This window comes from Quercus lobata, chromosome 12 (genome assembly GCF_001633185.2).
Source record: "Quercus lobata isolate SW786 chromosome 12, ValleyOak3.0 Primary Assembly, whole genome shotgun sequence".
In the NCBI taxonomy this organism is placed as follows: Eukaryota; Viridiplantae; Streptophyta; class Magnoliopsida; order Fagales; family Fagaceae; genus Quercus; species Quercus lobata.
The window spans coordinates 24612162-24717684 of record NC_044915.1 but is presented as its reverse complement, the minus strand read 5'-3'; the positions used below and the strand labels follow the sequence as shown (position 1 = coordinate 24717684).

At 34.1% G+C, this 105523-nt stretch overlaps 10 protein-coding genes across 15 annotated transcripts; 7 read left to right on the top strand and 3 right to left on the bottom strand.

Annotated features, from left to right (window-relative positions):
* Positions 1-2951: 2951 nt before the first annotated feature.
* On the bottom strand, positions 2952-5879 carry LOC115971840 (pentatricopeptide repeat-containing protein At2g01390). Its single transcript, XM_031091914.1, has 2 exons — positions 5006-5879; positions 2952-4094 (listed from the first exon to the last, which is right to left on the bottom strand). Exons 1-2 carry the CDS (start codon positions 5781-5783, stop codon positions 3091-3093), a joined length of 1782 nt encoding a protein of 593 aa, XP_030947774.1. The 5' UTR covers positions 5784-5879; the 3' UTR covers positions 2952-3090.
* A 13686-nt stretch (positions 5880-19565) lies between these two features.
* Positions 19566-23252, top strand: LOC115972288 (probable plastid-lipid-associated protein 8, chloroplastic). Its single transcript, XM_031092513.1, has 4 exons — positions 19566-19889; positions 21005-21128; positions 21690-21869; positions 22914-23252. The coding sequence occupies exons 1-4, from the start codon at positions 19641-19643 to the stop codon at positions 23105-23107; spliced, it is 747 nt and encodes a 248-aa protein (XP_030948373.1). The 5' UTR covers positions 19566-19640; the 3' UTR covers positions 23108-23252.
* A 6691-nt stretch (positions 23253-29943) lies between these two features.
* LOC115970920 (glycosyltransferase BC10-like) lies at positions 29944-34552 on the bottom strand (the record flags this gene model as incomplete). Its single annotated transcript, XM_031090544.1, has 9 exons — positions 29944-30300; positions 30587-30625; positions 30717-30839; positions 30917-30976; positions 32182-32262; positions 33006-33096; positions 33248-33319; positions 33426-33526; positions 34436-34552. Coding segments are annotated over 9 exons (813 nt in total), but the record flags the coding sequence as incomplete, so codon positions are not given.
* Positions 34553-42574: 8022 nt separating this feature from the next.
* Positions 42575-48184, top strand: LOC115970097 (putative RNA methyltransferase At5g10620). 2 transcript variants are annotated; one of them, XM_031089771.1, is made up of 8 exons: positions 42575-42655; positions 42735-42769; positions 42849-42991; positions 43492-43558; positions 45023-45100; positions 46367-46512; positions 47151-47223; positions 47794-48184. In XM_031089771.1, the coding sequence occupies exons 1-7, from the start codon at positions 42613-42615 to the stop codon at positions 47188-47190; spliced, it is 552 nt and encodes a 183-aa protein (XP_030945631.1). In that variant the 5' UTR covers positions 42575-42612; the 3' UTR covers positions 47191-47223; positions 47794-48184. The 2 variants fall into 2 exon arrangements, with proteins under 2 accessions (XP_030945631.1, XP_030945630.1); XM_031089770.1 differs by having other exon boundaries at positions 47774-48184.
* A 2340-nt stretch (positions 48185-50524) lies between these two features.
* Positions 50525-57668, top strand: LOC115971806 (cryptochrome DASH, chloroplastic/mitochondrial). 2 transcript variants are annotated; one of them, XM_031091859.1, is made up of 13 exons: positions 50525-50982; positions 51675-51814; positions 51935-52150; positions 52266-52397; positions 52523-52597; positions 53182-53298; positions 53387-53433; positions 54137-54213; positions 54444-54519; positions 55039-55108; positions 55202-55325; positions 56516-56565; positions 57112-57668. In XM_031091859.1, the coding sequence occupies exons 1-13, from the start codon at positions 50550-50552 to the stop codon at positions 57310-57312; spliced, it is 1758 nt and encodes a 585-aa protein (XP_030947719.1). In that variant the 5' UTR covers positions 50525-50549; the 3' UTR covers positions 57313-57668. The 2 variants fall into 2 exon arrangements, with proteins under 2 accessions (XP_030947719.1, XP_030947720.1); XM_031091860.1 differs by lacking the exon at positions 57112-57668 and adding an exon at positions 56663-57105.
* An 843-nt stretch (positions 57669-58511) lies between these two features.
* LOC115970077 (pentatricopeptide repeat-containing protein At5g24830) lies at positions 58512-64055 on the top strand. Of its 3 annotated transcripts, none has more exons than XM_031089749.1 (6): positions 58512-58672; positions 58754-58905; positions 59028-59216; positions 60056-61650; positions 61821-61993; positions 62465-64055. In XM_031089749.1, the coding sequence occupies exons 1-4, from the start codon at positions 58667-58669 to the stop codon at positions 61476-61478; spliced, it is 1770 nt and encodes a 589-aa protein (XP_030945609.1). In that variant the 5' UTR covers positions 58512-58666; the 3' UTR covers positions 61479-61650; positions 61821-61993; positions 62465-64055. The 3 variants fall into 3 exon arrangements, with proteins under 3 accessions (XP_030945609.1, XP_030945607.1, XP_030945608.1); XM_031089747.1 differs by having other exon boundaries at positions 61787-61993; XM_031089748.1 differs by having other exon boundaries at positions 60056-61687; positions 61787-61993.
* Positions 64056-65078: 1023 nt separating this feature from the next.
* LOC115970078 (uncharacterized protein At2g24330) lies at positions 65079-71231 on the top strand. 2 transcript variants are annotated; one of them, XM_031089751.1, is made up of 6 exons: positions 65079-65398; positions 65539-65830; positions 67714-67858; positions 69184-69293; positions 70015-70441; positions 70637-71231. In XM_031089751.1, exons 2-6 carry the CDS (start codon positions 65564-65566, stop codon positions 70978-70980), a joined length of 1293 nt encoding a protein of 430 aa, XP_030945611.1. In that variant the 5' UTR covers positions 65079-65398; positions 65539-65563; the 3' UTR covers positions 70981-71231. The 2 variants fall into 2 exon arrangements, with proteins under 2 accessions (XP_030945611.1, XP_030945610.1); XM_031089750.1 differs by having other exon boundaries at positions 65080-65398; positions 65548-65830.
* A 1169-nt stretch (positions 71232-72400) lies between these two features.
* Positions 72401-85556, top strand: LOC115969950 (ubiquitin carboxyl-terminal hydrolase 26). The gene is made up of 15 exons (XM_031089591.1): positions 72401-72519; positions 73469-73567; positions 73720-74313; positions 76105-76360; positions 77128-77882; positions 78775-78883; positions 79681-79859; positions 80133-80417; positions 80494-80701; positions 81021-81083; positions 81253-81483; positions 82632-82895; positions 83044-83185; positions 84031-84211; positions 84916-85556. Exons 2-14 carry the CDS (start codon positions 73488-73490, stop codon positions 84123-84125), a joined length of 3261 nt encoding a protein of 1086 aa, XP_030945451.1. The 5' UTR covers positions 72401-72519; positions 73469-73487; the 3' UTR covers positions 84126-84211; positions 84916-85556.
* Positions 85557-86175: 619 nt separating this feature from the next.
* On the bottom strand, positions 86176-87352 carry LOC115969951 (guanine nucleotide-binding protein subunit gamma 2-like). The gene is made up of 4 exons (XM_031089592.1): positions 87038-87352; positions 86883-86935; positions 86710-86754; positions 86176-86515 (listed from the first exon to the last, which is right to left on the bottom strand). The coding sequence occupies exons 1-4, from the start codon at positions 87212-87214 to the stop codon at positions 86434-86436; spliced, it is 357 nt and encodes a 118-aa protein (XP_030945452.1). The 5' UTR covers positions 87215-87352; the 3' UTR covers positions 86176-86433.
* A 7334-nt stretch (positions 87353-94686) lies between these two features.
* LOC115972483 (ribosomal RNA small subunit methyltransferase H) lies at positions 94687-99879 on the top strand. Its single transcript, XM_031092792.1, has 5 exons — positions 94687-95259; positions 96268-96519; positions 96915-96983; positions 98898-99090; positions 99309-99879. The coding sequence occupies exons 1-5, from the start codon at positions 94858-94860 to the stop codon at positions 99731-99733; spliced, it is 1341 nt and encodes a 446-aa protein (XP_030948652.1). The 5' UTR covers positions 94687-94857; the 3' UTR covers positions 99734-99879.
* The last annotated feature ends 5644 nt before the right edge of the window (positions 99880-105523 follow it).

The window sequence follows — 105523 nt, the reverse complement described above, 5'->3', positions numbered from 1 at the left end:
TCATCTGTGTATATATTATGCAAACAAGTCACATAATTCATTAAATCAATTATCTGACTAAAAATAAATAGTATTTAGGGGAATTTTACTCCAAACGATCATGAAGTAAACTTTTTTCTTACAAGATTGTGCTCCATATTTATTTCCAAGTAATGATAAATCATCCAAAATGAAAACTGTTCTATATTTTAGAAATAATACTATTTTTATAGCATGTGAGTAGCCAATTTTATCTTAAATTTAATTAATAAGATCAACTATCATTCATGTTGGAGTAACATTATTTTTAAAAAATAAGTAAATAATTGTCAAACATACTATGCATATTATTATTACTAGTTTGTAACCCGTGTTTACGCACAAGAATGATGAATTGTAGTGGTGCTATTGATGTTAGTATGAGTTATAAAACATATAAGATACTAGTTCAACCAGGACATTTGGAGGTACTAAAATAGTTTTTTTTTTTGCAATTTTCATGATATTAGTTATACTAAGTTTCTCATTACACTATTATATATTTAATTTTGAAAATTACTAGTGGATATTACATATACAATATCAATTCACAATCATTATCTGTGAAATGCTACTAAAAAAAAATGATCCAATAGTGTCTCCTAAATTGAATGGGGATAGGTGCATATATGGGATTGTTCAGCTCAATTGCAATTTGTTATGTTCAAGATCTTAGTATACAAAATATTTGAAAAGAAATAGCATAAAAAATATGCTCATTAGTTTAGAGAAAAAATAGTAGCAAAAATCTAAACAATTTAGTTTGTATGGAAAGCTAACAAAAACAAAATTCAATTTTGAATCTAATTAAATTTTCTATAAGCATTGCTTTTATATATATAATTTTTTTTTATGGTTTATTTATATTGAACTCCTCATTTTCTACATAGAATTAAACTCACTTGGCACAAAAATAAAAAATAAAAAACTTACATTAAATGAGACACATGGCGTAAAATTAAACTCTAATTGAATTCCAATTTTTACATTGAATTAAATAACTTGGAACAAAAATTTAGATTAGATGGGACATGTAGTGCAAAATTAGACTCTAATTGAATTTCAATTTTAAATCTAATTGGACTCTCTCTCTCTCTCTCTCTCTCTCTCTCTCTCTCTCTCTCTCTCTCTATATATATATATATATGATTAGGTTTTTTTATGGTTTATCTATATTGAGCTCCTTGTTTTCTACATAGAATTAAAATCACTTGACACAAAAAATTAAAAATCTTACATTAGATGAGACACTTAGCGTAAAATTAAATTCTAATTGAATTCCAATTTTTACATTGAATTAAATAACTTTGCACAAAATTTTAAAATTTTAGATTAGATAGGACACATGACACACAATTAGATTCTAATTGAATTCAATTTGAAATTTAATTGAATTTTCTCTAGATTTTTATGGTTTATTTATATGAAACTTCTCGTTTTCTACATAGAATTAAACTCACTTGGCATAAAAATTATTAAAAAAAAAAAATTACATTAAATGAGACATGTGGTGTAAAATTAAACTCTAATTGAATTCCAATTTTTACACTAAATTAAATAACTTAGCAGAAAAATTTTAAAACTTAGATTAGATGGGACACGTAGCGCAAAATTAGACTCTAATTGAATTTCAATATGAAATCTAATTGAATTTTCTCTCTACTTTGCCTATTAATATATATATATATATATATAGATTATTGAAAAGCTCTATTTTCTTCAATTTGACTCTCTTCTTAAGGGTGTATGTCAAAATATATAATTTTTTTACTTTTGAACCTTTTGATACAAGTTTAATTTAATTTAATTTGTTTGGAATCAAATGAGAATCCCTTCAAAAACTAAAAGGCCAATTTTAATCAATATGCAATTTTTGAAAATAAGATCATTAGGTAATTATGGTGACCTTTTATTTCATATACCCTCACATGAATGATGAATCTTACTATTAATTTATTAAAATGACTTACTATTATGCAAAAATAATAAGCATGACATTGATGTATTCTTGGAATAGTGAATAAATATTCGTTTATAAAAAATGTTAAACTTAAAACTAATTTCTAATAAGAATTTGTGAAAACACAAACTTTTTAATTTTACATTTTGAAGATGAATGTGAATCAAATCAAAACCTACTTTTTATATGTAAACATGTCTAATCCAACTTTGAACCAAAAAGTTGTCACAAAAAGCAACTAAAATCAATAATGTTATTATTGGTTGACTTCAAAGGTCAAACATCCATAATGTTTTTTTTTTAATTGCTTGGCAACTTGGACAAATCGGCATTCCTTTTTGGAATATTACAGATAGTAATAAAGAGACCGATTTGGGGGCATCTGGGGAGGGTTCTATTCGCCAAATTGCTTTTTTTTTTTTTTTTTTTTTTTTTTGAGGAGATGTCAAATTGCATCTGATCTCAAATTGTATCCTTTGGCTCCCACTATTTTCTAGTTCCAACAATTTTGATATATATATATATATATATATATATACATATTTTAAAGTCTTGATAGTTGTTTTAGGGAAGGAATCAAGGGTCAAGCAAAATGAGGGAGTGTTGACATGCTAAGTTTTCTAATTGGAAAAGACAAAAGGAAAAATGAATGCTGAGATAGAAAAAGTTAAATAAAGAAAATCAAAATAGATGTAAAAATTCTTATTTGTTTAGTTGAGAAGTAGGATAAGATGAAAAAATTTGGTAATTTGTTTGAACTTCATTATATTTACAATGCTTGACGTTTTATTTTTTAATAACAAAAATGGGAAGATGAATTTAAACACTAAAATGTCTTTGTTAGAAGTATTAAGAAGTGTCAATTGAGTTAAGTGACTCTTGGCTAGTGCTTAAAGTTTTATTATAATTCCTTGAATTATAAAATAGCATAGAATGGATAATTGTTACTTCAACTATAATGAATTATTTCACCTTGCCCTTTTATCCTTTTTCATGATGTTGAAAGAAGCATTGGTTGTCATTTGCACTGAATGGCATATACTCGAGTAATAGCACAAAATTTTCTTAGCAAGCTATCAATGTGGTGACTTTTATGGTCCCAAATCAGTGTTTCAAGTTACATCTCCAGCAAATACAAGGTCACATATCTTTTCCTCTAGGGAGACAGTTTCCTGAGAACGACTGTTTAATTGCAGGCTCTTCTTTTCCTTCCTATAGAAACCTGCTTCACTTATTCTACCACAATTTTCAAGTCCAGCCAATACCACATTGTATGTGCCTAATGCAGGATAAATTCCTTTCTCTAGCATGGTTTTATAAATTTGAAGTCCCTTGTCAGGATTGCCTACTGTGAAGTAAACACCAATTAAAGCAGTGAAAGCAGCTGTGCTCTTCTGATCATCAGGCAATAGATCAAATATTTTTGCGGCACAAGCAGCCCTTCTTGCACAACCAAGCCTATAGATCAAAAGCACACTTAGATACGTTCCAAGAGAATGTCCAGCCCCAGTCATGGCCTCAACAACCTTCACCACCTTTGCATATGAGTTTGATCTGATTAAAATGCCTATCAAGGAAAGATATGCAGTTCTCTCAATTATTATTCCCATTCTTACACTATATTTGAAGGCCAATAAAGCACCACTGCGTCTTCCATGACCACAATTTTCTTTGATGATTGCTGAGATAATTGCAGTATCCAATTGCATATTCTTATCCATAATCCCAGTAAGTAGGCGGTCAATGGCTACAAGGTTTCGCTTCTTCAAGAAAATCAGTAAAAGCCCTCTGTCTATGCCATAAGAAGCGTCAGAAGCCCTTGGTCTAATCTCAAATGCCTCCTCCTTGCTGATACACTCTATAGAAAAATGAGGATTAACTTCCCTGAGAAGCACTGTACTCTTGCCAGAACTTTTTAAGGCTTCCAGTGCTTCCAGAAATACAGGATAACGCAGAACAAGGCGGCTTTCTTTCATATACTGAAGGATTAGAGTTAAAGCCTTTGTCTCCCCAGCTTTGGAACATTTCTCAACCAATATATTGCATGCAGCTTTATCAGGTTGTATCCCAGCTTCTTGCATTTTGCTAAAAATCTCAAGGGCTTCTTCATATTTTCCTGGAACCCATTACAAAAAGGAACAATTAGCCCCAGCATTTTTAGTACACAATCAGAGAGGTTTTGGGGGTTTTGTATCTGATCCTTCTGGTCAAAGCTAGAGGAAGTTTTGCTAAAAAGAGAAAAAAAAAAGAAAATAATTACCCCTTCAGGATCTTCATAACCTAGTAAAGACATCCCAAGGTGCTAAAAGCAGGAGCACCCTAAGTGAATATGCAAAGAATATATATTAAAGAAAAGTTTTTTTGACTACGATAATTTATCATGTTACCATGATATTCCTTGCCACGTATTAATTTAAGCAAATAAATTATCTAAACCTTGATTTCACCATTACTTTCATATCATTGTGAATTTCAAAACTGAAAAGTTCAGAATTAATTCGTAAGGACAAAATATTGACAGCATTGACTGGTATCATTGTGATGAACAGGAACTGAAAACTACTAAATGAAATTAGAAATGGTGAGATGATAAAAATGACTCACAACAACTAACTACAATGCTCAAGTAATCTTAAACAAAACATAATAAAATTTGTTTGAATGACAGGTTCATGGAAGAAGTCTTTAATTGAACCGATTCCACGTAGCTGAAATGTTGCATACTAAACCCATGCATTTCAAAACAATAAAGAGTATATCTGATTTGAATAAATAGGATATCAACAAGTAGCCAAGTACTCAATAAAATCATCTGCATATAATATCACAAAGGCAGAGCTAAGTGGGCAAATGATTCCTAGAAAGTAGAAATTAATTAAATATAAATAAGTAGAGTGCATAGTTTTAGATTTTATTTTAGTACAGTATATTATTAAAGTTATTTGCTCCAAGCAAAGTAAGCACCCAGGTAGACAATTTAACAAACAATTGAAGTGCACCAAGGATACAAAGAAGTATAGCACTCACCAGAACCCACAAGGTGCTCCATTAAGATAGTGTAAGTATGACAAGTTGGAGAAAACCCAGATCGAAGCATCTCCTTGTAAACCTCAGTAGCCTCTTTAGCTCTGTTATTATCAAACAGAAGCTTCATATAAGCAGTATAGGAAACAACAGTGGGAAAACAACCATTACCCTTCATTTCTTCCCACACTTTGATTGCCCCATCAACATCACCACAACTAGAAAGCCAATGCATCAACGAAGTGTAAGTCACAGCATCAATCTTCAACCCCTTCTCTTGCATTTGTTCAAAAACATGCTTCATTGAAGCAACCCTCCCAGCTTCTCCAAAAATGTCAAGCATGGTTGTGTAAGTAAACTGGTCGTGCTTAAACCCTTTTAGCTTTGAAGCCCAGTTGAAAAAAAGCCAAGCCTTTTCCATTGGTGGATGGGTTTTGAGAACTTGATTGACTGTGTAAGAGTCCCATCTTATAGAAGAGAGATTGTCTAGCTCTTGTTTAGCAGAATCCCATGTTGAATACTTCAAAAGTTTGTATATTTTTCCCACTGTGTCTCTCATATATTCTTTGGGGTTGTCGGTTTCTTCGTTTTTAACTGATTTGAAAGGTTTCTTAGTCTTTCTGTTATACAAATTGGTAATGGGTTTGTTTTGTTTGTGTTGGCGAAGGGAATGTAGGAGTTTAATCGAACTGTTTCGATAACGAAGAGGCTGAACACCACGGATAGAGAAAAAGAAGGCAATTTTTTTGAGAAATCCATGGGAATCGTTTGTGTTGCGCATGAATTACAATTTTACGAGGTGGAACACGTAAGAAGGTGACAACAATGGCAGATGTGAAGATGAAAATGCTGCGCAAACCAAAAGACCAAAAATGCAAACGTCACCGTTAATGGACTGAGAACTGTTAGAGTGTTGGAATGAAACGACTCGTTTTGGCAGACCAAGTTATACTAAAACGACGTCATTTTAAAAGACCTGCTGAGCTTTAAAAAAAAAAAATTAAAAATCTATAGTTTTTCCCCCTTGTTGAGATTGGTTTAAAATATTTACTTTAAGAAAATGATGCCAAAGGCTGTTTGGTTTGGGTGAAAACTGAATTATAAAACTCGGTTTCCATCACCCATAATCCAAAAAACATGGGACTCACAAAAAAGTTTGTTTGAGAAAATTTTTGAGTGATGGAAGCAACACTCATAACTCAAAAAATTGAGTTTGAGTGATGAAATTGAAAACACAATTTTTGGGTTTTCACATTATGGAATATGATTCCTATCCAATTTGTGACATACATGGTTCTCGGCTTTGAAAGTTGGCTCTCCCAATTTCCTTCGTTGTAGTATTAGGTTTCCTCCTTTGAGAATTTGTTCTCCTTGTAGTAAATTATTGGCTCCAAGGCTTGGGTTTTCTTTGTAAGGTCTAGATAATTCTTGTGATTGTAGTATTAGGTTCTCTGTTGTGGAATTTCATTCTCCTTATAGCAAATTAAGTGCTTCAAGGCTTGGGTTTCCTTTGTGGGGTCTGGGAAACACTTGAGGTTGTGGTATTAGATCCCTCTATGGAATTTCATTCTCCTTGAAGTAAATAAACTGCTTTAAGACTTCGGTTTTCTTTGTGGGATCTGGGAAACACTTGTGTTTGTAGTATTCGGTTCCCTTCTGTGTAATTTCTTGTTTTCCTTATAGCAAATTAAGTGCTTCAAGACTTGGATTTTCATTGTGGTGTATGGGAAACACTTGTTATGTAGGTAATGGATGATCTTGCAAGTAAGGGTGCGTTTGAATTGACTTCAAACTGATTCCGGAAATGATTTTCCGGAAAATTCGGTGTTTGGTTGTTACTTCAAATTCGGTCAAACTGAAAAGCATTTCCAGTTGACCGAAAATGAGAGCCAAAACAACGGAAAATCATTTCCGTTTTCATTTTCACTTCAAATGATTTCCGCCCTTGGAAAATAGAAGAGAGAGAGAGAGAAAGAGCAAGAAGATCGCCGACGTCGGAGCAAGAAGATCGCATCGGAGCAAGACGATCGCACCGCTCTGATCGTTCAAACCCACCCTCATCGAACCCAGTCACCGATCATCGAGATCGTCTCACCATTTTCGGACCACGCGCGAAGAGAGAGACAAAGAGAGTAGAGAGATCGTCGCACCGCGAACCCAGTCGCACCGACGAACCCCGACGAACCCAGTCGCACCGACGAACCCACTCGCACCGATTCGTTCTCGTTCTCGTTTGAAATTTTTGTGATTTTGATTTTTTACTTTCTCTCTTTGATCTCTGATTTTGTTGTTGTTGTTGTGGTGGCGTGGGTGGTGGTGTTTTGGTGTTCCCGATCGCCATTCGAATCGCACCCTTCGTCGTCCCCGATCGCGAACCCAAATTCGTCGTCCCTGATCGCCGCAGTCGCAGCACCGATTCGTCGTCCCCGATCGCGATGGTCGCACCCCAAAACCGATCGTCCTCCCTCTCTTCCTTCTTCTCTCAATTTGACCGGAATATGATTTTTTTTTTTCTGGGTTTTATTTGTGTTTTGGTGTTCTGTATGATTTTGATTTTTGGTGTTGTTGGGGAGGCGGTGTTTTGGTGGTTGTGGCTTTTAATTGCCGGAGTTTGCTGCCGTGAGTTTGGCGGAGTTTGTAGGAAAATAACATTTTCAACCATACAATCAAACACCAGAAAATATTTTTCACAACATTTTCCGTAATGCAACCAAACACTTAAAAATATTTTCCTTTCCGGAAAATAGCATTTCCGGAAAATAAGTATTTTCCGGAAAATCACTTACATGAAACAAACACAGCCTAAGTGGAAAATGATTTCCCTTTCTCATAGGGAGGGTAAGAGCATGGTTCTATCTACAAGTAAATAGTACTAAGAGTATGTTTTAGCAGCGAAATTTCTAACTAAGAGGAGTGTTAACATTGATGTAGTGGCAAAAACTTTTAGGCCTTTATGGCGTACCACTCAAAAATTTAATGTTAGAGATGCTGGTGAAAATCATCTCCTGTTTGCTTTTGAAGTTGAGTCGGACGCTGATAAGGTTTTAATGGGAGAACCGTAGTCTTTTGATAGACATCTTGTTCTACTTCAGCGTTATGATGGAAAAACTACTATGAAGGATTTGGACTTCACTACTTCTTTCTTTTGGGTACAAATTCACGATTTGCCATTTTGTTTTTTTATCTCCTAATGTTGCTATTTCTATTGGTGAAACATTAGGAGATGTTCAGCGAATGGATGAGCAATCTAAAATGATTGGAGGTAATTTCTTAAGGGTTAGGGTGGCCATAGATATCTCTCAACCTTTATGTAGAGGAAGGAAAATTTCAATTGAGGATGGTTCGGAGGAGTGGATTTCATTTAAGTATGAACGCCTCCCAAATTAATGCTATTGGTGTGGGAGGATTACTCATGATGATAAGGATTGTGTTCTCTGGCTACAAAGTAAAGGCACTTTGAAATTGGAGGACCAGTAATTTGGACCTTGGATTAGAGCAACCCAATTTAATCCTTCATGTAAGTCTGTGGTGGAAGTGTCTGGTTTTGGTGATGATTAAATCCAAAGAAAACAACATTATCCTGGAGTTATTAGTGGTAAAAATTCTCTGGCTAGCCTGACTGTGGTTGAGAATGTGATGAAGAGTGGCTGTGATACCTCTAAGTCGAGGTTGCTTGGAAGTTTCGGTGGTAGTTGCTAGTGATGTTGAGCGGTTAGATGTGCCAATTGCGGAAGTTACTGAAATTTCAAATAGGAGTATGACAGTTACTGAGTTTGAGGAGACATTAAAGGAAATTGATAGGAGCCTTTCCGTGGATAGTGAGACTTTGTTAACTAATGGCAAAAATCTGGGGGATAGTTTCTGAAAATAGTGAAAAAGCATGTCTTTTGGTGGCTCCTCATTTACCTCTATCTGTGAAAGAGTTTGACTCCAGCAAGGATGTGCAAAGACTTGATAAAAATTTGAGTAAACCTACTCCTAAAAATAATGAAGTTTTTGATTTATCCATCTCATCTTTGGAAAAGGGTAGTACGAGTAGGAAAGGAAAACGTAGTTGGACAATAATCGCCACAAAGTTTACTCATGTTGGGGGTGGAGAAAAACTAGAGGACTCGGGGTTAAAAAGGACAAATTTTGGACATGTTCAAGTTACAGACCATGAAAAGAAAGTGAAGTTTAAAGAGGAGACTTCAAAGCTGATTGTTCTCTTGGCTACTCACCTTAGATATGTAATATCCCAACTTAATTGCATTATTAATTTTATGGGTTTATATACTTAGTATTATCTTAATTATTTTAAGTGAATAAAGCTTTGATATTGTGATATTATAAAAGATATATGCTTTTTTAATGATGGAAAGAAGTTTATAAAGGTAAGGGTTTATATGTAAAGTTATATTATTGTTTGGACATTTCTATAATATAAGCTTGTGAAGGGGATGGTAAGTAAAATTTAAAAGTTGCAAAGGTGAGTCATAAGCTCACTTTTCCTTAGCAAAACACGTGCCCCACCCAACATCCTATTCCCTTGTCTTCTTTGCTACACTAGAACATTTTCTTGTTCTTCTTTCTTTGCTCTTTTCTGTTCATCTTCCTTTGTTCTTACACAACAACACCATCTCACACACCAACAGCCCTCCTTCTCTCAGTGAAACCATATAGCAGCAGTGGTTTTTGCTCTTAAAATTTGGAGACACCATTTGTATGGTGAACCTTGTATGATATACACTAATCACAAGCGTCTCAAATATTTGTTTACACAAAAAAGTTGAATCTTAGGCAAAGAAGATGGCTGGAATTGATAAATGACTACGATTGCTACATTGAATATCATTCTGGCAAAGCAAATGTGGTGGCAGATGCTTTGAGTAGAAAGTCTTCAAGACAATTAGCTTGCATGCTAACTACTCAAAAAGAAATTTTGGCAGATTTACAACGAATGGGGATTGAGTTTATAATCAAGGGTTCAAGTACATGTTTTTCCACTCTAGTTGTGAAGCCTACCTTATTGGAGAAAATTAAGGCCTCTCAATTTAATGATCCAGAATTAGCTAAGATTTGTGATAGAGCATCTAATGGTAACATACCTGGTTTTCTCATTAGTAAAGATGGCGTTTTAATGTATGGTTCCAGATTGTGTGTTCCAATAGATAATGAGTTGAAAAGACAAATTATGGAAGAAGCTCATTGTACTCCCTACACCGTACATCTAGGTACTACCAAAATGTATCGTGACTTGAGAGGAAATTTCTGGTGGAGTGGTATGAAGAGAGATATTGTTGAATTTGTAAGTCATTGCTTAACTCGTCAACAAATAAAAGCTGAACATCAACGACCTGGAGGACTATTGCAGCCCCTCCCTATCCCTAAGTGGAAGTGGGAACATATTACTATGGATTTTGTTGTTGGACTCCCAAAATCACTTCAAGGTTATGATTCAGTTTGGGTGATTGTAGATCGAGTAACTAAGTCAGCCCATTTTCTTCATGTTAAGGTTAATTATTCTTTAAATAAGATTGTTGAGTTATATATATAAGAAATTGTGAGGTTACATGGGGTTCTTGCATCTATTAGGTCTGATAGAGATCTTAATTTTACTTCACATTTTTGGGAGAGTTTACAGGTAGCTATGGGTACTAATCTGACATTCAGTATAGCCTACCATCCTCAGACAGATGGACAATCTAAATGTACTATTTAGACCTTTGAAGACATGTTACGGGCTTGTATTTTGGATTTAGGAGGTAGGTGGGATAGTCATTACCATTAATTGAGTTCGCCTACAACAATAGCTATCATTCTAGTATTGAGATGGCTCAATTTGAGTCTTTATATGGACGACGATGTCGATCACCAATCTACTTGGATGAAATTGGAGAAAGGAAGTTGATGGGACCCCAGATTGTGCAGATTACAGTTGATAAAATCTGGCTAATTCAAGAACGACTAAAGGCTACTCAAAGTAGGCAGAAAAGCCATACTGATAAGAAATGACGAGACATTGAATTTGATGTGGGAGACCATGTATTTATCAAAGTTTTACCATTGAAAGGAGTGTTGAGATTTGGGAAAACAAATAAGCTAAGTCCTAGATTTGTTTGACCATTTGAGATAATTGAAAGAATTGGATCAGCTGCATATCGAGTTGCCTTACCTCTTGCATTATCTAAGATACAAAATGTATTTCATATCTCTAATCTTAGAAAGTATGTTCCTAATTCAAAGCATGTGATAGAGTATGAACCACTTCAAATCCAAGAGAACTTGTCATATGAAGAGATCCTGATTAAGATTTTAGATCGTAAGGAACAAGTTCTTCACACCAAGACCATTCCTATAGTCAAGGTGCTGTGGAGAAACCACTCTACAGAAGAGGCAACTTGAGAGGCAAAGGAAGAAATGAGACAAAAGTATCCAAATCTCTTTATTGAGGGTATTTGTACAATTTTCGAGGACGAAAATTTTTTAAGGAGGGAAGGATGTAACATCTTAACCTAATTGCATTATTAATTTTATGGGTTTATATACTTAGTATTATCTTAATTATTTTAAGTGAATAAAGTTTTGATATTATAATATTATAAAAGATATATGCTCTTTTAATGATAGAAAGAAGTTTATAAATATAAAGATTTATATGTAAAGTTATATTATTGTTTGGGCCTTTCTAAAATATAAGCTTGTGAGGGGGGTGGTAAGTAAATTTTAAAAGTTGCAAAGGTGAGTCATTAGCTCACTTTTCCTTAACAAAACACATGCTCCACCCAAAATCCTATTCCCTTGTCTTCTTTGCTGCACTAGAACATTTTCTTGTTCTTCTTTCTTTACTCTTTTCTGTTCATTTTCCTTTGTTCTTACATGGCAGCACCATCTCACACACTAACAGTCCTCTTTCTCTCACTGAAACCATATATCTCTCTCTAAAGAAGAAACTAAAAGATTAACACTAAAGTTTCGGTTTTAAAGTTTGTGGGTAAGTAAATAAAACCTTATCTTATTTTGGGTATTTTGATAGTATAATTTTTTTGTTTATTTTCCCATCTTTATTCTTTAATCTGATTGTAGAAGTTGAAATTGTGATTCTGTGTTAGTAATTTGAAAGATTGACGATATTATAGTCAATTGGATGCTTATTAACGTATTTTAATATGTATAGTATAAATATAAAAATACCCAAATGAAATGAAGGCCAATTGCATTTATTTGATAATTTTGTAAGAAAACATGTTAAAACTGTCATTGTGACAGATTTGGTGTTTACAACAAGAAAAATCTGGATTAAATCAATTTCTATGAATTAGGATGCTAGGAGTAGTTTTTATGAATTTCTAAGATACGTATGGTTGTAATGGAAGTGATCTCACAGCATTTGGATTAATATACTTATCTTTTGGTATGTCTAGATTATGGATGAATTATTATGCCTTGGTTTCTCTATGTTTTGGTACATAATGTGTTTGATGAATGTATCTTGTTTTTGGGGAACCTTATGTGATGGGAATTAAGATTTTCTTGAGTTTGAGAGTTAGGTTGTGATTGATGTATAAATTTATATATTTAGGAAGAGTTGTTAGTAATAAGCTTTGGTCTTTCATTTAGGTGATGAGAACGAGAACATGGACACTTGAGTTCCTCTTATACAAATCTCTCGCATCTTTTGTTTTTAGGTAAGAGATGTGTGACATATGTGTTTGATAAGTATAAGGACTGTTTAAAAAAATTATTATGCATCAAAACCTTTTAATTAGAGATATTACATATAAGCATGATTTAAGTAAAGATATATATTCGTGAGTTGTTTAATTTTATATATATATATATATATATGATAATTTTAGTATATTGATGCTATTACTTATATCACGAACATAATATTTAAAGAATGAAATGGATATGCTACTGTTATGAAATATTTATGTAAAAGCATAGTTATCTGAAAAATGTAGTTTTTGGTTATTTCATTGTTATGATCTGAACTCAACCAGTAGGGGTTATAGTACTGGTATTTTCATGGAGATTTTAATTGGCCATTTTAAGTGGTGAGGACTATGTTGTACCCACCCTCGTTGGGAACGGCCAACTTGTGGAAGATGTCAACTGATCTCCATGGTTGATAATATGATCACACCAAAAGGAGTGATACTTTTGATATGATCCTGTGATTTCCTAGCATTATGGGGAATGCTGGATGCCTAGCACTATGTGCTGGAAGCCTCCCAAAATTATGACAGACTTACAATTGGATTGACTAATATGTATCATAAATGAGCTATTAAGCTATTTGGAATTTATAAGAAAAGTATGATGATAAGAAAGATATGTTAAATGTGTTATAAGTCTGATGGAAAGCTTTTGATAAAGTATTTTATAGTCTATTTAAAGATAAGGTTACTTAATTATTTTAAGTTCCTCATCATGTCCTTTTATTATTATATGAAAGGAAAATGATGTATTTTCATCTGAAAGTTCATAAATTATTTTAAGAATAATATGAAGACTAATTATCAAAACTGACATATCCATAAAATATTTGATTTACATGCATTTTTATTAAAAACCTTACTAGACTTCGCAGCTCACCTTATTATATTTCAGTGCACAGGTTCTTTCCTGGAAGCAGGGAGAGTATTAGAGGTGGCAAAGAATCTGTGATTCTCGTTTGTTAGAATGCATAGTTTTTGTTGTATAGTAGTTTAGCTCTTTTGTTGTATAGGAGGAATCAAGATATACTTGATCCTTTCGAGCACTGATGTAATTCAGAACTTTAATTTGTTTCGAACCCTAGTTTTATGTCTTGGGGTTAGGTTTGTAAATAATAGTTTTGTTAAACGTTTAGCTATGTAATATTTACATGAATACCTTAAGTTTCAGCCAAGTTGTAATCTCGCAAAATTCGAAATGAAATGAAGCTTCAAAATTTTACAAGTTTTGTAAATTATGACTTTTATGCAAGGAAATAAAAAGGAATACAAGAAACGAAATTTGATAAGCACCTTCAGCTTAAGTTGGTTTGTGTTAGTATTGAGGTAAACTTAATATTAACATATCGGTCATGCTCTAAATTCTGAAATACAGGTTTGGGTAGTGACAAGATTGATGGAGGTTGCTAGGCAACCCCACGGGAAATAATGAGTCTATTAAGTTGGAATTGTTGAAGGCTTGGGAACCTTCGCACAGTTAATGCCTTGAAGAAGGTAATTAGGGTAGATGATCCCAACATTGTTTTCTTAATGTAAACAAAATCTGATAGAGATTGAATGGTGAAAATTCATGATGGTTGTGGATTTAAACACGGTCTAATTGTTCCTAGCAGAGGAAGTAGTGGAGGTTTGGCTTTATTTTGGAGGAATGAACTTCAAGTTAGTGTCATTAAGTATTCAATGTCAAATATTGATGCTAAGATCAATAATGGTGATGGCTTTGGGTGGTGACATTTTATTGGGTTTTATGGGAATTTAAACTCTTCTAGTAGAGATGAATCTTGGTCTCGTTTAAAATATCTTAGTGGAATTTCCCAATTGCCTTGGTTGGTTATTGGAGATTTTAATGGACTAACTGGACTATCAGAGAAGGAGGGTGGGGCTACTAGACTGGCTCAACAATTGTAGTGGTTTGTAGACACTTTGAATTGGTGTGGTCTTTGTGATTTGGGATTTTCGGGTCCTAAATTTACGTGGCTGTATCAACAAGCTGATGGAACTCAAATTAGAGAGAGGTTGGATAGGGTGGTTGCAACATGTGATTGGTATATCAAATTTCCATAGGCAAAACTTTCTCGTAGAACTTCATTTGCTTCAGACCATAATCCATTACTTTTGCAGTTGTTTAGTAGAACTCAAAGGAAAAAACATAGGAATTTTTTTTATTTTGAAGCTATGTGGTTAAAACAAGCTAGTTGTGAAGAGGTTGTGTCTTTTGCTTGGGAAGAGGGGTTATTTTTTAATGCTAATTTTCTACTTATTTAATGTTTGAATAACTATCATGCAAAACTTGATGTCTAGAATAAATATGTATTCAGACATGTAGGAATAAATATTGCTAGGCTATGTAAACATTTAGAATGGTTGGAATTGTAGGCTGCATGTCCAGAAAACATTAATGCCATGTGGGAAACTCGAGTTGAATTAAATTGTTGGCTTGATAATGAGGATATGATGTGGAAGCAAAGTTCCATATTGAACTGGTTTTGGGATGGGGATAGGAATACAAGATATCTTCACTCCAAAGGTTTGACTAGATTCCAGAAAAATTGTATTGAAGGCATGGTTGATAATAATGGGTGCTTGCAGGTTGAAGAAAAGGAGATTGACAGGATAGTAGTTGGTTATTATTCTGATTTGTTCAAAAGTCTTCATGTCCCATAGAATTTGCAGAATTGCTAGATGCAATTGAGCCAAAAGTATCTCATGCTATGAATTCTATGCTAACTTGTGATTTTCAAGAGTGGAAGTTTACAAAGCACTCAAGTAGATGTATCCACTCAAATCTCCTAGTCTTGATGGTATGCCCCTTTATTCTTTCAGCATTTTTGGCCTACTTTTGGGAATGTTGTTACTAAAACAGTGCTGGATTTTCTTAATCTTGGTATCATTCTTCCTAAGTTTAATGAAACCCATAATGTTTTAGTTCCAAAGATTAAGGACCCTAAGAAAATTATTGAATTTCGGCCTATTAATTTATGTAATGTGATGTATAAGTTAGCCTCAAATACCCTTGCCAATAGACTTAAGAAAATGCTGCCAAAAATTATTGGTGACTCACAAAGTGCCTTTGTGCATGAAAGGTTAATAACGGATAATGTTTTGGTGGCTTTTCAGGCTATGCGTCATATTAATCAGAAGAGAAAGGGCAAAATTAGAGAAATGACTTTGAAATTAGATATGAGTAAAGCATATGATAGGGTGGAATGGGTTTGTTTGGAAAAGATTATGGAGAAATTGGGTTTCAGCTCTAGGTGGAGAGAATTGATGATGTAGTGTATTTCTTCTGTCACTTATGAGGATTAATCGTTCTCCTCGTGGTAATATTATCCCTTCTAGGGGTCCTTGCCAAGGGGACCCTTTATGTCCATATTTATTTTTAATTTATGTTGAGGGCTTATCTGCTTTAATTAAAAAATCTGTTTAGTGTGGTGTTATGGAGGTGTGACTGTTTGTCGTGGTGCTCCTATTATTTCTCACATATTCTTTGCAGAAGATAGTCTTATTTTTTGTAAGACTAGTATGAATGATTGTAATTCTCTTCAACTGTTTGTTGTGGTGCCTTTTTAGCTTTGAAGCTCAGTTGAAAAAAAGCCAGGCTTTTTCCATTGGTGGATAGATTTTTAGAACTTGATTGACTATGTAAGAGTCCCATCTTATAGAAGAGAGATTGTCTAGCTCTTGTTTCGCAAAATCCCATGTTGAATACTTCAAAAGTTTGTATATTTTTCCCCTGATGTCTCTCTTATATTCTTTGGGGTTGAAAGGTTTCTTAGTCGTTAACTGATTTGAAAGGTTTCTTAGTCTTTCTGTTATAGAAATTGGTAATGGGTTTGATTTTTTTGTGTTGGCGAAGGGAATGTAGGAGTTTAATCGAACTGTTTTGATAACGAAGAGGCTGAGCACAATGGATAGAGAAAAAGAAGGCAATTTTTTTGAGAAATCCATGGGAATCGTTTGTGTTGCCCTTGAATTACAATTTTACAAGGTAAATTCTTGAGAGTTTTCTCCTATGTAAGAGGTGGAACACCAAAACGAAGAAGGTGACAACAATGGCAGATATGACGATGAAAATGCTACGCAAACCAAAAGGTAAAAGATGAAAACGTCACTATTAATGGACTGAGAATTGTTGAATGTTAAAACGAAATGAGTCATTTTGGCCGACCAAGTTATAACTTGGTCAGCCAAAACGTTGTCATTTTAAAAGACCTGCTGAGCTTCTTTCTTTCTTCTTCTTCTTCTTCTTCTTCTTCTTTTTTTTTTTTTTTAAATTTTTTTTTAATTTTTATTTTTATTTTTAAATCTATAGTTTTTCCCCCTTGTTGAGATTGGTTAAAAATATTTACTTTAAGAAATTATGCTAATTAGTTGAGTTATAAGACTCTGATAAAAGACTTATTGATTCCATAATATATTTTTAAGTGTAGTATAGTAGTATATTAGGTTTTTCAATTAAATTTAAACATTTTTGTGGATTGAATTTGATTGCCTTTGAAAAATACAACAACGTTTACATTTTATTGGTCAATATAACCAACTGTTTAAATTTAATTGGAGAACCTAATGTAGGTGGTCTATCTAAGTTTTACCCTTGTTTTGGAATTGTCAATAACCTTTGAGTCAAGTGGCACTTCATAAACAACTATTTCAAATGATTCCAGTAGTTATGTCTCTAAAACTGCACTAAGCGATCCAGATTTGATTTCCTCTCACTCAACCTCAATTCTCAAGTCTTTTTCACCAATTTTTCTCATCAAAGTAATCTCTATGCAAAAATCTATAAATTTACATCTATATCACAATACTATAAATAAATAAATAAAAAAATTACCTACTATGTTTTGTTTTGTTTGTATTTTGAAAACTATTAGTTGACCAAAAGAAGATGAAATAAAACAATTTAAAGGCTACTAACAAAGACAATTAATGTTAAGTAAAATGGTTTAGTAATTGATTATTAGGTATGCTGATCATTTTTTGTTGCATGTGCTATTAATTTTAGGTAAATCGACACATGTAATTGTTGTATACTTTGAGAAATTAACATGTGTTAACACATATTCAAGTTTCAAAATCCAACTTTTACTAATTCTTTTTTGAACTCTTTAGTCTTTACACACCAATGATAAAAACAACTCCTACCATTAAAAAAGAGAGAAAAAAAAAGGATTAATTGAAACTGATAATCCACCAATTGCAAGGCATAACCCAACCGCTAACACATATATGAAACCCATCAATCACCCCTATGCAGTGGCAAACTTAGGAATTTAGGTTGGGGGGCAAGATTAAAAGACAAGATTGAAAGTAAAAAATTAATCAATATTAATAACAAAATAAATAAACAATTATATGCTAATGTACTTGTCATATAGAATCTAACATAAATGTAAACTTTAATTTCTTTTTTCACACCAAGCTTAAAAGTAGTTTGTTTATGTGGGTACCTAAGGCATGCTTGGCAACGTCCTAGGCATGCTTGCAACGTCTTCGGCATGCTTAACAACGTCCTTGGCCGACCTTGGCATGCTTTACAACCTAGGCGTCCCACATCGAAAGAAAACTCCCTCACTTTCTGCCTTATAAGCTGTGAAGTAAAGGGAGTAGTGTACCACCAAGCCTCTTGTGGCCCTTTTATTGTGGGTACCTAAGGCATGCTTGGCAACTTCCTAGGCATGCTTGCAACGTCCTCGGCCGTCCTCGACATGCTTTGCAACATCCTCGGCATGCTTAACAATGTCCTTGGCCGACCTTGGCATGCTTTGCAACTTAGGCGTCCCACATCGAAAGAAACCCCCCCCCCCCACTTTCTGCCGAGGACGTTGCAAAGCATGCCGAGGACGTTGCAAGCATGCCTAGAACGTTACCAAGCATGCCTTAGGTACCCACAGTTTATATTATATATACTTTTTTTTTCATAATTCTACTAGGCTTTTGACTCTTATTCGGTAAAGTAGTGATTTTTTTTTTTCATTACTAGGTGGGACCCATTATTTTTATATAAAAGTTGTGGTAAGTGTGTAACGGTGTAAGTTTATTAGCATTAGGGGTAAGAAAAGCTGTCGTGATAATTGAAAAAAAGTCAGATAAGCTAGTACACAATAAATAGAAAAGTTCTTTACTCTTTATGTAGGGGCAAATAAGACATTTTAGTTCAATATACTAGTATTATTAGAGAAAATTTTTATAGTTTAGGGGGGCACTTGCCCCTGCCCCCATGATCCAAGATCATGATAGGAAAAGTGTGTCAAGAGAGAGGCTAGAGGAGAGCGAAGCCAATTGAAACCCATAGCCACAACCACTGAGACTGAAACAACCATTAAAACAACTATCGCCCATAGCAACCACTGTAGCTCATAGCAACTACTAAAAGAAGAGAGAGGAGAGTATATGACTAACTTTTTTTAGATTTAACAAACCAAATGTAGCATATTTTTGGTTATCCGGTGTGCTAAAATAGTATTTTGGATATTTTATAGCACATTTAATGCTAATGCTTTTGGTTGTCAAATTTTGTATGTGAGTTATTATTGAAACTTGGCTTTGAACAAAGTATTCAAGAAAGTAAAAGCTTGTTTGGTTGAATTGTTTAAACAAGTTGTTTAAATAATATAACACGAATTTTCATAATTTTTTTTTTATCCACACATATTTCTATAACACTTAAATGACATTATTAGAATAACGTTTTCGAAACAGCCCTACACAACTCAAATCCACTTTTATTTCGGATAAGGAAAAAATAAGGTATGTACACGTGGCAGAAACATAGAAGTACTTCAATTTGTACGCGGGTCCTACCGTCGATTCTCAATCCTACGGGGCACATGGGGCACCTCGTATCCACAAACAAAACAAAATGATCTATCTATGATCTCTAAGGAGAGTCTTGACCGTCTGAGTCTGGAGAGTCCAGGTGAAGTGCAGCACAATCTATGGCATTGGCTTCTCAGTCTTCAGCTCTCTCAATCTCATTCAGAGGTGCCCAGCCCCTGCATTCAAAACCCAAATTTCTATATTCAGTTCCCTCCATATCCATATCCAAATCCAATCCACCTCTCAAAGGCCTAGTTTCACTTCCTTATCGCCACCACAAACCATTAAGAATCTTTGCCTCCGTTTCAGTCTCCAACCCAGAGGTGCGGACCGGTCCCGAGGATCTTGTTGCCTCTATTCTTTCCAAGGTATATGTCCATTTCCTTTACCTTCAGTCTCTGATGTTTGGTTCTGCTTTTCTTTTTCCTAAATTTTGTTTCTAACCAAATAAAGGAATCGAATACCCGAAAAAGTTTATAAATGTTTAACATTGTTGCTGCTGGTATCTATTACAGTAAGTTAATGAATTAAATCAACTGGGTCATTGGATAAGATATAACATTTACACATTTGTACCTTTGTGTCTGTGTTTGTGTGTATGTATATGCCTGGCCTTCTCATTTGAAAACACTAGGAAGTACTAATTAAGCTAAAATTCATTGGTTATAAACATTTGTACCTTATAATACCCAATGGCAGTACAAAACTTAAACTGCCAATCTGGAGAAACGCCCATAAAACATGTAGTTCCATTGGTCAAATGCTAGTAGTCTCTCTCTCTCTCTCTCTCTTCTTTCTTTTTTTTTTTTTTTTTTTTGATAGATAAGATAGAATTGAACTTGAGACATCCGTTCAATGATGACTGCTCTTTACTATGCACTAAAGTTTGCATTTTTCTTTCAATTTCCTGATAGAAAAATCATCTCAAATGCTCATTAAAGAGGGCATAGATTGTTTGGCATTTCAATTACCTTTTTTCTTTTGCAAAAAAATGTGAGTGCTATGCCCCCCACTTTCATCAAATAAGCTGGGTTTTATCGGTGCAGTAGTCAAATAAAAGTTGATATCCCCTATTCTCCCTGATTTCAAAACTTCATACTTGAGCAGTTATCCACTCTTCCACAAGCCTTTAGGACAAGCTTTAGCTGTTGATAGTTGATATTTCACAGCTTGGTCAACCCCTGATTGTAGTCAGTCATCTAATTTTCGATGTCTTCTTTACTACTATTGTTTAATTTATTTCAACCATTTCTGTGGTTCCTCATTTTCATTAGGTGTTCTTGAATTAATGTTTCCGTTGTTGCCTGCCACTACCCTTTGTTATTTTGATACCATTACCATTACATTGAATCTACTTTTCAAGTTTGACTGCCTAATTTCTAGTTTCCAAGACTAAGATGATTTGTTCCCACAACTCCTTGGTTTATGCTGTGGAGTTTAAATATTTGACAGTTTTGGAAACTGAGTTATATCTCTGATTCAGGTGACACAAACAGATGGAGGAGTTTTGCTAACAACGGAAGAACACGAAGAGGTAGCTGCAGTGGCTGAAGAATTGCAGAAATATTGTGTCAATGAGCCTGTGAAATGCCCTCTCATATTTGGAGGTAAAACCTATATATTTGATCAATCTTTCTGATTGATTCATTGAACTTCCCGCGTGCAGGATGGGATCCTCTGTTTCTTCACATACTCTCTCTCCCTTTAAATATTATCATCTAGTTGAAAGGAAAAAATTTGAAAATAACCAACGTATTGAAACAATTTTTCTTGTTTCATGCCAATAAGCTTTAGCTCAAATGTTACCTCCTTGTAAAAAGGAATGGGGTGGAAGTTGAGGACCATGAGGCTGTGGGTTTGGGTTTCTGTCTACCTTAAAAAAAAAAAAAACTGATCTTGTTTCAATCTGTATTTATTAGTATCTTCACCTATTCACAAGGAGCATGAAATATGCTCAATGCTTCCTAAACAAGAAGTTTGAACCTCAGAGTTATTCAGCTCAACTTGTAAATCCACAATGGCTCCTAAATATGGCAATTAACATACTTTTCAAACGTTGAATCATAGTACCATCTTTTTTCTGGCCACGGATTTCCTGTGATAGTCAGCTATTTACATACTTGGTCATTTTCGTTATCATGGCATGACAATACAAGTGTTTTTTTCAGAGTGGGACGTGGTGTACTGTTCAATTCCAACATCACCTGGGGGTGGCTATAGGAGTGCATTGGGCCGCCTTTTTTTCAAAACAAAGGAAATGATACAGGCTATCGAAGGTCCCGACACTGTTCTAAACAAGGTCTCCATTAGGGCTTTTGGATTTCTGGATGGAGAGGTCTCCTTGAAAGGTATGCCATCAACAATTTTGTTGTATGAAATGGAATATCCATATTTGTATGGTCAATGATACAACATCTTCTTAGTAATGAAATTTAATCCTTATTGTTTCCTGAGTATGAGTCGACTATGGATTGGCTTGCCCTGATCAAGTTGCACACAATTTAGGGTAGGCAAGCCAACATTGTGTCTGTCTGAGGGTAGCTATAATTCACACTTCTTCACTAAGTTTATGCATTCTTGGATTTGTCAAAGTCTGGCTTAGCACTAATATTATTTATTAGTTGAGGTTTCCACACCCAACTTACCCCCCCACGCCGCCCAGCCCCGGTAACTAGTACCAATATAATTACATCACGATTTAGATTCATTAGTAAGCTGACCCCATTTTTAATGGCAAAATGGGTTACTAAGCTTAAATGTTCCGTATCTAAACCTGTCTTTGTGTTATTGACTTGAGCTAGCTATGTGAGCTCTAAGCCGATGTCCAAGGTTGACCAAAATGAATGAATTTCTTGTAAGATATAAATCTGTACTTTTTATTTGTTGGCCTCAGGCTCAATTGTTATGCAGATGACAATTGATAAGTGGTCAGTGAGGTTCTCATTCCCTAAGCTTTCTACCCATGGCTGCAATTAAATGGCTTTCAATGTCAGGATGTATAGCCTAAGTATATGGTTTAGCTAGTAATGGGAGCTCTAAAATGACAAGAAAATGTTTTTGCACACTTTATAATATCCTTCAAATGATGAATGAGGTACATTACTTTTGAGTTCATCATATGGTTTAGCTAGTAATGGGAGCTCTAAAATGACAAGAAAATGTTTTTGCACACTTTATAATATCCTTCAAATGATGATTCAGATACATCACTTTTGAGTTCATCATTAGGTACAGGGTACCAACACTGACCTTTGTGGCCTGATCATGTCCACATAGCACCATGCTCTGTCTAAATTTCCATTTGTTAGTATCATCCGTTTATTGAGTGTTCTCTCTATGCAAATCCAAGAGTTAATGATTCTGACATTGTGTCTACACATGTACATGAACAGGGACACTGAAGGCTCTGGATGACAAATGGATTCAAGTTGTATTTGAGCCACCTGAACTGAGAATAGGACCAATATTGGAGTTCCGATATGGTGGTGAGAGTGAGGTTAAACTCCAAATCACATACATAGATGACAAGATAAGGTTAGGGAAGGGCTCTAGAGGTTCCCTGTTTGTTTTCCAAAGACGCAGTTAATCTGTTTGTAACATTAATCACTCAGAGGAAGATTTATTCTCTACATAATATTATACCTAACAATGTGTAATATCAATGGTTTTGTATCATGAGCGAGCAGCTTTGCCTTTGCAGTACTAGTGAGAATAGCTCAAGTTCTTTTGCACCTCATGTTAAACCAGAATCTCTTCTCTATTTCAAGTAAGGAGAAAAGAGAGTTTATCTTATAGTTCAAATTAAATTTTATAAATTTAAAACTCTATGTACTGTCACATCATCTATTACCTTTCACCCAACCTAACGTAAGGGCTACCTTTATTAGGGGGAGAAAATACCAGAGTTGGGGTAAATAAATAAATAAAAGCCAAACCTTTAATTTAAAGAAGAAAAAAAAAAAAAAAAATCAACTTATAAAACAGTAGGGGGAGAATCAAGGGTAGATGGGTAATTTTCATCAACCCCTCTCCTCTTCCTCATTTTCTCTCCAATTTTGGGGGCTAGAATTTGGTGGACTTGGAGAGAATGGTCAGGCACCACATCCCAATTTAAGTGGAATTATGAGAGCATTAGCATTGGGGGTGTAAAACCCCCCAAGTTGCTAAAATAGACACTGGACATCTATAAAAAAGCTCAATCTAGGAATGTATACCTAAATTTTTTTATAACATTTTTTTTAGAGAGTTTCAACTTATGGCGTCCGTTTTTTATAATAGTTATTTATCATCAGACTAAGACACCAATCAGTTTTTGATGTAGGCGGGGATTGAATCCTAGATCTCTTATTCAACCATCAAAGACTTTACTAGTTGAGCTAATTGGAACCCACCAAATTTTTGACACCTTGTGAATAGTAAGTTCTTATATTTAGAACTTACTATTCATGAATTTGTAAACTAAAATAATATATTTTATTCAATTTTTTTTTCTCTCTCTCTTTCTTTGTCTCACCCACTTTATATTTATATTATTATTATTTAATGGGATGATTTATATTATTTTAATGAGTTGTATGTAAAAATAGAAATTGGGATGTTGGGTGAGTTGTAAAATGAGATGGTAAAATAGATAAAGTGATGTTTGAGGATGTAAAATAAAGGTTTTTTTTTTTTTTTTTTTTTTTTTTTGCATCCCAGGATGCTAGTGCTATGAGGATTGGCTTTAGGCCTAGGGGGCACCTATTATATTATAAAAAGGTTCCCTATTGCAAATTTTATTTTAATTAGAATTGATAAAATATTATTAAAATCAAGTATGTCACGAGAAAATTAAATAGATTTATTAATTGAAAAAAAAATGAAAGCAATATATATATATATATATATAATGATTAATTATTATTTTTGCATAACTAAAAACAGGACAAATGATTTTTAAATTAAAAAAAATTTATAATTTAGAAATTAAAAAATTCCACTTAAATTTATTGTCTTATATCTTAAAACTTGATAGTATCATGCCTGTTGTGAAGATTGTGCCCAGTAATGCCAAGAGACCAAGAATTCTTTTTGCTTAAGGCTGCGTTTGTTTTGGTGGTAAAGGAAATCAGGAAAACGTTTGTTAGGGTACATTTTTTTTATTACACCTAATTTTATTTAAGTACCACCTATTCACTTTCAAATACACACACCTTATTATATTTGAAGCCCAAGAATACTTATGCTTGGCAATATTTGAAAAGCTCATGATTCAAGTCCATGACAAAACAATTTTATCAGTGGAATTCAAATCCATAATCAAAGCCCATGATTCAAACTCATGGCGATTCATTCATCCAAAGCCCAATTCTCATTAGCAACATCAAAATCCAATTCTCATTGGCAATATCAAAGCCCAATTCTTATTGGCACTACTTCATCAAAAAGAAAAGAGTCCAAGATTATCAACGCTTGGCAAAGAAAAAATATCACGTTAAAATGTTACCGTGGCAAAAAAAAAAGGACCATGGCAATAATCTTATGAAAAAACTCATTGAGAGCTATCTTGAGGATTATGTTCTCGTATTATAAACCCGTGAAATACATGGACGTCATTTGCATCGCGACATCCATAATATACACCTTCAACACTCATGGTAAACATTCAAACCCACAAGATCATCATTTAAGTCATGATGCAATTATTAGAAACCATAAACATTATTTGCAACATAGAATTCGTCAAAGTAAATATTATTTACAAAAGTATTTTGAAACTTGTCCTATTGTTTCAAACATTACAACAAATTGCCTAAAGGCCCATTGCAAGTATTTATGAAAAACCCAAAAAAAATATTTACTAATAAAAGTCCATGAGGAATGAAAACCCATGGCAATATGTGCACACAACCCAGCCCATGAGAGCAAGCCCAAGCAAAAAACACCAGCAGGAGGCAAAGGAGAACATCCCTTGTTCATTCCTAACTAAAAAGAGCAACTAAGGACTCATACAAGGGAACCAAACCTTTGAGAATGGACTAAAGGCTATCCCATTAGTTTTCTGTCATCTTCTACCTGACGTGAACAGTGCCCAAGGGCTGTCATATCAGCTGGAGTCTAAAGAATGATGGAACTCCATCATCTTCCTCAATACAGCACCTCCAGCGGAAGGGGAGCTGAAACCAAATTATTCAAACTCCAACAAATTGATGTTAAAAATACTAAAAAATATTCAAAACGTGATTCATGTGCCAAGCCCATGAATCCTAAAGTGGAAAAATTGGGAACATGTGGTTTGGAGGGCATAAAGGGATCTCCAACGGAACCCCCCTGAAGTAAACTAGAACTTAGCACCTGGTTTGGGGTGTTAAATCTTACTTCTCAGGGGTCCGAATTTCAGTTGCAATATTAGGATTTGCTCTTGATACACGCTTCAGATCACAATAATCAAGCTCAGGCGCAAGAATCCTAGCATTTAATGCAAAACGTTCTAAAATCCCATCATTACCCAAAAAAGCAAAACAACCCCTAAAATGGATTTTCTTACTTCTGATAAAAAATCTCAGAAAAGCTTGACTCTGATTCATCATCTCTGAGTGGTCATACGTTTTTTGGACCCTTGTCAATAAATGCTTCTCTGAAAACTCCATTATAAGAGCACAAGGAAACTAACCAAAAAACCAACTTGGCCACCCCTCTGAGACTCTGAAATTCATTGGCCATTTTTACTAGTGGTTCAACTCTCTTCTAGCTCACCATCCATCACCTTTAATCCATACCCATCTGATCCCAGATATTCTTCTCATCCCTTTACATTACCACAGCTCATAAGTGTTTTCCAGCTAGCCACAAACAGCCCATTACCCATAAAAGACTTCAGTCTCAGTATCAACCCCATCTCACTCACTCAAAAGTAGCCCACATTCATCTTATTCATGTCTTATAAATTTACACACACTAGAATCTTGATTTAAATACTTGCTGCACTGAGCTGGGGATCTTTCTCTTCCTTCACACCATGCCGATTAATCCTCCATTTTTTCTTCCTAGGGAACCTTTAATCTTTACTTTTTACTTTACTGTTGAAGGATATGATGTATTTGTAACAATTGAACTTTTCCCTCACATTGATGTAATGATGGTTGAAAGCAACATAAATTTCTCTTGAATGAGATACATAAGGACCTAAAATTTGCTTAAATACTATCTAATTATTGATGGCTGGACTGTGTAATTCCACTTTTACCATTGGACAATTCATCTTTTGGACTTAAGTATAACTTCACCCTTACTGCTGGAGAAATTATTTCCCTTGAACTATCGAAACAGGACCACTAATGTTCTAATTAAGCATTGTAACGTATTTGTTACTTGGATAGGCTTGTCATCACACCGAAAGCCTATGGGTGTCATCTCAAGAGCCCATAGTTGAGTCTCGATTTAGTTTCCCAACATTTCATTCAGAAGCATCAATTTCCTTCCTCAACAACGTTTTACACCCTTGAGGGTGTTTGAGTGTGCATGAAAATTCGGTCAAACTGAAAATGAATTTTAGTTGACCGTAAAATAGACAGCCTCACGCATGAAAACCAATTACACTTGTATTTTACCTTCAAATGATTTCCAGACTCAAACACCTAAAGAGAGAGAGAGAGAGAGAGAGAGAGAGAGAGAGAGAGAGAGAGAGAGGGAGAGTACAGAGAAAGAAGAAATGGGTCTCGACCGAGCAAGAAGACCCATCCTCGTCGGACTCACACCCAGAGAAAGAAGACCCATCCCTTAAGCCGAGCAAGGAGAGGGTACTCCGTCGACCCATCCCTTATCCTCACCGACCTAGTGAACGACCCACCCCTAAGCCAATCAGACCGCCATGAGCAACCCACCCTTGAGCCGATTTGCCCACCGTGTGAGCAACCCACTCCTAGATCGGACCACCCATCGAGTGACCCACTCCTAGATCGAGCCGCCACCTTTAGATCGACCCACCGTGTCCATGTCACCACTGTCGTCGTCGCCACCACCAAGTCACCCATGAACCGATCTCTCTCTCTCTCTCTCTGTCACTTAAGTCCCTCTCTCATGATTGGTCTTGGGATTTTGATTTTTTTTGTTTTGATTTTTGTTTCTTTGATTGTTTATATATTTTGATTCTCTGTAATAATATTTGTTTGGAGCCTAAGAAAATGTGAGAAACATGATAAAAATGGGTTTTCTAAAGCATTTTCAGGAGCACAACCAAACACTAGAAAATATTTTCCAAAGCATTTTTTGGAATGCAACAAAACACTTGAAAATATTTTCCTTTCCCGAAAATATTTTCCCCTGCATTCATTTTACACTCAAAATTCGATTTACATTGAACCAAACGCAGCCTAAGTTCATCACGTATGCTTTCATCCGATGTCAAGGACCTTCTTTTCTTTGGGCCGAGAAATCAAAGGCTTAACTAAAAGTTTAAAACCCAGGGGTTTGTTCCCAACAAAAACCATTTCATTTTGGTCCCTATCGTCGTCTCACTAATAAAAAATAGCCTACATGACAAACAGAGTACACTGTTGGCACACTAAAAGCTGATGTAGCCATTAAAATAATGCTACATCAGCATTATTCTAAAATAATAATAAAAAAATGTTATTTGGTATTAAAAAATACCACATCAACATCTAAATTAAAAAAATAATAATAATAATTTATCAATTTTAACTAAATAAAAAAAAACTAATTTATCAATTTTAACTAAATAAAAAAAAATTAAAAATAGAATTAAAAACCAAAAACCACGTGAATCAAAGATCTAAGTGTATCTTGAATAAGAACAACAAAAATACCAACCTAGATTTAAATACAATAACAACATTTTCCTTTTCAGTCTTTCATCCTCTCCTTTTCATTAAAACCCACACAATCCCATCCTCTCTGTCTTTCTTTTCCTCTCTCCCTCGTCCTTTCAAACCCACACCCTAGGCAAACACAAGAAAGAAGAAAGCAACAACAGCTAAAAAAGGAGGTGGTTTTATTGTTAAGTCTGAGGTTGATTCCATTTGGGTTTGATAGCTTCAAATTTGAGGTTGCAGGTGGTTTGGTTTCTGCTCTAAGGTTTGTGTTTGGCTTCTTAGAAAATAAGAAAATTTGGGTTTTGAGTTTTGTGTTTGGGGGCGGAAAATCTGGGTTTGGATTTAGTGTTTGGGGGCCGAAAATATGGGTTTGATTTTTGTGTTTGATGCTTTGGTGGTGTGGGGGTTTGAAATATGGTTTTGAGTTTTGTATTTCGGCCAATTTGGGTTTGAATTTAATTTTTTGAACCTAGGTTTGAATTGAATTTTTTAGGTTTGTGTTCTTGTTCAAATGTTTAATGTATTCACGTTTAATTTATCAATTTTATCTGGGTTTGTCAAGAATGTTGGCATGAATTCTAATTCTGGGTTTCAACTCTAAGGTTCAAATTTTCTAGGTTTTAAATTTTGTGTTCATCTTCTCTAAATCCATGGCAGAAGACCCACGACCGAAACCCCATGGTTGAAGATCCATGGCCGAAACCCACCTTGACTGAGATCTCATCTTCTCTCTCTCTAAACCCAGGTCGATAGTGGAGCCTAATGCCAATGATGGTCGCCGTAGTTTGATCTGACCAGCTTATGATTGTGTTTTGGTGTATTTTATTGATGAGGATTGGCTTTGAGTTTTGGTATTTTTGGTATTGTGTTTTTGATTTGACCGTGTTCTGGGTTTTGTTTGTTTTATATTATATTATTATTTTTTTGATTAAGTGTTTTGGGTTTTGTTAGTTGATTGTGTTAGAGTATCTAAGTTTGACCATGATTTTGTATGTGTTTTTGCTTGTTTGGATGCTAAGAAAATGTAAGAAAAGATAAGAAAATCTTAAATTTCTTATTTTCTGGGCAACCATGTTCTTGGGGAAAGAACATGAAGAACAATTATTATTTAAATAATTAAATGATAACTAAAATTTTATTTTATTTTTAAATAATTAAAGAAAAGAATAAATAATGATGTGGTTTTTTTTAATATTTAAAATGCTGAGCTCTATATTTCATTTGCCACATATGAGATATCATTTGACCTCCTTTACACTTACTTACATTGGTTATAAAAAACCCAATAAAATAAACAATAGATGCAAAATGTAAAAAGGTAAGTTCAAACCTCCCTTTAATCTTTAATGATCTAATCTTCTTGGAAAACAAAGAAGTATAATATATAATAAGGAAAGCCGGGCTATAAAAAATATAGTATTTCATCAAATTCATTAAAAACCCTATTTTGCTATTTTTTGTTAGTGAGATGACTGTAGGAACCAAAATGGAATGGTTTTTGATTTTGGGGGCTAAAAGTAGTAAAAATAAAAAGTAGAGACTAAAGTGGGAATGAGGTGAAAATGTAAAGCCTAAAATAGTATTTCCGCCTAGATATTATTTAGTAGTATCATGTGCATGGCTGCTGACCATTGTCCACATATAACTTCTTTCACGGCCAAAGATAAGAATCCATTAATTTAAATAGTAACCAAAATGGAAATAAAGTGGAAATAAAGATAAAAATCCATCAATTTAAACAGAAAACTCTTTCTCAAAAAAAAAAAAAAAAAAAAAATTAAACAGAAAACCGGGGTGACAGCACACGAGCAAACAATAATGTTGATGGAGAAAAGGCTTAAACTGTTGTATAATTGGAGAAAATCTGCAGCAATTTATCCAGAGTCTCAGGATGGAACTTTCTGCCAAATAGAAAACAAGGCCTTTTCATCCCATTCCACGAACAAGGTGTGACCAATACACTCTTCTGCAACCAGAAATCAAAACAAATATCTTTTTAGATCTTCCTTCTCCCGCATGGAAAATTATTAGGTTCATCAGGAATACAATGACTTGGTACTTCCCTATTACATAAATGGTGGATCTCAATATGAATTTAATTAGTGAGATCTACAAACATGTGAGGAGGGAATATGTCGATGTAATCCCGGATACTGAATAATTACTTCTTACAAGAACATGGAAAAAAAACAAAACAAAACAAAAAACTAAGCAACACCTATAAGCCATCATTCAAGTAATAAACTCAATACCTTTGCATCACTAGTGACATGTATGCTCTTGTCAATGGACTGAAATGGTTAACACAGTGTCATTAAAATAAGTTGCATGTAATACCAAGGAAATCAACAAAAGCAAAAGACTAAGATTTTTCTCACGTACTGTAATGTTCTTTAGGAGCTCATAAGTAATATCTTGAGCCCTATATGTTTTGGGATGCCATTTTTCTTCGGACCAATCAACATGTGTTACAGACCAATTTGCAATTCCATTGGGATCAAACATCTGAAGAACAGAGACTGAATAAAGTGGCACCAATAGGAAAGATTAAATTGAGTTGTACTTCACAAAAGATGACTCACATTAAAAAGAGTTGGCAAATAATGCTCATCAGAATAGCAGTTGCGGCCGTCCATATTTGGCTGAGAAAGTTCAAAACACCAACATCAAGATGTTTGTCAATGAAACTGGGTTTACAGTTTACACATTTTCCATTGACTTCAATAACACAATATTAGCAGCACAGAAGAAAAGATATTGAATCCAAAGTAGCAAACCATTTCAAACTATGGGTTTTTTTTTTAACAGTTCATAGGGCAAAATAATTTGTTGTGTTCAACATTTTTGTTTATGGCATGCATAAAAAATCAGACCATAATAACTTTGAAGTTGGAGAAATTTATACCTTGTCCAACATTAGCTTGCTTAGATCCTCATCCTCTTCCAACAGTAATATGAGATATCAACATTAAGATTAAAAATTAAAAAAAAAAATGCAGCAAATTTTTTTTTAATACTAAGGATAGAGCTTCCAAAAAGCAGTCTAAGAACATCAATAAAATAATGTCTTTATTCTAGGTTATGATATTTGCTTACTAGAAAGCAGCCAATTGCAGGAGAAATTCAACAGAATAACTTACAGAAAAAAGAAAAACAATAGAATTTTAGCATTTAAGATGAGAAAGAAGACAGAGAGTGAGGCAGGGGAAAGTAATGCAGTTTAGTAATAATTAAATGTCCATCCATCCTGGGTTCTAATCGTATTTTCAATTCATGGGCCTTTATTCAAAGACATTCTAAAATAAATAAATAACACAGTACAAAACATTACTTCCTAAAACCTAAATATTTTTAAAATTGGAGGATTGTATTGGTATCTCATTTCCAACTAAGATTACAAATCCCCCACCCTCCCAAATCCCCAACCCCAAAAAGAGAGAGAGAAATCAGAATCCATACAAATAGAGTGCTTTTGGAATCCCTTGGCAACACCTCTACAGTGCCCATAACATGCCAGAAAAATTTGACATTTCACCCGCATACATAACAATATGTGACTCATTATTATGTCTTCGAATAAAATTTTCTTTACTTATCAAAAAAAAAAATAAAGAAGCTGTCCCTGGCAAAAGCAAAATTCCTTGTATCAACCATGTCAAGATCTCTATGCTCTTAATTTACACAATATTTTAATCTTAATGAATCAAGACCTGCCAACCTAGATCAAGACAGACATTGAGATATGTGAGGAAAACACAAATGCAGGCCCTAAACAGAATAGACCAGATTCTTCATCTAACAAGCACTAACAAAAGCAAGGACAAGATCATGATTGAAAATGGATTACCTTGCAGAAAAGCCTGAATTTCCTATAGTAAAGACTGTCAGCCATAACCATGATAGCATGCTGCCGCTTCATGGAAAACCACTGCAATACAAATAACATTCACAATCAGTAACACTTGAGATATTTCAATCTTCTATGTTCCAAATTTATATATCTGCCAGAAGAAAAAAAATTTATGCCACAACCTATCTGGGACCAAAAATTCTACTAACGGTAGAATTTTCTTATTTATGTGAATGGAAAAATTGAAGGTTCCTGATCTTTTCACTGTTGAGCTGCTTAACTAATTCTACGAACAGAGAACAACATGATATGCTGTCAAGTTGCTTAAATATTCAGGAACTAACCAAAGAATGAGGCACACGATCTCAAATGGCTCTTCAGGTGGGGAGTCTCACAAATTTTTAAAAAGAATACCAAAAACTGAAAAAGCTGAAAGAGACTGTTATAATAATGGTTAAAACGAATTCACCTTTCCTAATGGTTTAAACTTTTGGAATTAACAATAGTTCATTGTGGTATCAGAGCAGGCAGTCTTGGGTTTGAACCCAATCTCCACCCTTCCTTCTATTTAAAAAGTTAAAAATCCCGCATATTGGACCCACTTATTTAGGTTAATGGTTAAAATGATTAAGTTCACCCTTTCATATCAGTTCAATATAGGTCATTCTGCACAATGCAGTGGAAAAAGTTAGGCAAGCCTAAATTTTAAGGCTAGTGTGAATTTCAAATAATAAGAATCTCTCTTTGCAAATAAATGAGAAGATCGAAGTTTCTATTAGTTTCTATGTCAACTACAGTTCAATATGTTATAAAGAATATACCTGTGAAGCCTTCCGAAAATCCTTCTTTTCAACTTCAGGCAACATGTGCTCTGAATACCTCCCAGTTCCATGTTGACCAGGATCAATGAAACTGAGAGAGAGAGAGAGATCATTTAGAGCGAAAAATTAAATCATTTATCAACTCAGCAGAAAAATAGCATTGATATTGAGATTGGAAAAAGTTTCAAAATTTTATCAACCAACTACTAGGGCGTTCCTTTCACAAATTAAAGTTTGCGTACCAATCAATAAAGCTGACATTTGTATACATTAGATAGCGATACACATAGTTGAAGTTATGCAGGGGTACACAACTGAAACAAAATTATAAGAGAAAAAAAGAAATTAGACAAATACCATATATTAAAATCAAGCACTATTTTCACAACTGTAGTAAGAGAAATGTGATAATTAAATCACCTATCAGAAAGCAACACAAACTGTTGGTTATCAGGGTCCGTAAGTGCATTTGCCAAAAGCCTCCTCTCTGCTTCAACCATGGAAAATTCTCCCCAGACCACCTGCAACAGCTTTGCTCATTGCATCAACTTAATGATCCGGTTTCATATCAAATGTTTATATTACAAATCTGATATTTATAAATCTTGTATGAGCACAAACCAAACTCTTTTGGTTTTTGTTTTTCAGTAATTGCAAGTTTTTGAGAAAGAGTGAGTTGATTCAAGTTAAGGGAACACAAAGAGTTAGAGGAAGACCAAAAATAACATTAGTAGAATTAATAAAAAATGAAATTTCAATTGAGAAAGTAAGAGAGAGTATGACTTTGGATAGAATAGAATGGAAAGAACGAATTTACATCGTTTTGGAAAATGAAGGAAATAAAAGGCTTTTCTAAAATAATGCACTGATGTTAATTCAAAGACACAACTCTTTGGCGTCTGCGTAAAAAATACTTCGTTTTTTTATGCACCTCTAATGGCTCTCAATCCGACTAACCCTCAACTACTTCTTGAGGGAGGAGGATATGCTGTAAGCTCAATCAACTGAAAGTAAATCTAATTACTTACACAATCTAAGTATGCGCATTGTTCCTTGTTTAAAATGCTTAAGTAAGGACAAGAGTATCACAGACTAAAGCTAGATACCAAATAATTCCTAAGATCCCAAGATCCATCAATACATATGCTTTGATATAAATTACTGAAGGGAAATTAATATGATAAATGTTTGCAATTTTTAACAGGTCAGGAGTAATTACACATCATTCCAGCTTCAATCATAAATCTGTGTCTTCTTTTTAGTATAATTCAAAGTCACTAATAAGGAAAGGTAGATTCAGAATCCACTGAGTCCACTTCTTAAAGCATTGGTACCAGGTTGTGACTTTGTGATGATATTACACAATATGTTCGTATATATGATAAATTACCTTGGTTTCTCAACCAAAAAAAAATAAAGTGATAACTTACTTTCTCACTCGGAATGTCTCGACCAACAAAGTAGGGGCTTACACGCACTGGTTTTTCCTCAGATGAATGAACATAAACTGTGAATCTGTCCTCGTGGCCCTGCAGAAAGAGATAAAATCATATATGTTTTGTTAAATAACAGAGTTTGTACTATCTAAGGAAATCATATGATATGAGAAGAAAATTAAGTAGCATTTTTTTTTAATGAACAAAAAAAAAGGGGGGTTTTGTTCATGTGGCTATCGACCCTGCCAACTTAAACCCAAATTCAATATGGCGTGGGGGTACCCTTTACCCCTGGGCAGGGACAGACCCAGGTGGGGGCTGGGGCCTCTCGGATCCATTTTTTTTTTTCTTTTAAATTTATTATAGTAATTATATATTTTATTTTTTTAGTTGGCCCCTTTCAAAACTTTAGGTCTCTTTTTTCTGTAATAAGCTTAGCTAGTCTAAGCCAAATAATAACTATTCAACTCAAAAACTTAACAAAAACAATAAAAATATTTACAATGATGATTGTACTTTAACAAAAAAACTATTTTATCACTAAAGAATCAAAAAATCATATATTATAGGAGAAGCTAAAACTAATTTTTTTGCAACTACAGTAAATTGGTATAAATATTATTTTTTTTAAAAGATTTAAATACTAGTTAACTATAGCAAGTTGTTAAAAATAAAATACAATATTTTATTAAAATTATATTTCTTCTTTCAATTAAAAAACTCATATTATCTTTCTTCCTTTATTATTTTTATGAGTTGTTTATATTATTTTAAATGAAGTGATTAAAAAAATATAATATTTGATATTCGGTGTATTGTAAAGTGAGGTGGTAAAATAGAAAAGTAATTTTCTGAGGTGTTAAAAGCTAAAATTTTTAGCACCACTAGCTCTAACTTCAACCAAAAAAAAAAAAAAAATCCTAACCAACCTAGTATTAATAAAAAAAACATTACTTTATTTTTATTTTTGTTTTTGTTGGTAGATAATTGCATCTTAGGGTCTGTTTGGATATTACTTATTATTGAAAACTGAAAACTGAAAACACTGTAACAAAATAATTTCAAAATGTGTGAATAGTACCGTAAAACCTAGTTTAAAGACAAATTTGTATAAATTAATGATTTGCAGGTCTTGTGAACAATGCACGAGACCCACAAAAAAATGCTAGATGCACCATCAAAAGAATTTTAGCAACATCCAAACCCACACTTAATGCATTTAGAAATAATAATTTTGTGTATTTATAATTTTTTAATACTATATGAATATTTATTTGAAGTTTTTTTTTTTATATTATAGCCCCGCTTGTTTAAAATTCTAGGTCCTTCCCAGCCCTGAGTACATTAGAATATATATATATATATTTATATATTATGAATTCATGTTAAAGAAAAATTTCGTGACTTTTAAGATTACCCACTTAATTAAAAAAAAAAAACTATTATTATTATTTTTTTTTATGAGTAACCTATTATTTCTTTCTAACCATAACTATCATAAGAAAAATAAAAAAAAATAATAACCTAAATTCACGTGACGTAAGATCAGTTAGTTGTGCACTTGTACTTCTTCTTTTTTTTTTTCTTTAATAAGGACAAGTAGTTGTACGCTTGTACCGTTAAGTAAAAGTAAATGCTAACCTTTGATGCCATGTATTGCAGCAGTACAACGCGACGATTCAGTCATATTCATGGACACAGATCTGAGAAAAAAATTATGATTTTTGCTGCAAAACGCACTGTCCTAGATTTGTTCACTAATTTGACAAAAACGGTTCAACCATCCGGTTCCTGATTTTTCCAGTTGAACCCACAGTTACAAATTTTATCTGTATTTTTTTTTCTTAATTTTCGGTTGGTAAAATACTATTGAGCATTGAAGTCTCTTATTTTTACTAAAAGTTTCCTAAATTTTAAAATGTTATTTTTTTTTCATCTTTAAACTTTATAAAGAAGTTTTTTAATAGTTTAGAGACAAAATATATGGGTGAATTTTTTTCTTTTTTAAATTCAATAGTTTTGGGATAGAACAAACTTTAAAAAAAAAAAAAAAAGTTGACAGACAGAAGAAAAAACATTTTTTATACTTTATGGACAAAATGAATTTTTTAATAGTTTAGGAATGAAAAATAATTTTTTTTTAAGTTTATAATAAAAAAATTAAAAATATATATATTAAAGTATCCACATCGGTTAAGCTAAAAAATTTAACATTTAAATCTTAAAAAACTATGTTATTTATTTTAATACATAATTTTACCATATAACCTACATCAATTCTCTTTTCTTTTTCCTTTTTCATACCAAGCACTATTTATTTTTTTATTAATTTCTTTCTGATGTCTCTCTCTCTCTCTCTCTCAAAAACCAAACAAAAGGGACAACCAAACAAATATAATAAAGTAATATTAAATTTGTTCCTTTTTGCTTTATTCCCTTCTGCTTTGGTGAACTGCTAGCTTGGTCTGGGCGGCCCAAAATAAATTGGGGGCACAAAGGGCAAAAATTTTCAAGATTTGGGTGAAATACTATTTTTATCTCTAAATTTTACTAAAAATTTGTTTTCTATTCCTAAATTTTATGAAGTTTATTTTTTATCTTTAAACTATCGAAAATATTTTATTTATATCCATAAATTTTATTAAAAATTTGTTTTTCATTCTTAAATTATTGAAAAACGTTTTATTTATATCTATATTTTTGTTTCTAAACTATTGAAAAAACTTTTTACAAAATTTAAGGATGAAAAAATAACTTTTTAAAATTTAGAGACAAAAAACAAATTTTTATTAAAGTTTAGGAACCAAAATATTATTTTACTCTAAAAATTTTTATATCTAAATTTCAAAGAGATCTGTGAGAGTTGGAGTGATTTTTCCGTTCCGGTTTTACTAAATAACGGACTGGCTAAACTCTACAGGACTTGTCATGAGTCCTACTCCGTCTTCTCAAAGCTTGCATACAAGCTATACAACGAGATTTGAAGATTTTATACATGTGATCAAGCGAAACTGCACGTACGTACGCAAGAGAATAGAACCAAAGACAGAGAGAAATGGTACAGGTACATCCAATAGAATTTGAAGATAGCAATTCAGGAACTACATGCATAAATAGTGCAACAAACAAAAGAGAAATGTTGAGCAAGGAAGAAAGCCTTACACGAAAGAACTTCTCCCAGAGCTTTTCAAAAGGTAATGAAACTGGAGTCAGAAACATGAAAGCAATTTTTGGGGTCTTTGATTGAGCAGGAGGTGTCTTCAAGATTTCTTTAAAAGCAACTCTAGCTGCAATCTCATCATCGGTAAATTCCCGCGATGGAACATAAGGAGGCTGTTTAAACATAGCAGTGATAACACAACCCCTTGAAGGAAAGAGATAGCATTCCCCAGCGCTTCTTGGTAGGTTAACTAAGGCAGCAATCAGAAAAATGATCGCCAAATAAGAAACCAATATAATAATCCATGCTCTTATGCCTAGGCGACATGCACGAACTGTCTTCATTTAGGATGAAATTATCACAACAGAATCCCAGGACACAAAAGAGAGAGAGCTTTTTTGGCTGTGAAAGAAAGGCCTAGGTAGCAAGCAGAATCCCAGCTAAGTAGCAAGAAGAAGAAATGAAGGATATATAGAAGTTTGTGTAAGTTGTATTGGTTGGAGTCATTATTGGGTCCACCTTTTACCAATTACTATTGGGTACCACCTTTTACCCAAGTCCCAATTTTTGATTTAGATGGTCCCACCTTTTACCAATTACTAATAGTAATTGATAAAAGGTGGGACCACCTATATACCACTTTGACAACTGACCACTTTGTGTTCATCAAACACTTTGACACTGACCGCCTATACACCACTTTGACAAGGCCAAAGTGTTCATCAAACACTTTGACACTGACCGCCTATACACCACATTGACAAGTGTCAATGTGGTGTATAGGCGGTCAGTGTCAAAGTGTTTGATGAACACTTTGGTGGTCAGTTGTCAAAGTGGTATATAGGTGGTCCCACCTTTTATCAGTTACTATTAGTAATTGGTAAAAGGTAGGACCCAAGAGCCAATAATATCTTGAGGAGGAGTAGTGCATTTGCGCAATTACACGTGTATGACACATGATTAAGAAAATTTTTCTTCACAGCAGACGAGAATGTTGAAATAGCCATTATCCATTATGCATGTTTTTTGTGGATTCGTTCAATTTACCTTTCTTTTTCTTTTTTTTTTCTTTTTTTTTTTTCTTCTTCTTCTTTGTTTAGGTTAAAAGTTGAATAAGAGATTTAAAATTCAATTTTTATTTACACTGAGAGAATGTTGAAATTTTAAATAAGTATGTTTTTTTGGTAGATCCAATTAATTAGTTCAATTGATAAAATTTTTAATAGTTGAATAAGAGATTTCAGATTCAATTTTTAGCAACACTAAAAATCAATTGTTATCTTAGAAACTCTCTTAAATATATTAAACGCTCTGTGTTTGTTTTTTACTTTTTTTTTTTTTAACTACAAAAGGGCTATGTACAGTGCCTTCATATGATAAAAGACCTATTGGTATTTTAGAAACTCTCTTAAATATATATATTTTTTGAGAATGCTGTCTTAAATATATTGAACACTATAGGCCTATTTGGTAACAGTGTTTAAGGATTGTTGTTCTGTTTTAAGTGTTATAGAAATATATATTAGAAGTTTTATTATTGTTTAAATATTAAAAATTGTTGTTTAAACAACGTTACCAAACAATTCCTATATGTTTGTTTTTAATTTACTTTTTTTTTATACTACAAAAGGGCTATGTACAGTACCTTCGTATGATAAAAAAAAGTGTGTGAGTGAAAAAATGTGTGGAAATGTGTGAGTAATGTTGTTTGCAGTTTTTTTAAATACATGTGGGTAAAAATATATGTGAAAATATGTGAAATATTGTTTAAAAACTGAAAATGCGTGTTTAGAAATGTTTACCAAACAGCCATATTTTTTTGAGAATGCCGTCTTAAATACATTGAACGCTATTTGTTTGTTATTTATTTATTTATTTAACTACAAAAGGGCTACGTACAGTGCCTTCATATGATAAAAAGATCTCAATTAGCAAGGCCGCGTGATTATCATCAGGGGCTAGATATCAGTGAAATTTTCAACTACTAATTGCTTGTGAGTACTCACCGCGGCATTATTTTCATAATAATATTGAATAATTAATTTCATAAAAAAAAATTGAATAATTAATTGTCAAAAATACTTTCTTCTTAAGGGTATCAAAACTGTTTAGTTTTGATACAAATTTAATTTTATTTAATTTGTTTGGAATCAAGTGAGAATCCCACAGAAAAAAAAAAGTTTTAATTAATATATAATTTATGAAAAGAAGATTATTAGATAATTTCAGTGACATATTATCATACACTTTCACATAAGTGGTAAATCTTACTACGAATTTATTGCAGTGACTTACTATTATGTAAAAATAGTGAGTACCACAATATTGTATTTTTAGAATAGTAAATAACTAATTCTTAACCTATATGATGAACATAATAGTTAAATAAAAAGATAATTAATTAACCTTACAGTTAAATAAAAGCAACTCTTGTCTTTTTTTTTTCTTTTTTTTTTAAGTGAAAAGGTAAACATAGACTACAGCCCGAAAAGAGGTCTTTTTTATTTATGAAAAGGGTGCAAATTGAGGTCTTATTTGGTCCACGTCTACACATTGTCGCCCGGATAGAGGTCTTTTTATTATTATTATTTTTATTTAGGAAATGTTCGGTATATGCACTTAAAAATTAAAAGTTATTGTATGAAAAGATGTGTAAAAATACGTGTAAGTGAAAAAATATGTAAAAATACATATAATATTATTTAAAAATTAAAATTTATTATTTGAAAATATTTACCAAACACTCCATTAGTCCGCATCTACACATTGCCGCCCCCAATAAGAAATCTACAAATCCACGTCAGCATGTCCACTACCATTTCTGAGACCGAAATTTCTGAGTCCCTACTCCTAGATCTCTTACTCATGTGGGCCTGATATTTTATCGGATGGTGCAAATAGAATATAGTCCCTTTTTACCCAGGTTGCTTTTAAATTAATTAATCCATAAGAGAGCAACAACTAAAAAGAGAAAATAAGAGGTTTTTGCACCCAAAAAAAAAAAAGAGGAGAGAAAGCTATATAACTAAAACATGAGAGAAGAGGAAGTTTAGCACCCGTTTGGTACATGTGTTTAAATACATATTTTCAGTTTTTAAACAACATTATACGTATTTTACACATTTTTTTACCTACACGTATTTTTAAAAAATACAAACAATATTACTAGAACAACATTACCAAACGGACCCTAAGTCATTTGACTGCAACAACTCTTTTCCTCTCTATTTTCTTTCCATAAAGTGAAATGATGGAAAAAAAAAATTTGTATAAATTTATTCATATGTCATTGTTAAAAATGAAGCCCGAATTTTTTTTAAGAAGAAAAAATGATGCTAATTTAAACAAAAAAGTGACAAAAAAAAAAAGACAATCACGCAAATTTATTAAAAAAAAAATTATGCCAAAAAAAAGTTAAAAAAAGAAAAGAAAAATCATGTCTACTCAAACCCAAAAGAAGAGGAGGAGGAGGAGGAGGAGGAGGAGGAGAAAAACAAAAGAAAGCATCCACAAGTCCACAACGAACTGTATACTGTATCACGCCCCCGTATATTAACATGATGATGTGAGCATTGTGTAACAATTGTATTACTCCCTCCTCAAACATTTGTATTATTATTTTTAATATACTATTTTGTGGGTATAAAGAAAGTACTATTAAGAACTTTTTATTATATTAGTGTGTGTTTGATAAAAATTAAAAGTTCAGTTTATTTTTGCTATTATTTATGAGTTTCATTACATTTTTTGCATTATTTATGGGTCTCATTGTACTGTTTAAGTTAAATTTCACATTTATTTACAGTATTTTCAATAAAAAGTTTTAAATTTCAACAAAATAAGCAGATTCTAAACACATTAAGTAGTGTAAACTTGTGAAGATATACAATTAGATGGTTGAGTTTGTTGTATTATGAAGGCAGCAAACAAAATTATAAGTCTATCACATTGAAAATTCCAAGAAAAGTAATACACAAAACTACAGGATTTCTTTTGAACACCATATATAACAGAAAACCAAACCTCATAGTTGATAATTACTCGAAACGTTCTTTTTTAGAGTTATTCTTGTACCTTTTAAGAGCATCCCAATAAAGTTGTTAAATTAAGTAAAAAGTTAATTTAGCAACCAATTCCCTAAAAATGCTTCTACAGCAAAGAAGCATTTTTAGTCAATTTAAAATTGTATAAAACCAATTCCCTACCTCTCTAGTAGCTCACTGTAGTTTACACTCAAAACCAACCAAAAAAAAAAAAAAACTATAATATGGGCTGTTAGAAAAAAAAAAAAAGTATTTTAATGTGTTGATTGATTGTGGTTATTGTTTATTGTGTTAGAAAATCAATCATTTTAACATGTTGAGTGTTAAAAATCAATAATTTAATGTTAGGTGTATTGTAAAGTGGAGTCTTAAAATAGATAAAATAATGTTTTAAGTTGCTAAAAGTTATATTTTTTTTTACCGCAAATGCTGACTCTGTTTTATGCTTTCAAAAGCATAAAGGTGAGACAAGATCAACTTCTTTTTTGGCAAGAAACCCCTTTGTTAAGGTTCATGTAACATAGGACTTTCTCAATAAAAGTGCTTTGTTGTTATAACTCTCAGTCTCATCTTCACAGTGAATATTGAAAAGATGGGATTTTTATTCATAGGGTGTGGCAACAATGATCAATAAAATTTTCATTAGGTAAAATAACATGTACAGTTATCAGGGATTGTATCACAATATGTAAACAAATTGATTCCTACCCATATTATTAATGCTTATGACTGTCATAATCCAATGCTGTTGATCATGCTGCATATAGTTTGTACTTTGTTCATCAGACAGGATCAGGATTCAGGATTACGTTTTTTTTACAAGCACCAAGAAATTTTTTTCACAAGCATATACACCTGATCAGTCCGGTCCATATTTCGGCCTTGGGCCTTCACTGATGATGGGCTTTTAACCTAATTGATTAAAAAGGGCCAAGTTCAATTCTTAGGCAAGAGCAAAAGAAGGCGGGATGGTTATCTCAATCTATGCCAATCTGACTGCTCCTCTTCCAGGTTCTTACATTTTCCACCGTCTCTTTTCACTGATAATTACCAATTACCACTTTCTTTACTTTACTCATTCATGTTTCAGGAGCTAGACAATGCAAATACACGGGCCAATCAGTGGTAAATAAAACCTATCTTTGATTTTTTTCTTCAAATTCCGAGTTTAACTAAATACTAATTGATTTTTGATTTTGGGCAGAGAGTTGTTCCTATACGGATATTAACGGTAGGGAAAAAGCGTTCCCCTGGAGTACAGTTGATAGTCGATGAGTACATTCGAAAACTCAACCACTATTGCACCGTTGATGATGTTCAAATACGGTCCAATCCTAGAAATGCAAGGTATATATATATATATATATATATATATATGGCTTCTTTTTTATTTTTAGTTTAAACTTTTTTGAAGTGAATTTTTGTTTCATATTAATAATCAAATACTACACTGATTTGTTCATTTATGTGTTGGTATTTTTATGTTATTTCGATGTAATTATGGACACACAAGTGCACATAAATCGTTTGTTCTTACTAAAACAACAGCGTCAACCAAGAAATATGGACATGGACCACATGGTGTGATATGTCGATTCTTAAAAAATTAAGACATGATACTGTGGGGATATGGTAATTAAATCAATATATATATATATATATATATATTTAGGTGTATTTTATTTATATATAGGCATATGTATCTTTTATTTTGAGTATAATGATTTTGGAGTGTCCTTGCTTCTTAGGCTGTAAATCTTCAGAGTCGGCCGTGTACACTTTTCTGCCATTCTAAATTGTTTGTTCTTTATATATTTCTACTTTCGAATTGATGCCATGTGTTGTAGTGATGCAAGGGCTCAGGTTGATGATGAAGATACAGCAATGATGAACATTATCAGGTCTGATGATTGGGTACACTCTCACCATTAAACTATCTTGCTCTTATTTTGTGCTTTTTAAGTGCATTTCAATTTGTGCAAAAAAAGAGAAAAGAAAAGAAAACAAGGAATTGCTTTTGACACTATCTGGATGAACATTGGTTTTGTTTATCTGCTCCAACATTTCTTTCTTTGATTTTTCTCTTTACTGGTATTGTTCTTCTGTTTATCTGGATGTTGTGTGTTTAGTTGTTTATGCAACGAATAACGCTTTTAAACCAACCCCATTTCCTAGTAAACTACTTTATAATCTCATTTAGACCTAACTTTTCTGATTCAGAAAGTCTTGTGCCGACTGATCTGATAATAAGGTCGAAGTGTTGTCTTCGTTGAACCTATTACCAACAATTTGTCTTGACCCTTGCTCAGAATTTAAAGTTCAAATTTAGGCTATACTAGTATATGAACTACTGTCACTTAGGGGTTCATCTACTTCAGGACTTTAACTAGATAATCTATTGCGGTGCCATGCCACAGCTTCTGTATATTCCATTTGCTTTTATGTGTTGCTTTTGGACTGTAATTCAAGTTTCTACATACTCTCCATATAAAATATTCAAATAAATTTTGGATATAAATAATAAGTGGATATTATTTGAATCTGTCTGAGTTCCTATACTGTTCAAAAGTAGTTGAAGTTAAATTTAAGTTGAGAACCAATTACATTGCCAACGAGCAATAGCTCAAATGGCACCTTCTCCTCTTGTAAGAGCAAGGTGGAGAGTGAGTTCTTGGGTTTAAAGACTCACTAGAATCCTAGATAATAGATAAGTTTGTAACTTACCAATTAAAAATTGTAGAGAATCAAGTATATTGCAATGCAAAGGGGTGTGGAAGGATTAAGGTGTACAAGAGGTAAGAAAAGAAAGCAGAATATTCCAATGTTTAGGCTTATTATCCTCAAATGTGAAATTGTAAATACATTAACATGTAAATAAATATGCAAAAGTAACTCAATGCCTTGGGAGACATGGTTGCCTGGTTACTTTAGGCCTTGCTGTCTGATGTACACATCCATTACTATTAGCTAGTGACTCCTAATGAACAATATATATGGGTGTTGTGATTGCAAACTGCTTGTATGCACTCATGCATAGCATTTGAACATGATTTTGTCTGCCTATTAGATCTTTAGAGCTTACTGATTATTTATGCCCAACTGGAATCAACTGAACTCAGCTCATGTCAAGCTGTACTAGTCTGTGTTCGTGGTATAAATGCATATATTTCAATATACCAAGTCAACATTGTTTCAACACTCTGACCATGTAATAATATTACTTGCTTTGTTTTCTGTAGTAAGTTTATAACTCAAATGCTTTGGAAAAGGAAGTAGAATGAATTTATTTCCATGGGCCTTGTAAAAGCTGCTTTAAACTGTTGCAAGAAGGTTTGCAGCTTGTTCTTACATCTCTGTTCTATAATCATGCACTTTTAGGTTGTGATGTTGGATGAGAATGGACAAGATATTGGGTCTGAGCAGATGGCTGAGTTGGTGGGGGATGCAGGGAATACAGTATGAGCTACCTCAACTTTGATGATTTTTTTTAGTTGTCTTTTGTATGCTTGAAAAAATCCCTCCTCTCTCTCTCTCTCTCTCTCTCTCTCTATATATATATATATATATATTGAGCTAGCCGGTGGCCAGATGAAGTAATAACCGAATATGATGTCCATTGACAAATCATTTACTTGCATTTTCTAATTAATAGGCTGGTTATCTCGTTTGATTTTTTGATGATTCAATGTTTCTTTTTTAGATGACATGTAAACTGAGGGCACTTAACCCGTGGTATTTCATCCATGAATAGGGTATACTTGGAAGCAAATTCACAGAAGAATAACTTAATTTCCCTAAAATGTTCTTTATTGGGCACTGATCTGTCTGGCTACATTCATCATAATTTCATTTTATTTTGGGTGATCCTCGGAGTGATAATCCACCATCACTTTAGTACTGATCTGTTTACCTTTTTGAATGAAGTGCGGTGGACTTTTTATCCATGAAGAAATTTTGCGATCTGTAAAGTTCTTATTCAGCATAGCTATTATCCCATTGTTGAACTCTTGGGGTGGGGGGGGGGGGGGGAGGTGCTTCTACAATTGACCATCTTTATAATTCTTTTCAAAATATGAGCAGCATATGACTCTCTTTTCTTCTCCCATTTGTATAGGCGTTGATGCATCCCAATCCTGGTGATGATTCTATGATGTTTTAGTATTTGGATATCTCATTCCTCGTGTATTAATGGTGCCCATTTTGTGTTTTTAAAAAAATTTGCTTTTCTCCAACAATGTGAACTCCTAAGTCCTAATTGTTGATTTCATCAATATTATAAAATGTTCTCTGATATATCTTGGGTCACTTTAACTGCTATTCAAGATTAGCTCTTTGAGATTATTATCTTTTAGGCTAAAATATATTTGCATTCTAGTGCATGTGCTTCTGCTTTGACCTAATCAAGTTAGAATTCTATACCAAGAGGGTTTCCTTTCTTAGTTACTCCTGTTTTTATGAGGAATAAAAGGATATCAGTCTGGTTGAAAGGGTATCAGGTCCAGTTACTGTGGGGACCTAAAAGTTGATATGTATAAGTTTTGTTTTATCTATTTCTATGCAAAATTCAATTGAATTTTTATCCTAGGTTGTTCATAATTAATGATGACCCAAACACTAGCACTTAAATAACATTCTTGATTTCCAACATATGTGTAACTTGAACTTGGCATTTATATAATATTTGAATTGATTATATTTACCCTCTCTGTCTCTCTTTGGTAGGGAGCTTCTAGATTATCATTTTGCATAGGTGGACCTTATGGTCATGGACGACAATTGCGTGAGCGAGCTAACATATCAATCAAGTTGTCTACGTTGGTCTTAAATCATCAGATTGCATTGCTAGTGCTGATGGAACAACTATATAGGTAAGAATATTCTGTTCTCCTTTACATTTGGGATTCTATATTACAGAGTTCCTGATTACTGAAATGTAGTCTTTTCTTTTCCCCTTAAATATTTTGTATGTGAATAGTTAGGGAATTTTAAACTAATAAGGCTTGCTTGCTTTAAATTAAGATGATTGTCTATCACTATGTTTAAGCAATTTTGTTCATTTAAAAGTAAGCATTCTTTGCAAGTGCAGTTTGTAGCAATTTGGAAGCCTCTAGCATGGTGAGCTTTGAATTTCCTATTTGATGGCTGCATCTTTGGCTACAACCATTATTGATTATCACTATTGTTTCCATCACCACTCAAAACCAACAATTTCCACAACCATTTCTATCACCATGAATAAGCAATGGTCTTCATTTAAAATATGCATTTTTTTCCCCGCAAATGGTAGCAATTTGGAAGTCTTAACAATGGTGAGTTTTAAATTTTTCCTTGGTGCTGGTTGCAATTTAGGCTGCAGCCGTTGTTCAGTGTCATTTTTATTTCCATCACCATTCAAAGCCAACAATTTCCATAACCACCATTAAAAAAACACCACTGTCATGCTCTTCAAAATAATGTATTCTATTAAATTAAAAGATTAACACATGCTTTTTTGTCTGATTTTTAGGTCGTGGACTATTCTGAAAGGACAAAAATACCATCATTAGCCATTCTTTCATGATCTGAATCATGTCTGATAGGTATTACTGGGATTGACACGATCTTGTCTGCTCCTCTTCCCCCCCCCCCCCCCCCCCTTCTCTTTTTCTCTAATGCTATGCTATAGTATGATGATTAAAATGCTGTCCACTTTTATTTGTTGAAATTTGTATCTTCAATTTGTGTGTGGACTGGCTAAGTCTTGTTGCCAAACCTGTTGATTTTAGTAGTTGCCTATGTTTGATTTTATCTTGTTTAAAGATCGCTTTCCTGGATGTCTGTATTGCTTTGCTGGACTGGCTAAGTTTTGCTGGATGTCTCAAATATTAGGAGCTAGTTTTTGTTCTTTATGATCTTTAAGTTTTGCTGGATGTCTCAAATATTAGGAGCTAGTTTTTTTTCTTTATGATCTTTTCTTTTGCCCCTTTTTGCCTTGAAAAGTGTTTCTCTTGCATTCTTCTTATGTTTAAGGTTTGTGGCCCTTTGTGCTTTTGAAGAAATGTTGCATGTATACAAGCAAAAATAAATGAAGGGTACCATTTAATATAGTATAAATGAATCAAGTATTGAAATTTATTATTCTATTGACAGGGATTTTTCAAATATTGCAGACCTGGTTATGAACTGGTTGCAACAAGGTTCTCTAATGGTGTAAGGTCTGACATTGATTACATGTTTGGATGCAATCCAATCTTCTCGAGGAGAACTGGAGAAGTTACCTTGCTGCCATCTTTTCTTTAGATTTTTATTTTGATTTGACAGTTTAGTAAATTATATGAGAGTGTTTCATTAAATAGTCTTGGTGGATTATTATAATAGTAATTTTTTTTTTTTTTTGAGAATCCTTATGATAGTAATTTGAAGTTGTGGTTTGTTGGAATTGGAAGCTGCATCAGGACTGAATCGTTCCTGCATATAGTGTATAGGACTTGTGAAGATGGAACTGATTGTAAGAAACTGAAATTTCTTTATCAGATGCAGCTCCTTTACATTAAGTCTATAGCACTGAAGGTTTATTTTTTTTTATTTTTTGCATAAACTACATATTTGGTCCCTATCCTTTATAGTATATGTCAATTTGGTCCCTAACCTTTCAATTGTGTCAATTTAGTCCCTAACTTTTTAGTATCGTCTTAATTTAGTCCTTATTGTTATATTTTGGATGAAAATTGATGATATGTCAAACGGTTAAAATAAAATTATAACGTATTGTTACATCAATGAAAACTAATATTTTATTTTGACCATTAAACGCATTATCAATTTTCATCCAAAAAATAATAGTAAAGACTAAATTGACACGGTACTGAAAGGTTAGGGACCAAATTGAAATATGGTGTATAGAATAGGGACCAAATACGTAGTTTACCCTTATTTATTTTATTTTTTTTATCTAATGCCTATTTAGTTTGTATTTTCTTAACCCAAAACTTTTTCAAAGAGAAAAATAAATTTTGAGCTAAAAGTTGAAAGACAGCCTACAAAAAGAAATTAGTCCAAAATGGGACAGAATTGGATTGAAGTGGATCGAATTAGATCTAAATGAACTGAATGAGACAAAAGTGGACCAAATTATATCGAAGCAGACCAAAATGTTACGCTGATGTGGCTCAAAAATAGATGGATTCAGATCTTCTAGAGTTCTTAAGGCACTCTACTATATAGATTTTTTTTTTTTTTTAAATTTTAATTTTGACCTCTCATTTAAAAACTAATGGTTTAGATTACACCATGTCATTAATTTTTGAATAAAACCTTAAAAATAGATGCCACATCCGCTATTAAAATGGACATGTCACATTTTGAATTAATTTTAAAAAATTTAAAAACCCAAATCTGAACCCCAATCTCACTGCCGTGTCAACACCCAACTGCACCAAAATTGGTCTCCGGTGAGATCTCAGTACTGAAATGAATAGAGAACTTGGCAGCAATTTTCAACGACAAAAAAAACAATTGATTTGTAGAGCTATTGTTAACATACGTTTGTGCAAATTATGTTTCTACTAGTAGTTGTCGCATTTTTCAACTACTAGCGTACTTGCTCTTTATGCGTAATGGCTTGGGACAATTTTTGTACCAATTTTTTTCTAAGTTAATTTCTATACCCAATTGAATTCATTATTATATCATTTTATTTGGTAATTAGAGTCCATACTTCTAAAATAGAGAGATGACTTTCTTTGTAACAAAAGGTTCGCGCTTCTGTCTATAACCTAGATCTGAAAATGCAGCCTTTTCACCTTGCCACTCAAGCTCTTGGCAACCCAACCCATACAGCTCCTCCACTCGCCCCACTCCAGCACAATACCTCTCTACTGGCTGCCAAGTTCTCTATTCATTTTGGGGTAGAGATCTTGTCGGAGACAAGTTTGCTGTCGTTGGTGTTGGCACGACAATAAGATTGGGTTCAGATTTGAGTTTTTAAAACTAAAAATAAATTTAAAATGTGACATGTCCATTTTAATAGTTGATGTGTCATCTATTTTTAAGGTTTTGTTCCAGAATTAATAACATGGTAAAATCTAAACTATTGATTTTTAAATGAGAGGTTAAGATTAAAAGAACTCTATGTGGCAGAGTACCCTAAGAACTCTATGTAGTAGAGTATAGATATAAATATAAGAACAAAGTTTCTCTCCATAGTTTGGAGAAAAATCCTACAAACTCATCATATATCTTTATATTGAGTGTGAATTTTGAAAATCTAACCATTAGATTGCATGTTTTTATTACATTCTTAATGTTTACAAAATTTCAAGAAAATCAAAGATCAATTGCTATGTCATCAAATAAATGTTATAATTTCAAGTTTTTGTAATGTAAAGTTGTATATAAAAAATAAGTCAATTGATCAAATAGTAAACAATATCCAATTTGAACGAAATCTGATACGTATGTTAAGTATATAAGGAATTTGAAATTCAACGATTAGATTTTCAAAATTCACACTCAAAAGAGAAATATATGAGAAGTTTAGAAACTTTGTTCTAAATATAAATTATTAGATCATTAATAAGTCAGGCAAACTTTCCTTGTTCGATACTTGTTGCGGATTTGTAAATACCAACAATCACTTAACTTTATGCAACTAACCGTTTAAAACTACTATAATAAGGCCGTCGTTTACTCCACACGAGAGAGCCGTCTAATAATTTCCAATGCGACAGTCGTCTACTGTAGCGGCTTGGTTTCGTAAAAAGAAACTGAAAACCAGAATGAATCAAAACAAACTCGTCCATTGGCTGCCATAAAGCCACGTCATACAAAACTCCCACGCCAACGTGTCACGTTCTCAACTGCTTAAACTAACTAACTCTCTCTCTCTCTCTCCATTCTCCAAAATCCAAACTGCATACATGTCACTATGACTATTCTCCGTTACTCAGTCCCAACTCTTCCCCTGAAAAAGCTCATAATCCCATCAAATTCAACATTCGCAAACTCAGCTCTCTTCCACTTTCACTTCCACGCAATGAATTCCATCGCAAAACCTTCAGCTTCATCTTCTTCTTCTTCTTCCTCTTCAACGACATCAATCCACCAGGTTCCGGAACTAGACTCCGACGAAACACACCGCATTGCCGATCTAACCTTTCGAAGGTACTCTTCTTCATCCTCTTCGGCTTCCAGGACTGGCCAAGGGACCGCCATTCTTTGGTTCAGAAATGATCTCAGAGTCTTGGACAACGAAGCTTTGTATAAGGCCTGGCTTTCCTCCGATTCGGTTTTGCCCGTCTATTGCGTCGATCCTCGCCTTTTCGGCACCACCTATCACTTCGGATTCCCTAAAACTGGAGGTAATATTATATCTGATTAAGATCTTCTACAGTTATTAATCAAGCTGAAGAGCTTGTTTGTTTATGTTCACCTGTTTAGTGAAAGATAAGTATATAATATTATATTTTTATATGTACACTTTTCTAAAAATATACTTATGTTCATAAGATATCAAATTATTTTATTTGCAGTTTATTGACAGTCAATTTGTGGTAAAAATTCTTAAATTTTTAAAGTTGTAAAAAAAAAATTAATCATGGTAAAAAAATAAGTTGATCAAGTATCTCTTGATCAAGCTTAATCTTGTTTGACAAGGAACAAAACTTGAACATGTAATCTTGTTTGGTGATAAGATCAAGTTTGGCTTGTATTTGAAATAAAGTTAAATAAACAAGCTTGAAATTTTAATACTCGGCTTGCCTCGTTTACATGATTACATCTCTAGCTCCATTGTGTAGTGAATGAATTGAATTTTAATACATAACATTTTTTTTAAATGACTATTATTTTGGTATTTATTTAAATTATTGATAATGTAGTAAAATCTAATCCACTTCTTTCAAAATGAATGGATATGATTTTAAGAACTCCATAGTGGAGTTACCTAAGAATTTTTGAGGATCTTCTATGCACCTTTGTGAATTTCTTTGACTTGTGTTAGTATAATAGAGTATATAAGTTTAAAAATTAAATTGGAGTGATTGCTTGGCAGCCTTGAGAGCGCAGTTTCTTATTGAATGCTTGGCTGACCTGAAAAAGAATTTGATAAAGTACGGCCTAAATTTGCTTATTCGACATGGGAAGCCCGAGGAAATTCTCCCTTCTCTTGCAAAAGCTTTTGGAGCGCACACAGTTAAGTGATTCCCACATTTATTTTGAATTTCTTTTAGTAGAAAGAATGGATTAGTTATGACTATTCCGAGTAAAGTAAATGGGAGTATGGGTGTTTATATTCTGATTTATTCTAGCCAGGTTTATGCCCAAAAAGAAACTTGCAGTGAGGAGTTGAATGTTGAAAGATTGGTCAGCAAAGGTCTGCAACAAGTGGTGCTACAATCATCTTCGGAGTCAAGAAGTAATACTAACAACCCTAAGTTACAGCTTATTTGGGGTACCACTATGTACCACATTGATGACCTCCCATTTGATACTAGCAGTCTACCGGATGTGTATACTCAGTTTCGCAAGGCATGATGATTGATAATTCTTTTCCATTAGTTTTGAGTTCATTATATTTTGTTATGGATAAGTAGGAAAGCTATTTTATGTGGTAGCAGTGTTGTTTACAAAGTAAAACTTGCAGTCTGTTGAAGCCAAATGCAATATCCGGAGCTGCATTAGAACTCCAACATGTCTTGGGCCGCCACCAAGCATTGATGATTGGGGATGTGTTCCTTCGATGGATCAGCTTGGAGTCTACTCACAATCGCAAAATGTAGGATTTTTAATACATGCATCTGTGCTTCACGGATATAAATTGCATTTCACTCTAATAAAAATTTTGAGATGCACTCCTCCATCATAATATAATGTAGTCCATATTTTTTCTTTTTAATACAGGTTAGCAAAGGAATGAAGTTTGTTGGGGGTGAAAGCGCAGCACTGGGCAGGGTGAATGAGTACTTTTGGAGGAAGGCAGGGGAAAATCTCTCATCATGCATGTTTCTGTTAATGCTTGTTTTGAAAGCAAGATTGCCAACAATACATTGCAACAAGCATGGAAATTTAGCATCTTAAATACATTGCTGCAGAAATGAAAATTAAAATCTTAAAGTATGGTGGCATTAGATTTGTTGGTTTTAGATTCCAGTAGTTATTATAAAAATAAAAAGATTCCAATAGTCTTCGATGAATGTAGAATTTTGAGGACAATAGCAGTCATAATAAAAATTGAGATTAGTGCGATTCATGAAAAAAATAGATTTCATGATTTCATCTCATCTGTTTGATTGATGAGTGATGAGTCTAAATTTCTTCTGTAACCTCTGTCCTAAGTGTGGATTTGTGCATCAGATACTAAACAATTATGAAGGGTGGCATTTAAAATTCCATGAGATGAAAGATCATTTCAAAATCAAAAAATAAACCAGTTATGATAATTTAATTTTTGATATAGCTGCTTAAACATATTTATAATAGAAAGTTATGATGTTTAAAGGAGCATTAATAATACCAATTATGTGGATTTCTAAATTATTTGTACTTTCTTGTATATGTAGGACTTGCTAAGGATCTACAAAGAGACCAGAAATGGGATGTTAGGACCAGATTATTCAACAAAATTCTCTCCGTGGCTTGCTTCAGGAAGCCTCTCTCCTCGCTTCATACATGAAGAGGTTGAAAATTTCATTCATTTTTGCTTTTGTACTGCACAGAATAGACATACAACAATTTGAAGAATGGGACTAGTTTTTACTTTTATAGGTGAAGAGGTATGAAAAGGAACGGGAAGCAAATAATTCCACATACTGGTATGGTTCTCTCTCAAGATAAAATTATTGATAGCATTTCAACTCTGTCCCAATTTCATATGTCTATTGAATTCATAATTTATTAAGTTGTAAGTGGTTTAAGCCAATTTAGATGAACAATATTCAGGTACTTTCCTCCAGTTTGTGGTGACTGATTTCAATCAGTGTGCATGTGTGTGGGTGTTTTATCATTAAGTAAACCCCATGATAGTTTCCATCACCGACTTCTGTCCCAAAATTCCTACATGCCCCTTTCCTTTATTAGTATTGTTTAATAAAAATTCACATTTTAATGAAAAGTATAAATATATAATTTAGCAATGAGATGACATCAGAAGATATCATCATATGACATCTTTTCTTAACCAGCCTTGACCATTTTCTCTCTACGTTCTTAGTTTTGAACTTTTGATTTCAGCATATTTGTCTCTCTCTCTCTCCATTTCTTTTTCCTCAAAAAAAAAAAAAAAAAAGAAAAAGAAAGAAAGAAAGGAAAAGCCTCTTACCACATGCAGGCTAAGAGGCTATTCAGTTAACAGTTCTGGATAATTTGTTAACTTAACCATGGAATTGCAAAATTGAACTGATGGGAAAGCAGGATTGCTGGAAATTCTGATTATAAACCAACCTTTCAGCTGGGTTAAACTTTTTCAGATATTTTTATTTTCCTTTTCCTCTCCTGAATCTATGTTCAACACAACAGGGTTTTGTTCGAATTGATATGGAGGGATTACTTCAGGTTTCTATCAGTCAAATATGGGAATTCCCTTTTCCATTTAGGTACAGATTCGAACCATCTTATTCATCTAGTATTAATCAGTTCAGATCATGAAAATTTGGACCTTGTTTTAATGAATGCAATGTTGTTGGATAATATAGTGTGTGTGAGTTAGAAACTTTTATACATCAATGTAAGTATCATATTGAAAATTTCAGGTTAAATGTTTCTTGTATATAGTCATTTGAATTTTTTTTTTTTTTTTTTTTTTTTTTTTTTAAAAAATTTTAAGGTGGTCCAAGAAAAGTGGAGCACAGATGGAGCCAAAACAAGAATATGTTTGAGTACTGGAGAGATGGACGTACAGGGTATATTGTTGCTTCCACTAATGTCTGTGTTGCTATCTTCTTTTCATTTCAGCATGTACTTTTATATGTGCATGGCCACATGGAAATGTAAAGAGTATTAGTTTGATATCTGCTGCATTAGTACTGATCCTGCTTCTTTTTTGTTCATTTTCTGTAAGTAACATTTTATTGACACTCCCTTATCTACGAAGGAAATCTCTAACAATCATAGTCTTTGTGTTAATGATTTTATTCCCTCTAATATGGAACTTCTCTTCTATTTTTTCATTTCTTTTTTCTTTTTTGCTTGATATATATGTATTATTTTGGTTATCTGTTATCTTAATGTTACTGTACTCACCTCTTTTTTCTTTTATCAACCTTTTTCTTTTCTTTCTTCTGTTTCACGGTACATGAAACAGGGTGATCTTATGCCCTGGAAAACCAAAATGTAGTCAAATATTGAGTATTAGGTTTTTGGAAACCCATTAAAATTTTATTTCTCCATGATTGATATAATTAAGGTTGGTGAACTTCCAGGTACCCCCTCATAGATGCAAACATGAAAGAACTATCAACCACTGGGTTCATGTCAAACCGAGGACGGCAGGTAAATTTCAAGACTGACTTGAGACTGCTTCTTTGAATCTCAATAAATTGATATGGTCTACCAAATCACCAATCATCAATTTTATTTCTCCAGATAGTATGTTCCTTTCTTGTTCGAGATATGGGTATTGACTGGCGTTTGGGAGCTGAATGGTTTGAGACATGCCTTTTGGATTATGATCCATGTTCCAATTATGGAAATTGGACATATGGAGCAGGTGATTCTCATCTTCATGTATCTTCCCATTGTCACTTATGCATAAAAGTATGTGTATTTGAGCATTTCCCTGTGTAGGCAAGACTGTATTTTGGCATATTATAGGTTGTTGTTTCAAAGTCATTGCTTCATAAACTGGGAAAACAGTTTACATTATTTGATTTAGCTAAGTATATCAGTGTCAGTTGTATACGAGCTGTATGACCATCTTGGTAGTACCCTAGGACATAACAGGCAACAGGATAGTCATGACATGAGATAAGTCTAATTATTTACCCAGAGGTGTTTGTAATGTGCACTTTACATTGCAAAATGTTACAACGCCCTAGTTCGTGATTAATTTGCAATGTTCCTCAAAATGACCTCATAATTTGGGGTAGATAGGCTACACACTGAGCTATTAATTTAGACGTTGGAGTGGACATTGGAAATTAATTTTGATTACGAGTGTTGATTGTAAATGTTTTTGATGACTAGTGTGCACATAGAAAATGCCCCATAGATTGTAGTTAATCCCTTCTTTTCATTATAAATGTGGTCCAGTCCATCTTTCCCGCGGTTTGGGGTATTTACTAAGGTTGTGAAAAAAAAAGAGAACTTACAAGTGGCAAATTTTTTGGTGGAGGGGACACACACACACACAGGAAAATTTGTTTGACTTTCATGTCAATCCACGGTGATCTTTACATAATAGTAATATAGCACTGGCACCTACTTTCTGTTTTTTATAGGAGACACAAGAAAACAATGAAAAACTGCAGAGCATTGAACAACCTTTGTAATTGTTCACGTCATATCTGAATAAAAAATATTTCTGAAGTAAAGAAGATATCTCTTACTTCATTTGTACAAGTTGTCCCTTACAATCTTGTCCTTTATTTATAGCGAGAAGGTTTGATATCCTGTAAGTATATCAAAACAAGTGGTATATGGAGGATGCAAAAGGAAATACAGGATACTAAAGAGGGTCGGGGGTTAGTATGTGTATCAAAATATTGTTGATTTGACTGGATAACCACTTGACTTGACCATTAAGAGCTACATTTTATCCATGACCCCCCAAAAAAAACTATTGAACACTGTTATATTCTTGAAATGCAACTGCCAGATGTGCTACTCCTTTAAACTTTGCAGTTAATGAGATCCTTTGATAAACAATTAAACATGTCATTCTTTGTTCTTCTTGTTTAGGAGTTGGGAATGACCCTAGAGAAGATCGTTACTTTAGCATCCCAAAGCAAGTAAGTGCTTTCATACAATTTCTCTTTTCTTTCTGGGAGGTGGTAGACAATCAATAAACACTGTTCAGATGCTCTTATATTATTATTCTGAAATCAGGTTCATTTATGGATTAGGTTGGGAAGAGGTAAGTCTGTTTTCTGTCCTCGGTATTAGAAAGCAGGAATAAACCAAAACATATTGCACTTAAATTTCTTAATATAGTACAGCTTTTTCTATAGTTATGATATTCTTGTTTGTGTCAAATGGTAAGTGGAAATATGCTAGTGTATACCTGAGTCGCAATTAGTCAACCCAAATTAGCTGCACCGTCCAACTCCTTTATGATTTCTATATAAAAGATGTAATGCTGAACATGCTTTAGTTTTACAGAAATGTAAGTTCTAAAATTTGAATTGATAGAGAAGTCTAATACTATTTTATAGATATAAAAGTATGTGTGTGTTTTGGGACACAGAGGATATAGGAGCTTTTAAAATCTCGTCATGTACATTGACGCATACTTTTGCATAGACATGTAACCTATACCTAAGATACTAAAATTGCAGGCACAGACGTATGATCCTGAAGGTGAGTATGTGGCATACTGGTTACCGCAGTTACGAGCACTTCCAAAAGATAAAAGGAACTTTCCTGGGAAGTCATATATTGAGCAAGTTGTACCACTCAAGTTCAAGACTGTCAGTAAACACAGTAGTCAGGATATGGCTTTGGCTGCAAGACGAACCAATTTTAGAGGGAGAAAATAAAGGGGCATGATAGATAAACTTGAAAAAGACAAAGATACAGCACGTCCTGCTTCTAATGTATGAGTGATGAGGAATTTTTTTCAGTAAGCTGTTTTTCCTCAATGCTGTTTAATATCTTTTAACTTCGACAACGTAGGAACGTAGACATCATATTTCATTTGCAAGCTTTCGAATTCATATAGATGCAAATAAGTGAGGTTGTTGCATTGAATACAAAGGTTTTGTAGTTCAAGTAAGGGTTCAGAGGACATTTTGCTGGATTTTCTCTACCTCTATTGTTGGTAACATAGTAAGATTTTGATATTGAGCAGTACATCTTACAACTAATAAAGCTGGTTTGTTTCCTTTAAGAATAATTATATGTATAACACTTGTGAAACACTCCCTCAATTCAATATAACCAATACCAATGGCCACAACCTTGGCTTCCTTCCACATTTATGGTAGCCATTGTAATCACTATATTGATCAGCAGCTGCTACTGTACCTGAGCACTTTGAGCATCTTATGCCAATATTTTTAATCGTAATAATATCATCTTTTCCACAAAAAAAAAGAAAAAAGAAAAAAAAAAGCTTGGTGTTGTGATGGGGAGAAAAGGTCTGAGCTTAAGATTTAAAAAAAAAATATATATATATATATATATAAATATATATTAAAAAAGCTTGTAGCATGATAAGAAGATTCCATTCTATTCTAAGAATTTCTTCCAAAAGTGAAAGCACTACAAATTTTCTTAGTGAAATTAAGGCGAATTTTTATTCTTTTGTAAGCGTATCGAAATGGACTGAATTAGACCTAAGTGGATTGAATGGACAGAAGTGGACCGAATTGGGTGAAAATGGGTTGAATTGAACTAAAATGGATCAAAATGAGCTAAATTGGACCGAATGGATTGAAATGGATAGAAGTGGACATAATTTGATCGGATGGGCCAAATGGACTTAAATAGACTTAAGTGGACCGAAATAAATCCAAATGTCTAGCTAGATTTTCACTTTGGACCTCTAAAGTCTAAGCTAGGTTTGGGTTATGTTATGTTGGGCAATAATATGGTTTGGGTTGGGACTCTTTATCTCATTAAAACCTAAAAACCCTCAAACAACCCAGAAATAGAGATTGGATTAGGCTACAGGCCCATAGCCAAAAACAAATTGTTAATGCCCAAGCGCTTCTATTACCCCCAAAAAAAAAAAAAAAAATCTGGGAAACACAAAAATGAAGATGTAAAGAATCTCGCAGGGTGTATCACCTCGCGACACAGCCGTGAAGCCTGGATTGACTAACCAAAGAAGCAGCAGCAGCCAGCACCTACCACCAAATCACACCCTAATAGTCAGACAGCGCACAACAAATGGCTGTGAGTTTAAATTTCCTGTATTTGGATTTGTATTTTGGCTCTCTCTGATTGATTGAAATGTGGTCTCTATCTCTCTTTCAGCTACTAATTGGGTGTGGAGAATCGTCGTCTTCGGCGTCCCACATTGTTGTTCTACGATACTTGAATCGAGCCCTAGACTCCATCAAGCACGACATTTCTCACCTCTTCGCCAATCTTTTCTGCTTCAACACCAACTTCGATTCAAACGCCAAGTAACTTTTACTAACTCTTTCTCTACTCCTCCTTCACACTTTTTTTCACTCTGGGTGAATTTGTGAGTGTGTAATTTTTTGTTTTTGTTTATATTTGATTTTCTTAACATTAATTTGCGAAGGAGTTGTGGGAATGAGGATATAATGCCTTCGTCTTTTGAGGATCTGTTGGCAACCATTGGCGAGCGTTGCGAATTGAGAGCTCGAGACTGGTTTTCGAAGAAGAAAGATGATAAAGGGGATCCATATGCTGTTTTCAATGTGTTGGATACAATGCTAAAGGACAGTTTGGAACGTTTGAAATTGATGAGGTCAGTCTTTTGATGTTTTGGGTACAATGCTAAAGGTTCATATTTGTCTCTCTCAGTTTTTTGAATAAAAGTTTATGAATAGACTATTGCAAGGGCTGTAACTTTTACTAGGAGAAAAACATAGGGACTTGAAATTATCATTATATGATGATGGATAATGTTACTTGGGAATGAGTATTGATAGCTGGATTTTTGCTTTTAATGGATGGCTATATGACCGGAGGAATTTCAGCAATTTGTAGTGAAATTTTTTGGTTTTTCGATAGTAAAAGAAAGAAAGAATATTCCATTGTTTAATATTATTTGCCTTAATATTGATGGATTTGTTTTGCCAAGTTCGGGTTTTCAAGAATTGAACGGTCCTATTGAATGACTGACTTAAATATATTCTACTTGTCACTGTTGGCAACCAAAGATTGATTTTTTTATATATAATTTTTAATTTATTTATCGATATATTTTTGCTTAGAACGAATGAGGGAGGGGGATTCAAATCCTGGTTTTTCCTGTGGGAAGAATGCAGGAATGCCACTGACCCACAAGGCTTTTGGCATCAAAAATTGAAAATATTTGACATGTACAACTAAATGTGTGTAAGAATAAGATGCCTATAAAAAAAAGGTTTGTAAGATGCAATTGCTCGTTGGTTTTTGACTCCCTTATGTGACAATGGGATATTAAATATTGTTGAGGAGTGTTTGTCAAGTCTGGCGAATGAGTTCAGTCATACAAGAGCTTTTGATTAGTTATGCTGGAATATGTCTGACAATATTCTTATTATTTGTTATATGATTCTAGAGTTTATAGCATGTCTTCTGTTTTTACCTTAAATCATGCAGGGAAAGCATAGCTCTGGCAGAGATTGGCGTTCAAGGGTGCACTTTGGAAGTAAATTATGCTGAACATGCACAAATAATTAGGAATTTGTGTTTGGAGGGTAAGGTGGGTGTGGCTCTATGGCTTCGAAGAAAAATGATACATAAAGGTGTTGTTCCTGATGTATTTACACACAATTATCTTGTAAATGGACTGTGTAAAACTGGTGACTTGGAGAAGACAGATTGGCTTATTAGGGAGATGGTAGAAATGGGTCCCACTCCCAATTGTGCCACATTCAACACTTTCATCAAGGGTTATTGCCTCATGAATAATGTAGATAGAGCTCTCTATCTTTTCTCTACTATGGCTAATTGTGGTATCATGCCAAATAGAGTTACGTGTAACATACTTGTACATGCATTGTGCAAGAGAGGTCTTTTGGAGGAGGCTGGGAAGCTTCTTGGAGAGATATTAGAGGAAGATAATGACAACAGAACATCAGATTTAATTACCTCAACCATACTTATGGATGGTTACTTTAAGAGTGGAGATATGGCTCAGGCTCTTAGTCTTTGGGATGAGATGGTCCAAAATAATACCCGAATCGATGTTGTTGCATATAATGTCCTTATCCATGGATTTTGTTTGAGTCGGCACATGAACCTTGCATATAGGTATTTCTGTGATATGCTTAAAAGAGGTGTACTTCCTGATGTTTTTACTTATAATACTCTTATATCTGCTCTTTGCAAAGTTCAAGAATTTGATGAGGCTTCTTATATCTATGGTGTTATGTCGAGCTTGGGAGTTAATCCTAATCCCATTTCATACAAAATTATTATTCAAGGCTTATGTGTTTATGGAAATGCCATCAGAGCTCATGAGTATCTTCTTTTTATGCTAGAACATTCAATAGTGCCCGAGCCTCACATATGGAACCTAATAATTGATTGTTATGGAAGATGTGGAGATCTTGGTAGTGCATTCTCCATCAGAGATAAAATGTTGGCTTTTGGTGTTCAGCCAAATGTGTTTACCTATAATGCACTGATTCATGCACAAGTAAAAGGAGGGAACATTGCTGATGCTTATTCTCTTAAGAAGGAGATGCTTCTGTCTGGCCTTTATCCTGATGTTGTTACTTATAATTTATTGATAGGCGCAGCTTGTAACGTAGGGCACATCCGTCTAGCACTTCAATTAAATGATGAAATGCTGAGAAGGGGATATGATCCTGATATAATAACTTACACTGAACTCATTAGAGGTCACTGTATTAGAGGCAACATGAAGGAAGCTTTAGAGCTTTTTGCGAAGATACAAAGATCTGGTTTACCAATTGATCATGTTCCATTTCAGATACTTATTAAGAAGTACTGCAGACTGAGGGAGCCTGACATGGCATTTGACCTCTATCAGAAGTGGTTAACTAGGGACAAATGAGATTGTCATCTTTAATGGACTTTATTTATGCAAAGGCATGGTGGAGTTGATCCTGGAAAATAAGGGCCAACTTTAGCTTACAAGTCAGAGCTTCTGCCTTGGAGAATTCTATATGATGGTGGCCATTTTTTGCTTGTGGTGAATGTGCAACTCCCATCTACTCTTCAAAAATGTATGTGTCTTTCTGAATGTTCCATGCATTCTTTTTGGTATGTTGAAATATTTTTGTATTGATTGCCACTTCTATGTTAGGTCTGGTGTTTCGAACCTAGCCCTCCACTCATGTATTCCCTTTCTTATTTTCATAGGATTGATCATTATCATCATCATTATTTGAATTAGATGGGAAATGCAATGCAAGGGCCACTCATACACAGATGTTATTGGGATCACTGTAGTGCATCTTGCCTACACACTGTACTGGTGAAGTAATTGTCATATTCGAGAGCGCAAAGGTTTGCTGGATGAGATAACTGTAAATCACAGGTTCAGGTGGTCAGCAGCATCATAATCAGGTAAGCACCTTCAATATTGTTGCTGCTGCTAGTCATAACATGATTTAGATGCTGGGATCAGTTAGGCTTATCCTCCACACCAGAGAGAGAGAGGTTTTTACTTGTGGTTGGACCTGGTAATTGCACATGATAGGTGCTGCTTTGTGCCTTTAAGCTAGCTTTGGGAAAACCCTGAAGATTTAAGGTTAACATAAGAATAACTCTGTTTCCTGCAGCCCTAAAAAAATTAATCCAAATCTGTTAATTGTCTTTATTGAATTTGGGGGACTTTATTTTGTGGATTGTGTATATTGGTGTGCATGATATAAATACTTTACAAATTGAACAGATAGAAGAACTGGATTAGCCACTATTCTTTTGCTTTAGAGGAAAGAATGAAGTGTATTCATATATTCAAGCATCAAAAAAAAAAAAAAATTAATATATTTTTTAATTTATATTTTAGATTTGGATTGGTGTTATTTTTTGCAGGACATATAAGTAGAAATAAAGGAAACAACACCACGCATGTGACAAAATTTCATACAGAGAAATCCGTACACACAACTGGAAGACACCACTTTAATTCTTCATCCTTTCATCACAAGTAGGAGAATATGGTCTCTATACTGTAGCATGGTGAAGTAGTTATAGGTTCTAAAACTGGTAACAAATTCCTCTTAGACTCTGTTCTCTCACTGAATTGTTTATTTAGAAATCTAAGGGCTGTGATAGTTTACTTTATGGATTAAAAAAAAAAGGATATGCTAGACTTCAGATATACAAGAAAAGTGAATCATTTTGAGGAAATATTGATAAGATTTTTTTTTTTTTTTTTTTTTGACAACATTGAACATAAAGGCTGAAAAGGGGAAAATGCTTCTTTTCCCCTTACATGTGCATGCATGCATGTTTTTTTTTTTTTTTTTTTTATGTTACATGTGCACCCTAGTGTGCCAAGAACTTTGTAGCTCAATGGCATTGCCTGGTTTCCTTTATGAGGAGAACTAGGACTCAAGTCCTCCCTCTCAATTGTAACATTTGAATTAACAAAAAAACAACAACAAAAAAGTTACACATGCACCCGGTGAGTGTTGAATCCAAGATTTGTCCTTTCAACCCATTCTTCTTTTTCCATTAGATGTAAGCTCTATAGACTACTTATGAACATTACTGTTTCTTGGGATGCCACTGACAGTTATGTCCTGCAACAGTGCAACCTATCATCAATTGCACAAATTTTAGCCTCCTGTGATCTTAGGACACCCTCCCATGCTCACCCTTCTTAGATTTAGTTGTTATTCAATTTCTTCATATGCAGTAAAATGAAAGGAAAAAGGGAAAAAATAAAAATCATTACATGGATGCTCTAAGATGGCAAAATATTCAAAGATTTACCATTGGCACTGTTAATATAATTGAAGGAGGCTGCAGCCCATGGATTTTGAGTGTTATTGTTGACAAGTAGTTATAAACTTATAATTGGTCACTGTTTCACCTCTTCCAAAAGTTCAAGAAGTTTTCTGCTAATAAACTGGAAACTTGCCTGGATTACAAATCCATCAATTTGAAGCATTTGATTGACTCTTGATTGTAAGTAAATTAACTGTGAGACACAAGCACTGCTTAATGTTTTAAAAGGATATCAATGGCAGATTTTTAACTGCAAGGATAAAATGGTGACTGGGGATGTTACATCAGGGTTGGTTCAAAGTAATCAAAACAACATCATCCTTGCCCTTTTCCTCTACCAATTAATGTTGATTCATTGCTAGGAGTCGTTCTTCATATTTTTGCATAAAGTCATCCAACATTAGTGTTCATGAGAAAAGTTGAGAGATTAGAGGGAGATCGAAAAAAAAAAACTTTGGTCCACAGTGGAGAGAGCACGAATGATGTTAAACGATGGTAAATGCAATGAGCTACAAAAACCCAAGTGTTAAGGATCTACTCTCTTTATTTTCTTTTCTTGTCAATTAAGTCATGTAGTGGGATTAGAACCCGAGTGTTCACTTTCCAGCTCATATTTAGTGCTTCTCTGATGTAACTAAAATAAACTTTGATGTAGCATAAAAAATAAAAACTTTTATGTAGTAATTAGACCAAAAGCTGTCTTTCTTGTACTCCCCCTTATATGCTTGCCGACCTGCTTGGTCAAATTGTGATGTTCCTTAGATCGTGTGGGGGAGAAGCCTTTATTTCTTAGTCTTGAAAACCGAGAAATTAGAGCTGATTTTGAAGGGTATTCATGCAACTTGATCTTAAATTCTCAACCACTAAAGATGACTCCTCTGAAGTCAATTGGGTCGTTCAACCTATTGTTGAAGATACCTAAACAAGTGAATTTTTTTAATTTTTTTGCTTATAAATTAGCCTATTGTGTTGCAAATGGTAAAGCGGGTCTATTTCCATGAATAAAAAACTGAATAAATTGATTGAATTAATAAAAAGGATAAATTATATATGAGATGGATATTATTCATCTTAATCATCTTGAAAATTTGTTAATACAAAAAAAAAAAAAAAATAAAATGTAATCCAAATTGAATTTGATGAAATTCACGTGGAATTAAAAAATATATTGAAATAGGTAATATTTCTTAAAACTTAAAAGGGTTGAAGGTATACATTAATCTTCCACTTTAAAAAATATTTTTTCACTTCTTAAAACTCAAAAGAGTCGGTAGCAGCGATAAATTAGTCACTTTTTTTATTAGGTAAATTAAAATTACAGTAGTTGAAATGACAGCCCAGTTAACGGCAACCATTTGTCTAAAATATCAGGAGAGTCAACGCTGAATAGAGATTAAAAAACTTGGGTAAAAAAAAAATGAAGACAGAGATTCTAGAAGAAGTGGGAAAATGAAATGAAGAAAGCAAGGGCGTTGGAAAGTGGGGAGCAGGAGAATAGATGAGAATTGGGAAATGAAATTGAGTGGAATCGAAGTCTCTCTCTGTTATTTATAGCATTTATCGTTGGTTAAAATTGTCAACAAAAGAAAAGAATATTACTGAAGAGCGTTGTTGAAGCTCCTGGACGTGCGTGCGTGGCAGCACCGCGTTAACCGAAAGCATAAGCCCAAATAGCCCTTACCCACCCCAACCCCCAACCCCCACTCCCCTCCCCTCCCTAAACATTTCTGAAAAAGACCATTTTTTTATTTTCTGAAGAAACAAACACAAACTCACACACACACACACACACACACACACTCGCATACTCAATCGTAGATGCTGTCTCGTTTTTTCATAGCATAATAATTACTCTTCTTACGTTTCGTTTTCCGCACGGACTTCATTTCCCGATTCTCATCATTACCCCTTCTCTCTCTCTCTCTCTGTGCGTGTGTGTTGAGATCTGAAGAAAAAGAAGAAGAAGAAGATTGAGATTCGTTGATTGAAGCTTCTTATCTTGAAAGTTTTCTGGTAATTTCTAGATCTATTCTCTTTTCCTTCGTTTTCGGATTCATGATCTTCTTCTTCAATTTATTGATTTGGTTATAGTTTGAGCCTATATCTGGGTTAGGAGTCTCATATATATATATACATTGTTAATATGATTGTAGTATTTGTAGATTTGGAGAGGAGAAAATGGCGGAGGACAAAGGGATTGGAGAAGGTGAGAACAAAGACGCTAGTACTGGTGCTACCGACAGCAGTGACAAGAAGAAGACGCATCGCCTGGGAATTCTCTCTCGCGTTTGGAAAGGAATCTTTAGATTACACGGCGATGATTTCGAGAAGAGATTGCAGTACATTTCTAAGGAAGAGGCTGCTGTTGTTGCCAGATTGAAGCGGAGATCATATACTTGGAGAAGGATGACTCGGAATCTTATTGTAATCTCTGTCATTTTGGAGGTACTTTTTTTTTTTTTTTTTGTTACTTTGTTATTATTGGCTTTGATTTGGTGTCCTTCTAGTTCAACGCCTGGCTGGTGTTATGCATTTTTTATTAGAATATGGGCTTGTATAAGAGTAAGAGTAGGAATGATTCAATTTGCAGATTTTTTTTTTTTTTTTTGCTTCATGCAAGTTCTTTTAGTGCGAAATAGAGAGGGGAAAAAAATTGGAACAAACACATAATTACATATCGCCAATGTTGTTGAAGTGAATTACTTTCAATATTTCAGCAAAGAGCTTTGTAGCTCAACTAGTTGGTACCTTCTGGTGCTTCCAATGGGGACATCCAGGGTTCAAACCACCCCCCAACACTGTGTAACTATTGAATTATAAAAAAATTTCTATATTTCAATGTTTTTTATTGAAAGACTGACTTGTCTGGTATGTTCTTAGATACCCTCACACAAACAAACACACAAAAACCTGTAAAGAGACTTTTTTTTTTTTTTGTATAGGTAATAATAATTTTATTGAAAAAATGAACATCGTGTTTATGATGATGAACACTCTGGACATGAAGAAAATACAAAAAGCTCAAGAGCTAAAGCTAACAGATTGTCAGAAAGCAGAAATTGAAATACATTGTGTAAAACCCCAAATACAAGCCCACTGAAATAAAGCACCAAAAAGAAGATGTTTTAAAAGATCTAAGGATCTCTCATTATTTTCAAAGATAAGGTTATTACGTTCCTGCCAAACTAACCAGACAAACCTGTAAAGAGACATATATATGTATATTCTCACTTATGAACAATAGGAAATGATGACTGACCCACGATAATTGGATTAGAAAGTGGCTATTTTCAATTATGTACACAATTTTATTGTTACACCCTTGTCATATAACAAGTAATTTTGTCCATTGAAAGAAATTCACATGTCTTTGAAGATAAAGATTCTTCATTTCTCCTTCTTAAGACGCAGCTAGTGGGCACATTACTTTCATGGCCAGGCTCACTCCTTTTCTCCTGATTATGCTTCTTATTTGTTGTCTTTCATAGATAGTATCACTATATGCTGAATTTTATTTTCTGTTTCTTTGTATGGTGTGCGGTATACAGGAAGTATACTATGTCTCATTTTTTTTAAACTCTTTTAATGAATTATTTACTTTTTTCTGATAAAAAAAATAATGCCCATTGAAGGTTTATTACAACAACATGGATAATGCAATAGCGTCTTACATAACAATACTTATCAAAAAGCGTTCTCTAAATTTATTATGGACTTCGTGTAATGTATGTGCAATATCTTTGTTTATTCTTATACAGAAAAATCTCATTTACAGTAATGTTGCAATGATATATTCATACTTACCAAAAAAAAAAGGTAACGGTAGATAGAATTATAAGTTATAATAAGGTGAAACTATATATATTTAACAACGTAAAGAACAAAAGGAAATGGAAAGTGATTGGGGATAAAATAGTAATTTTTCTTCCCCCCATTTTGGAGAGACATATTTGTGGGCCTAGGTAGAAAACACCATCCCACCCATGCAAACTCTCCTTGATTGGAGTGTAGCTTTGTCTCATTCTTCTTGTTTTTCCCTTCTTGTTCTACTTGATCATTGTAATTTTGGTTCCTAATTTTTGCCCCCACAATACATCCCCAATGTACTCGGGTTGGCTACTTTTTTGATAATATTTTACATTACCTATCAAAAAAAAAAAAAAAAAAAAAAAACCTCCGACCCTTTTTTCTTCCCTTCCTGTTTTCTCAAAGAATAGGTGAAAACACCCATCTCTCCTCTCTTTGCTTCACCCCATTTTCTATCCTCCCTAAAATCCCCGAACAAAATAGATGTTTTGGGTTTTACCTAAATTAGTTTCAATTTTCAGGTTATTGCCATTGGTTATGCAATTGTGACAACAAGATCAACGGATTTGGACTGGAAGATGAGAGCATTACAGATTTTGCCAATGTTTCTTTTGCCTGCTTTATCTTCTGTTTCATATTCAGCATTTGTAAGCTTCACAAGGATGCGTAAGTATCTCAACTTTACATCTAGCTTGTTGTCTCAAAATTTGTCTATTACATGTCCATTGTGCACTTTAAATCTTTGTTTTTATTTATCCCACAAAACTTTGTTGTACCCACAAGACTTCAGCTCTACCTAATTTGACAATTTTGCTCCAAATTACACTTTATAGAGTTTGTTGCTCTTTCCCATGCTTTAAGAAGTCTCTTAGCATTTTCTCTTATCACGTTTTGGAATACTTGATGTTAGTTCCTACTATAAAGCTTTGAGTGGAAACTGGGATCGTAGGTTTCCATTGAAGAATATATGGACAACAAGGATTCTGCTCAAGGTTGCATTTTTGGTTGGACAACTGCATTGTGGAAGATTTTGACAGTGGATAGGCTTTGTAATAAAAGGGGTATAGCTATAGAAGATTGGTGTTGTGTGTGCAAGGAAAGTGGAGAAATAGTAGATCATCTCCTACTCCATTATTTTGTAGCAGGAGGAGAACTCTGGTCTGTTCATTGGTCTTTTCTTTATTTGGGGTTAAATGGGTGATGCCATTGCTTGATGGCAAAGGAAGTGTGGTCAGGCTAGATATTGCAAAATTTGGAAGGCTATTCTGTTATGTCTTATGTGGGTTATTTGGAGAGAAAGGAATGTTTGAATCTTTGAAGTAGTAGAGCTATTGAAAATTTGGAAGGCTATACTGATGAAAGTATTTGTCAGTGTTCATTTTTCTTTGTTTGTTTGTTGATATTTTAAACTTTTAGATTATAATTTTTGTTTGTCTGGAGTTGCTGTAGTAGACTTCTTGCGTATCAGAGTATTATTCTCTTACAACAAATTGATTCTTTACTTATCAAATTTTTTAATATTCTCATAGGATGGTGGTAACCTGCTTGATTACTCATTTTAAAACAGTGTACTGGCTGTGATACTTGGCTGATACATATTTATGTAAAATATGAGACATTTCAGCGCTTCTTTATTACTAAAAAACTCTATTTTTTGGCATACACATCCTGTTGCTCTTTCTTGCTCTATAAACTTTATGTAAATTGTGAGTCCAAAGATGACCAGATTTCATGCACATCCAATTCTATATTCTAAGAAGCCCATACAGAAGCACTACTTGCTAAGATTTCAAGGAATGCATGTTTTGATTGTTGATTAAATTATTATCTTTTGTATTATAAACATGTTCACTTTCAAAACCATTTTTTTGATTGAGAATTATTTAAAAGTTCATACTGGTCAACGAAAATAAATAAATAAAGGCCAATGATGTGGTTGTTATATCAAAGTTGCATAATAATGATTTGTATCTCATCATGTGATGGAATAGGCAATCGGAAGGATGAGAAAACTCTGGAAAGGCTCCGAGCTGAAAGGAAAGCAAAAATTGATGAGCTTAAAGAGAAGACAAATTATTACTCCACTCAGCAACTCATTCAGGTTGTTATTAGAAGCTAGTCCTGTTGTATCACTTTCATCATTCTTTGTCTCACCTAGAACTTTTTGTTGAGTTCTGTAGCCTATTGTGCTGTAAATTTTTATTAAAATTGCAAAGCTTGAGGATTTAGCCTTGATGCATAATTTCACCCTCTTTTTTCAAAAAGAATTTTAAACAAGTTATTAACAATTGAAGAAATCTTTGGTGTGAGGTTCTGGATTGAAGGCCATATCACCTGTCTTGTTTCTATGAAGTAATTGTCAGTTTTATATCAAAAGAAAGATATTAAATTATGGAATTGTAGGAAATTGTAGCAGGGGGGCTAGTTTAAAGTTTCAGTTGCCTATTTTGTAAATGACAAAATATGCATTGATGAAAAATTTGTGTAATGTCTAGATTATTAAAAAGAGTCAGCCTCCTCCTAGAAAATACATGATTCTTGTAATGCTTGTGAAGAATTTATGAATGAAGTAAATCTCATGTTAAATATTTATTGAAGAAAAATCATTTTAGTGGGTAGAATGACCTTATATATATGGTTGGGTAGAATCTGTTTTTGAATTGTTTTGCAAGGCATACTATGAGCTGAAACCTCATGGTTGAGCCTTGAGGTGTTTTCTCTGACCCTCACTTTATAGTTTTTTTTTTTTTTTTTTGGACCGCGGGGGGGGGGGGGGGGGGTGGTTTACATATTTTGTACTTAGTGTAAGCTCTTCTGTGCAGAGATATGACACTGATCCAGCAGCAAAGGCAGCTGCTGCAACTGTCCTGGCATCTAAGTTGGGTGCAGACTCGGGCCTGAACATACAAGTTGGAGATGAGTCTAAGCTTAATGCTCCAACAGGGAAAAGCAGTGATGTTGAATTGGTGCAATCTGGTGGGCTCCGAAATCGAAAACAAGTTCCCACCAGATCCAATAGTATGGGGACTTCTCAATTGCATCATTCTGATGGAGAAACACCTCATTCTGAGGGAACTGAGGTTGATCCTCGGACTTCTGAGCATAATCAGCTGGTAGTTAGTCATCACTATCCTCAAGGATCAGCCACAATTGATGGAGGATGGATTGCTCGAATAGCAGCAATGCTTGTGGGCGAGGATCCAACACAGTCTTATGCGCTCATTTGTGGCAACTGCCATATGCACAATGGTGAGTGTCAAAGGTTCCATCTCTTTTTATAAAAAAAAAAAAAAAAAAAAAAAAAAAAAAAAAAAAAAAAAAAAAAAAAAACCCACTTCTGATGATGCACACCTGCACAGACATGCACTTCCCACTTTGTTCGCTGTGTTATCTGCAGAATGTGGTGGCACGGAGAAAGCAAATTCATGTATTGTTTATGTACAGGGCTTGCTAGGAAGGAGGATTTCCCATACATTACATATTACTGCCCACACTGTCATGCCTTAAATAGGCCAAACCAGTCGGAGGAGCAAGTTTCTGGTTCAAATACCCCTAATTTGGGCTCCTTGAGAACACAGGGCAGTGGTGATTTGATCGACAATGCCAGAGTTTCTGGTCCTAGTACCCCTAATTTGGGCTCCTTGAGAACACAGGGCACTGATGATGTGATCGACAATGCCAGTGGTTCTGCGAGTGAGAGTGGTCTGACAAGTAACAACACTGTAAGAGCTGGTTCAGAGATTGAGGAAGTAACTAAAGGGGCAACATCCGAGCATATAGATACTTGAAAAGCATATTTGAGTGGAACTACGTAATTAGGGGAGACAAATTCTTTTCTTCACTAGGGCCTTTTTGTTCCTTATTTCTAATTAGTCCTGGATTTTCAATTGATTTGCTTCTTATTTGGTCTTTGTATCAAGAAAATGTTGAGATGAGATTATCTACGAGGAACTTTTTGTGCTTTCAGATTTATACATAGGTTACGTGTTGATTGTAAACTTGTAATTATGGAAATCGTTTGTGTGTTCTTTTTTTTAAATCCTATCCTGGTGGAAAAGAAGAAAATTCTCCTCCTTTTTTGCTTCAAAATCTACTTGATTTAACTCCGCTTTTTTTATATATTTTTTTATTCATTGTCCTTAAACGTCTTCATATTTTTTAATAAATTATGTTTCAATAAAATATATTGATGTTTAAAAAAAAAATTATTTTATTAGTTGCTCAGTCTTGCTCTTATGTTTTGGAGCCATATTGATTAATCAAGAAAAACAGTCACTACAGCTTGTCTGTATCTGAGTGAATTTTTGTGATCAGTCAATTTTATTTCGTTCTAAGAACATATTCATTATTGAAGATGTTATCTGAATTGATCTGAAATGTATTATGGATAAATCATAGTACAGAAGCTTGACAAGAGGAAACAAAAGAATATTAACTAAAACTTTCTATATAAAAAAAGTTGAACTGTAATGTCCCGTATCTTAAAAAAAGAATCTAGCTATAAAAAGAAAATCAAAATATTTCTAGTGCAATTGAATTAAATTTTTTAAAAACTTTATTTTTCCCTAGATTTACTATAAATTTTTAGTAGATATCAGATTTTTCTTTTATGAATAAACAGTGTTCTGTTTGTCTTTATCCAGTATTATAATAATAAGAGGGGAAAAGAAAAGCAAACAAAAGTAATTAATTGGAGCTGTAAAATCATCATGTCAGTCAGTCAGAATGCTGGTACGCTGTAAAAGTCACTCAACCTTAGTCCTCTCTGACTTAAGCTTGACCCCCAAAAAATAAATTAAAAAAACTAAAAATTAAAATTAAAAAAAAAAAAACTTTCTCTCTCTCCCCCCCACCAAAAAAAAAAAACCTCTCTGTCTCCCAGACTCTGACCCTTCCTCTCTCTCAGACCGTGTGTGACCTTTCCTTGCCAAAAATCATATTCATATATATCCTTTTTTTTCTTTTTCACTTATTTTTTTTTGATAAACTCTTTTTCACTTATTATATATATAGTTGTATACCAAAACCAAAGAAAAAAAAGGGTAAAGTTTTGTCAGCAAATTTATTTGTCGGTGAAACTCCAAGTCAGAAAAATTAAAATTTCATTCAAATAAACTTTCATCCCAAAAAAAGAAAAAAAAGAAAAAAAAAATTCATTCAAATAACTTCAGTAAAGTTTCTCTCTCTCCCTATCTCCCTCTCTCTCTTTTTCTTTTTATTTTTTATTTTTCTGTTTTCTGTTTATTTACTTTTAAAGTTTGTATCTTTTGATCTTTCAGTTGGCTACAGTCAGAGCCTTCTTTCTCTTTGATCTTCGCTCTCATCAGGTATTCACACCTTAACTTCTTTCTCACTTCATTATATGTAAAACTTAGAGCTTTTCTACTTGTAATTTTTGTTTTTTTGTTTTTTTTTTTAAGATTAATTTCTGTTATTTCGCTATGATTAATAATAATAATAACCAATTCCTACGGTTCTTTTTGTTCCTCTTTCTTTCAGTCTTGTGTAAATTAATCATGATTTTTTTAAACAAAAGATCAAATTGAAAGATGGGTTTTTTGAATTCCATTGTCTTCCTTAATGGGGGTCAAAGAAAACCCTAGAATTAGCGTAAATGCAGATAGTGAATGTAGACTTTTTTGCCCGTGGAGAGTGCTTAATGATTATTGGTATTGGTAATTGTAATGGATTCTTCTCAGGTTGCAATGCTTGGGTATAACTTTTATTTTTAGTGAAATGTTCTTGGAAAACAAACAGAGCCTTAGTTTCAATTGCCTCAATGCACGTCTTTCTCTGATGCTTCACCAAAGAAAAAAAAAATACTTTGGGTTGCTCCTGAATTATTCTCTATGAAAAAAGGCAGACCCGGATGATACTTTCGAAACATAAACTTGGGTTTTCAATTAAATAAGCAATCAAAATTGGATCTTGCTCAAACTGCACCTCCACCCTCCATAAGAAAGAAAGCAGTGGAGGGTAAGATTGGGGGTTTAGAACCTGCTGTTGTGTCCCCTGAAGCCCCCAAAAAGTAGGAGCTTCATGCATTGGGTATGACCTTTATATAATTTTAAGAATTTCAGGAGTGATTTGCAAAGCATTCTGCATTTTCTTTGTAATTCTTGAGGCTTCTTTGTGTTAATTACATGTGCACATTAATTAGTTTTTTTTCACAATCATTACTCATAAAAAAAAAAAAAGGCGCATTTTTTGCATGTAAAGAGAATGAAGTGTGATACTTATGTCATTAGAAAATCTTGTTACTTGTGTCAACTGCAGGGTCGGTCAGGTCATTAAAATGAGCCGGCCAACTACACGTAGTAAAAACAAACGACACAGACAAGAGGATAATGTTGATATCACTTCTGAAATATTGAGGTAAATTCAAGCAAGTATAAGTTTTTATCTGTGAATAAAGAGAAGGATGTTATTTTTGCTGTTTGAATATGTTTGTGCTCCATTAAATGTGCGCTTACGTGTTTTTGTGTGTGTGTTTTATCTTTGCTCCTATGATTTTGGTCATTGTGTAGGAAAATTCACACAACTGGTGAAATAACGGATGACGATGTAAATCAGCTGTATAAAACTTGGAAACCAGTTTGTCAAGGCTGCCGTGTGAATACTAAAGATAACCCGAATTGTTTTTGTGGGCTAATTCCACCGCTCAATGGAAGTCGGAAAGTTGGCCTGTGGCAGAAGATGTCAGATATTCTTCAAGCTCTTGGCCCTGACCCAACCAAGGATCTTCGTGCTTCTGACACTCCTGTGGGTCTGACAAATCTTGGTGCGACATGTTATGCCAACAGCATACTCCAGTGCTTGCACATGAATAAATCTTTCCGAGGAGGTATCTTCTCTCTTGAACCAGATGTTTTGAGACAGAATCCGGTGCTGGATCAGCTTGCACGGCTTTTTGCAAAACTACACACCAGTAGAATGGCTTTTATAGACTCAAGTCCATTTGTAAAGACATTGGAGTTAGATAATGGAGTTCAACAGGATAGCCATGAGTTCCTGACCTTGCTGCTATGTTTGCTTGAGCGTTGTCTGAGCAACTCTAAAGTTTCCAAGGCAAGAACGATTGTTCAGGACCTTTTTCGTGGAAGAGTGTCACATGTGACCACGTAAGACTGGATTTATTTAAATGCTAATTGCATATGGGTTTTTTTTTTTTTTGCTATTCAAAGTTTTTCTTTGTTTATTTGGACATTTAGACCATATTATTCTTCTTTTGCCATTTTTTTAAAATATTTGGTTGGCTCCTATTAAATTATGATACCTGGTAAGGACAATAAAGGAACCAAAGAAAGCAAGACATATAAGAAATTAACAAGCAATAAAAGAACAAAAAAGTTGTCATGATTATTTATTCACTTTAAACAAGTTTCTTTCTCATTTTTGTAACTTAATCGAAAAAAAAATTATTTGATAAATCAACTTTTAAAGTTTGTCACTTCATAATTTTAAAAGATATTTAAATTTTATGCAAACTTTTCCAATTATTGGAATTCCTCTGCTATGTAGTTTTTGATCATTTTCATATTTTTGTGGAAGTCCTCTTGCTTCATTTGAAATATCCAATATTTAGTTTTTTTAATTGGAATTGAATACTACAGGAAGTCCAGTGGCGTAACTAGGGTTTCAAATTGATCATCTAACCCCCAGTCGGTTTTTTTTTTAAAACCTTTAGTATTACCTTCTTTCTAGTGACTTGATTATAACTTAGTTGCAACTTTTAAATGCAAAGTTTGTGTTTATGAATAGCTTTAAATTGTATAATGAGCATGAGTCAGCAACTTATGCTAACATGTAAATGTAGTAGTTTCAATTGCTTTGTATATATCATCTCTCTCTTGGTTGAATTTGTATTTGTTTTGGTTGCCGGTGCTATTATTGCCTTCTTTCTAGTGACTTGATTATAACTTGGTTGCAACTTTTAAATGGAATGTATAAATTGTATAATGAGCAGGAGTCAGCAGCTTATGCTTACGTGTAGTAGTTTCAATTGGTTTGTATAAATCAACTCTCCTTGGTTGAATTTGTATTTGTTTTGGTTGCCGGTGCTAGTATTGCCTTCTTTCTAGTGACTTGATTATAACTTGGTTGCAACTTTTAGATGCAATGTTTGTGTTTATGAATAGCTATAAATTTTATAATGAGCAGGAGTCAGCAGCTTATGGTAACATATAGTAGTTTCAATTGCTTTGTATAAATCATCTCTCCTTGGTTGAATCTGTATTTGTTTTGGTTGTCGCCAGTGCTTGTATTATGATTTGATTGCATTGTTAAATAACAAATCTGGTTGGATTCAATTGTTTGACAGCCTCCTCCCCCAACTATTGAATTATCAAATGAAAAAAAATACTATGATTTGAGTGCATTAGGTGAGCCATTTTAGTACTATGATATGTTATCTTTGCATTGGTGGGTCATGGATAATCCCCCTCCCCAGTTGCGCCAGGGGTGAGGGAGTTCCTTTTTTGTTTTTACCAAGTGAATGATATGTTTTTACTTTTTATAATCAAATGAAATTTATATCTTCATTTTCTTATGAGTGAATTGAACTCTGGAAATCTTTGGTGCTGTTAGTTATATGAGGAATATAGTAATTAATTTTAAAGTTTATTTCTTTTAAATATTTTCTTTTCTGTAATCATTTTTCTGTGTGCATGCACATGTTTGTCTATTTGTGGAAGAAGGGGGTTTTAATTGTCAGTTGTTTTTATATTTTCTCAAGTGGTGACAAATATTGGGGATCAGTCACTGTCTTTAAAAATTAAGTCTGCATATTTGGCTTAAGCTAATCTTACATTGCTGTTTATCAGCTATTTTCTACTTTAGATGTTTTCACTGTCAATATTAGTTACTTTTAGTCAAATATATTTTTCACTCTTACATCTTTGCTTTGTATGTAGGTGCTCACAATGTGGAAAAGATTCTGAGGCTTCTTCAAACATGGAGGACTTTTATGAGCTTGAGCTGAACGTCAAGGGTTTGAAAACTTTAGATGAGAGTTTAGATGATTATCTAAGTGTGGAAGAGCTTCATGGAGATAATCAGTATTTTTGCGAGTCATGTAAAACAAGAGTTGATGCTACTCGCAGTATCAAGCTACGAGCATTACCTGATGTACTTAACTTTCAGCTTAAGCGTTGTGTTTTTCTTCCAAAGGTACTTCTCTATACATTTTTGAGAAAGTAATTTCCAATTTATTGGCTAATATTCTGAATTTACAAAGCTAAACTGAACTTTTTCATATCCTTTCATTTTCCCTAATTTCCTTTCTTCCATTTAACCAAATGCTTCATGGAGATGATGAGAGTTTTGAGCCAGTACTCTTGCATGGGTGTAAAGCAGTTAATGACTTGATAAGGTTATATAAGGGAGTTCCCATATTTGTTAATAAAAGAGAGCTTACAAATGAATGACGCTTATTTCATAGCATTTGAGATAGGTTCAACTTTTAGAAGAATCGGTTCTTTTTTTATTCTGTAAAGATGGATTGCAATGGGAAGATTAAGTTCTGGACCTTCTCTACTACATTCTTCGAACTATCAATCAATATTCTTGTTTTTTCTAAAAGTCTTTTCTTTTGTCTTCTCCTCTTTTTTATAAATAAAATGTACTAGGTTTGGCAAAGGAAAGCTGTCTAATGTAGTAATTTTCTTTTCTAGTGGCTTGGTTTTGCAGGCATTTTATTGTCTGCTTTATTTACTGACTGTTTTAATGATAATTGCGATATGCATGATTCATCTGGCCAATGGAAATAAATTACTAATTACATGTCTCACATAGTATTACTATATGGATGTGTGCATGCAATAGTGCCTTGTTGTGTAAGATAGTCAATGTATTTATGCAAACGAATTATACATTGCAAGATATTGTACATCAGATATTTTTTAGACATGTATTTACATAATGGTTTATGTCAGTAGACTACAATGAAGAAGAAAATCACTTCTGCATTTTGTTTCCCTGGAGAACTGGATATGCGACAAAGGCTATCTGAGCCTTCTCAGTCTGAATTGATTTATGACTTGTCAGCAGTGTTGATTCACAAGGGAACTGCTGTAAACAGTGGGCATTATGTAGCTCATATTAAGGATGAAGATACTGGACAATGGTGGGAATTTGATGATGAGCAAGTCTCAAATTTAGGTCATCACCCTTTTGGAGAAGGGTCTTCAAGTTCCCCTTCTAAAACTGTTGAAACCAAGCCTGTTCATCCATCTTGCCCAGAGCCAAGGAATATTGTAGCCAATGGAAACCACATAAATTCTGTTGAGCCAAAATCTTCAGAGTCTAGTACTAATATTAATGCAGAGATATTTTCATCAGGCGATGCATATATGCTGATGTATAATCTTAGGCAAGCCAGGAGGGACAGTGAAAAAAAAGATAAGGTGTCTGGTGCCAGTGATACAGAAATAGAAGCTGATACAGTATCTTTACATGATGGTGTTTCTCTTCCATCTCACCTTTGTGAAGAGATAAAAAATTGGAATGCTTCATATGATGATGCTTGCCAGCAGTATGAATTAAATAAGGAAGGAGAGTTGGATCGTATCACTAAAAGGAGACAGGAAGTGCGGTCAGTTCTGTCTGAAGCCCCTGTACGGTCAACTGAGGAAGCGTTCTTTTGGATTTCTTCAGAATGGCTTCGCCAGTGGGCTGACAACATAACTCCACCGTAAGTATGAGATCGTATTCTACCTTAATTATTTTGGGTCTCTCCCATCTGCTTATGTATTTAATCTACTGTTGCTGCTCTCTCTCCCTCTACATCTGTTGTAACTCTGGGTCAATGTTACACCACTTTATAAGTCTTTATTGGATTAATATTTTCAAGATTCCTGCATTCTTAACACTCCAAAATTCATGGCAAAAGGATATTGTTTAATATTCAATCCATAAACTCATGTTTTGTGTAATACTTTGAAATACAAAAGACCTGAAATTCAAATATATTATATTATATATGAAATAGTTATTGATCTCTAATACATTTGTCAAAAAGCTCATTTAATAAAAAGTTATTGAATGGTGTAAGTGACTAAGTGCCTGTTTGGGATGTACTTATAAGCCTGATTATTGCTTATTTTTCCTTCCTCCTATTTGCGGCTCTCACATGAGTCATCCACTTATTTTATTTAACTTCTGCTTATTTTTCCTACTAATTGAGGGTCTCATGTAAGCCACCTACTTATTTTATTTAATATTTACCTTTTATCTACAGTACTTTCAACAAAAAGCCTGATAAGTTGTTCCCAAATGGACACTAAGTATAATATTGACAATAGTTACACCAGATGTAACATAAACCTAACGAACTAACTATATACATGTATATATATAGAATTTTAGAAAGATTTCTTACCAAGAGTAGGTACCATATCTGCCTAGGACATCACCTGAGGATTCATTTTCACTAATTGTGTTATTTCCACTCCACATAGCCTTTATCCTTTTATTTAGATATTGTATATTCCATTTTTTCCTTAACGTGATAGCACTTAAGGGCAACTGTCATGTCAGTCTAAGAGTTGTGCATTCTTTTATAGCTTATTTGTAATTTCCTGCAGTGTTCTTGACAATACGCCTATCCAATGCTTGCATGGAAAAGTCCCACTTTCAAAAGTTAGTTCCATGAAGCGATTGTCAGCTAGAGCTTGGAACATGCTTCTCTCTAAGGTAATTACTTGTTAATTAGTTTGACTTATGATTGCCAATGAGCTCTAGCTTAAATGGTACCTCGTTCCCATTTAAGAGGCTAAGAACTACATGGAGTGCAAGGTCGTGGGTTTGTGTAGTTACCAATAAAAAAAAAAAGGTTCAAATTTTTTTTCGTGTTCTTCAGTTACTTTCCCTGGGCAGTTGTGTTAAGATGCTTTTATTTGTGGATTTTATGGCTATTTTGCAACACTTAGCTAGATTCAATTTCTAAATCTTTATGAACATCCGCTAGATTTACTGCAAAATTATTTTCTGGAGTTCTTTCGAGTATCCCAGTTTGCTTCTGTTGGGACATTTTTTCAATTTCACCATTGATGGATTTTGCAATAAATAAAACATAATAAAATAAAATTAAGTGATATGGGTTGGATTCGTAATAGTTGTAGATATTGAGAGTTGAGAATAGTAGTAAAATTTTGTTTTGGGAGAAGAAACAATTGATTTACAAAAAAGGGAGGTGGGGAATTTCTCTAAATTAATTAGTATTTTTCCAATAAAAAAAAATGAAAGAATTGATTTTTTTTCCTCTAAATTAATTAGTATTTTTCCAACTAAAAAAAAATTAAAGAATTGATTTTTTTTTTTTTTATTACATTAGTTATCTACATTTGGTTTAGGTTTTCCTCTCTGTTCTATCCTCTTCATTCATTGATTCTATCAATCCGTTTATGCATTCCTGTGTCTCCCTTTTGCTACTGACTTGCTTTACCATACCTCCATTTATTTGGTGAGTTACTAAATGCTTGTAAATTCAGTATGATGGGGGGCCAACACTGGCCAATAATGACTACTGCATGGATTGCCTTATTGATGGAGCCCGTACTGTGGTATGCGGTGATAGCTACCGGGATAGAAGAACAATAATGAAGCAAATTGCAACTGAGGCAATTCAAGGGACCTCTGTGGATGGAGCATATTATGTATCTAAGGCATGGTATGACTGTAAATTATCTTATTACTTCCCATCTGTCCCCAAATATGCTAGATTATTTTAATTATTTAGCATATGATCACCTGTGTGGGAAATTTTCTCATCTTAAATACAAACTGATCAAAAGAAAAACTATTAGTTTCTGATGATCCCTTGCACTTGTTATATGACATGAATGGAAGGAAATGCTGTTTTTCTTCTTACTTTGTGCTTCTCATCATGCATCATACTATCTACCAATTTCACAGTGATGCATTCAAGTTTTGATATTTGTAGGTTGCAACAGTGGCTAAAAAGAAAAATCCTTGATGCACCCTCTGAAGGTGATGCAGGACCAACAGAAGCAATCACATGTCCTCATGAGCAACTTAGGCCTGATCAAGCTACTGGTGCTAAGCGAGTTCTGGTTCCTGAGAATCTTTGGCTCTTCTTATATGAAGATTCTATTGCAGTTAAACCTGATGATCTGTCGGGGTGCTCAGCTTTTCCTTCGGACTCTAAACAATGTTCTCAATGCAGTGATGATTTATCTGAAGAGGCAGTCAAGGAGGACTCTTTAAGGTGATTCCAACATATACAAGTGTTGTAGACCTAATATGCTTTTATAGCTGTCTGACTTCAATTATATATGTTATAGAGTTGTGAAGCTCAAACAGCGCCAGAATCATGAGAAATTAGCAATGGGGAAAAGTATTCCACTTTTCCCAAATTGCAAGTATTACTTAATACCCTCCTCGTGGCTTTCAAAATGGAAAGACTATATTAATGCAAGTGGGAGGAATGTCTCTTCATTTGGGAAACCTGAGACTCTGGACAGTGTCATTGATATGCTGAAGTGTGAAAAGGTGACTTTCTACTTTGCTCTGGACAGCTTCTATCTTATTGTATTCTTGCATCTCCAGTGCTTTGTATGAATTTGAATCTCTTTAGTCATTGCTTATAATTTTATTTAAGTTAATGAATGATGATGATGGTGATAGTAATGGTGAATGAGGTTTTTGTACAAACGGTCCATAGAACTTTCAAATTGTACCAAATAGACTCACTGCTAAATTGACTGCAATCCAATTTGGGAATACTGCTTCGTATATGATCTTCAACATTTTCTTTCATTGTTTCCAGGATAACTATTGTAATATAAATCTTGTGTTTTTGTTTGACCAGCATACACGACTTCTTGAAAGGCCACCCGAACTAGTTTGCAAACGTGGTACAATTTTTCAGAAGGTAAGTATATGAAACTGATATATCATACCTTTCATTTTTTATCAGCAAAGGTGTAGTTGCAGTTTTCAATATCTGAAAGTTATGTTGTTAAGTAGCAACTTTCTGCTTCGAGTCAATTCTTGTATAAATGCTGATTTTTTTGTTCTTCTCCTTCCATTGTTGATTCTAGACAGATGGGTTGACAATCATTACTGAGAATGATTGGAAATGCTTCTGTGAAGAGTGGGGCGGTACCAAGGAGAAAGGCATATCTGCGATAATTGAGTACAGTTGTAATGCAGGAAATTTTATGGTTGGGAACTGTGAAGAGTTGCCAGTATGTGAGGAGCATCTGAGTTCCCACGAAGAAGTGAACACTGAAAATGAGTCTAGACAACCTGCGATCAGGACTTGTCCAGAGGTAATCTGAAACTTTGCCCTTGTCTCTGTTCTCTGTGCTGCATAGTGAGGAACATGTTCTCTTCATTTTTTCCCTTTATATTTTTGAGTAAAATTGTGGCTTATTAAGGTTTTCTTATTTACTAAAAGTGACTTAAAGTCCTCTGGTAGAATTGTTAGTTTGTTGGGTTGACTTGCACAACTAGCTTTTCATTTTTGTTTGAACTTTCTTAATTTTCATTTGCACTCTTATGTATGACATGTGCTGGAATTTTCACATCCTTTTTTGTGAAAAATATATGTATATGTAGTTTTGTGATCTGTTAGTAGCATCTTCTAAATGTCGAGTAAATGTTAGCAACAGTCAACAGGCCATTAAAAGCCTGTTCGAACAAATCAAAATTTGGAAGGTGTAAATTCTGCAATTGTAGCCTCCGTGGGATTTCTTATGATTCGAATATGCTATTTGGGGGTCAATCTATTAGGAATAGGGCTACATTATTGTGGTACATTTACACTAACGTCTAATTGAAGACAGGATCTGATAAATACAAACATGGGATAGCATAGATATATCTATCTGTGTGTGTGTGTAATAGAAAACGTCTTGTAAGCCATTGAGAACCTTTTGAATCACTACTTTACTTTTATTCAAAAGGTTCTTACAAACAAAGGACAAACATATATGGTTAAAATAAAAGTCTAATGCATTTTTTTATCTTTAACTTAATTTAAGTTAAATTTAAGAGAAGAACAAATACTTCTTTTCGTTTTTTAATTGTATGATTTTTTTTAACATATTATTCTAGTTATAGTATAGTCTTGCTTTTTTTTTTCTTTTTTTTTTTCAGGAAAATCTTTTATTTATAAAAAGAATTAGATATAAGAGTTTCAACCTTGTCAACTGATGCCTATTCAGCTTCATGAATCTGTTACTAAGTATAATTTTTTTAAAGATGACACCATTATTTCTCAATTATTCGAGTAATTATATTTCTCATTTTATTTCACACTGTTGAATTTGATCACATCGTCACTTCAATGCACAATTCTAAAGTTTTAGTTTGTTTTCATATTGGTAGATTGTTAATTTTAATTCTTATATATCAACTTGTTTTTTCTTTTCCTTCCCCATGCTGCTTTTTCTGGTGGTTATTTTAAATTTTCCAGATATGTGAAGAGTGCATTGGAGAAAGAGAAAGTTGTGAGTTAATGCAGAAACTTAACTATTGCAATGAGGACATATATGTATTTTTTGCACGAGACAAGGAAGCTCCAAAATCATTTCTAGAAGCATCTGATACATCCTTTGAGCCAGATCGCCGAGTCTCCAAGCGATCCCGGAAGACGAATAATGGGGATCTGATAAATTTAAAAGTTTCAGGTTCCACATCAATATACCAGTTAAAGATGATGATATGGGAATCATTTGGGGTATGCTACATTCAGCAAAAACATAGATTTTTTTTCCCTTGTGTAGTATTATTCAATTGAATATATATGAAGTGGTTAAGTTATCTTTTTTTACAAAATATATTGTGTGCTGACAAGCATCTTATCACTGACTCAATTGCTTATGCAGGTTGTCAAGGAAAATCAGATACTTCGAAAAGGTGCCAGGATAATTGACAAGGAATCTGCTACTCTTGCAGACATGAATATATTTCCTGGAGATAAGCTTTGGGTGATAGATTCAGAAATCCATGAGCACCGAGATATTGCTGGTAATTAGCATTGTCATACTGTGACTTGTAATTATGGATATGTTTTTGTGATTGTATACTGGTCTTTTTTAAGTGTTGGTTGTTTGAAGTAGATTGGACTTATATAAAATGTCATTTACATGATTGTATCACAAGTTAATTATGGGATCTACAAGTTTCTAGGCAAGAAGTTTTGGACCACTGATTTATTTGAATACTGTATAATGTAGGAGATTCTTAAAATCAGTGTTCTAAATTTTGGTTTCTGCAAGTATGTTAAGATCCCAGATAGAGTAGTACATTGATGCTTTTCATGATGACACTGTTAGGGAAGCCATTTGGATTATGGAATATGTTTACTAAAAGAAAAAACCCAAAATATTTAAGTATCTTAGGAAAGTCTTTGAGACCTTTCTGGTGCAAGCAAAGCTCACAAAAAAAAAATCATTGGCAAGTTCTATGATAAATCACATCTTTTTCCTTTTCTGAAATCCTTATGTAACATTATTTTTTTTTGTTAGGTAAATACATATTATTCACAAATCAAAATTTAATACATGACCTTATTCTAATGTAATGATTATTTAAGAAGCTAATCAAATAGATGAATTTAATCTCCTGCTCAACATAATATGGATAAAACATTACTATCTATTTTAAGTATTCTTACAAAATTTTGTTTAAATCAGTGGGTTGAATTTCATTTTAATTTATTAAAATAACTAACTATAGCATGAAATTGAAACTTTGTTTTTTACATAATGGAAAGCTTATTGGAGAATTTCAGTCCCATCTTGTGTACCATTAGTTACATTGTAATAAATTAACCATTGTTTGTGCGAATTTGCCTTGTCAATGTTTCACAGATGAGCTCTCTGACCAGAAAATGAATGTTCAACATACTGAGGAAGGGTTTCGTGGAACACTTTTGACAGCAAATATTTCTTCCCAGGTTGTTTAGAAAGCACTTTAACGTTGCGACATCCAACTTCTTTTAACATGATACTGGGGAGGAAACTAAGCAGAGTTTTAAACCTGCATTGGGAGGTAAGTTGCTATTCATTGTTCATCTTGTTTGCATGTGGTATGTTTTCACGAATGCCATAATTTGAATTCCTAATTGTCTTGAAATAAGTCATATTATTTTTAGAGCCTGAATTCTGTTGACATGTGTCTGCTACTTCTTATTGCTGGTTCTCAACTGATATTTATATATTTATAATACTCAATTTGTATTTACTGTTTTCACTTTTATATATATATATATGTTGTATGTATGTATGTATGTATGTATAGGATTGTATAAATTTTCTAAATATGAAATTTTGAAGTTAAAAAAGACCTGTCTTAAAACCATGAGGCTTGCATCTTGCCTTGTGAGAGGTTAAAAAGCCTTGCCTTATATTTTCTTTAAAAACTATGGCTCAGATACAGGGTTGATACTTTTTCTATGTTCTTTAGAAACTTATTAAAGGAGTACTTAATAACAATTGTATGTTAGCATTCTATTGTTCTGGCCACTGGTTAGGTTATGAACTATTCATTTGGCTAAAATATTAAACCATAAAACAACCAAGTTTCTGGAAAGCAACTACGATTTAAAATTTACAAGTAGGCTTCCAAATAGGTTTGAAATTTGAAAGCTGCAAGAAAGATTCTGAAACCAACTATTGTTTGAAATATGTTTTTGTTAGCCACTCCTAAATCCCATTGTGGTTTTTGATTATTTATCGTCTTTTTGTCTTGGGCAGAAGCTGTAGCTGTACCTAGGTCGATGAGTTTCTCCCTTCAGAAAAAAAGCTGGTTTGCTATGTAAAAAATGTGTAGGGCTTGTCAACATTTTGCCTTGGAGAAGAGAAATGCCTCATTCTCCATTGATTGCAGACTCCTCAGAAAGGATATGAATCAAAGTATTGTTGCATATCTCCTGCTGTGTCAAACATGTGGGTTTTGGGTATAAATATATTGGGTTCAGTTTGATGCTCACATAGATTTTGCTCTTCCTTCAGCCTGCCTGAAGTCAATATCATCTACAATGGTCCACTGTACACGTTTACGGCGGATTGGCTAATTGGTTACATGGTTCATTAATGTATATCTAAATGTCAAATATAACCAGGCATGCATATCTCCCTCTTGGGTTGAGACGCTCTCTCTCAAGTCTTAGTCGACAACAGATATCAGAGTGATACTAAACGTAAGCGGTCTTTTTCAATTCAGTATTTGATGTTTCAAGTTTGTCTTTTTCGTTTCAGTCCTTTATCTGTAAATTGTTTGAACTTATTCTTTCGTCTAGTTCTGTCCAATCTTGCTGTTAATTTTTGTATTTTTTCACTTTCCAAAATGGTGTCATTTGGACTTGACGCTGTGGATTGGACAGAATGACTATATTGGAAATGAATGAAAAAGGACTGAGATGAAAAAAATGGAACTTAAAGAACTGAATTGAAAACATGTCAAAGTTGGGTATAATTTGCTGTTAACCATATCTTTGAGTTTTTTCTTTAAAAAAAGGTCTATGATTCTTGGAAACTCTTCCGTCCAACTTTTATACCCTTGTCTGTGTTTAATATTTGAGGACAGTGTAAAAAACTAAGTATTCACATATTCTAGACACGAAACTAACAAGGCCCTTGGAGATGAGTTTATAATTTACCCTTTTTGTTCAATCGACTATATAAAGCCATCAAACGGAGAACTAAGACTTGAGAGGCTGAAGGATGGAGTGGGCGGTTGGGGTTGTATCATACTGTTTGGCAAGACCTTTAGTGTTCATATTGATAACAAAAACCCCATTGTGACATTGCAGCAATGATGGATCCATTTTCTCTGAGTGATATGGTTGTTTCCAGTAAGCTAAATTTGGTATTTTAGTGATTGCTGGAGACTAATATTTTCCCAATGAACTATTACACTATTCTTTAAATTCATTCAAGCGGAAATACTAGATCTAAGGACTAAAAAAAAAAGTTGTGAGACAATGGTTGATGTAGTTTATGTACAAGCACATCTTGGAAACCAAATGACCAGAAATTGCATAATAGTTGAGGGAATGGTTCTGATAAGCTTTTCCAATAAACATGGCTAGAGAAAACGTACCCAGCATCTTATCCACCACTCCCAACCCATATAATAATTTTAAATTAATTACTTAAAAAAAAAATAAAAAAAGCACCCGACAAAGTTGGTCCTCTAGTAGCTCTTTTTGATACAGTTTTTGCATATTCTTTGCGGGAAAGGAAGAGTGCTGGCATTATCGTGAGTCAGACTCAGATCCATCGTTTCTGATTTTTGGAGTCGTGGGCTCCTCTGAACCAACGATCCCAGCTCACATCTGCCGGACCCATTGTCCTACAATTTATAGCATACCATAACAATGAGTACATAATTTTCCTCCAATCCCTTTCTTATAAACCGCCGCATAATTGGTTGGAAGTGATTTTCTTTTCTGAACTGGATTGAAGGAAAACTTTGTGCTTATAACAATAACGAAAAAAAAAAAAAAAACCAATAATTAAAAACAACTACAGCAGTTTATTTCTTACGATGGAAGCAGTGGATCAGGGATGAATTCAACACTTGAAATGAGTCTGTGGAAGATGAAAATAATGATGATCATATGTTATTATTATATATGTGGTCTGAATTGTGGTGATGAAATTAAACAAATAAATTGGCTAATAAACAAGTGTGAATGAAGGATTTATTTTCTACTTACTCTTGGCATACTGCTGAGGATTTGCCTAATGCTTCAACTTGGTCTAGCTCTTCCTGCACCACAAGTTCACAACGTTGTTGTTTTTTTTTTGGTTTCCCAAAACAAAATACATACGTACCATATGATTATGGTGATTAAAGAAGGCTGTGGATTACCTGGGTTGCTTTGATTTGGCTTTGAAGATTGGCTATTGCAGCTGACATCCTATGCTTCCCAAAGAAATTGGTGGGATGATGAGGCCCTGTTGCTTTTGCATTAGCTTCTCCTTCTAGTACTCTCTTTGCTTGATCTCCCTCATGTACTGCAACTATTGCTGGAGCTGAGTCCTCCATTACATTCACACAAACTCAACAAGCTAGCTTTACTGCTGCGAGACCAAGTCTGTGTGGCAATTGGAAATAAAGAGAGGAAAGGTCGATGGCAAAGGAAGAGAGAGAGACAGAATGTGGGCCAAGTTTTTGTACACATGCTTAAAGCTAAAGTGGACCAAGTATATACAATGTTGAATAATAGAAGGTCATGTTATAGCTATACAAAGTAGAAATTAATTAATGAAACAAAGTAGTCAGTCAAAAAGAAGAAAATGGAATGTGAATAGGTAGCAAGCCAACAACCACTTGATTAGCACAAATTACCAAACAATAAAATAAATAAATAAATAATAGAGAGAGAGAGAGAGAGAGAGAGAGAGGCTAAGAGCAGAGAATGTTCAAAGGTTTTGTCATGAGTTTTGAAGAGTTTCAGTATTGACTTTGGAACATACCATTTTTAAAAAAAATTAAGGTAAAACACATTCTCTACTAATTATACATACTAGATAAAATAGAAAAATGATGATGATTTAAAATTAGCGGTTACAAATTCTACATGAGTTTTGAAAAACCTACAACATAAGAATCATATAGAGCTTAAAGTATCTTTGTGGTATTAACTAAAGTTAATCTTATGCTTAAATTATTACTCACAACGATGGAATATTTTGTGCACGTAGTATTTTGAGAATTTCTCTCATACCTAAACCTATGCATGGATGAGTTTATATAAGTGACTCTTACTAATTGCCGGTTGTCTCATAATTGTTACTATATTCCATAATTAGTCCATAGAGTATAGATTTAAACGGATGTCTGTGGCATATCTGCCTATATTTGAATGAGGCATATTTGTGATGCCTATGATCACTTATGTATTCCGGTATTACTCCTGTATTCATTTTTGGTTATGATCCCAACAAATAACTTTTTTTTTTTTGTTTTTGTTTGTGAAGTCTTTGATTATAGGATGATCACACAATTTTCTATTTATGATGACAAGACAACTTTATATCTAATGATTGAAAATTGGGAAGAATTTATTAAATTTTGTGCTAAATTGACCTAAATTAGGAGGGCTTACGAGATGTCGCCATTGTTTGTGAAGGTCGTATTAGAAAATTCATCGCAAAAGTCAAAACCCCACATACTAGCTACTTGGCAGCCATGACTGACTCTCCTTTGCGTGTGTGAATCGTTTTTGACAATTCGATTAGGATGGTTTATGGGTTCACCCATTCAAACAAATGCATTTTTTATTTATATTTATTCTTCTTCTTCTTCTTTTGGGGCGAGTGCCAACATGATGAGGCCTCATGTGATGTTGAATATGACATTATGGTTTAGCCTTAAAAAAATTAGATTCTCCACACCCAAAAAAAAAAACTTCAAAAAAATGAAGTGAAGAAATGCAACACATAATAATAGCCTCAATTTATGGCTTAGCCTTACCAAAAAAAAAAGAAAAGACAACCATAAAAATTAAATAAAAAAATTCTTCAGCCTCTGATGCAGTGGGTTGTGAAGTCACGTTGTATAAGGTGAAGAATTATTGTTAACGCTTTTTTCCCCCTCAAGCTGCAATTATACTTGCCTTTTAGACAGGTCTTAAGTACCACTTATATAAAAAGGAAAAGCAAAACAAATTATATATACTCTTTTAGCAAACTAGAAGGTACTATCAATAACATAAAGCATAACCATAAGAAACTAGAGGGATAACAACGTTCTCCCACTTCATACTCTTTTGGTCATATTGAGCTATGAACATCTTTAATTCAAAACTAATTAATTGTAATTTATGACACAATTTCGTCAATTGAGTTACAAAACTATGGTGTCTACTTCATGAAATTTATGAACATCTTTAAATCTCATATCTCTTATTTAATGACAAAAAATCCTATTAATTAAGCTAACTTTATTAAATAAAACCAATTTAATAAACATTGGTTTTTTTCTCCCTAATCAATAACCCACAAACTTTATTTATTTTTTCCACTTTATGCCGCTGCGACATCATTTTTAGATTTAGGCTTCTTTTTTTTTTTTTTTTTTTATCCAACATATGGGTGATGTGGCTTAACGGTTGTTCGAGGGCTCCAGTTGCTTAGCCACGTGTTGGCTACTAGAGGGGTGACCTTGCTATGCTCGGGTTGTGTTTGGGGAGTTACATCCGGAACTCAACATTGGGCCACGTGATTCAATGGCTACCGGCGTACTTTTAAGCCTACAAGACCATTAAAGCCAAAGTCTAAAAATCATGATAATGGTTGAATAAATATATAATATGCGTTTGATATAATAACTTTGATTAGTAGTTGTAATAGTAGTTGGAATAAAGTAATATGTATTTAAATGTGAAGTAATCATGTACTCAATAATGTAAATTTAAAGATATGGAAGCAAAGTTACTTATCTTTGTATGGTTTGTAGCTCCAGCTGTGTAGCATTCGTGAGTTGATAGGATTCCAGCAGAATGACTCTAGCGGTGGAGAGGTAGTTTGCCATGATAACTTCAAGATTAAAGGGGAAAAATAAGTGCAACTAGAGGGAGATAGAGTATGTCCAGCTGTGTGTAGAGGCTGGTTAAGTTTGTCCATTTTATCATGCACTTAAATGAGTTTCCCCTTGACAATGCTCTTTTGGTTGTTGTGAAACTATGAATAGGATTGCCTTTCATGGGAAGGGCTTTTGTAAGATGTAATTTGTGCCTTCTAAGAGAAGAACTTCATGTAAAATAGATCTATGCCTTCCATGAGAAGGGCTTTGATATGAGGTCTTGGTGCCTTCTAGGAGAAGGGCTTTAGTATTAGAAGTTTATGCCCTTCTATGAGAAGGGCTTTTATAAGAGAGGTGAAGTGTATTGAGATGTGTTTATAGGCAGCAAAACATTAGAATTTCAGAGTGAGAGACTATGAAAGTGGAGTTTAGAAGAGTTGTGGTGTGTTATATGTAATGGTATAGTAAGTGTGTATGGAATTGTGTAAGAGAAATGAAAAAAGAGATGTTTAGAGATATAGGCAGCAAGATAGATGTATTTTCTGAATATGGAGAATGAGAGAATGAGTATAAGAAAGTAATGATGTTGTAGTGTGTTTAGTAATGCTGCTGAGATTTTCTGCTGGAGGAAGGATGAGGGCTCATGAAAGGTAGTTATGAGCTAAGGACTGAAGAGTTTAGTTCCTAATTTGGAAACTAAAAACTTAGAAGCTCATAACTTCATTAAGAGCTTAAGAAGATAATTAGAGGGAGAGAGAAGTTTATGAGAGAGTTGTTCTTCTCTATTAGTCTGTTTTGGTGTGTTGATGAGGGGTTCTATTTATAGCTGAGTTTAAGGGGGGGTTTTTAGCAAATAATCTCAGTCAAAATCTATCACAATCAGCAATGAATCTTCAGAAAATCCATCTTAAGATTTGGCCAAAAATGGTATGTTTAGCTTTAAGGTATTCTTGTTGTTTTAGATAAGAGCTGTTGGGGAAAAAGTAGCAAAAAAGGAAAGTATTTTAGCAAAAAAAAGATAGTTTCTTTAGTTGGTTTTAGTTTTTAGCCAAATAAGGAAAATGAATAATGTTAAGGCTGCTGGGTCAGCTGTCACAACTGTCATAAGACACCTGTCACAGCTGTCATAAGACAACTGTTGCTTGGGGCAGAAGCAGATGAGGTCAGATATCAGGTTGCTAGGATTTCAGCATTAAATGGCTGATGATATCAATTTCAGCCAGGTGTTAAGTGCTAAACACACTGCTAGTGTTTTGTTGGAAATGTTTCCTTTTGGGTGTTTGTGTTTTTTGTCCAAGATTCTATTACAACACATTTTTAGTAAGTAATAGAATAATTAGTTGATAGTTAATGAAACTTTAAAGATTTAGTCAAGGTCTCATTGTGTTGTGACTTAATCTTGGTAAGCAAGAAGAGCATTTAATGCTCTGCTCTAGCAACTGGCAGATGAATATTTGGTTTGATTGTGGTAGACAGGAGCTAGATATTAGAGATATCATGAATATTCTGTATATTTGAAGATTAAAGGTAGCCAATTAGATTAGGCCATGTGTTTGAGTTGGACTTTAACTGAAAGTAGTAATAAGATTTATGTAGAATAATATAATAAAATTTCTAAATTTGCATAAGAACAGCTAGAGGTTGAACGAATAGTTATTTGTTCAGCATTTAGATGGTTGGAGATATTGAGTGTTTGTAATATGATGAATATTAAGTTTTAGGAAAAGAGTAATGGGGAATTTTATCATTTTAAATGTTATGTGATAAGAGATGCTTACCATATGTTACCTGATACACACAAACTCATTAGAGTTCAGGAAGTTGGAGAAGACACGCCAAACAACATGTTTCTTTTATCAACTTTAAACCCTGGAGCTTTACTGAGCATACTTCTTGGCCTTCCAAACCATGACTCCCAAAGTTTCCCTAAAGAGACTTATGAGCTTAGATCATAAGTTGAAGATGAGATGACATACCTTGGGTTTTGTTGTCATTTTGTGTAAAGATGGACTTTTGTTGGAGAAGCTGATTTCCATGAGCGTGAGAGAGGTAGTATGGGCCATGAGCTTCGATTTATTGCTTGAGCCTGATCCATATGTTGATGTTACTGATGTCGTGGGGTTATGATCCCAATTGATGAAGAAGAAATGTGGACTATGAACCTGCCTCTTGAAATAAGGATCTTGTGGGCCATGTGAGCCCAATCCATGAGATATAAACTTATTTTGGGCTTTAAAGAGATTTATCCAAAAAATCAATAATATGTTGATGTGGCATGAGTTGCCAATAAAGTAGTGCCATGTGGGGTGAAAAAAGAGTCCTCAACAACGGTGAGACTACTAACAAAGATGATTACAAAATGGGTGATTGTGTCTTAATAACTAAGCACCCATTTTTATACTTAATGGTGAGACTACTAACAAAGATGGATAGCAGGGCCTTTTTGAAAACAACAACAACCGTTTACGGCGAAATTTAGAGTCCCCTCTATCATTTGGGACATTAGGTAAACCTCATGTAAAAATTTTTGTTGATTTTAGCATAAAAACCAATATTTTCTATTTTATATACTCACTTTTCAAAACACTCCACATTAGATTATCTATTTTACACTACATTTCATTAAAATATAAAAAAATATATATGATTTTTTTTAATTGTTTTTTTTTCTTTACACACAACAACCATCATCCATTATCTTTCTTCATTCTTGAAATATGTAAAGAAAAGAAAAAAGAAGAAAAAAAAAAAACTAAATGCAAAATGAGTAATGTCAATGTAAATTTATACAATTATTGTAACAATTATGTATTTTTACATAACTTTGCTTGAACTGATGTAAGGGTAAATTTTAGGCTTGATGGGCTAAAATGTGGTACCTTTTCTATTTATTAGACAAATACTGATGCAACCGCCTCCTCGAGCAGCATGGCCTCTGATCTTGCAACCACTCTCCATCTGTTTTCACCTGCCAAATAGGGGTTCCATCCTACATAACCGGATTAGGATTCAGTGCAATACCTAGGGTATTGCACCACGTGCAATTCACCATTTCCACTCACAAATTTTTTTCACTTTTCACCTTTTTAACTTTCACTTTTTACTTCTTTAAAAATTTTCTTAACTTTTTTAAACTTCACTTCTCGCCTACCCCAACCAAACCAGTTTGTCCTCTATTAGGCTGGGCCTAACCCCTTCAATTCAAGCCCAACTTCAAGAACCAAACCCTCTTCTACAAAGCTCAATAAATCTTAATGCCACATTGCCACTCTCACCTTTTTTAGTTTTTACAAACGGAGGGCCCCCCTTCTGTGGTAAGGCCCAAACGGTCCCGAGTAACAGTCACACTTACATATTAAATAATAAATAATCTATTTCTTGAGTAGGATTACATTTATTTATTTTATTGTTCTCGTAAATGGTACATTATGATACATGTTTCTTCTAAAAAAAATAACAATAATAAATTTTTTATTTGCATGAACAATATATAATTTTTTACTCTTTTAAATATTGTATGAAAAATATTACGTTTACAATATTTTTATAAAAAATTTTAACTAATAAGTTGTACTGATTACTAGTAATCGATAATAATAACTTACTATTTAAAATTTATTTTGTAAGTGTTATGAAAATGTTATAAATATAATATTTCTCATTTAATACTACTTTTTATTTAGTCTATAAAATAAATCTTTAATTTTCCCCTTTTTTTTTTAAAGAAAAAAAATCCACTCCAAAATTGAAAGGGCAAAACAATAAATCCCAAGGGGCCAAAATTGGGAATTAACCCTGTTTACCAAACAATATAATTAGTAGACATTGTTATAAAATTACATTTCTTACTAACATCTCGAGTTTAAAAGACTCGATTTAGGGTTTATAAATCGAGTTTCAAAGACTCGGTTTTAGTGTTCTGATCACGTCTGATATGACATTTTTTTCCACGTGGCGTCCACTTGGAAATCGAGTCTCTAATACTCGATTTATAAGCCAACTCCTTACTCACATATTCAGCTCTCTCATGTACAAACCATTCCCCCCACCCTACCCCACCTTCTCATCAAACCACAGCAAACCCCCACACCACCACGCAAACCTGACCAGAAGCCAAAGAACCCACAGCCGCCCGATCCAACCAGACCCACGCCGTGCGACCCAAGCATCAACCCATAGCCACCTGATCCAGCCAACCCATAGCCACACAAACTCCAAACCACTAATTTGATCAATCCATAGTCGCCTAAACTCCTAATCGATCCTGCCACCCTTTAAAATATCGACTTTTACCACCGCACCACTGTGCCAGACCCACGCCGTGCAACCCAGGCATTAACCCATAGCCACCTGATCCAGCCAACCCACAGCCACCCAAACTCCAAACCACCAATCCGGTCAACCCATAGTCACCCAAACTCCTAACCGATCCTGCCACCCTTTAAAATACCAACTTTTAAGGTTGTGGGTTTTTGGATTTTCTTGTAGAGAACCCCGATCAACAAGCCAAACGGGTCGTGGGTTTTGGGGTTTTTATTTTTTTAATTTGGATTTTAGGTGGTTGTTGGGGGTGGATTTGGTTAGATTTGTGCTGAATTGTTAGATTAATGCTCGGATTTGTGGGTTGATAGTGGCTAGTCTGTGCTTGTATTTGGTGATGGTTGATGGTGACTGATCTGTATTTTGTAATCCAGACACTTAAAAATCTTTTCACTGTAAATATAAATCGAGTCACTAAGACTCGATTTCCAAGTGGACGCCACGTGAAAAAGCGTTAGCTCAGATTTGATCAGAATATGAAAATCGAGTCTTTGAGACTTGATTTATAGGCCATAAATCAAGTCTTTTAGATTCAAGATGTTAGTATGAAATGTACTTTCAAAACAGTGTCTACTAATTATATTGTTCGGCAAATAAGGTTAATTCCAATTTTGGCCATCTCAATTTTGGCCATCCCAAGGCCAACACCACCAAAGTAAAATCCTTAAATTAGGGTTTAGTTAAAATAGACAAAGCAAGAAAGAAAGATGATAAAGCTTAGAGTTTTGCCAATGGAAAACAATCAAAATTCTCATTTTTATTATTAGAGCACTACATATATATAGTACTAGTAGTACTCGAACACTGATTGTAGCTAGAGATTTACAACACACAAACAATAAATGGCGAAATCGTCAACCGCAAAGCTCTTCTTTCTCTCCTCACTTTCATCGTCGTTCCGTCTTCGCTACCTCACCACCGCCACCACAAGAACTAGTCTCAGTTTCACTTTCACTTGCAGTCGTAACATTACTACTCGTGCTTCGAAGAGTAACAAAAATAAGCAGAAAGCGAAAGTAGTGGTAACTGCAGCAGCGAAGAATTCGGTGGTGGTGAAGGAGAAGAGGAGGACTCGCTCTGACAAAGCTTTGGATGAACACGCAATCCAAAGCTACGTCGGTGACGGTGGCGCCGCCGCGCCGCATATACCTGTGATGCTTGGCGAAGTAGTCGACGTCTTCTCCTCCAAACCCCTCCGCTCTTTCGTTGATTGTACCGTCGGCGCCGCCGGTCACTCCTCTGCTGTTAGTCTTTACCTTCCCTTCCTATTGTTTCATATATAATACTTTTATATGCATTGATTAGATAATTGAGACAAGATACAGAGTTGAAAAATACTGCTACTTCAAATCTCTCTTTTTTCTTTTTTTTTTTCCTAGTTTCATCTTTATACTATCATTAGCTAATTTTCACTTGGGGTTGGATTTCCTGTGGAGAGAGAGAGAATTGTGGTAATTTAAAACTATGGAAATGTTAGAAGAGCATAATAGAAAGTGGCATTTTTCTAATTTTGGTGACACTTGTAAATTCATACCCGACCTTGACTAATCTGTTGAGGATCTATAAGAAGCCGACCCCACGATTTGGAAGTGGATGTTGTTTTTGTTGGTGACTCTACATAACTTGTCTTGAACATTTTAGCCATAACTGCAGAACCAAAAGTTCATATACATCATGGTTTCAGGCTTTCACCTGGTTTTGGGCTGTTTTATTTTCTCTGTGAGAAGACCATGTTCTTGAGTGTTACCAGAATCTTTGGATTATTGCTAGTACAAACTTCTAATGAAAATATCTCGTCTTCCTTGAACCTTATGTGTGCATTTATTTATTTATTACGTTGAGAAGAAAAGGCATAAAAGTGAGCTGTAAGCTATTTGTGAACTTTTCCCTCCTATGTGGAGCTCCATTTTTTTTTTCCTTTTCCTAGTCAAGTTAGGCTTTTAGCGTGCAAAGATTAGGTTTTGAATTTATCTTTTGACATTTGATCGTGCATTGGACAGCGCTATAATCGAATATATTCCACACTTCCTGTCTTCTTTTCTTCCCCCTTTGTGATGAAGTTGTTTCGTATTAACTGGAATATGTCTTAACTGTTTAGTTATTGTGCATTTGTGCTTGGTCTTGCTACTGTAAATTTTTTGAGAGTTTTTTTTCTTATCTCATAATTTGTATGTATCTTCCAATTTTGACTTTGAGTTGCTCCTTCCTAATTCTTGTGATTCTAATCTATTATTACTTATTGGAAACAACAGATAATTCAAGCCCATCCAGAATTGAAACTCTATTTTGGCATGGATGTTGATCCTGTGGCTTATGAGAAGGCTAGAGCTCGAATTGATGCCATCTTGAATGGTGATTCTTGTCATCCAACTTCTGACCTGAAAACACATACCATTTTGAAGAATTTTAGGCATATCAAATCTGTGCTTAGCGAGGTTGATAAGAAACTGTTAGACACTGGAGTTGACGGCATCTTAATGGACTTGGGAATGTCATCCATGCAGGTTTGTGTTAATTGCATTTGTTGGTTCTTAACTATAGATGACTTGGCGTGCGTGCGTGTGTGTCTGTGTGTCTGTGAGAAGCTTCATGTATCACATTGGATTTTATTTTTTCTCTCATCTTTATCTAATGTAAAATTTTCATATATCTTTGAGGTTTGGGAAAACTGGGGTGATAGATTAATGTATTGTAACGGTTCCTTTTTCTCTCTTTTTTTCTTTTTAAAGCAGCAACAGGTTGCTTTTCTTTTTATTTCGTCATTGTTAATTAGTGCCAGTTTTCTACTATTAAGATTGGCAGTTTTGTACTTTGATCTTTGCTTGGGGGAAAGTCTAATTCCTCTGTATTACATATTACATAATATTATTCCGTTTTGAATGCCTTCTCTTTCGGACAGGTGAACGATCCTGAAAGAGGGTTCAGTGTACTTGGTAATGGACCTCTTGATATGCGAATGGATCCTCAGGTAACAATAAGGCTCTCCACAGATTTTTTTATTTTTTATTTATTTTTTTTCACTTTGTTATATTCAGCTGATAGGCCTCAAAGAAGTTTAGTGATGTACAATCAAAACAATTAAATGCATTAATGAAAACAAGAAAATACCAATAGTTGAATTTACTCTTTATTTATTTATTGATGAAATCATCAAATTGAAATTATTCCTTCAGACTAAAAAGGTAGAACTATGATTAGTGTCAGCAATATTTCAACTTTATTTGTATCAAGTACAAGTGGATTTTTCATTACTTGGCATTTTGGCAGCTCTTCATTAAAAGAAAAATGTAGACAGCACTTACATTTAAGGCTTTTTTTTTTTTGGGTAAGTTACACGCGCACCCAGTAGGTCTTGAACCAAGGACCTCACTTTCCACTTAGCACTTGCAAGGGGAGGAGGTGCTTGTTGAGCAACAGCTCATTGGCCTTAGATTTAAGTAGTGTTACAGGTTGAAAAAGAGGATAAAGGTAACATGGAAATAATAGATTTTAAGAAATGAAATCTAAAGTGTAAGTAGTGGGTTTAAGCTTTCCAACAACTTGTAAATAATTGTCATCCTTTCAATGCCCTTGAGGTCTCTTTAGTCTTTAGGCCTAAAGTGCTGATTTTAATGCAGAGAAGATATTTTAGTTATATTCATTGTCTGATATGTAAGAGTGAAATTTGGTTATTATTATTTATATAAGTGGGATTTGTTAATGAATTAAATCACAAATGGTGAAAAAGGATATAACTTTCTAGCTGAGATCTAGTAGTTAGATAGTAAGTTATTTTGCTTTTCAAATAGCCTCATTTGTGAGTAGTAGTAGTAGTAGTAGTACTTAGATAGTAAGTTATTTTGCTTTCCAAACAGTAGTAGTAGTAGCAGCAGTACCACATAAATTCATCAATCTAAAGTAGAGATACAAAAAATAAAAAATTCACACAAAAATAAAACATGAGAGAGAGTATTTACCTTTTTCATGTGAGAAAATACGTATAGAATGGGAGAGAGTGGCATATTTATAGTAATAGAATGAGAATAAGAAAAGCCAAAATAAAAGGAAGAGTAAGGGATAGATGAAGAGTGACATAAAGGTTGAGAGTAGTGGAGAGATGAAAAAGTAAAAGGGAAATTATGATTGGAAGTAGTGGAGAGAAATGAGAAATAGGTAGATTGATATGGCTGCTGATGTGGCTTAATAGGAGCGTAGCAACAATAAATACTACGCTTCAGCTTTTTGATATATATTGATAAGATAAAAGAGAGAAGAAAGTGCTTTTTGAGGATCAAAGGATCAGGGTAGATGAAGCCACTTAACATCTGAAATGCAAAGGAGAAAGTTAGGAAGCTGATGCCAAGAAGATAGGACAATAAAAGGGGAAGAGTTGGGGAGCTTCAAGGTTTTATTATGTTATAGTGAACCATGTGACTAATGATGATGTCTGAAATGGGTTTGTCTGGTGAGAAAAGTAGGAGTATTGACACAAGAAACAGATACATAAATCCATTAACAAACTAATACAATTCTTGGATCAAATGGCACCAGAAAGCATTATGCTAAGCCTACAATTTTGTTCCACATACTGCATGCAGACACCTCAATTATAAGTTGAGAAAATTTTTTTCTTATCTTTTTTACCTTTTCCCCCCCTTAAAAATGCTTAGATGTGTAGAGTTCTGTACCACTGTTTTCCATACTAGAATTCCCATGAACAGTTTCTGCTTTCCTCTTCAATATACATGTTTTTATTTCCACCCTAGGCATTGTCTTGGTGTAATTTGATATCATTGCTTGTTGGGGGAATGAGTGAATTGGTCTATTTGTTTCCTATGTTTGCTCACTAAATAATAATTTTAAATTTGTGTTTAATTAACTGATTGGAACAGGCCTATGACAGGCAAGTCTGAGAGCAGAAGACATTTTAAATTCTTGGCCAGATACTGAAGTGGGACGGATATTGCGGGAATATGGGGAGGAGAGCAACTGGCGCTCTCTTCAGAATAAAATTGTCAAAGCCCGATTACATGGTGGGTTGCATACGACTGGCGAAGTAGCAGATCTTATTCGGAATGCAACTCCTGGGACTAGAGGTAGTTTTCTTACCCTTCTTCCATAGTGGTTTTCTTTTGACTTTGCCTTCTATATCCCTTCTAAATATATGGTACCTTTACTTGAAACACTCCAAACAAGTAATGTGCCTACTGTGCACCTTGCCCCATATCTCTATCCATAACTAGGGGATTCAAAAATTCTCCCCACTAACAATGGGAAAAGCATTTAAGTCAATATTTTAATTTGATTGCTACAGGAGGGAGGCAAGGTTGGATAAAGACAGCAACCAGGGTGTTTCAAGCTCTGAGGATAGCTGTTAACGACGAACTTAAGACACTGGAGGATTCGCTCTATTCTTGTTTTGATTGCCTCGCACCTGGTGGTAGGCTTGCTGTCATCTCTTTCCACAGTTTGGAGGACAGAATTGTAAAACAAACATTTCTTGACATCATTAACAGCAATGAGGATGGTGGGGATGAAGAAGGGAGACAGAGAATTGAATTGAGAAAGATCAGAAATGATAATGGTGAAAATGAACCGTGGATTAAACAAATGATACAGGGTTATAGAGGAGCAATCCTCACAAAGAGACCAATAACACCATCGGAGGAGGAAGAGAGATTGAACCGCCGGTGTAGAAGTGCTAAGCTCAGGGTGATTCAGAAGGTTGAAAGAGAATAATTTTGGTTGGAACTCCGGATTCCCCAAGCGCATTTTTTGTTGTTGAACATTTTATAAATCTGTATCTGTGATGTTCTACCCCATTGTTGATTCATCATTATTTAATTTAAAGTTCTGAAGTAATAGGTAAGTGCTGGTTTTTTGAATTCCTGTACTACCCCATTATTGATTCGATGATCGAGATCAACAAAAATGATATCATGGGAATTGGACTGTTAATGCTTTTACTGGAGCCAGAATCTGTGTTAAATATTAAAATGAAAATAGAAAAAGCATTGTACACCCTTTTGGAAAAAACTAGCCAATATCTTGTGCGATGCTCAATGAATTTTTTAGTCAAAAAACACATTTTGGTCCCTATATTTTCAGTCGATTTTCGTTTTAGTTCCTAAGTATTTTTTTTACCGCTTTTAGTCCCTCTCCTGAAAAACGCTTCCATTTTAGTCCCTGCCGTTACATCAGAAACGGATATTGCAGACGTGGCAAACGGCAAAGTTAAATAATAATAAACTAATGTCCACGTGGCCTAAATTAATAATAAAAAATATTTTTTAATGCCACGTCAGCATCTAAATTAAAAACTCTCGTAAAAAAAAAAAATCAAAAAAAAATTTAAAACTAAACCCAACAAGAACAACAAAACCCAGAAAGAACTAAACCCAGCAAGAACAAACTAAACCAAGCAAGAACAACAAATTTAAAACCCAGAAAAACAAGATCAACAAAACACAAACACTGCAAATTTAAAACTCAAAAAATTAAATGGCAGACCAACAAAAAATTTAAAACACAAACACGGCAGACCAACAAAGAGATATCTCATATGATATCTCTTCTTCTCTCGTAGAAAAGAAAATCAGAAAACAAAGAGAAACAAAAAGAAAAAGGCCAAATATTTTTTTTTTTGAAAGGAAAGAATTGAAAATGGCAGACCAACTCTCTCTCTCTCTCTCTCTCTCTCTCTCTGTGTGTGTGTGTGATTATTATTAATTATCAGATCTACTTCTTTAATAGATCAACGTATTTTTCCGCCTTCCATGTTTTTTTCAATAATATCTGCATCGTTGATTTAGATCATCATTTCTGGGTTACTAGACAATTTAATTATTATTTCCCCTTTTTATTTGATTTGGACCGTATTTGTGGTTTTACCGTTCCCTTGCTTGCAAAGAATAAGAGAAAGGATTGATTTGCTTTTGAATATTAAAAAATAAATAAATAAATAAAAAACAAAAACAACGTGGGTTTGAATTTAATTTTTTGAGTTTTAAATTTGCCGTGTTTGTGTTTTGTTGATCTTGTTTTTGCTGGGTTTTAAATTTGTTGTTCTTGCTGGGTTTAGTTTGTTCTTGCTGGGTTTAGTTCTTTCTGGGTTTTGTTGTTCTTGCTAGGTTTAGTTTTAAATTTGTTTTTGATTTTTTTTTTTTTGATGAGAGTTTTTAATTTTTTTATTTAGTTAGAATTAATAAATTAATTTTTTTAATTTAGATGCTGACGTGGCATTAAAAAATATTTTTTATTATTAATTTAGGCCACGTGGACATTAGTTTATTATTATTTAACTTTGCCGTTTGCCACGCCTGCAATATCCGTTTCTGATGTAACGGCAGGGACTAAAATGGAAGCGTTTTTCATGAGAGGGACTAAAAGCGGTAAAAAAAAAACTTAGGGACTAAAACGGAAATCGACTGAAAATGTAGGGACCAAAATGTGTTTTTCGCCCATTTTTTAAAAATTTGTAAGAAATTAATCAATAACTCATTGGGTTCATCAAATACTATTGTTAGTCATGACTAATTTACAAAGTTTGTTAGTAAAGCTAAATTCAAACTAAACCCTATTTCCTACCCATTTTTTCGATTCCAATGCTGGGTATCCTTTGTTATGTAGTGCTTTGTAATGAATTGTAAGAAGGGAAATGAGACAAATACATTTTAAAATGTTTAAGAAATCATAGGCCTCAACATAAAAGATAAAAGTATTACCTTCCATGTCAATTTTTAATAATAAAAAAAGTACTCCCGTAAATCTTTCAAATCCATGTTTAGGAATTTCATGTTTGGTACAAAATGAAGACACTTCAGTCAATAAAGATTCTTATTCATCATGCAATCGTTGCTTAGATACTTCGACAAGTGTAATAACATTTACTATATCTTGATATATATAACTATATATATATATATATATATATTGCAAAGTTATTGACAACTCATTTGTGATCCTCAAAATATTTTTTATCAAGTGCAAATCAAAGACAAATTCAAAAGATAAAATTAACCTCATAATAGATTGAGCTTCAACTTTTTGGTCGAAGAGGTCATCTTCTTCAATAATCTCAAGTGCATCAATTGCAGCTGAGAATATCAAAATCAAGTTGAGAATTGTCCCATAATATGATTCACAATGTATATCACCAACACATTTAAGATTCGTCACTCAATTCAAACCTTGCTCACTTCTACAGTTCTATGTACATTGCTCTTGTGGGGCCCAAGAATTTGTGGTCTTGTCCCATTTTTACATTGGGGCCCAAGGCCCGAGCCGAGGAGGGGTATAGCCGAGGACGTATAATAAAAGTCCAAATAGTCTTGAGACATGACCGAGGATAATTATGTTCTCGGCATATCCGAGGTCCCCCTGAAAGAAAGGGGCAAGAACAGTATAGGAACAGTTTTGGAAAAAACCTAAAATATCTGCGTTGATAGAAAAAAGACCGCTGGATAGTATAGCGACCAAGGACAAAGGGAAAGCTGTCATTACTGCCATTGAATACTCTGCACCTGACAGAACCATGCTCTTCAGCTTTTACAACCACCTCCAACCACTTTGGGTATGGGCTGATGGGACAAGTATCAGTCCTGAAAAGTCGAACCTACACGTGGACGCTGGATGAGGGGTACAGGCTAGTATAAAAGGAAAAGTAAGCAATCCAGAGAAGGGCGGGGAAAAAAGGCCAAGAACCAGAACCTCCCAGACCGCCTCAAGAAGAAAGACTCCTCGAGCGAACACAGTTTAATACCGTATGAATACCACGACTAACCACCGTCCGGTGACCAAGGCCTAACCTTTCAAACCCACGCTCTACAAATGATATTGTTTGAGCCTTTTTTACGTGCGTACCCAGTATCATTTTGGGTCGTTACAAATTGAGTCCTTACAATTGGCGCCGTCTGTGGGAAGAGCTTATGTGCTGGCACAGGCGGTGGGGTGAGACAGTCCCCCCGTCATTTCCAACAGCCAGTTGTAGTGTTCTAGCGTAAAGTTCCACCAGGGACTACGTTTCTTCACTAGGGGTTACGCTTCGAAGCGTTAGAAGCGCGGATGATTCTAGGAGCTTGGCCGAGGAGCTAGTCCCCCCTAAACCAATGTCCCACGCCATAGCCGAGGGGTTAATTCCCTCAACTACTTAAAAAAACTAGGTTTTGGACAGAACCAAGGTATTGCATGGTCCTCGGACTCAAACCTATGAGGAAACCAACTACTTAAAAATCAAGTTTTGGACAGAACCAAGGTATTGCATGGTCCTCGAACTCAAACCTATGGGGAAACCAACTACTTAAAAATCAAGTTTTGGACAGAACCAAGGTATTGCATGGTCCTCGGACTCAAACCTATGGAAAAATTAGCTACTTAAGGAGAATTCTAAGTTGCTCAGTCCTCAGACCAAATACCAGAAAAAACTAAGGCTATGAAGGTCATTAGGAAGATGGCGAAACGCCTTATTACTCAGCGACCCGCAGGGGCTGTTCATTTTGGGCTACATATCCTTGGATGATTACTTCCTACGCAGCACCGAGCATTCAGCCATCATCTCGTTCAGTTTGGGGTATACAACCCTTTTTCAAGTTAGTCTTATTGTGCAAGATAGCTTCAATAAGTTCATAATAACATCTTTTTTCTTAGTAAGGGTTTCGGCCCTAGCTATCGTTTTCTCAGGTCGGTGTTATTATGCCAGACAGCTCTAATAAGCTCATAATAACATCTTTTTCTTTTTTCTTAGTAAGGGTTTCTGCCCTAAGTATTATTTGTGCAAATCAGCATGATTATGCTGGATAATTTCAATAAGCGCGGAGTAAAATTTTTTATTAACAAGGATTTCGGCCCTAAACATCGTTCAGAGTATAAAAATGAAAAGAAGTCATACGGTGGTATGTCTATTTACGGCATAACCATTGCAGGAAAGAAAGAATACATAGAATAAAACAATGGCAACTTTTATTAATGTAAAGAAGTAGTACAGCGTACAATGAAGGGCTTAAACAAGCCTATGTAGGAAACAAATTACAAGAACTAGAATAAAAAAAAAAAAAAAAAAAAAACAACAACAACAAAAATAAGAAGTCTTGCTAAATTCTGCTCTAGTAGCTACCATATTGAGAGGAGGACCTCTTTTGATGGATGAGGAGAAGAAGAGGAAGAAGGAAAAGCATCAGGATGGATCTGGTGATGGGAAAGAAGAAGAATGGGAGGCAAAAGGGGGCATTAGTGAAGGAACGGAAGAAGAAGCAGGGATATTTAGTCCTTGCGTCAGCCCTGACTCCTAACACACTGGTGTCATATTAGCTATACTCATGAGAGAGCGGCTGGTACTGATGATGGATAACCCCAGCTCAATCGCACCAAAAGCTTGATGCAACAAGCTCCTGCTTCGGATTTTGGCTGAAGGAGGATGGGAAGCATCTTGAGTCTCTGCCAACCCTGCCTTGACCGAGCCATCTTAAGCTTCGGAGGGACGTAACGCTTCTGAGAAGGATGCGATCTTTTCATCCCCGCTTTTATTTCAAACATGTTACACTATAAGCTTTGGCTATACTGATAAGGAAGACTTTGAGCACAGCTTGAGGTTTGAGGCTTTAGGAAGGTTAAAGAGTCTTTACACGAAGGGAATACCCTCTCGTCTGGCTTCTTATATGGAAGGTAAATTTAGTGGCATTTAATCCGTACAGATTTCCAAAAAGATCTGCAAATGAGGTAGCGTCTGTTCAACTCCCCAATGTCATCTATATCCGTCAGATTTGATCGGCCTCGTAGTGTAAATATATTAAAAAATGCGGCTCGTACATTGAAACGACAGGAGCGCCCAGTGTGAAAACTCAGTCGAATGTCTCGTAACCCAGCGCATTTACTAAATAGATGAAGGGACACCAACACTAATAAAGATTAGAGCTGAACGAACTGTAATAAGGGCTAGGCATCGCCAAAACCCTCATCTCCGACTAAGAGGTCGGACATCAGGATTTTGAGGGGCTATTGTGGGGCCCAAGAATTTGTGGTCTTGGCCCATTTTTACATTGGGGCCCAAGGCCCGAGCCGAGGAAGGGTATAGCCGAGGACGTGTAATAAAAGTCCAAGTAGTCTTGAGACATGACCGAGGATAATTATGTCATCGGCATATCCGAGGTCCTCCTGAAAGAAAGGGGCAAGAACGGTATAGGAACAGTTTTGGAAAAAACCTAAAATATCTGCGTTGATAGAGAAAGGACCGCTAGACAGTATGGCGACCAAGGACAAAGGGAAAGCTGCCATTACTGCCATCGAATACTCTGCACCTGACAGAACCATACTCTTCAGCTTTTACAACCACCCCCAACCATTTTGAATATGGGCTGATGGGACAAGTATCAGTCCTAGAAAGTCGAACCTACACGTGGATGTTGGATGAGGGGTACAGACTAGTATAAAAGGAAAAGTAAGCAATCCAGAGAAGGGCGGGGAAAAAAGGCCAAGAATCAGAGCCTCCCAGACCGCCTTAAGGAGAAAGACTCCTCAAGCGAACACAGTTTAATA

Coding starts and splice junctions, on each gene's coding strand:
- LOC115971806 (XM_031091859.1), top strand. CDS start 50,550: ATGACTATTCTCCGTTACTCAGTCCCAACTCTTCCCCTGAAAAAGCTC. Junction 50,983..51,674: donor CGGATTCCCTAAAACTGGAG/GTAATATTATAT, acceptor ATTGCTTGGCAG/CCTTGAGAGCGCAGTTTCTT. Junction 52,598..53,181: donor ATGAGTACTTTTGGAGGAAG/GCAGGGGAAAAT, acceptor TTGTATATGTAG/GACTTGCTAAGGATCTACAA.
- LOC115969951 (XM_031089592.1), bottom strand. CDS start 87,214: ATGGAGGACTCAGCTCCAGCAATAGTTGCAGTACATGAGGGAGATCAA. Junction 86,936..87,037: donor GCCAAATCAAAGCAACCCAG/GTAATCCACAGC, acceptor CTTGTGGTGCAG/GAAGAGCTAGACCAAGTTGA. Junction 86,755..86,882: donor TCCTCAGCAGTATGCCAAGA/GTAAGTAGAAAA, acceptor CATCTTCCACAG/ACTCATTTCAAGTGTTGAAT.
- LOC115969950 (XM_031089591.1), top strand. CDS start 73,488: ATGAGCCGGCCAACTACACGTAGTAAAAACAAACGACACAGACAAGAG. Junction 73,568..73,719: donor ATCACTTCTGAAATATTGAG/GTAAATTCAAGC, acceptor GTCATTGTGTAG/GAAAATTCACACAACTGGTG. Junction 82,896..83,043: donor TGATATGGGAATCATTTGGG/GTATGCTACATT, acceptor TTGCTTATGCAG/GTTGTCAAGGAAAATCAGAT.
- LOC115970077 (XM_031089749.1), top strand. Junction 58,906..59,027: donor AACTTCGATTCAAACGCCAA/GTAACTTTTACT, acceptor TAATTTGCGAAG/GAGTTGTGGGAATGAGGATA. Junction 59,217..60,055: donor GAACGTTTGAAATTGATGAG/GTCAGTCTTTTG, acceptor TAAATCATGCAG/GGAAAGCATAGCTCTGGCAG.
- LOC115970078 (XM_031089751.1), top strand. CDS start 65,564: ATGGCGGAGGACAAAGGGATTGGAGAAGGTGAGAACAAAGACGCTAGT. Junction 65,831..67,713: donor TAATCTCTGTCATTTTGGAG/GTACTTTTTTTT, acceptor TTCAATTTTCAG/GTTATTGCCATTGGTTATGC. Junction 69,294..70,014: donor CCACTCAGCAACTCATTCAG/GTTGTTATTAGA, acceptor TCTTCTGTGCAG/AGATATGACACTGATCCAGC.
- LOC115972483 (XM_031092792.1), top strand. CDS start 94,858: ATGGCGAAATCGTCAACCGCAAAGCTCTTCTTTCTCTCCTCACTTTCA. Junction 95,260..96,267: donor CCGCCGGTCACTCCTCTGCT/GTTAGTCTTTAC, acceptor TGGAAACAACAG/ATAATTCAAGCCCATCCAGA. Junction 96,984..98,897: donor ATATGCGAATGGATCCTCAG/GTAACAATAAGG, acceptor GGCCTATGACAG/GCAAGTCTGAGAGCAGAAGA.
- LOC115970097 (XM_031089771.1), top strand. CDS start 42,613: ATGGTTATCTCAATCTATGCCAATCTGACTGCTCCTCTTCCAG. Junction 42,992..43,491: donor TCCAATCCTAGAAATGCAAG/GTATATATATAT, acceptor CATGTGTTGTAG/TGATGCAAGGGCTCAGGTTG. Junction 45,101..46,366: donor TGGGGGATGCAGGGAATACA/GTATGAGCTACC, acceptor TCTCTTTGGTAG/GGAGCTTCTAGATTATCATT.
- LOC115971840 (XM_031091914.1), bottom strand. CDS start 5,783: ATGCGCAACACAAACGATTCCCATGGATTTCTCAAAAAAATTGCCTTC. Junction 4,095..5,005: donor GGAGCACCTTGTGGGTTCTG/GTGAGTGCTATA, acceptor AATGGGTTCCAG/GAAAATATGAAGAAGCCCTT.
- LOC115972288 (XM_031092513.1), top strand. CDS start 19,641: ATGGCATTGGCTTCTCAGTCTTCAGCTCTCTCAATCTCATTCAGAGGT. Junction 19,890..21,004: donor TTGCCTCTATTCTTTCCAAG/GTATATGTCCAT, acceptor TCTCTGATTCAG/GTGACACAAACAGATGGAGG. Junction 21,129..21,689: donor ATGCCCTCTCATATTTGGAG/GTAAAACCTATA, acceptor TGTTTTTTTCAG/AGTGGGACGTGGTGTACTGT.